The 131,343-nt window shown below is 38.7% G+C and overlaps 8 protein-coding genes across 22 annotated transcripts in view; 4 read left to right on the plus strand and 4 right to left on the minus strand.

The window, feature by feature from the left end:
* The first annotated feature begins 17,816 nt into the window (after nt 1-17,816).
* LOC146501985 (plasminogen-like) lies at nt 17,817-37,558 on the plus strand. The gene is made up of 19 exons (XM_085132600.1): nt 17,817-17,971; nt 19,929-20,064; nt 21,779-21,885; nt 22,188-22,302; nt 22,387-22,526; nt 22,750-22,870; nt 22,975-23,093; nt 23,958-24,120; nt 25,004-25,128; nt 25,226-25,385; nt 26,358-26,539; nt 26,644-26,792; nt 26,892-26,985; nt 31,348-31,462; nt 32,074-32,148; nt 32,248-32,388; nt 34,999-35,105; nt 35,853-35,998; nt 37,158-37,558. The coding sequence occupies exons 1-19, from the start codon at nt 17,923-17,925 to the stop codon at nt 37,317-37,319; spliced, it is 2,406 nt and encodes an 801-aa protein (XP_084988726.1). The 5' UTR covers nt 17,817-17,922; the 3' UTR covers nt 37,320-37,558.
* LOC146501986 (solute carrier family 22 member 2-like) lies at nt 37,429-46,087 on the minus strand. Of its 3 annotated transcripts, XM_085132602.1 has the most exons (12): nt 45,644-46,086; nt 43,481-43,528; nt 43,221-43,324; nt 42,807-42,961; nt 42,401-42,569; nt 40,952-41,066; nt 40,566-40,666; nt 40,274-40,488; nt 40,078-40,186; nt 39,886-39,998; nt 37,970-38,069; nt 37,429-37,639 (listed from the first exon to the last, which is right to left on the minus strand). In XM_085132602.1, the coding sequence occupies exons 1-12, from the start codon at nt 45,992-45,994 to the stop codon at nt 37,549-37,551; spliced, it is 1,671 nt and encodes a 556-aa protein (XP_084988728.1). In that variant the 5' UTR covers nt 45,995-46,086; the 3' UTR covers nt 37,429-37,548. The 3 variants fall into 3 exon arrangements, 2 of the variants coding, with proteins under 2 accessions (XP_084988728.1, XP_084988729.1); XR_014869323.1 differs by lacking the exon at nt 39,886-39,998; XM_085132603.1 differs by lacking the exon at nt 39,886-39,998 and having other exon boundaries at nt 37,429-38,069; nt 45,644-46,087.
* A 2,227-nt stretch (nt 46,088-48,314) lies between these two features.
* On the plus strand, nt 48,315-62,397 carry LOC146501987 (plasminogen-like). The gene is made up of 19 exons (XM_085132601.1): nt 48,315-48,457; nt 49,300-49,435; nt 49,541-49,647; nt 49,933-50,047; nt 50,568-50,707; nt 50,867-50,987; nt 51,059-51,177; nt 51,842-52,001; nt 54,073-54,197; nt 54,278-54,437; nt 54,824-55,005; nt 55,097-55,245; nt 55,331-55,424; nt 56,973-57,087; nt 57,370-57,444; nt 57,520-57,660; nt 58,409-58,515; nt 59,282-59,427; nt 61,152-62,397. Exons 1-19 carry the CDS (start codon nt 48,409-48,411, stop codon nt 61,311-61,313), a joined length of 2,403 nt encoding a protein of 800 aa, XP_084988727.1. The 5' UTR covers nt 48,315-48,408; the 3' UTR covers nt 61,314-62,397.
* On the minus strand, nt 62,385-63,583 carry LOC146501988 (uncharacterized). Its single transcript, XM_085132604.1, has one exon. It carries the CDS (start codon nt 63,358-63,360, stop codon nt 62,752-62,754), a length of 609 nt encoding a protein of 202 aa, XP_084988730.1. The 5' UTR covers nt 63,361-63,583; the 3' UTR covers nt 62,385-62,751.
* A 295-nt stretch (nt 63,584-63,878) lies between these two features.
* Nucleotides 63,879-71,886, minus strand: LOC146501989 (solute carrier family 22 member 2-like). Its single transcript, XM_085132606.1, has 11 exons — nt 70,522-71,886; nt 69,008-69,111; nt 68,680-68,834; nt 67,972-68,140; nt 67,264-67,378; nt 66,612-66,712; nt 65,325-65,539; nt 65,142-65,250; nt 64,618-64,730; nt 64,442-64,541; nt 63,879-64,169 (listed from the first exon to the last, which is right to left on the minus strand). Exons 1-11 carry the CDS (start codon nt 70,918-70,920, stop codon nt 64,073-64,075), a joined length of 1,677 nt encoding a protein of 558 aa, XP_084988732.1. The 5' UTR covers nt 70,921-71,886; the 3' UTR covers nt 63,879-64,072.
* Nucleotides 71,887-71,986: 100 nt separating this feature from the next.
* Nucleotides 71,987-120,689, minus strand: igf2r (insulin-like growth factor 2 receptor). Its single transcript, XM_085132599.1, is given in 51 exon segments — nt 71,987-75,656; nt 75,757-76,038; nt 77,178-77,247; nt 77,344-77,490; nt 77,583-77,769; nt 77,956-78,140; nt 78,279-78,425; nt 78,999-79,116; nt 79,380-79,516; nt 79,769-80,003; nt 82,230-82,434; nt 82,561-82,719; nt 82,808-82,957; nt 83,105-83,232; nt 83,373-83,454; nt 84,289-84,397; nt 84,820-84,979; nt 85,910-86,041; nt 86,297-86,423; nt 86,655-86,851; nt 86,970-87,103; nt 87,807-87,910; nt 88,317-88,447; nt 88,541-88,750; nt 88,883-88,970; nt 89,483-89,661; nt 91,544-91,690; nt 91,884-92,060; nt 92,284-92,446; nt 93,654-93,755; nt 93,880-93,975; nt 94,052-94,228; nt 95,316-95,469; nt 95,612-95,727; nt 95,837-95,851; nt 95,853-96,006; nt 96,601-96,751; nt 98,313-98,450; nt 98,547-98,702; nt 98,893-99,036; nt 99,695-99,859; nt 100,274-100,377; nt 100,696-100,885; nt 104,234-104,393; nt 104,583-104,691; nt 105,019-105,130; nt 106,337-106,469; nt 106,849-106,947; nt 110,095-110,213; nt 118,532-118,671; nt 120,453-120,689. Coding segments are annotated over 51 exon segments (7,317 nt in total). The 5' UTR covers nt 120,587-120,689; the 3' UTR covers nt 71,987-75,497.
* A 2,322-nt stretch (nt 120,690-123,011) lies between these two features.
* On the plus strand, nt 123,012-127,913 carry LOC146501991 (hatching enzyme 1.2-like). Of its 13 annotated transcripts, XM_085133719.1 has the most exons (19): nt 123,014-123,126; nt 123,203-123,241; nt 123,324-123,389; nt 123,540-123,565; nt 123,954-124,008; nt 124,218-124,268; nt 124,381-124,431; nt 124,592-124,642; nt 124,743-124,793; nt 125,001-125,051; nt 125,338-125,388; nt 125,500-125,559; nt 125,631-125,687; nt 126,054-126,100; nt 126,174-126,243; nt 126,319-126,433; nt 127,021-127,193; nt 127,600-127,681; nt 127,771-127,913. In XM_085133719.1, the coding sequence occupies exons 1-19, from the start codon at nt 123,078-123,080 to the stop codon at nt 127,901-127,903; spliced, it is 1,278 nt and encodes a 425-aa protein (XP_084989845.1). In that variant the 5' UTR covers nt 123,014-123,077; the 3' UTR covers nt 127,904-127,913. The 13 variants fall into 13 exon arrangements, with proteins under 13 accessions (XP_084989848.1, XP_084989851.1, XP_084989853.1 ...); XM_085133722.1 differs by lacking the exon at nt 125,338-125,388 and having other exon boundaries at nt 123,012-123,126; XM_085133723.1 differs by lacking the exon at nt 124,743-124,793 and having other exon boundaries at nt 123,013-123,126; nt 124,601-124,642.
* Nucleotides 127,914-128,007: 94 nt separating this feature from the next.
* ttll2 (tubulin tyrosine ligase-like family, member 2) overlaps nt 128,008-131,343 on the plus strand; it is a 10,813-nt gene continuing 7,477 nt past the window's right edge. Inside the window, exons 1-2 of the mRNA XM_085133718.1 lie at nt 128,008-130,842; nt 130,940-131,343. The exon at nt 130,940-131,343 is cut by the window's right edge and continues 500 nt beyond it. The gene's annotated coding sequence lies outside the window, so the exon portion shown is untranslated. The remainder of the gene's footprint in view (nt 130,843-130,939) is intronic.

The following is a 131,343-nucleotide window of genomic DNA, read 5'->3' on the forward strand; positions in this document are numbered from 1 at the left end:
GTGGCGGAGCACCCTGGAATCATGCACCGACCCAGGCCAGCCCACGTATGTGTCGATGAAGCGGCCCCGATGGTCACAAACCGCCTGCAAGATGATGGTTTTCTGTTTTCTGTTCCTATAGGACTGACCATCAGGGCCACTTGGACACTTGATGCGTATGTGGCAGCTGTCGATTCCACCCACCGCTTTCATAAAGGCTCTGTGGCGTGCCAGCCCTGCAAACCCACGGGACACTACCTCCAGGTCCTCTGGGGTTGTTGGGAGGTGGATGACCTGGTAGCGAATGACCAACACCTGTTTTGTGACTCGGTGGACGATGTAGTGGACAGTAGAATGAGGCATCCCAAACACTCTTGAGACCACCCTTTTGGATGATCCACTTGCCAACCAGAAAAGAAACACCAGTATCTCAATTGTGGCACCCCATCCATGCCGCCGATCCTGGTTCAGGAGATTTAGCAACACTGCCAGAGACGCCCTGCTTAGCCGAAAATCAGGCCTTGGATCCTCTTGGTTAAAAAAACGGTCCAGGACTGGTACACCTTGGTTAATCCTGCAGTACAAAGGCCTTGTCTGGTTAAGGAAAAGGTGGAGAACAGCATAAACAGTTTTAATAGAAAGGTATGACTTCATTTATTTTATGACATACATATTATGGCATATATTGATTACTAAGCTTGAGTGAAATGTACTAACACTGAGAAATAACACTTTAAACATTTCATCTGTGTAGCTAAGCTTTTTTATGAACTAAAAATTAACCCTGTTTTCAGCTTTCTGACAATTTTACTGCCATTTTATGTACACAAATAAGTAACAGGATCATATAAATAATTGAAAATAAATTGAAACTTATAGAAGAACATTTTCTAAGAGATTTTGTTCATATATTTTGAATGACCGCCGTCATTCAGTCACTGATATTATCCATAAAACTAGCTAGTAATTCCTAAATTCATCTAAATTAATAGTTTTACCTGGATATGATTTTCTCTGATGAGCCTGCAGTACAAAGCATGCCGGCGATGACGACGGTGACACAGTTTTTTTTAGCTCGTCGATAATTAAAAATGTACACAAAAAACAAAGCAAGATTTCAGGGTCCATTTTCGCTTTTCGTGCTGTGGTGCTGACGACCGGAAATACTCTGAATTAAGGGCGGGAGTAGATCAGGCTAGACCGTCCAATTTCACAGCCGTTTACTTCTGGCCTACCCGACCTCCTGAGGACCTGACGCACGTAGACCGCGAAGGCCGGGTCCTTAATGTGTGTTTTGTTTGGGTTCCCACCAGCGTGGAAACCAAAAATAGAGAGGGCACAGCCTTATGAAACAGGAAAATATCGCTGTGTTATCCATTAATTTCAACAAAGTAACTGTATTTTGAATACCACCTTTTTATAGGGTAACTGTAAAGGAATACAGTTACGCATATTTTGTATTTTATATACGTAACAGCATAGAGGATGTATTCCATTACTCCACAACACTGTTTATGTTGAGGTAACTTGTTAATGAGTATCTGGTAGAATTGAATGTATTCTTGTTCACATGTGGCTATATACTCTACTGAGAATATACATATTCAAATCTTCAAAGGATCTTCAAAGTATACATCAAAATAGCTTATGGAGAAAATGAGTAGGAAAAGCTTAGAGTTTATCAGCAATAATCCTGTTTGAATAATGATAACTACCATAAGCAAGCATATCATCTCAACATGTCAACACATCTTTAATCATCGAGACAAGGAAAAGCAACAGTAGACAAATGGAAGTATCTCTTCTTTGGAAGGTGTGGAATTTCATCAGGTGGGCGTGGTGAACCCTCATGAGCAGCTGCCCCGGGAGGCTTTTCTGAGAATGTTGAATTTAGGTGTTTTCTGTAGTTACTAGAAACTCCAACAGGTGGAGGACTTGGGCGCAGTGGGACTTCAGGAGGAGGTAGAATGGGACACTGGTCAGTGTCATTTGTTAGGCGCCGAGGTGCACGTGCACCAAAAGGATCCAAAAGCAGACTCAAATGATGACCCAGGATAACCAGAGAAGCAAGCGAGGAACTGAAAAACCCGGGGAAATAGATGACGTGGGGAAGCCGAAATTGGGACTGTGAGAGGCTGCAACAGAAAGGGGAGAAAATTAATAGTGAGCTGGGAAAACAGGGAAACGCAACAAGACAGGGCTTACGATCGGAGTGGGACTGTAGGACTCGGGAAGGGAGTGTGAAAAATCTCCTAGATCGAAAAACTCCCTCTCTCTCTCACTTGCTCGCTCTGTCTCGCTGCCGTTACCATCCGATCGTTCAGTCTGACATCACTAGCCGTGTCTGGGCCTAAACTCTGCTGCAGGTCCATATATCAAATGATCACTGTGGTATTACTGAGAGTTAAAACACTGTCTAAAGTCTTTCATCTTTAATAAAATTATCAGCGTTCTGCTCTACCAGGTGTAACAATTGAGTTTAACATCCAGGCATCCATGAAAACGGAATTTATGACATTTAACAGAGTTAGAAGTTAGCAGGAAGTTAGCTCGCTAGCTTCTATCTAAATACAATATAGCATGTCCTTGCTGCGGGGGTTTGGAAACAAAGTAAAACGTACAGCTCTGCTATCACTTCCAACATAAATTAAGACAGAAAACTAAACAGCAGTGATGTTTGTAGGGTTACTGAATTTGGCTAGCTGGTATACAGCTACAGTGGGGCAAAAAAGTATTTAGTCAGCCACCGATTGTGCAAGTTCCCCCACTTAAAATGATGACAGAGGTCAGTAATTTGCACCAGAGGTACACTTCAACTGTGAGAGACAGAATGTGAAAAAAAAAAAATCCATGAATTCACATGGTAGGATTTGTAAAGAATTTATTCGTAAATCAGGGTGGAAAATAAGTATTTGGTCAATAACAAAAATACAACTCAATACTTTGTAACATAACCTTTGTTGGCAATAACAGAGGTCAAACGTTTACTATAGGTCTTTACCAGGTTTGCACACACAGTAGCTGGTATTTTGGCCCATTCCTCCATGCAGATCTTCTCAAGAGCAGTGATGTTTTGGGGCTGTCGCCGAGCAACACGGACTTTCAACTCCCGCCACAGATTTTCTATGGGGTTGAGGTCTGGAGACTGGCTAGGCCACTCCAGGACTTTCAAATGCTTCTTACGGAGCCACTCCTTTGTTGCCCGGGCGGTGTGTTTTGGATCATTGTCATGTTGGAAGACCCAACCTTGTTTCATCTTCAAAGTTCTCACTGATGGAAGGAGGTTTTGGCTCAAAATCTCACGATACTTGGCCCCATTCATTCTGTCCTTAACACGGATCAGTCGTCCTGTCCCCTTGGCAGAAAAACAGCCCCATAGCATGATGTTTCCACCCCCATGCTTCACAGTAGGTATGGTGTTCTTGGGATGCAACACAGTATTCTTCTTCCTCCAAACACGACGAGTTGAGTTTATACCAAAAAGTTCTACTTTGGTTTCATCTGACCACATGACATTCTCCCAATCCTCTGCTGTATCATCCATGTGCTCTCTGGCAAACTTCAGACGGGCCTGGACATGCACTGGCTTCAGCAGCGGAACACGTCTGGCACTGCGGGATTTGATTCCCTGCCGTTGTAGTGTGTTACTGATGGTGACCTTTGTTACTTTGGTCCCAGCTCTCTGCAGGTCATTCACCAGGTCCCCCATGTGGTTCTGGGATCTTTGCTCACCGTTCTCATGATCATTTTGACCCCACGGGATGAGATCTTGCGTGGAGCCCCAGATTGAGGGAGATTATCAGTGGTCTTGTATGTCTTCCATTTTCTGATGATTGCTCCCACAGTTGATTTTTTCACACCAAGCTGCTTGCCTATTGTAGATTCACTCTTCCCAGTCTGGTGCAGGTCTACAATTCTTTTCCTGGTGTCCTTCGAAAGCTCTTTGGTCTTGGCCATGGCGGCGTTTGGAGTCTGACTGGTTGAGGCTGTGGACAGGTGTCTTTTATACAGATGATGAGGTCAAACAGGTGCCATTCATACAGGTAACGAGTGGGGGACAGAAAAGCTTCTTACAGAAGACGTTACAGGTCTGTGAGAGCCAGGGATTTTCCTTGTTTGAGGTGACCAAATACTTATTTTCCACCCTGATTTACGAATAAATTCTTTACAAATCCTACCATGTGAATTCATGGATTTTTTTTTCACATTTAGTCTCTCACAGTTGAAGTGTACCTCTGGTGCAAATTACTGACCTCTGTCATCATTTTAAGTGGGGGAACTTGCACAATCGGTGGCTGACTAAATACTTTTTTGCCCCACTGTATGTTAGCATAATATAAACAAGCTAACTTTTTTTCCACTCGCTAAAAGTTAACGTGAGTGTTCTCAGTGGTCAGGAACAAATGTAATCGCATGGCAGGATGCTGTAAACGGACCAAACTTCAGCCAGGAGAACAACTGAGATAATCCATCCACAATACGAGGTTAGTCATTCATATACTGCTGCATGGGCTGGGCTGTAGTTACATCGTAAGGTTTTAAAACTGAGCTTAAATAAATGATTAGCGGTAATAAAAGCCGAGGGAGGTCAACGGGGATCACTGACTGTTTTTAGGAGCTTTTTGAGATTAAATAGAAGAAAATACAAAGTATTAAACATGTTAACAACACAAAAGCCATATTAAACGCAGACTACTTTAGGCCCGGAAGTAGGATTTGTCACGTCATCACTTAATAATCGGATAACTCCCAAAACTTTCTCCTCTCCCTAAACAACCACATCCCACGTGTTGACTTTTTTTTTTTTAAAAATTGGTCTACATGGTACATTTTTCCACCAATAGGAAATAGGTGGCTTTTCCCCCTTTCTTTACTGTTTTCGCGCTGTCCTTAGAAAATGCTTTGGAAAAAAAAAAATCTAAAAAGTGATATAGAAAAAAGCATGGCTCATATATACTTATATATATGAGCGAGACAGAAGTTAAGCTGACATCATCCTAGTGCAAAGACAAGTGGAAGCAGACCAAAACAAAAAGCATGCATGCTACAAACTTTACCCGAGTCATTTAGACAGCCGTTAGCACATGATTCTCCTTAAGGGGACCTGATATGTTTAATATGCTGCTGAGAATATACCCCAGAAGAAGCGTATAGCATAGCTTTAATTTTGGAAAGAGCCATTTCTCTGTAATAAACTCTCTTTTCCAAAGATGAGTGATTTCTCGATCAGATAGATTTGTTTTTTTATTATTTTTTTGTTTCAGCAACATTAAATTTAAAAACTGTACTTTTGAGTTAAAATATATATTTATAATTTTAATAAATGACAAATTAAAAAGGCATGAACATTTTTTTGTATCAAAAAAATATTGAACCGTAACACCAAAGTATCGAACCGAACCGTACATTTTGTGTATCGTTGCACCCCTAATATATATATCTATATATATATCTATATATATATTATCATAACTCTGGATTTACTGGCCTATAATTAAAATTTAAAAACCGGTGTATACTTTGAAGTCCGATCTTTCAGCACGGGCTGAAAGACTCAGCGTGGCAGCTTGTTGCTATGTCAGCTTAAATCAGTCATGTCATTTGGGGGTGCAGCGAGTCCATGGAACCCAGAGGATTAATAATACTCACCTTTATTCCATTTCCAGAGTGCATCAACCAACCACCTGTGTGAAATCTGAAATTCCCATGGTGTTGTTCAAAATGTGCTCTGGCACAATCATAAGCATCACTTGCTACTGAAAACAAGAAAAAAGCCAGTCTGCGCTATGGGTTGAACCATTTGTTATTTGTGAGGGGGGGAACACTATGCAATATATTCAGTTTTAGCATTTATATTCACTGTTAACTGTAACTACGCTCAAAGTGTTAATGGTATCTTATTTTAATAAACAACACTGTCATATGCAAACCTAGGGTGGCACTTCGGGTGGCAAAAGATCATTTTAGGGTGGCACCTGCCACCCCATGCCACCCTTCTAGATCTGACCCTGAAAGAAACATTATAAGTCATCAGCCTAATACTTAGGCATCAGTTGTTCCTCTTCATTATCCACAGAAGAAATACTTGAATATCTGTGCTTTCTAGAGTGACCTAACTCTGCAATGGGTGGAGGTCTTGGAGGCAGAGGAACATCACAAGGAGACATGAAAAAGGCCACTTCATCATCCAGTGAAGAACATTCATTTTTAAAATCAGGATGCATGACCTTATTAGCAGGGGCGGTTCTAGAGAAAATTTTTTGGGGTGGCATGAGGGTGGAATGGAGATCAGATAGGGTGGCAAAGTCGAAGCCATTTCTTTACACATTAGGTGCTACATTTTCTAATACATGCCATATATAGTCAAAATACATCAATTTTTGTTTAATATAACGTAGTCTAACATTCTTTTTGGCATTAGCCGAAATAACTAAATATTTCAGTTACATTAAAAATATTTTGGATTTTATGTACTGTATAGCCTTTACAACAAATAAGCATATATCTCAATAAGTACAAAATCCAGAAACCTACACAATACAAGGTGGATTAAGTTGGACTTGTATTTTTAATTTAGTTTCACACTCTTTTTATGTTGGAAATACATTCAAAAGTGTATTACATCCTTAGATTTACAGCAAAAGGTCAGAAATCTGCACTTTACAAAAAACACTGAACAAAATAATATGAAAAAAACATTTTTCACCATCAGGATTCACTAGTCAAGTACTTAAAGTTTATTTTTCATTACATTAGGCCACGTTAAAGAATATTGTGTCTACAACAGCTGAATGCGGCAATTTCCATGTTGATGAGCAAACTGTCTGACAAACTCATCCAAATCCAATGCTTTTGTGCGTTTGGACTCAATACTGAGTATAGACAGATTGGACAGTCTTTCCTCTGTCATAGTTGATCGTAAATAGTTTTTAATTATCCTCACAGCAGAAAAGGTCCTTTCACAAGATGCACTGCTGGCAGGCAACACTACAGCTATTTTGCACAGCCGGAACAGTTCAAAAAACACATCATTATACGACTCCAAGAAACTCACAAATTGTAGGAGAGTGGTAGGAACTGTTTCATCACTCTTTGCAACATTACATAACAACATTAAATAATAAACATTAAGTACAGGAAAACTATCAGTGAATGTACAGAAATATAAACCTTGTTTTTCATGATTTATTGGGCTAATAACACTTACCTTTATGACATTCCCAGAGAATACAAATCAACAGTCTGAGTTGAAATCTGAATGCTGCGTGCGGTGTTCATTCAAAATGTCCCCTTGCACCAATCAGAGCATAGCGTTGGTAGCTATTGACAACACGTTGGAGGAGCTATGGGCTGAACCATTTTTTTAGGAGGCAAGGGGGATTGTGCAATCAATTCAGTTAGTTTTAAAATTCATGCTCAGTACAAATTGAAGCTAGCTTGATTAAAGCATTAATGCTATCGTATTTTAATAAACAACATTGCCATATGCAAAACTAGGGTGGCACTTAGGGTGGCAGGGGCTCATTTTAGGGTGGCACTTGCCACCCCATGCCACCCTTCTAGATCCGCCCCTGCTTATTAGTGTCCTTTCACTGAAACCAGGCATCAGGAAGTGGAGGACTTGGAGGCAGTGGAATCTCATGAGGCAGTGGGCTGATACACTTTGGATCAGTGTCATCAGCACACACAGGTGATGGTGGGGGTCTTGGAGTCATTGAGAGGCACCAAATAAGACCTCTCATGTTTAAGAGAATGAAGGCAAGCATACTTCTTTTCAGAAGGTGGAGGACATGGAGACAGTGGAACATTACAAGTCATCAGCCTAATGCTTTTAGATATCAGATGTTCCTCTTCATCATCCAAAAACAACAAAGTTGACCTTCGGTGCTTTCCACAGTGACCAAAAGCTTCAACAGGTGGAGGACTTGGAGGCAGTGGGACCTCACATGCAGGCAAGCTAATAGGTCTAAACATGACTGAGGGCACTTCATCGTCCAGAGCACAAAAGTCTTCATTTGATGAGTCTGGCTGCTTCTCTTTTGTCTGTGGAGAAAGCCAACTTTGAGCCAAAGGGATCTTGTGTTTCAGAGGGACATTCAGTTTATTTGACGTTTTGCTCTCTGGTTCCCAAAAATCCTTGCAAACAAAGGACAAGCAGTAGTATTTCTTTGGAGGTGGTAAGATCCCCACATCTTGGAAGCAGTATTTGCTGCACACAAAACAAGGAAAATCAGCAGCTGATCATTTTTGCAACATATGATGCAAACAGATGTTTTAATGTCTTATTTTTTTCTTAAATTGAATAGCAAACATATCTGTCAGTACTGACATGCGAGTTAGTTTCTGAGTCACACGTCTTAAGATGTGGATTTTCCTAAAAAAGTTACATATTTTTATTGTTGTTGTATTTTTCTTTAAAAATTCACATGACTTAATGTTTAGAAACAGAAACAGTGAAGGGTAACTTACCACAGCTCAAGCCATTTTAGGTGTCTGTCAAGGCAAAGACCCACACAGGATTTGGTTTCTCTGTGTAACATTACAGAACAGTTGTCATACATTTTCAAGTCAATTTCAACAATGCAATATCTAACAATATCTAATCAAACTGTATCATTAAAGCATTGTTTAGGTGGATAAATATGAAAAAATGAAGATAAAAACAGTAATAACTGGCAATCAAGGTAAAACAACCTTATGAAAAAGGTCTTAATCATTATTGTTTAAAAGTCAATCTTTCAATCCTTACTTCAGTGACTTGTTTGAAGACTCTGTGCTTGCTGTCGGTTGCAGATTTGTGTCAAATAGTGAGCTCCAATGTTGTGTCTGTTCACTACCAGTGTAATGAGAAGACAGAGTGCAGGTTTGAAATTGTCAGTGGCAGAAGAATGCAGGAAAATCCTCAATGCAGCAGTGTTTGAATTTGTTTTAATGTGTATTTCATCTGTATATGGTAAAGTGCTTTGTTACGTCCTACAGAGCAGAAACTCATCTGGGGGCCTGTCTTCTCCTGTTTTTTTTTTTTTTTTTTTTGCTTATTTGTTTTGATTTTTTTCTATAACCTACAGTCCAATTAGCTGCCCCATCCTGAATCAGTGGAAGTTTGAGAAGTGACAAAAAGCCATCACCTCTGTCTCAGCCGGTAGAAGCTGGTAGAAATCATGCTGTTAGACAGAATGGGAACCCCCCAGTGCATTGCAATTTTTGCTTATCCTTATAAAATGTCTTTGGAAAAATTAAAGAAAAATCTTCTAATTCTAAACTCCTTTTTCCATGGCAGATATGTTGAATTATCAATCAACAGGTACAAATAATTTAAGGGAGATGCAATTTTTATCAAAACTAGGTCACTTCATGGAATTTCAATGACACAATCATGCCTGTTTTTAATGCAGTGCTGCCTGACGACCCTTTGTGATGCATATGATTTTCTGCTTTGTCCCTTGATAATACTATGCACATGATGAGATATAAAGTACACTGGCAATCAATTGTAGTGATGTTCGAATCATGAACGAAGCGTTCAATACTCGAGAATCACTTTACTGACTCGTGAATCATAATTCACAAGCCCAACTGACTCACTGACTCATCCCTATTGCTGTTAGCAAACTAATTTCATTAGTAGAAATATATCAAGCATAAAATTTAAATTGTGGGGAAAAAAACGACAGCCAGTTTCTTAACAAAAACATTTCTGCTCTGAACTGGAAGAAAAAACCCTGAGTAGAAGCTCACATCGAGACAATAGCTCCTCGGTTCACAGTAGCATCGCTCAGCTAACATGCTAACAGCACATTTGAGCTACTCACCCCTCCTTTCCTGTGCTGAATCATAGCTCGAACGAATCACTCAGGACCAATGACTGTAGAAAACATGGACGACGCGACAGCGCCTCCTCCCATTGTGCAAAAATGAAGCCAAAATAGGGCTTCGGAGCGTGATGTCACAGGGGTGGGCGTGGAAAAGATTTTGGCCTGATGCGCCATTTTCGGGGTCAAAACAAAGCGCAAGCAAAAAAGGAGCGAAGGCTGGTTCGTATTTGCTGTGTGGTTGGCTGCAATGTTCGATCGCACGACCGGCAAGAGAATAAGCTTGAAAATGGTTTATCTTTTCATTGTTTCCCAACCTGGAAGCAACATGAGGCAGCTTGTGTATCAGATGTTACCAAACGAAGGCGTCTAGTCTGGATAGCAGCTGTGAGACGAGCTGATATCCAGTTCTCTTCCATCTCCAAATATCTGTTGGTGCTCCAGACATTTTCATTCCGGTAAGTTCTAAATATGTTCGTATCACTCTTTATAGCCTATTAGTTTTATTTTCGATGCACTCTGAGGTCATAGCAAATTAGAACGAACATCCTACTGAGTGATTTTGCAGAACTACCTTTTATTTATAGAGTTGCTAATTATTTGGCATTATTGCAGGCAAACCAGCCTATGAAATGAGTGAAACACATCATGACTGGGTTCCAGCGCTACACAAGGGACCTGCTTCAAACATACCACCATGCCAATCAGATTACTTCTTCCATGTGAGGGTGAAGAGGTGACCCTTCTGTATAAGATGGTGAAGGTTTGCTGTGTTTGGTGAACAGTTTGGTAGTAAAACCAGGGAAAAATGAAACTTGCTCCTGTTAAATATTCTTAAGTCTTTTGCTGTATAAATAGCGGTATTTTTAAAAAAATACAGTAAATAAGTAATGTTAGTAGTGGCTGATATCATGTAAACACTGTCATGATTTGGTGTAAACATTTTGTCATTTGTAAACTATAAATGACATGGATTCTACATTGTAACTGATGTGATGTTCTATAAAGTGTTTTTAATAATAATAAAAAAATAGAGGCAAAAATTAGTTTGTTTCTTTATTCAAAATAGAGGCAAAAATTAGTTTGTTTCTTTATTCAATTTTTGAACAGTGGTACTCAGTCAGTACATATTCAGTAAATGCAAATTATTTACATGGCAGTGCACTACAGGCATCCCACCTGCTCCACAGTAGCAGGTGGGATTTTTGTTTTTTGAGGACGGCTCCTTTGACCTTTCATTACAGATGATCTGTTTATGTTTTGATCAAGAGCCTTTTTTTGGGCAGCTGAAGAGGAGAAGTCTATCTTATGGCCAACCTCTGGCTGTATCTTGGTCATATTACCCAGCAAAACCCAGTATGCAGGTTCATCTGTAACAGTCCTTGTGCCACAGATCCGCACTGTTGCTTCTACATTAAACAGAAGAGCAGTGACATGGGTGCAGGTCTCTGCCCATACAGGTGCAGTGGGCGGCTTCAACCTTCCCTGTGATGCTCACAGTGACCCATGGCTGCAATGCTGGTTCATTCAGTCTTAGAGTGCAGCACCTGAAACACACACAAAGTTCATTTAAAGACAAGGACTCTAATGAGCCAAGGCAGACATAAATGTGTTTTATCTACTTTATCATAAATGTAACAAAGTGTTTAGAAAGTTAGCACATACATGTAATTTTTCATTTTTTAATGTGTCCATCTATAGAACGCTGCATGTTATAGTGTAAATCTGCCTGTTCTCTCTCAGAAACCTGCCTGCAGAAAATGAACCTAAAGTATGTAATGCAAGGATGTCATCACTTTCAAGATGGAGAAAGCATAAAGTGACAATTATGAATCATATTAATATGATAAGGAGATTCTGCAGGTCATTAATCAATGTATAAAACTAAAACAAAATGTATTTTTAGTGACACAAGATACAAATATGGAAGCAAGATGTATAATTAGAATTATTTAGAATAAATATGAATAAATCATTGCAATTTCTTTAACCATAAAGAATAACTAAATCCTTCAGGACAATGTCACATCAATGCACTGAACTCACTATGTTATCCCTCTAACAGAGCCTCCACATGTTCTCACTGTAATTTCCCCCTCGTGAATGAATTTATGCTGCACTAATGTGAATGTTTGCAGGGAAATCAAACGCATTTCACACGCAGTACTCAAGCTGACTTACCTTTGTTTGAATGATGACTTGTACGCGCTGACTCCACAGACAAGGTACGAAAATATGTCAGGCTACGTCAATAGCGGTAGGTCTTCAGGGTTTCTACTCCACGGCCGTATTTCATTTCCAATGCACGCTATTTTCTGCAAGTACCGTTGCTTCGCCTCTGAACGCAATCGGTCTCTATACAGTCCATTCTCTTTTGAGCTAAATGGTAAATAGCCTGTATTTGTATAGCGCTTTTACTACTCCCGCCTAGGGACCCCAAAGCGCTTTACACACCCAGTCATCCACCCATTCACACACTGGTGGAGCTAAGCTACAGTTGTAGCCACAGCTGCCCTGGGGCAGACTGACAGAAGCGAGGCTGCCATATTGCGCCATCGGCCCTTCTGGCCAACACCAGTAGGCGGTAGGTGAAGTGTCTTGCCCAAGGACACAACAACCGAGACTGTCCGAGCCGGGGCTCGAACCGGCAACCTTCCGATTACAAGGCAAACTCCCAACTCTTGAGCCACGCTGCTTTTAATTATCTTTCTTGTAGTCGTCGTTCCAACACAGTGTGTTTGTTTTGATTCGTAGACTGCGAAAATGGTGCCGCACTCCCACAATGCATTGCAGCGTGACGTCAACTCCAAAGCCCTACATCCCGCTTGTGGAGGCTGCCATCTTGCATTTTTGGAGCCAGAGTCTGCGCAGTAGTGACTTGAGGTGGAGCAACTGCGTCACGCTCCCGCCAACACACCCGCTGGACATGACCGCAACCACGCCCCTTACACTTTTTACGTAGCCCGGCTGCTCCAGTTTATTTGCTGATGGGTTTACCGCGACTGACTACTCGTTCGGTTAAGGTAAATACAACCATGTCACTGTTATGAAAAAGACACACAGCTTATCATCTTATAGTTCTAAAACATCTAAAGTCACTCTGTTGTTAATTCGTTTACTATATTAGCCGCTAGCATACGCACTGTGTTGGGGGCTTGTTACTAGCTAGTTAGCGATGCTAGACACCTGTTACTCTAATAGTCTGTGTTATTGAATGATTCAGCACTCCTTAGGATTTGTTATACATTTTTAGACAGCGATAAGATAAGGTACACACTCCACGGAGGCCCAGAGTTACTGTTAATAACAAAAATTTAATGCTGTCGTTTGAGATTTTAACATTTAAGACTGTGAGTGTAATGGTTTAAATCTTCAGAACCGTCTACAGTCAGGTAACATGGGAACTTTAAAAACAGCAGCATGAGGTTTCAGTAGTGTAGTGTAATTTGTTCTTTTCATTTAATAATTGAGTCCACATTATATCAATATTATTTCACCCTGGGGAGAAACTAGTGAGGGAGACCATCAGGACTAAGCTGGGTTTCCTGGGTCCAGAGGTTTGGAGAAACTTCTTGCCTTTCTTTCATCACAGCTGTCCTGTGCCAGATGTTCTGTTGACCCACTGAGAGAAGCTTCATTTAAGAAACACCAGGAAGACTGAAGCTCGTGGCATTGATCAAGCAGGACTCATGATCTTCACCAGCAGCTCCCTCACAGGGAAATCTTCAGCACTCCTCCATAGGCCCGCCCCAGGAGATGGATAAACCCAGCATTTCATCAACACTGTGATGGAGACCTTTGGTTTGTGTAATGTTATAAATACTCGGATACTCCCCAGAGGCTCTGGACTTTTAAATAAAGATATTATATTCAGTCATGTAGACAGTTATATATTTAAAAATATATGATCCTCTCTGGTTACTCTGGTATGAGTAGCTGAATCACTTTATGGGAAATGACACACTATCTGCAAAAAAAGGAATTCCAGATCACAAGTTTATAGTTAAACATACAAGTGACGACCTTTGACCTTCAATAAAATTCAACTTTTATTTTATTGTGTCAGAGAAACTCAAACATGCTCTTCATGCAGCTGAGTACATCAAGTGTTTAAAATGGAAGCTGTGCAGGTCTGAGATCTGCAGCTCTCTGAAACACCAAACTGAGGTCCTGTTAATGCTTTTTGTCTTTAACTTTATCAATAAAACAGCTGCAGCTTTCACTGACAGCACATGTGGTACTTTAACCTTTGTACTGTTTTCATCAGTTAATTTTGCAGTTAACATGTGAACATGGATGATTTGTCTGCTGTCACTCGGTGGAGCTGAGGTCTGAATCTGAGGGCAGCTCCTGGAATCATAAAGAGAACAGAATCATTACAAACTGAAATATAATGTTTATCTCTCAAATCTGAAATAAAGCTGATTCTTCTCTGTCCTACACACTCAGGATCTTACATTTTTTCAATCCATAGTTACAGATTAATGAGGAGTTACTGAAGTACAAGCTTAAATTTTTTTTTAAAAATGGTGTTATTGTCTTTACACATGTGGAGACTGAAAACATGCTGTTCTTTGCACATATTTAATAATTAGCTCATACAGCTAATACTTGTAATAAAAGTACAGTAACGATAATTAGTGACTGAGCAGCCTGGGGCGTTTCTCTTGATTTCTTTAGTCGGTGTAAATTCATTCACCTGCACGGATTAGCTAAACAAACTTTACAAAACAAGTTTCCCCGACAGCCGAGTGTTCATCTTAGCTAGCGAGGTCTCAGGACCTAGCTAAGGACGGTAGTTATGCCGGGCTCACACTGTGCGATTTTGTCAGTCGCGCGATTCAGCTCCTGCTCAAACTGTACGATTGACTTGCAGGGGTTAGAAGTTCGTAGGTCACGATGCAGGGTCTCACACTATACGACCCGATGCTCTGATGCGACCCGAGTGCTCACACTGTGCGTCCATAAAATGAAGGTTATAACAGAAATTCTGTCGCTCGCTCTCCCTTTCTGTCTTTCACTCACACAGACACGCACACCACCGCCATCAACTTTGCTAAATTGCTAATGGAAAACATTGATCAGGCAGCTGTGATTGAGCAGCAATGTAAATCCAACTATTTTCACGGTTGTTGTGGTCGTGATAATTTTGTGAGGCCACTTCGAAAAGGCTCGGATGAGCTTTCCAAAGTTCTACAAGTACCTCCATCGCTTGTGTCCAGATCACACGCTGCACTGCCGTGCTGCGCCGTCTTTTTCGCTGACATTTGTGTTTGCGCGTGGGCAGTGTGAGAAACTGCGGTGACACCCTCACGACGGTCGCGAGGATTTGAAATCCTCACGACCAAGCGATTGATGATCGGAAGTTGGTCGTGCGGTGTTAATCGCTTCTCGTTACCCCACGTATACTACACGATGCACGACGCACGATGAAGGCCAAAATTGGGCCATTTGCCAAAACGGTCGCACGACTCAAAAATTGGCTGGGCTTACGCTTTGCGATCTTTGGCCCGTTTTGAGCCGATTTTTGAGTCGTATGACCGTTTTGGTGATTGGCCCAATTTTGGCCTTCATCGTGCGTCGTGCATCGTGTAGTATCCTCGCGACCGTCGTGAGGGTGTCACCGCAGTTTCTCACACTGCCCACGCGCAAACACAAATGTCAGCGAAAAAGACGGCGCAGCACGGCAGTGCAGCGTGTGATCTGGACACAAGCGATGGAGGTACTTGTAGAACTTTGGAAAGCTCATCTGAGCCTTTTCGATGTGGCCTCACAAAATTTTCACGACCACAACAACCGTGAAAATAGTTGGATTTACATTGCTGCTCAATCACAGCTGCCTGATCAATGTTTTCCATTAGCAATTTAGCAAAGTTGATGGCGGTGGTGTGCGTGTCTGTGTGAGTGAAAGACAGAAAGGGAGAGCGAGCGACAGAATTTCTGTTATAACCTTCATTAACATCACCGCGGTAGGAATTAGAATCAAACTCATGGGAAAGGAGACCCCTTGAACATAAATCAGCATCATGAGAACTATTGATAACAAAAGAAAGAATCTTTGGAAAAAAATTATCTCAGGAGAATTAATTTATTTTAGTCTGTTCCATCCACTAACATGGAGGAGGCGGGGTTTATGACCTATACTGCAGCCAGACACTAGGGGGCGATAGAGACGTTTTGGCTTCATTTTTGGGGACTCAGGACTCACGGCTCATTTTGTGCACCAGTAAAAAACATATCTACGTCTTGAATTTGAAAAAAATCATATTTTATTTTTCACTAAAGAGGGGTTCAATGAATTTGCATATGAAACTGGTGGGGTTCGGTACCTCCAACAAGGTTAAGAACCACTGCTGTAGGGGAACGCTGAGCTTTTTATACCCAACCATGTTACTGAGCTGTTACTTAACTAGTTACAAAATAACTAGTAACAAAATGTTCTACAGCTGTTTCTTTTTAGTAACACTTAGTTTTACAGCAACTTCCAGTCCAACCTTTTTTTTTTAAATAGTTACTGTTCATGAAACAGTATAAGGACTCAGTTTAAACATTTGATATGTTTTTTATACCCTGAATGTTAATACTCTGCACAGGAGCTGAAGCAGAGTACAGCCTGTTGCCTTTACAGTATAACACTTGTAATAAAAGTACAGTAACAGTTAATACATTATGGGTTCATTCAGTGATTTAAAATTATTGAGTTCTGTTTTCATTTACAGTTTTCAAAGCTTTTTGGAACTGGGTTGTATTTTAGTCAAATCGTTTTTGCTCAAATGAGATTTAGATGAAGATCAGATCACATTTTAAGGAGTTATTAAGTCATTTCAATTCAGTTTTGTTTTTTTACTTGTTCTTGCAACCATATTCCAAATTTGACTAAAAATGCTCTAAAATACAAGAATAATTATATTTTTTAATGAAGTAAAATTGAACACTAGGGACTTGTTCTTGTCGTACACTGATCTGTCTAGAGTAGGTTGTTTGGTAATCCAGTGTTTGCAGTGGAGGGGCATTGGTCCATTTTAGCTGAAGATTAACCACTGATATTGATTCCATTGTATCTAGATCACATAATATTTACCTGTAGAATGAACATTCTGCTACCTTGTTCCATTAACAAACACAAACAGGATTTATAATTTTAGATGACTTTCATTATTCAACTAAAACCTATTGCAGCAAACCAAAAAGTTCAACTCAAACAGGGCTTAAAAAGGAAGTATTGCTGAGTGAATTAAAAAATTGAAGGATAATTTTAAAAAATGAGAGATAATTTTAGCAATATTGTTTAATTATGAAACTATAATAAATTTGTCACAAATGTCTTTGTTCCTCAGTTTGCAAACACATGAAGAATTACTTGGTACTGATGCTTCATTTAGACTGGGTTGTCTAGTTAAGTGTGAACGATCTGCCTTCAGAAAGTAGTAGTTTTGCTCCTGACAACTCGTTATTAATATTAACTTTATAAAAACATATAGATTAACTCAAACTACTAAAGACTAAACCAAAAATAAAAGTAAAAATAAAAGTAAACATTCTCAATAATGAAAACTAAACCGCAATGAGCAAATCCACTCTGTGAACTAACCGAATTAAACTGAATTAAAATTGTTATTGCTCTAATTCAAAGCTTAAGTAATGCTATGCTTAAAACAAAGAGCATAATTGGAATACAAAAGAAGACACAAACCCTCACATGATATCTAAAGAAGTCAGAGTTTAGGGGTAGTTTTTTTAAACCGTGTGTGATTGGCAGAAGGCTGATCATTACATCCAACAACAGATAAACCCTGCAAGTTCTCTCTCCACTCTCTAATTGATGTGGTTTAATAATTAAATAAAACTGGGAATTAAACAACACTTGGTGCAGCTAAAAAAAATTAACAATATGCAACACATAATTGAGAATGAAATGCTGTGCTTTTCTTTGTGATGCAATGATTTTGCTGGCGCTCATAAACAAGGATTTTGACCAGCAGCTCTTTTGCTGTCCTTGTTGGGACAATGATTAACAAGTAATTGAATTGCCCTATTTGTCCCCCCGACATGCTAAAAGAAGCCCAATAATATACCACGAGGTGTCTCTTTGAGTTAGTCGATGATGAACTGCTAGTTTTTGGGTCTCACCATGGGCCTGTACACAGCAGCTTTCCTCCTGGGAGCCTTGATCTCCACTGGTAAGTAGTACAACTACTATAGGGCATGTAAAGATGATTTTTCTGGTTATTTGTTTAGCTCTGTTTTCTTACATTTAAAAGATAAACAAGGGTTTGAGGTCTAAACCCTTACAGCACAGGACAATGACTGACTAGCACTGTTTCCTCTTTCAGATGACAAAGAATAAAAATAACTCAGCCAAAGTAGAAAAATATATCCTCATTAGTTAAAACAGGTCTAATCCAAATTAATACAGAATTTGTTTAAATGTGGGTTTTTGGAATAAGATCAGGCAGTGCAATGAAGGGTTTTTTTCTCTTACATTTACATTTTGGTTTACATTTAGTTTAAATAATGGAAAACTTTCAAGTGCTAAATTCTTAGAATGCAACAATAACAGTAGTGAATATTTTTTGCTCTCTTTTACATTTCATATGCTAGAAATAACTCAGCCAAATAATAAGCACAGAGCCTCATTTTTTCTAACAGTCGTTGGTCTGAACAGGTCGTGACAGACCACATCAGCACATTCAAAGCTATACTGTTGTTCAAGACTTGAATAATTAATTGAATTTGATAAATGTAAGTTTACATTAAAGTAATTGCAGGTAATTCTGTGTTATGTCGTTTATAAAGACTCAAAAAGTTGTGTAATTAGTGTGTAGGAGGACTTTGTAATGATTTTGTAGCCTGTACACTGGTTCCTTGTAGTCAGATGACGTAAAATGGATTGTTTGGCTACACGATTTCCCAATAAACCCTCTAATCAGCAACCTTGACTGACTGGACAAAACCTGCTTACTGACAATGAATATATACTCTCTTTTAAAATGTAACATTTGGGTACATAACAAAAAGGACAGTTAGTCATGTTAGATCACTGTTTAGTAATAATATTATTCAGCTGCTGCGCAAGGTGGAAAAGAAAAAAAAACATCTAAAATTAAGTCTGACAGCATTTGTATTTTGCTGTTATGAAAACTGCTAGATTTGTAATGAAATGTATCTAATAGCAACAGACAATAAGTTCAATAGCACTCTTGATGTGGGAGTCTAAAGGTGACTTGCACTTTGGGTTTTATATTGATCTAACAAATAAGATATGTTGAGCTTTCGAGATGCTGGTTTTGTTCCCTAACACCCTTATGTTTCCTTGTGTTATTGCTAATTTCCCAAATTTAGCAGATTTCCTGAAATGTGTTCCTAAATGTACTGCATTCATTTTTATGTTAGTTTAATGAGTTAATAGACAAGGATTTAATTTATGTGTCCAACAGAATGATTATATAAAATTCATCCCAACCACACAACTTCCATTTTTCCTTTTACTCCTTTATACACGTAAGTCTAGCTAACATTTCTATGACTCCAGAGTCCACTGCCTACAGCCTATGACAGTGAAAAAGCTTAAATCCCAAAGACCTGACTGAATAATAACTGAATACACAAAAAGGTTTTTAAAATATATTATTTTGTGTTATCTTATTAATAATAATAATAATAATAATAATAATAATAGTTGCTGTTATTATTAGCTTACATGTGCAACTTAAAACACTGTTGTTTCACATTATCATCACAGACAGTGTTGTAGCAATCACAATAACTCACTCTTTTTAGGGTTAAAAGCAATATTATACTGGGGACAATAACTAGCACAGACTCTAAGTCCCTGCTTCAAACCAGCACTGTAGGGAAACAAAATGAGCCAAATCATCAGTATACATTAAATGATTAATAAGAAGGTTACCCACCATACATGCAGTCTTACATTTATTTTACACAACAGAAAGATCATTGAGATACAAATAGAATATAATAGAATAGATAGATTCTTTTGTTTTATATTTAAAAAAATGAAATGTGAAGTCAGGTTTTACTCATCTTTGAGCCACACAACAAAGAAAACATTGATAAAAGGTGTAACTGATTTTTTTTTTGGGGGGGGGGGGGGGGGTTGGATGTGATTGATTGCAGTTGGTGGCAATGACGTGGAAGGCTACTCCAAAACTGAAGGTGCATGGATTATCTCACTGAATAAACGAGCGTATTCAGTTAACACTGTGGCTGAGTGTGCCACCAAATGTAACACTGAAACATCTTTCACATGCAAGTAAGTTCACATCTCATTTCGTTCTGTGGATCAAAATGCTGCATATATACAGAATGGTATGTATATGCAAATACATTTTTTTTTTCCAGTTTTAGCTCCTACTCCTGCCATTATCCATAGGGCTGCATTTTACCCTCCACATCTGCTCCAGTTGTTCCTTTAGCTCCTGGTGGTTTTCAGTTTTCTTGTGCTTCTTCTTCCTGATGTTGCTCTGCACTGGGATTGCCACATCTATCACAACTGTTCCTCATCATCATCTATCTTCAGCTGTATTTGTGGATGCTCCATGATTTAGGTTGTGGCTCTGACACTCATTGATCGTTACACTCTTTCCACTGCTTGTAGAACCTGAAGGTGCCTCACAATGCAAGGTGGACACCCCCATGCACTGTGAGGAGTTTTTGTTTCTTGACATCAGCTGCATCTATTGCCTTGTGTGGCCAGTGTATTTTTCACCCTGTGGATCTGATGACCAGTAAGCCTTATGTGTTTTTGACTGGGATCTTATTCCTACCATTATGCCTTGTACAGTGCACGCACTCTAATATGGTTGTGTGAAGAATTGAGTTTGTAGGTTGTCAATCCAGTTCAGGGTGGTCTGCGTAGTTGTAAAGTCCTGTGGCGCAGCTCTATAGACCAGGAGCTGATGCTTCTGCTGTCAGTTGTTATTTTCAATGCCTTTCTGAGCTATTCTTGTGTATTGACTCATGTTTCTACTTAGTTTAGTTGCTATGATGCTTGAGAGGAGCTTCCGTGTTTCTATGGAAGGTTGCTGTGGTCTGGTGTTACTGTAGGTCCACCAGCCACTTGGCATTGGTGTGGTGTGGCACCTCTTTCTCACAGATGTTCTTTCAGTATTGTTCAGTTTCAACTCTGGGTGGGTCTGGCCATTTATTCACTTGGCAGCTGCTTCTCTAATAGATCTCTAGTCGCCAAAGCCACAAGCCTTTGTTTGACAGTTTCTAGAGCCTTAGTTATGGACATCTTGCTGTCCCTCTTATTCATTCAAGGCTTGTCTCTCATGACAGTCTTCTTAACCTCACTTTACTGGCTAACATTTGTCTGGACTTCCTTGTAGACTTCCTCTACTTGCATCCTTGATCTTATATGCAGGTGCTTCTAAGATTACTGTGGCAGTGGATATGAGCTCATCATCCCCATAATCAGTGATGCTGATGGTGGGGATGGGGTATAAAGCAATGTCATAACATCACATCTGCAAGCATCTCCTCTGATGGGACTGTTAACCAGGAGACTCGTGCTTTTGCTTGGGTGGCTACCTTGGCTACATATTTTCTCAATTCAGTAGATGCATCTGCCGTTGCAGGTGGCTGGGCACCATTTAGTTTGGATTCACTGCTCTCTTCTACGAGGGTTGGCTCAATATTTTCACACTGCTCACTGCTGTTCCCATTGTACTGTAGGCTCTGGATCTCAAGATTTGATAACAGCTTCTCTTGATGTTATTAAACTGAGCAACTTGGTGCTTCTTGGTTAGTGTCAGTATTGGCTTTCTCCTCATCCATAGTTCCCACACGAGCTGCATAATCCCTCTTAGTGGGTTAGATGTCATAATAGGTTTCTATTAATACCATGTTATCAATCCTTGTCCATGTATGTTCCAGTGGCCACCTCAACTCCTAATGTGTACTTAACTTAGATTTGTATAGCAACTTGCAAGAAACCAAACAACACCTCATTTTTTTCCACACAGGTCTTTTATCTATAATGAAAAGGACCAAGAGTGTTTGACAACAGCAGCAAACTCTAAAACAGTCAGTGTCTTTCGCAGAAGCAGCACAGCTTTATATGAAAAAAATGGTAATGATCCTAATTTTTCTCTATGACTAAAACTAACACTAAAGCTTCTGTTTTCATGTTGTCCTTTCTGTCAGCTACAGTGACAAGTCTTTTCTAGTTTACATGTTTTTTGTTTCCAATGCTTTTTGGTGACATTGTAGTTAATATTATAAACACAGTAGAGGACTGAAAGTTAAACACTGCTGCAATTTAATTTAGTTTCATAAAACATCACAGAACTCAGATCAGATACATTTTTTACTATAGATAATGCGTGATAAACATCAATAAATCTATTTCTAGTCTTTTCTTTTCTTTTCTAGCATATCTTCTGGAGTGTGTAAATGGAATAGGAAGAGATTACAGAGGAACAAAGTCCAGAACAAACTCAGAAAAGATCTGTCAAAGATGGGACTCAAGCTACCCACACAGGCCAAAGTATGTGTTTGCATTTGATTTTACATCATCATTTCATATCCTTCTATAGCTTTGTGAAATGTGTCCTTAATGTTTCTGCTGCAGTTTCACGCCGCAGAGCAACCCACAAGCAGATCTGGACTCCAATTTCTGCAGAAACCCTGATGGGGACAGCAATGGACCGTGGTGTTACACTACTGAAGCTAACACCCGCTGGGAGCACTGCAACGTACCCAACTGCTCTGGTAAGATTCATAAATCTCTGTGTTTGTTTTGTTTTGTTTTAGTTCGCCAACATACATGTCTAATTGTCCTCTAGCAGCCATTTCTCTTTCAACAATCGCCATTTGTAGCTAATATGTGCAATCTAGGCACTACACAATGTTCTGAAATACTGATATGCAATATGGAAGAATGGTAATTAGCATGCTATGATATTTCAGATAAATCAGTGTTTTTCCTTCACAGAGGAATGTATGGTCTGCAATGGTGAGAATTACAGAGGAAAAATCTCCGCCACTGAAAATGGCTTCACCTGCCAACGCTGGGACTCCCAGAAACCTCACAACCATGGCTACAATCCTAGCACGTAAGACAACATGAGCAACACTTCAGTGAGCTTGTTGTGGACATTGAAAACATTTTCCAGAAGCTACGCTAAAGCTTAAATACTTCTGTTTATGCTTTGTTGAGTCTTCCACAAAAGTATCTGGAGGAGAACTACTGCAGAAACCCAGATGGAGATCCCCGACCATGGTGCTTCACCACTAGCTCATCCAAACGATGGGACTTCTGCTCCATACCGCGCTGCAGTAAGTCCTCACGTTTAATGAGGATAAGAATTTCACAATATTGGAAAATTTGGTGCACCACTGATGTTTGTTGCCAGACCCCACAGATCTCTATTGCATTGACATTTGATAGCTGTTGAGGCCATTTACGTAGTTAACTCATTATTAGCTTTAAGAAACCAGTCTGTAATTATTTGAGCTTTGTAACATGGTGTGTTATCTTGCTGGAAGCAACCATGATAATAAGGAGATCATAAGGAGATCGACATGTTCAGAAAAAAAAATTCTCCAGTTTGATCATTAGTTTGAACTTCAGTAGGTCACACTGTTCATATCTGTATGCTTAAATGCTTTGTGTTGCTGCCATGTGATTGACAAATTATTTCTCTTAACAAGCAACATAATGCACTGCGTACCCTGTTGTATACCTAGGGGACTGCCTGTTTAACCCCATTTCCTGTACAGAACCAATCAAAACTGGCTCTATATTCATTTCATATTCATTTCATTTATTTCAGAAAATCAATTTAAATACAACTGAAATTTCCATCATTTAATAGTGGTTTCCTTCTTTGATGTAAACCTCAAATGCACCTGCAGTTTCTAGACAACAATGTAAACAAAGCATTCAGAAATCCATGTTGAATGAATATTTCTGTTCAAAGCAACATCACCCACTGCAAGAACCCACCAGCTTTAAAAGTACAAGTCAGTGGAAATATAACAGAAAAAGAATTGAAATATGTAAAAACAATAAACCTTTTTTATAGCATCTTTCAGAATCGGGTTTAAAACATGCTTTTTACAGATAATAAAGAGAGTGCAGATGTTTGACATCTTTTTTTATGACTTCTCTATACAATCCATCTTGTCTTCTTTTCTCAGCTACTGAACCTCCCACCATCATCCCAGAGGTGGACTGTGCCACCAATGAAGGTTTAGCATACCGAGGAACAATTGCTGTTACGGAGACTGGCAAAACGTGCCAGAGCTGGTCGGCTCAGACGCCACAAGTACACAACCGAACTCCACAAAACTATCCTTGCAAGTAAGAGCTGAACCTGAAACCAGTGTCAGCCCTTAGTGATTTAATATGGTGAACAAAATATTAGTGGCACAGTTCAACTTTTTCATTAATAGCTTTTAGATCTATTGTAGAACTTCATGATCCACATGATAAAGGTAGAAAATGAGAGAGAAGAGGGCAGTAAGTGAATAAGGAAGTGCAGAGAAATAGAAACAAAGAAATGATGGTATGAAAGAGGATAAAGAGTGGAAAGGCATTTAGTCCAGATATCTATTGAGGTATGGAGAGGCCTAGGGAGAGAAGGCAGATTAGTTTTTAACCAGATTGTTTAACTCAAATGATCGAGAGTAAAAGGATGCCTGAGGAATGGAGAAGAGGTTTACTGGTACTAATTTTTAAGAACAAGGACTATGAGCAGAGCTGTAGCAGCTGGAGCGGCGCAAGGTTGATCAGCCATTTCATGAAGCTATGGGAAAGGGCTAGGTTAAGAAGAAGAGAGTCGAGGATCAGTCTGCAGCAGTATGGCTTCATGCTGTGAAAGAGCACTGTGAATGTGATGTTGCTACAGAAAGCATGCTGCTGAGAGAGGAACAGTCATCCTGTATATCAAATGCTCAGCACTGTCTCCAAATTTCTGAAAACAAAGTTAAAAACTTGAACTTTAAAATTAAATTTTGTATTATTTCCTTTGTCAGTGTAAACAATCCACCATTGACAAACTGAGATGGTTTGAACTGTGGAGTATGACCACTGTGCTTGTACCAAAAAGAAAAAAAAGAAGAATGTCTATTGTTGACTCTTACTCAATAACCTGTTTTTGGTTTAAGGACCCTGGTAAAAGTATCACATGAAATCTGAAAGATGATCGCGCATTTTTGTGTTTTTCTGTGTTTATCTTTGTCAGAGGTCTAGACAATAACTACTGTCGCAACCCTGACAATGAAAGGAGGCCCTGGTGCTACACAACTGACCCTGACACTCGCTGGGAGTACTGCAATGTGACACGGTGTGGGAATGAGGCTGCAGCAGGTATAATATTAGTCAACTTATTCCTTCTTTTAAAGTCAGCTTCATCTTCTCAAAATGTAGCCAGGAATGTTCTTCCTTTCTTTACCTTTTGCTGCAGATGATCCAGTGATCCCCCCAGATGCAGAAAATTGCTATGAAGGGAATGGTTCCAATTATCGGGGCATAACATCAGAGACCATCAGTGGGAAAAAATGTCAGAGATGGAGCTCCATGACTCCTCACAGACATGAGAAAACTCCAGAGGCCTTCCCAAATGCGTAAGGATCAAATACATTTTATACACAGCAGAATTTTATACAGGCAGAAGAGCGTCCTGACATTTTTGAGAAACCTACTGCATAATGACAAAACAATCCACAATTTGTCTAGAGATTAATTATTGTACTTTACTTGGACTTTTGGGAGAGGAATGATTAGGATTCTAGCTACTCAATAGCCCTGGGTCTTCTTTGGCAAAATTTTCATTTCTTGATGCACAAAATGTTGGTGAAATCTCTCATTTCCAGATGTGCAAGGTGCCAATTCCATAGGCACTAATTTACCCTGACACCATCAGAAATGCAGGCCTTTGAACTGAGTGCTGATAACAAGCCGGGAGGTCCCTTATCTGGCCTTGCCTTTTATAAACATGGATTCTCCAGATTCTCTAAATATTTTGATGATGTTATCTACTATAGATGATGAAATATTGAAAGTCTTCACAATTTTACTCAAGGAATATTATTCTTAAGTTGTGCCACAATTTCTACCACTTGCTTTTCCATGTTGCTCCTGATACATTTGAAGTGAGTTGTTGATATGTTTCACGAAATAGAAAAAATGTCTCAGTTTAAATATTCAGTGTGTTTTCTATGTCCTATTATAAATAAAATATTGAACTTATCTGGATTGGGATTCATTTTTGCAAATCATTTTGTTCTGTTTATCTTTAATTTTATAACTTTTCTTTTCAACCTTTTTTCTTCAACTTACTTAAGAACCATAGACAAAACTGTCCTGGACACCTACGGTGTTGTAGGTCAAAATATGACAAATACTCGTAAAAAAAAGTAGCAGCTAGAAAGGCTACAAAGGCTAATATTTGTTTTAAGGATGATGTGCCAGTTGACTTGTTATACGATAAATGAGCCAGCAGAGATTTATAGTCCTCCTGAGGTTTGACTCCAGGAGAAAAAAGTACCTTGTTTTGTGGGTCGATATCCTAATGTTCCAGATCTACCTTTCAACAGAGACCTCAGTAGAAATTGGTGCAGGAACCCTGATGGAGATCAAGCTCCTTGGTGTTACACTACAGACCCCACAGTTCGCTGGGAGTACTGCAACTTGGAGAAATGCCCTACAAAACCTTCAGGAACCACTCGTCCTCAACCACAGGAGCCCTCCACTAACACCCAGACACCAGCAGAAAGAGGTAAATCAACTTTTTTAAAAATGTGGATTTGCCAACATTTTGCTTGCTTGTCAGTTTTTTTTGTCAGTTCTTTCACTTTTCCTGGTTCTCTGCTGCTGTTTTAGACTGCAAGACTGGAAATGGAGAAACATACCGAGGTCCAACTTCTGTTACTGTGCTGGGTGTGACCTGCCAGGCGTGGCGCGCTCAGACTCCTCACGAACACAGCAGCTTCACTCCAGAGACTCACGCCAACAAAGGTCTGGAAGGCAATGTAAGTGTGTGGGTGTTGCTATATAAACACTTTGGGGAAAGGGCAGAACTCTTCGTTTTTTCTCTAGCCATCTAACTCTCCCCCTCTGTCCACTCTCAGAGCTGCAGAAACCCAGACGGTGATGTGAATGGACCATGGTGCTACACTACAGACAGAAACAAAAAATGGGACTACTGCCAGATCTCCGACTGTGGTTTGTATATTCAGTATTCAGTATATTTTATTTGTATTCGCAATAATACTCCATCACTGTGACTCTACAGTAGCTCAGTCACAACTACAGACTGCAGTGATAACCAGTGTTGGGCAAGTTAGAATAGAATAGAATAGAATAGAATAGAATAGCTTTTTATTGTCACTGTTACAAGAACAATGAAAGGCAGTTTGGCATCTCTCCATGTGTGTGGAGTACACAATAGCGTTAGTATTTACACAATAACAGACAAATTTACATTTACATAAGAAAGATATGTACAAGTTATACATGCACCTGCAAACATACACGCACATACAGTGGCTTGCAAAAGTATTCGTCCCCCTTGAACTTTTCCACATTTTGTCACATTACAGCCACAAACATGAATCAATTTTATTGGAAGTCCACGTGAAAGACCAACACAAAGTGGTGTACACGTGAGAAGTGGAACGAAAATCATACATGATTCCAAACATAAACTGCTATTATTGTGTTTGCTGTGAGCTCTCTCGGCAATTAGAAGGGTCTACACTGAACCATCATGTATTCTATGTCCGGGCAGCAGTGGACGACTTTAACTGTGTTGTTGGTGCACCAGTTATTGTTTACAAACACTAGCAGACCTCCTCTGCGTTTCTTTCTCTTTGTTCCTGTACACTCTGAACGTAGCGTGGCCCGCTAGCTCAATCACAGTGTCTGGGGTAAAAGAGTCCAGCCAAGTCTCTGTGATGATCATAACACAGTAATCCAGTCAGCCTGAGGTGATCCACAGTCGTAGCTCATCCATCTTGTTATTTAGTGACCATGAGTTGGTGAGGAAGAGACTCGGAATAGCCGGCCTGTGTGGGTTAGCACGTAGCCTAGCCTTCAGCCCAGCTCTCTTCCCTCTCTTCTGTTTCCTGTGCCTCCGTCGCCTACGCCACTTCAGCGGTGGTATGGTGAAATTAGAGTCGGTGACCCTCCGGATCTCAGGGGGAATTGAGTCCCAGTCATGCATATCGGAGTAAAAGTGAAACAAAAATACACAAAATAAAAAGAAAACCGCTAAGTTGAGTAGAGCGCCGGGCCACTGCGACTGCTCGCGCCGCCATCTTAAAACATAAAGTTATTTTGAAAAAGTAATTCATTATAGTTACTAGTTACTTCTTCAAAAAAAGTAACTGAGTTAGTAACTGAGTTACAAAATTCTAAAAGTAATTAATTACTTGAAAAGTAACTATTGTGTAACTTGTGTTTAACCCTCTGGGGTCCAGGGTATAATTGGCCATTTTAACCACTTTTGATTTTACCTCTACATTTCACCTTTAAAAACTATTTACTTTGCCTTGTTTGGTCCCATTCTTTTCAGCACAACCTCACGTGTCTCAGTTATGTTTTCATTTTGACATACTGTAGTAACACAATTGATCTAAAATCAGACAAAAAATGTAAAGTCTGAGTAGAAAAAGTTATTATTATTATTATTATTATTATTGTTGTTGTTATTTACTGTAACAACCACAAACATGTTTAATGAATCATATTTCATAACTTTAAATGTAAAGATTAATTGTCAATTTTAAAATCCTATGCACAAGTTTTTACAGACAGTAAAAACAGTTATTTGCAGCCATTTAGCTTTTACCCTCTTTTTATAACCATTTCAAACTATTTACATAACAATCAGGCATTCTGCATTCAATAAGATGCCACACAAATTATTTGTGCCACTCCTAAAAGATAAATTCTGTCCACTATAAAGGAGAACATCACAGCCTGATACCTGCAGACAGCAGTCACCTCATTGTTCTGACACACAACACAAATCTATCCACAACACTACACACTAAACACACAAGACAACACATTAACTACACACTCCAAATATGCTAAATGTCACAAATCTCTCACATCTCAAAACTCGCTCTCTCTCTCTCTTGTCCCCCTCTTCCTAAACAACCAAATGTCATGTTGCCATATCCTTTTTTGATTGGTCGACATGGTGCATTTTTCAATCAACACAAAAGAGCAGGTTTTTGGTTTTTTTTTTGTTTTGTTTTGGTCATAAGCACAGAGTGCTTGCTAGCTCTGTCCTTAGACAGTAAACGTGACGAAACTATTCAGGAAAAACGCTGCGTACAGTGGGGCAAAAAAGTATTTAGTCAGCCACCGATTGTGCAAGTTCCCCCACTTAAAATGATGACAGAGGTCAGTAATTTGCACCAGAGGTACACTTCAACTGTGAGAGACAGAATGTGAAAAAAAAATCCATGAATTCACATGGTAGGATTTGTAAAGAATTTATTCGTAAATCAGGGTGGAAAATAAGTATTTGGTCAATAACAAAAATACAACTCAATACTTTGTAACATAACCTTTGTTGGCAATAACAGAGGTCAAACGTTTACTATAGGTCTTTACCAGGTTTGCACACACAGTAGCTGGTATTTTGGCCCATTCCTCCATGCAGATCTTCTCAAGAGCAGTGATGTTTTGGGGCTGTCGCCGAGCAACACGGACTTTCAACTCCCGCCACAGATTTTCTATGGGGTTGAGGTCTGGAGACTGGCTAGGCCACTCCAGGACTTTCAAATGCTTCTTACGGAGCCACTCCTTTGTTGCCCGGGCGGTGTGTTTTGGATCATTGTCATGTTGGAAGACCCAGCCTTGTTTCATCTTCAAAGTTCTCACTGATGGAAGGAGGTTTTGGCTCAAAATCTCACGATACTTGGCCCCATTCATTCTGTCCTTAACACGGATCAGTCGTCCTGTCCCCTTGGCAGAAAAACAGCCCCATAGCATGATGTTTCCACCCCCATGCTTCACAGTAGGTATGGTGTTCTTGGGATGCAACACAGTATTCTTCTTCCTCCAAACACGACGAGTTGAGTTTATACCAAAAAGTTCTACTTTGGTTTCATCTGACCACATGACATTCTCCCAATCCTCTGCTGTATCATCCATGTGCTCTCTGGCAAACTTCAGACGGGCCTGGACATGCACTGGCTTCAGCAGCGGAACACGTCTGGCACTGCGGGATTTGATTCCCTGCCGTTGTAGTGTGTTACTGATGGTGACCTTTGTTACTTTGGTCCCAGCTCTCTGCAGGTCATTCACCAGGTCCCCCCGTGTGGTTCTGGGATCTTTGCTCACCGTTCTCATGATCATTTTGACCCCACGGGATGAGATCTTGCGTGGAGCCCCAGATCGAGGGAGATTATCAGTGGTCTTGTATGTCTTCCATTTTCTGATGATTGCTCCCACAGTTGATTTTTTCACACCAAGCTGCTTGCCTATTGTAGATTCACTCTTCCCAGTCTGGTGCAGGTCTACAATTCTTTTCCTGGTGTCCTTCGACAGCTCTTTGGTCTTGGCCATGGCAGAGTTTGGAGTCTGACTGGTTGAGGCTGTGGACACGTGTCTTTTATACAGATGATGAGGTCAAACAGGTGCCATTCATACAGGTAACGAGTGGGGGACAGAAAAGCTTCTTACAGAAGACGTTACAGGTCTGTGAGAGCCAGGGATTTTCCTTGTTTGAGGTGACCAAATACTTATTTTCCACCCTGATTTACGAATAAATTCTTTACAAATCCTACCATGTGAATTCATGGATTTTTTTTTTCACATTCTGTCTCTCACAGTTGAAGTGTACCTCTGGTGCAAATTACTGACCTCTGTCATCATTTTAAGTGGGGGAACTTGCACAATCGGTGGCTGACTAAATACTTTTTTGCCCCACTGTATATTGTTTATCATGACTCTGGTTTTACGTGGCCTATCAACATAATTAAAAACAGGTATATATCACCTTGTTGCTTTGTCATCTTGAAGTGGTCATTTGATTGGCTTACCACGGCTACTTTATTCTTCCTCAGTGAAACACCTGCTTAGCTCCAGGTGTACCAAAAAGTGATCGTCGAGCAGAAAGTGATTGCCGTCCGCAGGAGCGCGCGGAGCTGCTTAAAGCTGTAGCGCCCAGATTACTTATGTAGACAGCTACTTCCGTGCAACTGATATAAGGTGCGGTAAGCTGAACACAGCTTCAACCGTCTGTTTGTTGAAAAATAGTAACGCGACCGCACTGCATTTTGTTGTTAGTAACGGTAACAGTGTTGTAACAATAGAAATAGTAATTAGTTCGTTTACTCGTTACTGAAAAAAGTAACGCTGTTAGTAACGCCGTTATTCCCATCACTGGTAATAACTCTTGTCAACTCTTTCAGTTTCAGCAGAATTTCTTTTTGTCCGTTCAATTTTCCTGTGGCTGACAAGGGACTTCTGTCTATTAATTAATTTCTCAAAACTTGAAGCTAACTTTGTCTTTTTTTGCTTCACTGGTCTTGTGAGAATTCATGACAATAAATCATTACCTTGCAGCTGGACTGGAATGTGGAACGCCAGTTGTCAAACCAAAACGCTGTTTTGGTCGTATTGTCGGCGGCTGTGTATCGAAGCCTCACTCATGGCCCTGGCAAATCAGCCTCCGGACCATGTAAGGATATAACACCAAAGAGTTACATTTTTAAATTATTAAAATTTAAAAATATTAAATTAAATTAATTATTTTGATAGAAAAATATACAGAAGTTTTTTTTGTTCGCTTGTTTTTTTAGTTGTTTTTGTTTTTGCTTTTTACTGAGGTATTAGGTCTGACTAATAATAAAAATGAATTATTAAAATTCAGACTAAAAGTAATATATACATGAACTAGTTTTTTTTTTACCATCATTCTGAGACAAGATATTTCTAATTTTAGAGATATTGTGTAAATGCAGGAAGGCAGTCCTACGTATTTGTTTAATGAGTGTGTCAAAAATGACTCCAAGATTCTTCACAGTGTTACTGATGGACAAGGTAACAAGATGAAATGTGGTGTCTAACCAAACATGGTGTACCTTGCATGATGAACACAACAACCTTAGATTTAGAAGCAGAAAATTAGAGATGATTTATATCAGTTGTCTGATAATTGTATTTTTGTCAGTTTGACTTTATTTGTCAGTTCACTTTTTACCATTGTTGACTCTTAATATCTGTATTTTTTGAAGCAAGCTATTACAGTTCATCTGTACATTTTGAACTAAATGTCTGTTTTTCTACAAGTACGGGAACCCATTTTTGTGGAGGAACACTGATCCATCCTCAGTGGGTCGTGACTGCTACTCACTGCCTTGAGAGGTCAGAAGAGAGCCACCATTAACACCTGAACCTCAAACTCTGCAATAACTCAAATCCTAAATAATTAGTGCCTATGTTTCTACATGTTATACAATATAGGTCAAGCCGCCCTTCATCCTATAAGGTACTCCTGGGTGTCCACACAGAACTCGCCAATGAGGTATCAAAGCAAGAGAGGAGACTGGAGAAAATAGTGAAGGAACCAAATGGAGCGGACATTGCTTTGCTCAAACTCGAGAGGTCAGTATGGGTCTAATTATCCCTGATCAACTACAAATAGAAATTGTGTTAAATACTACAGCAATTGGAAAACTGGATCAGTCAAATTCATCCATAAATTTGGTCACTGGACACAACATATATAACTGTAAGCATGTAAGCATAACTGTAGAAACAGAATAGTCCAAGATTATTTAATGATTAAATGTCATAATGTGACATGTGCAATATCTCAGTCTTTCCTTATTCTGTGCAATTACCATCCCACATTACAGCCACAAACATGAATCAATTTGATTGGAATTCCACATGAAAGACCAACACAAAGTGGTGTACACGTGAGAAGTGGAACGATGATCATACATGATTCCAAACATCTTTTACAAATAAATAACTGCAAAGTGGGGTGTGCGTAATTATTCAGCCCCCTGAGTCAATACTTTGTAGAACCACCTTTTGCTGCAATTACAGCTGCCCGTCTTTTAGGGTATGCCTCTACCAGCTTTGCAACTCTAGAGACTGAAATTCGTGCCCATTCTTCTTTGCAAAACAGCTCCAGCTCAGTCAGATTAGATGGACAGCGTTTGTAAACAGCAGTTTTCAGATCTTGCCACAGATTCTCGATTGGATTTAGATCTGGACTTTGACTGGGCCATTCTAACACATGGATGTGTTTTGTTTTAAACCATCCATTGTTGCCCTGGCTTTATGTTTAGGGTGGTTGTCCTGCTGGAAGGTGAACCTCCGCCCCAGTCTCAAGTCTTTTGCAGACTCCAAGAGGTTTTCTTCCAAGATTGCCCTGTATTTGGCTCCATCCATCTTCCCATCAACTCTGACCAGCTTCCCTGTCCCTGCTGAAGAGAAGCACCCCCAGAGCACGATGCTGCCACCACCATATTTGACAGTGGGGATGGTGCGTTCAGAGTGATGTGCAGTGTTAGTTTTCCGCCACACATGGCGTTTTGCATTTTGGCCAAAAAGTTCCTATTTTCATTTGACCAGAGCACCTTCTTCCATGTTTGCTGTGTCCCCCACATGGCTTGTGGCAAACTGCAAACGGGACTTCTTATGGTTTTCTGTTAACAATGGTTTTCTTCTTGCCACTCTTCCATAAAGGCCAACTTTGTGCAGTGCACGACTAATAGTTGTCCTATGGACAGATTCCCCCACCTGAGCTGTAGATCTCTGCAGCTCGTCCAGAGTCACCATGGGCCTCTTGGCTGCATTTCTGATCAGCGCTCTCCTTGTTCGGCCAGTGAGTTTAGGTGGACGGCCTTGTCTTGGTAGGTTTACAGTTGTGCCATACTCCTTCCATTTCTGAATGATCGCTCTGTGGGATGTTCAAGGCTTTGGAAATCTTTTTGTAGCCTAAGCCTGCTTTAAATTTCTCAATAACTTTATCTCTGACCTGTCTAGTGTGTTCTTTGGACTTCATGGTCTTGTTGCTCCCAATATTCTCTTAGACAACCTCTGAGGCCGTCACAGAGCAGCTGTATTTGTACAGACATCAGATTACACACAGGTGCACTCTATTTAGTCATTAGCACTCATCAGGCAATGTCTATGGGCAACTGACTGCACTCAGACCAAAGGGGGCTGAATAATTACGCACACCCCACTTTGCAGTTATTTATTTGTAAAAGATGTTTGGAATCATGTATGATTTTCGTTCCACTTCTCACGTGTACACCACTTTGTATTGGTCTTTCACGTGGAATTCCAATAAAATTGAGTCATGTTTGTGGCTGTAATGTGACAAAATGTGAAAAGTTCAAGGGGGCCGAATACTTTTGCAAGCCACTGTATATATATACATATTGCTTTTTCTTCTTTGTGTATTGTTTTCTTTACTTTTGCAACTTAGTGGACCTGCTACCCATTCCCAGTTTGGAATGGGAACTGTGGGTTTCTGTATCTTCTCCTTCTCTTTATACTTTGGAGATATCCCATCACTGGCTGCTTTATTTTTTGGATTTGCACAGAATTCGTGCAAGTTTGTATGTAGGACCACATTGCCCATTCACTTGGAAGCTCAGGTGGTTGGACAGCCTTCCCAGTGTAGACTTCTAAGCTGTGAATGCCGTCTAATATTGTTGTGACTTAGAAGAGGCCAAATCTTGTCTCACCACCCATATCCTCTGTGGCTTGGCAGCTGTTGTCCCTGAAATAGAGAAAATAGTTGATGGTCTTTCACCGCGCAAGAGGCATCACATCAGTGAAATGTGTACAAATCTTTGCACAAATACATGAAATAAAATATAATTACACATAAACACACTGTCAGCAAAGTCTTCCTCAAAAGTACCCCTTACAGCACAACATTATGCTGAGGCAATGAAAAGAAAAAGTGGATTTCTATGTATGCAAAATAAAAACGTCATAAAATCTAGCAAAAACACTGTCTACATCTTTTACACTTATACGTGTTCATGTGTTTTTGATTTGCTCTTTATGTCACAGTAAATATTATAACTAGGACACTCTTACCTTCGTACGTCCACCATTTGGTCTTATTGCTATGTGTCAGAAAAGAATACCCCATCTTCATGCTTCTTAGTGGCCCCCATATGTTATTGGACTGAAATTTGATGCTTCTCAATGTATGAATATATGTTGTGTGTGCATTTTCAGGCCTGTGCTAATAAACGAAAAAGTACAGCCTGCTTGTCTGCCAGAAAAGGACTACATAGTGCCCAGTGAAACAGAGTGTTATGTTACTGGATGGGGAGAGACTCAAGGTAGGTCACATTTATGTGTGCTATTGTTGTTATTTGTGAGAATTATCTGAATTCCTGATCAATTTGTATAAATAAATACATAAATACAATGCAAATGTCTGGTTATGTTGTTTAAACCAATTTTGATCACATGTTTTTGCTTACTAACTCACGATGCATTATAGATAATAAACTTTAAAACACTGAGCAGATTAATATGAAATACAATCAGGTCTTGTTTTGTAAAATCCTCTGCAAGCTGTAATGAAAGCTTTTCACCACAAAGTGTCACTGTTTAACCAGAGCGTTTTTACTTAGCCCAACCAGCACTTTAATCTTCTGATTGAAATAATTTTGTACTCCTACCTTACAGGACAACTTATAAACAATTCTTCTATGTTTAGTTTTAAAAATAAGTTTGATCTTTTAACTATACCCCACATCATTATTATGTACAAATGTTGAGTAAACTCTGGCTTGAATGGTGCTGATACTGTATGTCGCTTTGAAATACAATGCACAGGTGTCTTGGACATAACATTGTAGCTTTTTAATCATTTATAGAATGTTTCCCACTTTGTTCAAACAAAGTAGCTTTTTTAAGACAAAAATTACCTTTAAGGAGACATAAAGACCAGTGCAATAGAACCAACATACAAGAAGTTGATAATAGTATTTGTTTTTATGAAAACAACAGCCAGTGTAAATGGTTTAAACATGTCTTATCATAATGACAAGGAGGATAACCGCTGAGAATTGTTTCTGCAGGTACAGGAGGTGACGGCACCCTTAAGGAAGCTGGTTTCCCTGTGATTGAGAATAGGGTCTGCAATCGCCCAGCATACCTGAACGGCAGAGTCAAAGATCATGAGATGTGTGCTGGAAATATCGAGGGAGGAACAGACAGCTGCCAGGTACAATTTTTATTTAATATGTTTACAGTAGAACAGTTCACCATACATAAGAAAAGATTTCATAAAGTTAGAGTACTTTGGATTTAGCAGTTCTTTCAACAATCAACTATTAAACTAACACCAAATTAAAAGTCATTCTAAAATATTAGAAAATTGCAGACTGATAAATTAAAGCTACCAAAATCAAATAATTTCAAATTAAACATTCAAACCAGGAAAAATTTGATTTTACAAACATGTTAAAGTTTTTTGAGTCCTCTGTTATCACACACAGAAAAATGTATCTAATCAACACTAGACAGATGTTTGAACTTCTCTTATCTGTTATGCATGTAAATTTTCCATATTAACAGTAAATATTTAGATGGTTATTTAGATGATTTAAATCGAGATGTAAAGAACTGTGATGACAATGAGTGCCTGATGGTTGTTTTAGTAACTGGAATATTGACTAAACATTTCTCTGATACTTGTTTGAATTAAACCTCCACTTATTTGTAGCATTGATTAAACATGGAAAAAGTGACCCAATTTTAAAATTATATTAACATGAATGTGTTTTGTGGCACACTCATGTTATAAGTGATGTTTAGTTCTGGGGTGTCAAACATAAGGCACGGGGGCCAAGATAGTCCTGAAGAAGACTCAAATCCAACCCACTGGACAATGATAGAAAATGTGAAGGAGTGTATCAATTCTGAACTTTTAACTGTAATTTAATAAGACTGCTCACCCCCATTGCCATTCATAGTACACCAACATAATTTACTAACAGGAACAAGTAAATAAGAGGAAAGTTCCTGTTTTGGGGTCTAGAGTAAATTCTTTAATTTTACTAATTTATTATTTTTTCATGTTTTTATTTTATTTTATTGTCTGGCCTGCCTAAAAGGTAAAAGGACTCAAGTCAAATGTGTTAAATAAATCTTACTATCCCACTTTTTCAATGTATATAGTCAACAACAAATACAGTAGATGTGCTGTTTCCAATCCCTTAATTAGTCTTCTGTTATATTTTTTAAATGAGCCACTGGCCAAACAATTCCTCTGTTTCTTCTCTGTTAGTTTTGCCAGCAGTTAACCTCAACGGCATCAAAAGCAGCTAGTGTGTGAATTGAACTGTAAAATATATGTATATGTGTGTGTTTTCTCCTTGTAGGGTGACAGCGGTGGTCCTCTAGTGTGTTATTCGCAAAACAGGTTTGTCTTGCAGGGTGTCACATCCTGGGGTCTGGGCTGTGCCAATGCCATGAAACCTGGCGTCTACGCTCGAGTGTCTAAGTTTGTGGACTGGATAGATAGAACCATCAAAACCAACTAAACTGCAATGTGGTTATTGAGGATCTTAACATATATACACTGTTCTGCTCTGATATTACAAGCACTGCTGTCTGATGTGGCTACACTATAAACAGCGCATGTTTAAAAAAAAAAAAAAGAAGGACAATGAACAATTAATGAAATTTGGAAAAACAATACTTAAATGAAACAAGGAAATTATACAAATATTAAAAATGTACTTCCTTGTGTTTGGGTGAAATAAAATGTAATCATTCAGTAGTCGTTTCCCTGTTTTTCATCTGATCTTCAGACTTCAGAAGATTCTTCATTTGATGATTTTCTTCTTGGCTCCGCTTTTTCCTGAGAGAAAGAAAACATTTTGACACTACACCCACAAATAATGCATAGTAAATGTCTATTGAGATAAGTTTCCTTATCAGTTACAATGAAACTTTAGTACAGATTTTCTTTGAATTTTACTTAAGTTTTACAAAAAGCAGTGATGAAAAACAAATGCTAATTGTAATGCCTTTAAAAAGTAATATGAACTCAGAAGAAGGATTACTTTACTCATTAATATAACAAGTTATACACAGTGCTCTTCATATGGACCTCTGGACTAATACTTTAGCTGTACTCAGTAAACGGGATTCTGAATGTGTTATGACCGAAAAAACTGGGACATTTTACCAATTAGGGAACTCAATATCATCAATGGTTTCAGGGAGAGGTACTCCTTTGGTTTCAGGAAGTAACAGCACCAAACCTCCAGCTATGATTGCCACAGCGCCTGTACCAAAACAAGATGCAGATAATGTCAGTGTAATTACAAAATTATTTTAATTATTTCCTACAAAAAAAGCTAAAGACTTTTCAATTTCAGATATTGTTCTGTTTTTTAAATCTCTGGTCATAATCACACTTAGGCTACTAAAATATATATTTCTGACTCAAATTGTTGTTGATTAAAAACTAAATAAAAAGCTTTTAACATCTTTGTAATAAATAAAATATCGAATGAATAAACAATTATCACTTTCTAAAACACTCCTATAAAAGCATTAAAGGAACTGGTATCAGTATAAAGCATTTTCTGAGCATTTTAGTTAAACATTAGCTAAAAATATAACATTTAATGAATTACTTGAATTATTTACTCCAAAGAATAGTTACACAGGCAGTTAGTAACATTGTATTATACTGTGTGGATGGCTCAAACTCTGGACAGTGGGCACTATAAAATGAACTGAAACTTGTAATTTGTAATTTAACAGATTACTTCCTTTGAATAACCTATAAGATGTTAAATTCTAGTTTACTGCTTCAGGAAACATCCTGAAGTTGTTGTGGAAAAAATAATGGCTAAAATTGGGTGACAAAAACCATTCACAGTCAGCAGCCAGTACAACCATTACTCAAACCTGCAAGGCAAGAACATTATTCTATAACTGATGTAATTCAACAACACTGTTAGTGTCAAAATATGTTTTGTAATTTCTTTGTAGTTTTACATAAGTAAAAATTCACATTAAGTGATGAAGGGGTTTTACAGCAGCAGTAGACTTTTTAAAAAAAAAGTTTTAAACATTTTTAAGGACAAATATGGCAAATGGAAACATAGTGATGCTATATTACTACTATATTACTACTTACTACTTTATTCTATAAATAGTGTCAATACTTTGTGAAATTATATCTGATCCATTTGTTTTTCCTTGTTAGGATCTGTTATTAAGAGTACATTATTAACATTTTGTGGATGTTTTTGAAAAGGTAAATCTATGAACTTGATTTGTTACCTTTTAAAACCCAGTTACTAGTTTTATAAAAAAAAATGTAATAGTTGCTATTTAATTTTATTATATTAAATATGGATAAAATATATAATATGTTATTAATTAATTACAACGAACAAAACTACTTTTCTGCCATTTTAAGCCTAACTATTACATTACATGCATGTTTGAATATATCATTAGGTAATTGTGTAGCTTTTATCCATCTAAATGTGTTTTATTTATCATATACATTCTACAGAAGAAATCCTATACAGCCCATACGGAAAATCTCTGACATATTTCCCCCAAATCTTAATTTAAAAATTTTTTATCAGTATTTTTCTGGCAACCCATCGGCAAAGTAATATTATGCTTTTAGGGGTTTTGTTTGTTTGGTTTTGTTTTGATTTGAGGGACGTTCTTTGTTGTTCTTGTTCTTCTTTTTTTTTTTCCAAGAAAAAAAAAGAAAATAACAAACAGCTGAATCTGACCTGTCCAGGGTACACCCTGGACAGGTCAGATTCAGCTGACCTGTCCAGCTGCCAGTCTGTTGCAGGGCTAACACACAGGGACAGACAACCATTTGCACTCACATTCACTCCCGCATTCACATTAGTTGAGCTATGTACAAAAAATACAGAATATTTTTTGTACGTATTTTGTCTGTAGATTCATCCTTTTCCAAAATATATTAGTGGCAATGTAGAGCACAGTTCATTCTTAAGAATTCAGCCTGAGAAGACATAAATACGAGGTTTTGCACCTTTCATCTGGTATTTAACCTTTTTTTTTCATATACATGCTTACTGGTAAACATTATAAACCCACCAAAGATGATGAGTGGCATTTCCAGCCAGATAGCAGCCAGTCTGTACAGCAGGAATGAGGACACAATGCCTCCAACATCACACAGTGTAGAACAAACAGACACTGCCAGGTTCCTGTATTCAGTCAAAATGATGGAGAGATAAACACAATTTCCTGGTTATAACTTCAGCAGGTTATAATTAGTTTCCTCACCTGACAAATGTGGGGTAGAGCTCTGTGTTAACAAACACCACCATCTCAAAGGCCATGGTGATCCCCAACCGACCGATACAGGCAACCGCTGTCTTTAACCAGAACAAGCCTGAGATACACAGGAAGTCAATAACCAATGGGTACCAGGGTGGTGACCATGTCTGTGTTTTCTGTACAGTCTATGCATAAAACTCACTGTCAGGAATGAAAGCAGCAATGAAGCAAGAAGCTCCAGCTACGATATTCGCAGTGGCGAATGGGAGACGCCGGCCAATACGTTCAATGGTGAAGAGGATAAGGAAGGCGGCAGGAAATTCCACCAAGCCAGAAATGAGAAAGTCAATGTAGACGTTTCCTCCTGCTATCCCCAAGCGCATGACGAGGCCTTGATAAACCACAGCACTGGTGAACCTGTGCACAACAAACACAGAGGTTCAGCATCACCTGCATGTAGGCAAAAAACGTGTGTGATTTCAGGCAAGTCTCACCAGTTGAACATGAGGATGAAGGTGTGTTTTCTCATTTTTGGAGTTCTGATTAGGTCCAGCAAAGAGGCAGAGGTAGACTCACCTTCACCATCAGTCAGTGACTGGGAAATAAAAACATGGAAATGTGAGATTAAAGCAGGATTTAAAAGTGTCATAAAAATAATGGTATAAATAAAGAGTTAATAGGTCCTAATGTTTGCTGTTAGTGGAAATGAAATGTTAGAGAATAGTTTTGGTGATTTTCTTTATCTTTGTCAACAAATTCCATTAAATACTAAAATCAGCAGTAAACTGATAAACATATTTCGTGAATATATTGTTCCTTTAGTCATTGCTATCCATAAACTCTTAAATTGTTCTGTAAGTGAACTATTTAATCGGCCTACCTCCGTATTCTTGGACAGTGTCCTGTGGTTCTCTCTGGCCATGGCTTCAGTGATCTTCAAAGCTTTGGAGGAACGGTTCTGAGAGATGAGCCACCTCGGAGACTCTGGGATAAACCTGAGAAACAAAGAAGTGTCTAAAGGTGCAAGTCTGTAGATAAAAATCTTAACTGAAAAGATTTATACATTATTTAAGTGATGAGGAGCTTTTTAACTCCCTGGAAAGTGACTATGGTAAATATGCAAGGTGAAAATGGTTATTATTATGGAACAAGTAATTAAACCAGCATATTAAGCTCATAGCTCTTTTGCACATAAATCTATTTAATACTTCAATTTTTTTGTCTCCGTGTATTTATTCATGATATTTTTATTTTATCTATTTGTACATATTAACTGGCATCTGCATGTGGACAGCAGAGAAAGAATTTCATTGTACAGAGAGATGCTTTTTCTTTGCACACATGACAATAAACACTTTGAATCTTGAATCTGAAACCACAGCAGGAGAGGAAGAAGTAGTACATCTCTGTACACCTTGCTGACTTCCATAACCTTACTTCTTGCTTTACTATTTAAAGGCCAGAGTGCTTCCTGCATCAGCACAGAACAAAAGCAATGAGATACATCATATATAAACCATAGTCCCAAAGATAATGGGCAGTTTTCGTTTTCGTTTTCCTTTTACTATAATAAATTTAGTGGAAAAATCTATTTTGATCAAAAAGGGAAACACCATCTTATGCTAGAAGTACTGTAAGTCTTGTTTCCTGATCCAAACTCACATACCACTTTACTAGGTAACCTGCATATATGCCTATTTGTGCAATTATCCAAACAACTTCCAGTAGTGCACAAAATGCTTGATTAGTATCCAATTGATTAGTATCCAAATGTGTGTGCTAGGAAAGCCAAAAACAGGTTTCCACCCTCAAATTGCTTTACAATTCCACTATTCATTCACTCTCACATTGACTGACAGAGGCGAGGCTGTCATCTCGCGCCATCGGCCCCTCTGGCCAATGGGCAATATTGATAACACTATTATGTGAAAAAATGACATAGAGTGTTGGACATTTCTGAACAAGTACAGATCTAAAATTTTTCATAAGAGTGATGAAAAAGTGACTAGTAGCTCATTTCAAGAGAGCATTTTTTCCTGGATGATCAGGATTGGTAGTCCATTGCCTTGCCCCCGACTCCCTAACCCTTACTTGCCTCAGAGATCAGGCGATCCGCATGCTGAACACTGGAATATTCATATATACATATATATGAAGGTGACGCACTGTCATAAATGCCACTGGTCATTTATGAGCGCAAAGGCAGGCACAGACAATTTTTTGTATCAATAAAGTGGTCTGTTTTTGTTTGACATTGTCATGTGTACATGATGACAATGTCAAACAACATTGTGATTTTTTTTTCCTTTTTGTTTGTTTGTTTTTTTACCAGTAATAACACACGAAGAGCATGTAGGGCAAAGTGAAGGTGACCTGGAGCCAGCGCCAGTCTGTGATAAAGTAGGCGAGCAAAGGAAGGATGAGGAGACCCACGCTGAAGAACATCTGGTACAAGATACCCACTGTTCTCCTGTACTTCACACCAACAATCTCTGTGACTGACAGAGGGACAGGAACGGTATTAAAAGTAAGACAATTTTGTTAGAAACAAAATAATATGACATGCAAAAATAACACAAGTACATAAATTCCACAAATTTAAGCAAATTCTTGCATTATTCACCTAAAAATAATTTGAAAATGTATGATCAAAAGTTAGGCCATGTCATTTCTACACAGTTAGTTATGAAGATGCCTCAGAGCAAATCAGTTTCAGAAAACATGGAGATGATTACGCAGCACATATGAGGTCATCCAGCCTCCTTTGACACTGAAGCCAAGGATGGTCCTGAACACAAGGATGGAGATGTAGTTTGGCGCTATAGCCACTGCGATCCCTGCTACTGCATTCAAAATGTTGGACACCAAGAAACTGATCTGCCTGCCAAACCTGCAGAGTGAAATGGAAAATACATCAGGTGGGGATTTGTTGAATGAATATTATTTTGAAAATAATATATTCACACCAGGACACATCAGAGCCACAAGTCTAGCCACAAGAGGCCTGCAGGAGTGTGCCTATTCATACCACACAAACATGCCTTCGTGTGTTTCAGGGGTGTTATAGTTATATTTTTCTATAAAACACAGTTGTAATTATATATGTTACCTGGCCAGCACAGTAAACTTGATGGTTGTTGGAGCCTCACCTGTCAGCAAAGTATCCAAAAGCGAAACTGCCAACCAAGAAGCCCACATTGAGAGTAGACTGGAACATGTCCACCAACCATCCATCTGAACACACCAGATTGAACTGAAGAAGGAACAAAGACATTTTTGCATGTCTATATGAAAGCTTCCAATTTCACTTACATACCTGCACAGTTTAGTCAATTAATACAGAGAAATTTTAGGGAATTCTCTTAAATCTAAAGTAACTTTGTTAAGTTTACGCAAACTGTCTTCTCACCTCTGTGACGAAGGATTTCCTGCCTTCATACTGATACTCCCAGCTTTCCTGAAAGACAAAAAAAAGTAAACATTTAATCCAATACGGACAGTTTAAACACTTCACACAAAGCTTTTCAGTTGTGTTTTTTGGTCATTTGTCTTCCCCAATGGGAACACAGGCTCCAACTGTCAAGGTTTAACTCTGTAAACTGTAAGGTTTCACACTTTTAGAGGCCTTGTGTTGCTTACAACACACAGTTTCTTACCCTTTTCTTGTTGATCCTTGCTGAATACAGTGAGGCAAAAAAGTATTTAGTCAGCCACCAATTGTACAAGTTCTCCTACTTCAAAAGATGAGAGAGGTCTGTAATTTTCATCATGGGTATACTTCAACTATGAGAGACAAAATCCAGAAAATCACATTGTCTGATTTTTAAAGAATTTATTTGCAAATTATGGTTGAAAATAAGTATTTGGTCAACAACAAATTTGGTCAATAACAAAAGCTCATCTCAATACTTTTTAATATACCCTTTGTTGGTAATGAAAGAGGTCAAATGTTTTCTGTAAGTCTTCACAAGGTTTTCAGACACTGTTGCTGGTATTTTGTCCCATTCCTCCATCCAGATCTCCTCTAGAGCAGTGATGTTTTGGGGATGTCGCTGGGCAACACAGACTTTCAACTCCCTCCAAAGATTTTCTATGGGGTTAAGGTCTGGAGACTGGTTAGGCCCCTCAAGAACCTTGAAATGCTTTTTACAAAACCACTTTTTCGTTACCTGGGCACTGTGTTTGGGATCATTGTCACGCTGAAAGACCCAGCCACGCATCATCTGGAATGCCCTTGCTGATGGGAGGTTTTCAGTCAAAATCTCATGAAACATGGCCCCATTCATTGTTTTGTTTACATGTTTCAGCCTTCCTGGTCCGTTTGCAGAAAAACAGCCCCAAAGCATGATGTTTCCACCCCCATGCTTCACAGTAGGTATGGTGTTCTTTGGGTGAAACTCAGCATTTTTTCTCCTCCAGACATGACAAGTAGAGTTTTTACCAAAAAGTTTCTGTTTTTTTTTTTTTATTATTATTATTTTTTTTTATCATTTTGTCTCTCATAGTTGAGGTACACCTATGATGAAAATTACAGGCCTCTCTCATCTTTTTAAGTGGTAGAACTTGCACAACTGGTGGCTGACTAAATACTTTTTTGCCCCAGTGTATATGGACAAGGAAAATTGTTTTCTTTGGTTGTATTCTTAATAACTTATTATCTACCCACTATTAAACATTGCCAACTCAGGTGTTACTGAGTAGCATGAATTAAAAGATATGAAGATTAACAGAAAGCAAGAGGTATTCATTCATACTCATAGTGGCGTTTTGGAGCCAGCCTCAAGTGTCCATTTGAGGAACTTTAGTATTTGGCACTTTGTTTTCTTCATGGATGACTTTTCTTCAGTCACCAGTGGCTGAAAACTAAAAGAAGTGCACTGGGGGTAGAGTAGGCCCTGGGCACAGAACAAGCAAGTACAATGTGTAGAATCTAAAACCATAGTAAATGCCTGTTGCGCTGATTCAAATTATTTTAACGCAGTGCTCAGGGAGATATCTGGTCTCTGATTCATCCGCAGAAGGAAAGCGACGAGTCCTAACATCCAGTCAGTCTCATAAGTAAAAGTAGTGTAAAATATCTTCAGCCACAAGGGGTTCTACAACAGATGGTCTGTCCCCCACAGAGTCGTATTATCAACATCATGGAGTCTGTGTGGGACTGATTACATCAAAAGCGACTGAGAGAGCAGAACACAGAACAGCTCTGTGAATTTCTCTAACATGTTGGAACAATCTACCAACCAAAAGACTGTACCTCGAACACTTTATCTTGTGTAAAAGTAGTTAAAGGCTGTTTTGTTTTGTTTTGGGTTTTTTTTGGCCTTTCCATAATGTCACTGATGAACAAAAACATTAAAAAAAACATTTTTAGTCTTCTTTTTGTTTCTACTACCTATAACAGCACTGAATCCATTATTTAATGCTCAAGACTGACATTATTAAACTATAAAACTATAGTTAAATTATAAAACATCACCCATTTATCTATGTAAACTGTGCATATGAAACTATACATGAAACTATATGAAAATTATACATAAACACTGTGAAAAACAGTCATATAGGAACTGACCTTGCATGCTGTAAGTGGGACTCCACTCAGGTCCAGTTCCTGTGTGTCACAGGTCAGCTCTGTGGCATTCCAGTCCACCTCATACTGCTCGCAGGTGCTGTGCTGCACCAGTCCAGAGCTATTGACCAGAGGCACCGTCAGCCTGCGACTGTCTGTCAGGTTCCAGCCGCATGCATGCCTCCTCTCCACCACTGCAGGGTCCCGACACCAATGATCAGGGGTGTAACCCTGGAATACGATGCCGACGTATACCCCTGCAAAAGGCAACGACAAGAGGCAGAGCAGGGCAAAGATTCGCCTCTGACAGCGGCCAAATGACCCGGCCTCTTCCAAGAGGTCATCAAAGGTCATCCTTACTGTCACAAAGTTTAAGAAATCAAGTCAAATCTTGTTCTGTTCAGCAAACCACGGATCAGTGCAAACTATCAGAGTCCCTTCAGGGGTGCTTAGACCTCGTGCACCTCACACCGGTCGATCCACAAGTCCAAAGGGCCCAGATGAAACACAGCTGGGTAACAGCGTGTTACTGTTTAATAGAGTCAAACACAGGAAGAAAGCGGGATTATGCAATCATTAAATGTATGTCTTCTTAAGGAATGCTTGAATGGTCTTAGCTTCAATATTTATGCACGATCATCACATCACATGACACAGATGGTCAGTTGTCTTTTATTTTTCTAAGAAAATGGTGTGACGTTTTTTAACTACACAATAAAAATGACTGTGTTTGAATCACTCTGCCTCCATCCACTGTATTCCTGGAATTTGTAAAAAAAAAATAAAAAAATTAATTAACCAAAATTAACCAGTACATATTTATTTTCTCGTATTAACCGAAATCAAAGAGGTTTATAGAATTTAGAGAAAATATAACTTGATTAAAAGAAGTTGAGCAAATCAGAGAAATCTCTGTCTGGCCTTCTTCACCTTGGAGCAGCTGCTCTGTGCCCGACTCTGTGTTTAGGCCCAGGGACCGTGGATAAATACACAGACATGTTTGTGGATATTGTTGTAAGTGCATTTATTGACTTCAAGGCATTCACAACCCGCTAACCCCAAAGGCTAACCTTCACAAGTAAGTGCCAAACCCTAACACTAATGTAAATTATACATTATAAAACTAATCCTTCAAAGAGAGACATTTAAAAGACAGCCAAAATATTTTGACTTCTAAAAGACTGACACCTGAAAAACTTTTTATAAATACTTAAAAATATATATTTTCTTCCTTCTATAATTGTTGCATCTTTGTAGTGTGCAGTGTGTGTTATCCAAACTTGACATTGTTACTAACACATCCTCACCGTCATTTTCATCTGTCTATGTAGTGATTTTGATCAAAACCACCTTTGAATGGTCTTCATAATAATAAAGGTTATGAGCATTTTCTTGTCAAAGTCCTTCAGAAAAACCAGGCTTCAGTTAAAGACATGTGCATTTCATGTCCTTAAAAATGTTACTGTTGTGCAGTGATCTGTCAGTGCATTTATATTAAGCAACTTCTCATCTATTTTCATTGTAAATGGCAGCGTCTGCTATTCCTGCACCACAGTAGAAAGAAACAATGACACACAGTTGATTGTTGACTTTTATGATACAATTAGACTGAAGCGGGAAGCTGCGTGGAGAACCCTGACTTTATTGAAATATCATTATTATTATGAGGGTTTTGATAGGATGTGTTTTTCTTACTTTAACCTTTCTGAGGTAGCATTAGGATCATCATATGATCATATGGTCTCATGAGTTGTATATGTGTGCATTTCTTTATGTCATCTGTTACATGCTTTGTTGTTCAGAAACATTACTATTGTATTTAAGACTTTCAGCTGAATTGACTCAGTCTTGTGTATGTCACATGTAAGGTCAGCTGTTTGCTGTGCTCGTGTAAGATTTCTCAACTCTTACTTCTATCATATTTGTAAATTGCTTATATCATAGATTTGAACAAAATTAAATGAGGCCTGCCATGAATTCCAAAGACTAGGGTGTGTTTCTTTGGTTATAATAAGAAATCGTCTCATCTTCCTAAGTTTTTAATAAAACAGATTTCAAACATCCAGCTAGTTTTAGAAAGATTGCCTCTTCCTGTTTTTGACTCCACGCCATTATAGACTGTATAGAAAAGATGGACATAGCCAGGAAACAGAAAGAGTTGGGTTTTTTCCACAGTCTCAAATTCATTATTTGCTGCACAGCAGTAGTAGTCACACCCTTTCACTCAATTAATAAAAACTAAACTAAAATGAATAAATAAACACTGCAACCAAACAATTCAAAACAAAAAATAATAAAGATACAAAACTATTCTTGCTTTGACTGAAACCTTTAGCCTATATTTTGTTATACAAAGAGATGAAAGTGAAATATAAAAAAAAGATAATAGACCTTTATTATCTTCTTCACGTGCTACCTGAAGAGTCAGAGTGTCCAAAACTTTACAGGATTGGCCGAAGAATAATTGGTTCAAAAGGCCAGTTGTTACATCTGAGAACAGATAAAATCTTGAGGTGTTACATGCACTCCAGCTGTGTTTCATAACGATGCAGCAGAAAATAATTAAAATGCTGTGTTTTTAATCACTTTTTCCCCTTCTGTTTTGCTCCAAAATCTCTCATAAACAAGGATTTCGACCTGCTGCTCTTTTGCTGTCCTTGTCAGGACAATGATTAACTAATAACTGAGCTGTCCTATTTGTCCTCCCAACATGCTAAAAGAAGTCCAACAATAAACCAGGAGGTATCTGATCATATTAGGGTCTCACCATGGACCTGAACACAGCAGCTTTCCTCCTTGGAGCTTTGCTCTGCAGTGGTAAGATATTCATCTTTGAATGATAATTATTAATAAATGTATCATATCCATTGAAGAGGCAGTTGTTGGATTCACTGTGAGAGTGCCTCATCGATATGTATTAGGAGCTTAAATGCAGAGTTTTTGTTCACACAGCCACATAAATGTAATGGAAACAGGTCAGAACAGACAGCATTGGATAATAAATTTAAAGCTAAACCTCATATCTACAACTGATAGATGATGCTAACTGTGGGCTCAAAGCAAAGATGTTTTATATAATGGAATGTAATGCCGGATGTAATTTCTCTTAGCCCATCTATGGTCTAAAACGACCTTCTTTAGCTGTCTTTTATCTGATTGACTATCTCTTGCAAACAGAAGGTTTGAGTGGAGGTAGGTGGGGCTTCTATGCTAATAGACACACCTGTGTGGCTGTGATGACCAAAATAGGGATATCAACTCTGAATGCCATCATACAGAATGAAAAAAAAGAAAACAGAAAAAAAATTTCTGAAACCTAGTGTTTAGAGGAATCGGAAGCGTGAATTTTTTCTTTGTAGGATCATTTGTAAATACATTTACATCCCCATTTGAAAATTTCGACATGCTTAATAAGATTATCCACCAGTGTAACTAATAATGTAGACTTGCTGATTCAAGATTAGGTCAAATCAACAAAAGAAAGTGATTTTCTTAAATTTTTTTATCCTATCTACCTTAATTACATCCCAGTAATGTAACAGAAGCTTGCTTAAATAATTTTGGAAATGTTCAGGCAAACAGCAAAGAATAAACTAACAAATCAACCAGTTAATAAATAAAGCTTTGGGGGATTATTTTTTTTGTGTGTATGATTGCAGTTGGTGCTACTGAGATAGAGGGCTACTCCAGAACTGAAGGGGCATGGATCCTCACACTGAATAAACGAATGTATTCAGTTAGCACTTTGGCCGAATGTGCTACCAAATGTAGCACTGAAACACTCTTCACATGCAGGTAAGTTCATACCTCACACTCCCAATTGTTTTCATATTGGGTATTAAACAGTGCACATACACCACATTTATATACATATGTACTTTAAAAAAAAAAAAAAAACAGGGCTTTTATGTATGATGAAAACGACAGCGAGTGCGTGACAGCAGCTGCAAACTCTAAAACAGAGAATATCAGGCGCAGAAGCAACACAGCTTTATATGAAAAAAACGGTAATGATCTTCAAATTCCTCTAAAGTGATATAAGACTGAAATGTCTGTTTTTGCATTTTCTTTTCTTTGTCTCTGGTGACTGTTCTACTCTGGTTTGTGTGATCTTTTTAGTTTTCCTAACATTGTGGTTAATTTTTAGCCAATGTGTCATGATCAATGATGTTTGGACTGTGTCTGCAAACACAGTGGAGCTGGATTGCGAGTTAAACACTACTGTGGTTCAATCAGATTGAATACAACACAACAGTAGAGTCCTGTTGTTTCTTTTTTCTTTTCTTTTCTAGAATATCTCTTGGAATGCGCAAATGGGATAGGAACAGATTACAGAGGAACAAAGTCCAGAACAAAATCAGAACAGGTCTGTCAGAGATGGGGTGAAAGCTACCCACACAGGCCAAAGTATGTATTCAACTGATTTAACTTAATAATTTCTTATCTTTTTATTATTATTTTATTTCTATAGAACATTTAATAACAACAAAATTTGGCCAAAGTGCTGTGCAAACATAAAAATTGCACAGTAACAAATGACATCAGTAACAAATGACATCAATAACAAATAACGAATACCAGGTAACAGATGAGTAAGTAGATAGATAGTAACTCTCATGCAGTGTTGAAAGCCAATGAGTAAAAATGTGTTTTAAGATTTGAAAAGATTGACGGTCGGGGCCTTTCTAATGTGGAGAGGTAAATCATTCCACAATTTCAGCGCCACAATCGCAAACGCCCGGTCACCTCTGTGAACCAGTCTCGACTTAGATGTGGCCAAGAGCAAGAGATCGCTTGATCTAAGAGCTCTAAAGGGCAGTAAGTCAGACAGATATTCTGGAGCCTGTCCATTCAGTGCTTTAAAAGTCATCAATAAAATTTTGTATTTTATTGATGACATTAATTTTTGTTAATGTTTCTGCTGCAGTATCACGCCGCAGAGCCACCCACGAGCAGATCTGGAGTCCAACTTCTGCAGAAACCCTGATGGGGACAAAGGGGGACCCTGGTGTTACACCACTGACCCCTGGAAACGCTGGGAGCACTGTAACGTACCCAGCTGCTCTGGTAACACACACACACACACATACGTATCTAATTATACTCTAGCAGCTATTTTACATTCAATGGTCTTCATTTGGTTTAATACTAATATATAATTTGGAACAACATTATCTGCTATCCATGGCCCAGCATATCAGATACATCAGGGTTTTTCCTTCACAGAGGAATGTATGGTCTGCAATGGTGAGGACTACAAAGGAAAAATCTCCACCACTGAAAACGGCTTCACCTGCCAACGCTGGGACTCTCAGAAACCTCACAACCATGACTACCATCCCAGCAGGTAAGTGCAAAAGAGTTTAACAAGCCTTTTCTGGATTACTTTCTGGATACTTCTTCTTATACTCTGTGCAGTCTACCACAAAAGTATCTTGAGGAGAACTACTGCAGAAATCCAGATGGAGATCCCCGACCATGGTGCTTCACCACCAGCCCATCCAAACGGTGGGACTCCTGCGCCATACCACAATGCAGTAAGTCTCCATTTTTAAATGTTTCCTCATTAATGAACTACAAAAAGGCTTTCACAGCTGTTGTTTGTTGTCCAGCGTGTTCTTCTGCAACACAATTAGCAAGATGGTCAAAAATTAAGAATGTCATGTACAAGAGTTGTTGCAGACAAACAAATATATTCATGTTCCAATGAAACCAGACATTCAAACTTCATAGTTTTTGTTGCTCAATCTATTTAGAGGCAGCAAAGTATTTAATTCAGTTTATTCAAGTTCAACTAATGTTATAGTGACCTGCTATTTTAAGTACCATGATTAAATTCAATCAAGGTGCAGAGTTAAGCAGGCAATCAAACATTCAAACATTTATTTCAGGTGTTCTTTATTGATGGCAAAATCCCAATTCAGCAGCTTGTAGACAAAACACAACAACCCATTCAGAAATCCATGTTGAATAAACATTGAAATATATATATTCAAATAAACTCAAGCTACCATCATCCACTGCCAGAAACTACTTAAAAGTATAAGTAAAATGAATAACAGAAAAGGAAGAACAGAATTAAAGGAGACTTTATGTAAATGAAGTTGTAAGAAAGTATAAAAGACAATAAATACAGAGAATACGCTTCACTTCTTTTTTTGCTGGATTGTACATGAAATACATCTTTTCTTCCGTCTTCAGCTGCTGAACCTTCCATTGTCCCAGAGGTCGACTGTGTCACCGGGGAAGGTGTAGCATACCGAGGAACAATTGCTGTAACTGAGTCTGGCAAAACGTGCCAGAGCTGGTCGGCTCAGGTGCCACATAAACACAACCAGTCCCCAGAAAACTACCCATGCAAGTAAGAGCTGTATCCAGGAATTCATGTCCATCCTAACATGGCGAACCAAATATTAGTGGGAGTTTGCAGTTTGCAGTTTTTGTCAATAGTTTTCAGCTCTAGTGTGTGTAGCACCTACGTGGAGTCATTACCTTGGTTATTAGGGCAATCGTGGCTCAAGAGTTGGCAGTTCGTCTTGCAATCGGAAGGTTGCCGGTTCGAGCCCCGGCTCGGACAGTCTCGGTCGTTGTGTCCCTGGGCAAGACACTTCACCTACCACCTACTGGTGTTGGCCAGAGGGGCCGATGGTGCAATATGGCAGCCTCGCTTCTGTCAGTCTGCCCCAGGGCAGCTGTGGCTACAACTGTGTGAATGAATAGTGGAATTGTACAGTGCTTTGAGGGTCTCGAAAAGTGCTATATAAATACAATCCATTATTATTATCCATTGGTACTGTATATGAGTAATTTTGGGCTAGTATCAGAAGATTAAGAACGACCCTTAGAGCTCTGGTACATGAACAGCAGAGGAACCAGACAAACACGGTTGTGTGGCTTAAAAGTACATCAGTGATGTTAAGCCTTTTAAAAGAAATTTGTGAACAACACAGAATTACAACAGGTTTTAACAGAACTTCAAGTATAAAATTTCCCCCAAAGTAGCAAAAAAATAGAATAAAAATAAAATTGTGCACAAGTAAAAGATTAGTCTTTTTAAGTTCAAATGGTACCGGTGGGGCCCATAACAAATGGGTGTATTGCAATAGAGTCCGTCTGATGAGGAGTGTGTGTGTGTGATTGTCTGTCCTACCGCACTACTTGTACAGCAGAGGATCGCAGTCCATCACTGTGCAAATGATTGTGCGTGTATATGTATATTGTCTCCTAGGATCTTGGGTTGACTCGCCGTCCAGTGAACACTGGAACACTCTGGGTTCTGGAATCACTGACCTGGTCTTTGGATTCATCCCATATAAAAACCTGACCTATAAACAATGGTCAAATATATGTCACAAACAATTTAAAAATAACTCTCACAAATTAACCTAAAGTAGTGTCACAGTGCAGTAACTACTATTCAGATCAGCTATCATCAATTCAATCATCATCAGTTCAGTCTTGTTGTACAACGTTAAAAGTTCAAAGTTAAAAACAAAAATAAAACAATAAGCTCTCATCAGAGCTCATCAACCCATCAAGTGGGTGAACATCAAATGTTTTATTTTTTCTTCTTTTTTGTTTAAGATGATTTTAGGAACTGGGTTACATGTGGAACTCTGAAGGGTAAAGCACCGACCCAGGATGGTGAAAAGCTTACCAGAAGGCAGTAAAGATGGCCCAAAACTCCTATTTTTCTCAACTTATTGCTGTTAATTCACATAACCCTCGTATTTTGTATAATACCATAAATTCTGTACTGAATGCAGAAGATTATACGGTGGCCCTGAGAGGCCAAACGGACTGCAACTTCAGAAAACACCTGCAAAAAAAAAAAAAATGAATCTAACAAAATAATGTCATGCTACAACAAACCTCAAACATATCCAAATAATAGAAGCCACAAGAACTAAACATATCTTCAGTAAAAACATAAGTCAACAATACAGAAAATAAACACAAAATGCTGGGTCACACACCCAGCCCGTGACAATCTAATATGGCGGACAACTCTGCAGACACATGTTGCCATTATGATGTCATCTTACTAATGCTTGCAGACATGAGTTTAAAAAACAAAACAAAAAACATTTATATTGCTTGGCATTTTTATGTTGAAAACTTCAATAATTACATCTGTTAATTACCAAACATATCTATGTATAAATGAAAGAAAAGAAACTTTGTTTACAAATTGACATTCTTTGCATCATATTTGAGATGTAATTTTTAGATTAAGTAAACACTGCATACTTTTTATGTAAAAAGAACAAAAAAGAAAATGTTTAATATTACTTTACATTAGATGGTTTGAAATGTTCACTGAATGTATTCAGTAACATTTATGAGAAAAATATGAGAAAAGAAAGAAGAAATCTGTTCAAGATTCTTTTTTCAGTGCAAATATGTTTTTATGTTTTCATCTTCTTTGTCAGAGGTCTGGATAATAACTACTGTCGTAACCCCAACAATGAACTGATGCCCTGGTGCTACACAACTGACACCGGCAAACGCTGGGAGTACTGCAACGTGCCACGGTGTGGGGTTGCACGCACACAAGGTATAGTGTTAGTTAATCTATCTCGTCCTTGTGTTTCAAAAATGAGTGAATCTCCCCCCTTTCAATATCTCTTACTGCAGGTGATCCAGTCATCCCCCCAAATGAGGAAGACTGCTATGAAGGGAGCGGTTTCACTTATCGGGGCATAATATCAGAGACCATCAGTGGAAAAAAATGTCAAAGTTGGAGCTCCATGACTCCTCACAGACATTACAAAACTCCAGAAGCCTACCCTAATGCGTAAGCATTAAACACATTCAGTTTTTATGGCTAACACAACAGGATGACACAAGAGGATAGGACAGCTAACCTTGAGAGGGGGAAAAAAACTATAAAAATAACTATATTCTAACACAAACATGAACCAGGAATTCATCACTACATACAAGAAGAATGTTAGTATGTTGAAGATGTACCTTAAACCTATGTGGTAAAAATCCATGAATTTTAATTTTTGAAAATTTTTAGCAGTCAAAATTCTGACTGGCAAAAAAACAAAAAACTTTTTTTCCAACCCCAATTAGATCCATCTATTTATTAAGCCCCCTCTCTGGGCTTAACTCTAAAATATCTTGTTTAATAGGTTGATGTCTTGAAGTTTCAGGGGCTTTTTTGTTTTACAACAGGGACCTCAGAGGGAATCTGTGCAGGAACCCTGATGGGGACGACGCTCCCTGGTGTTTCACTACAGACCCCGCAGTCCGCTGGGAGCACTGCAACTTGAAGAGATGCTCTGTCAGACCTTCACAAGTCAGTTCTCCTCGGTCACACATCACCTCCATTGCCATCCAGACTCCACCGGAAAAAGGTGAATCACCTTTAAGTGTCACATGTTGTGCTTCCTTGCCAGTTTGTTTGACCTATCATTCACTTCCCCTGTTTCGCTGCGGCTGTTTTAGACTGCAAGATCGGAAATGGAGCGACATACCGAGGTCCAACCTCTGTTACTGCGAATGGTGTGACGTGCCAGGCGTGGAGTTCTCAGACTCCTCACAGTCACATCAGCTTCACCCCAGAGACTCACCCCACCAAGGGTCTGGAAGGCAATGTAAGTGCGTGGGTGTTGCAATAAAAACTCTTTGTGGTAAGAACAGAATTTCTTTCTAGTTTCTAACTCCTCTGTCCACTATCAGAGCTGCAGAAATCCAGACAACGATATAATTGGACCGTGGTGCTACACTACTGATAGGGACACGATATGGGAACACTGCCAGATCCCTGACTGTGGTATATGAACATTGTTTGTGTTGGCATTCAAATTCAGTGTGTTTTATTTTAATTTGTTACCATCTACCAACCTTTTTAACCACTCTATCATTATGACTGATGCTCAGTCTGAACTGCAGACTGTAGTAACCCTTGCTTTCCATTCACTCATCTCCACCTGTGTCACCCACTGCACTCTATGGTGGGTCTGATTCTATCCACATGTGTTCTGGTATTCTAACCATGTTAACAACAGTGAATACCTCAGTTAGTTCAATGAGATTAGCAACTATCAAAGAAATATTGTTTTGGTCAGAGAAATTCACACATTGTCTCAACAATAAAAAATCTCTGTCTCAATCTATGGTGCACCGCTCTGTCATGCCACTATAAATCCCATTATTTAGAAGTGGAAATAGGACTAATACCTCTTTGCAGCTAGTAGGTGCCAGTGATGATAATAAATTTTTTTTTTTCTTTGGACTTCAGATAATTAAAGATAAAGACAAATGACAGTAAATGAATGTGAAGAGCTGACTTGTTTGGGAGAGCCAAATCCTGTTCAGCTCGGCTGAGAATCCATGCAGACAGGGTTGGGACTTTATTTTGATCGGCACACTATGTGCAAAGACACACTACAATCATACCATCATGGGAAAGATGGTAGGGGGAAGACTTTCTAAAGCCAGTGAGTGTAGTGATACAGGCCAGGTACACAAATGAAAATATCCATCAGAGCAGGATCAACAACAAACCTAAAAATACTTCTCAGAACTGTTCAACAGTCTGTGCAGCTGTACTTCTGCTGCAGGTGTACCATGGCCTTTTGCAATTCAAACCAAAACAAATCACCCCAGACAAACAGATTAGGACTTGACTGAGATGATACCCACTGACCTCTAGCTATTTTCCACTGTGGAAAACAAAACATTTCTGTCCAGGCCTCAAACCCCATGTTTGTTCTCCCCAGTAGTTGTAAATACACAAAAATAAGACTTAATTTAACAGTAAAAAATTGCTTACAAAAAGACAAACCATTCATATTTGCTAAATTAGACATAAATAGAAGGCATAGAGTGATGCTAAATGAGGCCATAAGAGCCAAAGCCAAACCAAAAGAGCAGAATCTCTTGATCTCAATAATGTGGGAAGACTGGAGCCTGTCCCAGATTTCAGGGGGTAAAAAGTGCAGGATTACCACATAGAGATGTCCAGTCTTAATTAGTCTTAAATCTACAGTAACCTAAAACGCAATGGAACATGTTCACACAGCCAGCTGATGGATCCCAGCACATGACTTTGATACTGTGAGGCAATACATCTGTAACACGGTGCTGAATTATTGTCCAGCACCGTGTTACAGATGTATTGTAGCATGTCTTGTCCACCAAGACATGCTAGAGATACCAGATAAAATCCATTTACTGAGTAAAATGGATTAATAAACCTATTTTTGTGCAAACTTTTCCATTGGCTTGTTGCTAATGAGACTATAAAGTTTAAACTAATTCAGTGTTTTTGTTTCACTCATCTTCTGAGAATTCATGACAATGAACTACTGCTTTATAGTTGAAATGAAGTGCGGAACACCAGTAATCAAACCAAAACGTTGTTTTAGTCGTCTTGTCGGCGGCTGTGTGTCGAATCCTCACTCATGGCCCTGGCAAATCAGCCTCCGAACCAGGTGAGAAAATAACACCAAAAGGACTTACATTCATAATATAACATGTACAGAGTAATTTAAATACTTTTGACTGTTAACTGTAAATACTGTAAAGACTTGTTCTTGTTGTTATAGAAATAAATACATTGAATGTTAATAGCGATATGTTACATTTTTTTGTATTTATTTTTTCCTGGGTTTTGTTTGTCTGTTCACTTTTTAGTTCATTTGTTTTTGAAAGCAAGCTGCTGCTGCATCTCGTCTGTACATTGTGAAACAAACATCTGTTTTTCTTTCTACTAGTATAGGAAAACATGTCTGCGGAGGAACTCTGATCGACCCTCAGTGGGTCCTTTCTGCTGCACACTGCTTCGAGAGGTAGGAACAGGACCACCATTAACAATTAAAATCAAATTCTGCAATAACTCAAACAGTGATTGATTATTCCACCAGCTCCATTCGGCCTTCAGCCTACAAGGTATTCCTGGGTATCCACATGGAGAGAGGCAATGAGCCATCGAAACAAGAGAGGAGACTTGAGAAAATAGTAATGGGACCAAACAGAGCAGATATTGCTCTGCTTAAACTAGAGAGGTCAGTATGGGTCTAATCATCCTGGATCAGCTACTAATGATATTACACAAACAACTTGATGCAGATCTGAACTTTGATCTTAGCTAACCTGAAGGACTGAAACATGGATGAAATATGTGTTTTTGAAAGTATTAACACTGACACTCAGCTACCAGATTTGTTAGAAAACAGGCTCTCATACTTTAATCCAGCATACAGATACTGTCTATTAATTATTTAGTTATCCATCTGATATTACAATTATCACAATATATATGAAAAGAAAGTGTGAAAAAAAAACCCAATAGTGCTATCAGTCAAATTTATCTATAATTAGCCGTGAATGGGTAGCACCGTCTATTACAGCTTGCTTATACTATCATAATAGTGGGGTAATAAGGTGGAAACAAGTAGCCAATAATGTGGAAGTAATGTAAAAGTGTTATCTTGTATGAAGAGTAATCATACTGGAATAATATTACATTAAAATGTATGTAATTGTGTAATAATATAGGAGCAAAAGTATCCCCATGAGTTAAACCAATTAGCAATAGCTTAGTGACAAACTGGTAACAATATGATACATACTAGGAATAAAATGGTAACACCCATGCATTAAAATTGTTATATTATATTATGTGATATTAACTTATTTACATTTGGCTCAGTGTCCCAACCTTTTTGGAACTGAGTATGCAGAAAAATAAGTAACTTGTTGACACGAGTTTGATCTTGTGAATGCCATTAAAGATATTTGCATTTCTTTCAGCCCTGCAATAATAAATGATAACGTGCAGCCAGCTTGTCTCCCAGAAAAGGACTATATAGTTTCCAGTGCAGCAGAGTGTTTTGTAACTGGATGGGGTGAGACTCAAGGTACGTCACATAGATGTGTACTTCTTTTTTTAAATGTCTGTGGATCTTATTGTAATGACAGAGTAAAAACTGGCTGATACAAACTGATACAAATCACACGTTTATGTGCTTTAAATCAAAGTTTGTTTGAAGCCACATCTGGTCCTCATAAACATAGGTGGGACATCAAGTAGGCAGGATTTGCTTGTTGATAACAGCCACTGTTTCACAAGTTTTATTTTCTTCTGTTTCATTTGAAGTTAGTTTTTTTCTAACAAAGATGTATCAGTGCTATAGTGATACCCATTCACATCTTTTTCTAGCATTTTTGTTCTTGATTAAAGAAAATGTTTAAAAAAAATGTTTGAAATGTTTTCACAGTTGCTTTACAACTCATGATACACTGTAAGCTGACTCATTTGCACACTTTAGAAATGCCAGTGTAGAGATGATTCACACAGAAGGAAAATCATTGAGTGTAATGAAAACCTTTCACCAGCAAGTGGCAGAATTTGAACAATAAGCTTTACTGTGGCTCTCTATATCGACCAGCAATAATTACTATTTTTGAACATAATTTCTAATTAATGATTCTTTGTTAAATAAACACATTACATCTTGGACAGGGAGGTTTATCAGTTTGGTCAATTGTAAAAGTTTTTTAAAAGCTTTTTGAATACTGTAAATAATTGTCAGTGCTCTATAACACAAGAAACTCCACTGTACATGTATTGCTAACGATGGTGATGAGGAGGAGGAAGGTAATTACACACAGGTGTGTTGGCAGGTACAGGAGGCGATGGCGTCCTGAAAGAAGAGGGTTTTCCTATTATCGAGAACAAGGTGTGTAATCTACCAGAATACCTGAACGGCAGAGTTCAAAACAACGAGATGTGTGCCGGATATATCGAGGGAGGAGCGGACAGCTGCCGGGTATGAAAAACACAAACCTTTGAAAACTGGGGAAAGTTTATAAAATGTGTGTGTTTTACTTCATCTTACTGACCTGAAATATTTTTAATAGATTTCCAGAAGCTAATGACTGAAAAAATGAATCAGATATATAAATGTTTCATTTGTTTACAACAGTTCAACACAGAATTTAGTAATAGTAAATAATGTTTCTATAGTAAATTCAAACAGTTAATTATTCTCCACCCATTGATGTAATTTAATATAAACTCAAAGGTGCTTTGACATTTGTGAAATTTACAGATAAAATGACCAAAATCAAATAACTTGCATGTGGAACTGTACAATAATCCGATACTTGGAAAAATCTGATTGTATAACAGGTAATTTATGCTTTTGATACGAATGTTTAATTATATTAAATAAAACCTGTTAGCCCAGCTAAAACTAGACATACTTGTTTTAACTATCTGTTCTTCCATATGTGGTTTATACAGTAAGGATTATCTGAGCACATTAACATTCCAAGTCGTAGCTTTAATATGAATAGGTTTACATCAACATAGAAAGAACTGTGTGGGGGAAAAGGGCAGTTTTAACATGGCGTACCCAGTTGCAAGGGTTTGTTGCAGGGATATGTTGTCCTTGAAAAAGAAAATTAAAAAGAGCTCACTCATAGTTTGACATCTTTCAAGCTGAAGTTCTCAAACAGTATGAGGAGTAATGATGTGGCTATGCAAATGAAAAATATAAGAATCAAATATTATGAATTTGCTTTCTTACACATGGATTTAAGATCATTTGGGGAAAACCGGCTTGGGCTATTTTTCACAGCTGTCCTTTCTCACATGTAGCACTCAGCAGGTAAGCAGTTTCAAATACTGAAAATTATTCAAGTGTGTGAGGTGAAAGAGCTGCTTTGATGGAGCATACAGAAAGCAGCACACTCACTTTGGTGAATGCAGTGGTCAGCTGTTTGTGTCATTCAAACATCAATTTCACTCCAGCAACAAACAGACTTTTCACTATTGAGCTGGGAGGTTAAAGATCAGACATTTTTTATCAGGTGATTCTGCAAAAGTTCACAGAGGAAGCTCTTTGGTTTGCCAGAGTTATTGGGGTTCTTTCCAGAAAATTATTATAGAAATGTTGGAGAATTTCAGTCAACCCGAGTAGCAGAGTTAAAGACAAAGATCAAAGGTTATTTGCATGGCTGCAAAGAGTGTCATCAACACTCTTGAGGATTTAAGTAAACACTTGACTTTGTCTATTGTGTGTTAAAAAGGCTAAACAGCACACATCACTTTCAGTATTGGCACAAACATATTTTGATTAAACATACACATTCATTAAACATGGAAACATGGAAAAACAAGCCCAAATATTTACAGTGTGGACTGTAGATATAGAAAATTTATATTGCTTCTAAAATGGATGGGAAATAACTAAATACGAATGTTTTGTTTTTGTAGTTTCAGGTATTTGGCTTATTTCCTGAGCCATTCTCACTTTTACCCCCATCATTTTAACACAAATATGTTTACTTTCTAAGAAAGAGATTTTTAATATTGCAAATAGTTTGTTTATTTGGCAAATAAGCACTAGTTTATTGCTTACACAATAATGCAGAAAAAACCCAACTTCCTTCGTGTTTCCTACTCTTTTCTAGGCTGGTTTCAGCAGCTGTTAAATTAAACATAATCAAAAACTGTAGTTATTTCTACACATGTGTTCTCCTCCTGTAGGGTGACAGCGGTGGTCCTCTGGTGTGCTATGAGCAGAACAAGTTTGTCGTGCAGGGTGTCACATCGTGGGGTCTGGGCTGCGCCAATGCCATGAAACCTGGTGTCTACGCTCGAGTGTCTAAGTTTAAGGACTGGATAGACACAACCATCAAAGCCAACTAAAAGCTACCATCTGCAGTGTGGTTACTGAGGATGTCTTAACCTGTATATATTCTCTGCTATATTCTATGCTCTGGCAATGATTGACTTCATGACATGAAGTTTTTCGGTTTTCTATTCTATCCTGAAGTGGATAGACTAAAAGCAGGGCACCTTACTGGTTTCAAAAGCAATGAAAATGTTTCTGTAACAGGTTAAACTTTTTTTAGAAGCCATGCTTTACAGAAAATGCATTGCAAATCTACTTCTTTGTGGTTACATTGAGTGAAATACAAGATAAAGATTCAGTTGTTGTTTCCTACTTGATTGTGTGTGACTTAATTTAGTTTTAAGACATTCCTGGTGTGTGTTATCTGTCTTCATAGATAAAGCTGGGTGTCATCAGCATAGGAGTTAAAATGTATACTATGCCTTCTGATGATACTGCCCAAGGGAAGCATGTATAATTTAAGCAGAATTGGTCCTAGCACAGAATCCTGTGGAAATCCATAATTAACCTTAGTGTGTGTGAAGAGGACTCTCCATTTACATGAACAAATTGGAGTCTATTAGATAGATACGATTCAAACCACTGCAGCAGTACCTGTAATACAAATAGCAAGCTCTAAATGATGTATTAAAATATTATGATCAACAGTATTGAAAGCTGCACTGAGGTCTAACAGGACAAGCACAGAGATGAGTCCACTGTCAGAGGCCATGAGAAGATGAATGAATGAATGAATGAATGCTTTATTGGCCATATGCAGGTTGCCCCGCAGAGGAATAGGACCCCCCCCCCCCCTCCCCGACTTACACACACAACAAAGACATCACATGGGAATACAGTCGGAGATCGGCAGCGTTACAGAGAAAACACTGCAAAAAGTACACAACAATGGGAAAAGTACAAGAGGAAAAAAAGAGACCTCTACTCATGCTGGGCCCCTATGGGGGAACAGCATGAGAACAGGAAACAAAAAAAACTCCTCTGCACAAAAAAGCACATAAATGTCCACATTACAACATTGGAGCACGTGACAAGCCACAGGGTTGGGTAGGGGGTGAGGAGTATTCTGAAGGAAACACAGCTGTCATCCTGCACAGCTCTACCATTCCAGCGCGGCACACAGACCCGCCATCTTCCCCCACAGGAAACAAACATCGAAGGCGTTTGGAAAGGGAGGGGGATGAGTGCGTGCTTATCAGTGTAAGTGTATGTGTGTGCGTGTCCAGAGTTCAGCTGAGACAGTGTCCTTCGCCCTATCAGGCTAAGTAAAGAGGCTGCTAGCCAACCCAGGTGGCCTTGGGATCGGAAGAATAGTCATCACACAGTCGTTATCAGGGAGTTGTTGTTGTTTGGCACCAGCCTTGGGCCCGCAGCTGGCGCCATGGTTTCCGCATGTTGAATTCGTAGATTTTTCTTTTATGCGAGCAGCACAGGAGAATTTAAAGCTGTTCATTAACACTCCGACACTGGTCTCTCAATCTCCCGTCGGAAAGCCGCGAGCCTCCCCATGATGGTATCAAACTTCTGTTCCGTGGTGTTTTCATTCTTTTGATTCTGAGACCCCACAACTGCAGTGAGCCGTTCTGCGATGTGATCCAACTTTCGCTCAAGGGTCTCATTTTGAGCAGGCCTCTCTCTGATGTATCCCACCATGCGCTCAATGGTGTTGTTTTGAGCCTTCACGGCAGCTGTAAGCGTCTCCAAGGTGTTAATCATGCTGCGTTTGTTGTGAGAGGTTGCGCCTCGTCCTATCGCTTCGATTCCAGCGGGCAGCCTTGTGGGGGTTTGAACAGCCGGTTCCGCTCTCTTATTTCTCCGATAAGCCAGGGCCAAGCCAGCTCCGATCAGCAAGAACCCTGCTATCATGGTTCCGAATAGGTAGATATCTTCAGCGTCCTCGATCGACAGTCCCGCCAGCCACATGACCCTCCAGTTCTGCCACCCGTCCATCGTGTATCCAGCAGGGAAAGTCCCTCCAGGGCACTCGGGCTCTCCCGAGCCCAGACTTCTCGTTGAGAAGAGGGTGTCAATAGCATTCAGAGACCAGTTGATCAAATCCATAATTCTCTTTTAGGTTTTAGAGAACGACAGTGAGAGACTGTTTGAGGGAAAGTAATACACATGAGACAAGACAAGGACACAAGAGGGAAGGAAGATAAGGGGAAGGAGGATAGGAGAAAAAAGTGCGACCGCCTTCGCCAAGAGCCAGAGAAGAATGATCATTTGTAACTTTCACTAAAACGGTTTCTGTACCGTGGTGAACTCTGAAACCTAAATTCAAAAGGTTAACATCAGCTTACAAAAGAGTTGAAAGAGACAATTGAAAACATAAACTCATATGAAAAGTGTTTACTGAGGTTACTAATTAAGTGAAGGCCCAGATGATGGCGCAATGGTTAGCGCTGTCAATTCACAACAAGAAGCTCCTGAACTGAAGGACAGACAACATTAATTATATTAGTATTATTTGAGTTGTGAACTATGCACAACCACTCGTGGAAACAAGCAGAATAGGTTCACTTTAAATCTTATAACAGTAAATGTTTTAAATGAAAATACTTGAAGCTTGGTTGTATTAAAGATAACTTTAATAACTGTATGATGTGGTTCCATAAAAAGACACAAGTTAGTCTAAACACTAAATACTGTGCACAAAGAAAAACTGAGAAAATGTTAAAATTGGCTCCTAAAATTAAAATCAAGGAAGTAACTAATATATCCACAAGCAACACTGTTAAACAGCATAAATAAATACTTTGGTGTGCAAAGGAGCTTAAACAGTTGCCCGATCTTTGTTGGACGCTGTATTTTGGTAGTTGGGCAGCAGGTTCCCCATCTGCTGTTTCTTCAGTTCGATTTTCTCCTTTGCTCTGAAAACACAAAGTCGCGTTATGCACATCAACTACAAGGCTACGAGTCTAAAACACCCATGCATTATTATTCATAAATATGATTGTCAATCAGAAAATAAATCAACAGCTTTTCTGGTAACTGATTGCTTGTTTTAGTCAGTTTAAGCAAAAATACTAAATGTGCTGTGTTGGAAAAAAAAGTCTCTCAATCTGTACTTACTATAGATACAATAGCAGAGATATAACGGGATTTAAAGGGGCTTAATTTTCCTACTGCACTAACTACTCACTTTTTTGGGAACTCAATGTCGTTGATGGTATCTGGCAGCGGTACGCCTCTGGTCTCAGGGAGCAGCAGCACCAAACCTCCGGCCAGGAAAGCCAGAAACCCTACACAACACAATTCAATAATGCATTTAAGCTTTGATAGTCAGATTTATCTGACTTTTACTCTCAGAAAACCCACCAAAGATGATGAGTGGCAGCTCCAGCCAGATCACAGCCAGTCTGTAGAGCAGGAATGGAGCCACAATGCCTCCAACATCACACAGAGTGGAACAAACAGACACTCCCAGGTTCCTAAAGACATAAAAACAGCATTTCTTTTAATCTACTAAAATAAAGTATATTTACTTTTTAAACTTTTGATACGAAGACATGTTTAAAAGGCTAAATATCCACAGTTACATTAGTTATCTACATACAAATACAAAAACAGCTGGATTTGGACAGGTTCTGAAACTGTGACATAAAAGAAAAGGATAAAAGTTCATATTTTGATCAGTTTCACACTTATATTATCAGGTACAGCTTCAAACGGATTTGGCAGCAGTCTAAGCTTTCTGTGAGCACAGTTCTATCAATAATCTACTAGTGATTTGTGATGTCCTTTTGTTATACACAGAATTTACTGTTGTTTACTGATTACCTTAGTTGATGTATAAATTATACCTGTTCATCCCAAACACAATACATTTTTTTGTATTATACCTGACAAACGTCGGGTAGAGCTCAGTGTTCACAAACACCACCATCTCAAAGGTCATCGTGATCCCCAATCGGCCGATGCATGCCACTGCCATCTTAAACCAAAACATGCCTGCAAGAACAGACAGAACCATTAAAAGAAAACTTGGAAATCAACATTCAAGAGCACTAAGAAAAATCACTCACTTTCAGGAATAAAGGCAGTGATGAAACAGGAGACTCCAGCTACAAAATTGGCCGTGGCGAAGGGGAGGCGTCGGCCGACGCGCTCAATGGTGAACAGGATGAGGAAGGCGGCAGGAAACTCCACCAAGCCAGAGATGAGGAAGTCGATATAGACATTTCCTCCCAGAATGCCCAGCCTCATGATCAAACCCTGGTAGACGACAGCACTGGTGAACCTGAGAGAAAAAAACATCTCATTAACTTTGAATCTTTATCGTAAATTCCATCCATCCACTTTCTTCCACTTATCTGGAGCCAGGTCACGGGGGCAGCAGCCCAAGCAGAGAAGCCCAGACCTCCCTCTCCCCAGCCACCTCCTCCAGCTTATCCGGGGGAACACCAAGGCGTTCCCAGGCCAGCCGAGAGAGATAATCTCTCCAGCGTGTCCTGGGTCTGCCCCGGGGCCTCCTCCCAGTGGGACATGCCCGGAAAACCTTGCCCAGGAGGCGCCCAGGGGGGCATCCTTGTCAGATACCCGAACCACCTCAGCTGGCTCCTTTCGATGTGGAGGAGCAGCGGCTCTACTCTGAGCCCCTCCCGAATGGCCGAACTTCTCACCCTATCTCTAAGGGAGAGGCCAGCCACCCTTTGGAGGAAGCCCATTTCTGCTGCTTGTATTTGCGATCTCGTTCTTTCGGTCACTACCCACAGCTCGTGGCCATAGGGGCGCAGATCGACCGGTAAATTGAGAGCTTCACTTTTACACTCAGCTCTCCGTGAATCGCTACCTTATCGTGGTGGAGAGGTTTGTGTGTCCCAGGGATCCCAGGGGCTATGTTGTCTGGGGGCTTTTGCCCCCTGGTAGGGTCTCCCATGGCAAATTGGTCCTGGGTGAGTGACCAGACAAAGAGCGATTCAGAAGACCCTTATGAGGAAAACATCAAGGGAACAGTTTACCCTGTTAGTTAACAGTTTAACCGGGATAGGGTTACGGGGGCCCCGCCCTGGAACCAGGCCTGGGGAGGGTGCCCAAGGCCAAGCGTCTTGTGGCCGGGCCTTAGTCCATGGGGTCCGGCCGGGCACAGCACGAAAAAGGGACATGGGCCCATCTTTCTGCAGTCCTACCACCCGCAGGAGACAGACGTAGGGGTCGGGTGCAATGTGCGTCAGGCGGAGGTCCTGGCAGACCGATTCCCGGCTACCAAGACTGGCAATTGGGAGACTTTATCCTAAATTGATTTTTTTATTTTTGGATAAAGAAGAGTCATTTATCATAACAGTTGTGTCCTGCTTCAATTAAATCCTTACCAGTTATAGCTGAGAATAAAAGTGTGTTTTCGCATGTTTGGCGTTCTGATCAGGTCCATGAAGGAAGCGGTGGTTGAGTCTGCGTTATCATCTTTCAGGGTCTGCAGGATCATTCATATAACATCACATAGTAAAAGTATTTCTGGTTGTTTTTATGCCTTAGCTTCAGCCTGTTTTACTATGTGTCTCCATGAAAAAAAATCTCACAAAAAATAATGCAGTCTAATCCAATCCAGATCGTGTCTTTTTCATGGAAGGCTTGAAACCTCTTATTGCATCTTTTAAAACAGCATGGCTTCAAAGTAGAAGAGTTCAGGTACTGAACTGGCTTGCCTGGAGTCCAGACCTTTCACCAACCAAAAACATCTGGTGTATCATGACATGAAAAACACAACAAGCAAGACCCAGAACTGTTGAGGAGCTACATTTTCATCAGACACAAATGGGACAACATTTCTCTCTCCAAAGTCAAAGAACTGGTATTTTCAGTTCTCACACATTTACAGAAATGTAAATCTATTTCTATTTCCTAAAATGTAAGTTTTATCTCACTTAATAAGTCACAATGAATTAGACTTCAAATTTTCATGTTATATGCTGATAGAATTTGATTCCAGGTAACAGATGCAGAGATTTTGTGTCCAATGGCTACCTCGATGTTCTTGGAAAGAGTCATCTTGTTTTCTTTGGCCATGTCCGCTGTGATCTTCACTGCTTTGGAGATTTGGTTTTGAGAGAGAAGCCATCTTGGAGACTCTGTGATGAACCTGAAAAAGTAAAATGTCAACAACAAATCTGTTGTTAAATACAAAACTATTTAAAGGTACAAATTATTTCTTTTTTTAATTGATAATGACAAATTATCAGTAGGTGTGTGTATTTTTTCACTAAGACAAAGAGATTTTATTTTAAGGTTTAATAGGTCGTACAAAGAAAGAACAGGCAAAACAGACAACCCACGTAAGGGTAGCATCTGATAAAATATAGTGCTAAAGGTGCACAGGTTGACAAAGCGGCAAAAAACTAAAGGTAATAATATATTTTCACCACAGTACCTCTGGTGTAATATACCCTCATTGGCTCTACAAAGGAAAACATTTATTCTAAACCTTCATATAAAATTTATTAATATGTATATAATAACTGGATAATGTTTTTTTTTTTTTAGCATAAGTGAGAAGACTACTCATTTTTATAAAACGTTTGGAAATGACTACAAGACACAGATTTCTAACATTTTAAAATCACCTAGATGTCACTGAAATTGGCTACAGCCCAAATAAATATGTTAAATAAAAGTTGAAAGATGGGTTAATAAAACTTCATTCATACTGCTGTATGTGGTTGTGGTGACTCTTACCAGTAGTAGGACAGGAACAGGATGTAGGGGATGGTGATGACGACCTGCAGCCAGCGCCAGTCTGTTATATAGTAGGCGAGCAGAGGGAGGATGAGGATGCCGACGCTGAAGAACATCTGGTAAATTACTCCGACTGTACGTCTGAACTCCACGCCCACGATCTCTGTGACTGAGATGAATAGAGGAAGGTGTGTGTTGGAGTCACATTGTTAAATGTTGTCACTGTGTTACTTAAATTTGTAAGTCTTAGTTCAAGCAGCAGGATCAAAGACATTCCTTTGTCTCTGTCCACCTCTCCAGTCTGTTGGACGGTGGGGGAGGCTGCATTGTTTTATTTAATGGAACATCCTGTGTGAGGGTTCTGTTTTGTTGTTTAGTAACCTTCCTTTTTATGACCCTGCATACACACACACTCGCACATACACACACATACACTCGCACACACATACACACACAGTGCCTTATCTTTTGTAACCATAGGGGGGTTTACAATGGGAGGTGCTTGTGTGTACTGTAACTGTTTTCAATAAAAGGCGGCTTGGAAGGCTTTTTATTTGATGCTGGCTAGGAGACAGGTGAGGAGCGTTCAGCTCCAAGACCCTGGTTCTGACCCTTCTCCCTTGCTAGCAAGTAAAAGCTGTTCAGGGAATGACTATCCTTGATTGACTGTGGTGAAAAGCAAAGGTAAAGGCTATAAGGTGGTCTTACTCAGCACATATCCAGCTACCCAGCCTCCTTTCACTCCAAACCCATAGAGAGTTCTGAAAACCAGTAAAGATATGTAGTTTGGAGCCACGGCCACCAGGATCCCTGAAACCCCATTCAGCAAGTTGGATATGAGGAAGCTCATTTTCCTGCCAAACCTGAAGTCAGACATCAACAATCATCACATTGCTGTAAGTCTGTCTCACATAATGTCAATGATTTGGTCATGTAAGTGCTAAAAACAACAAGAAAAAATTATAAATAGATAGTAATTGAATGTATCAATTTTTAATGAGTCAATTTTTAATCACTGTCACAATCATAGCCTAACCTGTCAGCCAGGTAGCCAATGGCAATACTTCCAACCAGGAACCCCACGTTCAGAGTGGCCTGAATCATGTCCACCAACCATGCATTCGAGCACACCAGGTCAAACTGGGAAAACACAAAGTGAAAAATGTCCTGAATCTGTCAAAACAAATTGTATGGCATGCTGCCAGTGTTTTTGTTCATTTTATGAACAACACAAAATTACCATATTAGTCATTAATAACTCTTTGCTTGGGATACGGACATATTTAGGTTTTACCAAAGTACTCAGATTCTCTGAGCAACACAGTTCTCTCTTTATTTATGTATTTATTTATGTGTATATATACACACACACACACACATGTACAAAAAAAATCCCCTCTCGCCCTTGCGGGCGGTCTATCCTTCAAGTTCGGGTCCTCTACCAGAGGCCTGGGGGCTTGAGAGTCTTGCGCAGTATCTTAGCTGTTCTTAGCTGTATCTTAGCTCTTAGCTGGACAGAGATCTCCGATGTCTGTCCTGGGATCTGCTGGAGCCACTGGTAGGATTTCTGGATATCAGCCACCTCCGCTATCTGCCGGTGGTACATACCGTGCAGGGGCCTGTCCTTCCATGATGGTTCCTCCTCTTCCTCGTCATTCTAGGGTTTCTGTTGCCTGAGGTATTCACTGAGCACGCTGTCAGTTGGGGTCATATTCCTGATGTATTCCTGGATGTTTTCTGCATCATCCTGGTCTGGGGTACTGACACTCATTAGTCCCCGGCCTCCTTCCTTCTGCTTAGTGTACAGCCTCAGGGTGCATGACTTGGGGTGAAACCCTCCATGCATGGTCAGGGGTTTCCTGATGTTGATGTCAGTGGCTTCTATCTCCTCCTTTGGCCCACTTATTATCCCAGCAGGGTACCTGATCATGGTGTAACTTGTAACAATTTCTGAATGATAAATAGTTATATATCATTATAATGCAAAAGTATAGCATGCAGAATCTTTTTGAGAAATTCTTTCTCAAAAATAAAGAAAATGCAATTGTCATTCAACTTTCATGTTGGATTGAGCAAATATGTCAAGCTGCCCCACAAAAGCAACAATAGCAGTAGACTTAATCTAAATTTTACCAATTATAAATCAATAAAATAACTAAATAAACTAAATAAATATATTTAAATATAGACAAATATAAATATCTTTATCAGCGTGGGACTTTACAGGCTGGCTTGAATTTCTCTTGCATATTTTAATTAGCCAACACAGACATTTTTTGCATTTGCCCCAAATTACAGTTCCAGGCTTTTACCTTTAATATTATTTGAGATATTTGTGTTCAGACACTGCCTCAGATTTCAATGGTGCAAAAGAAGCAAAAAATTACTTTAAGTTGAGACTGAATGACCCCTTTTTTAAAAAAATAAATCATTATTTCTGTTTTCTACATTCCAAGCTGCATCATGTTGTTGAATTCACAGATTTTTTTTACTCAAAAAATGTTTTGTCTATTTTTTGGTCTGTGTTGGCTGTGACCTCTTGTTCCCCACCTCAGTAACAAAAGACTGTCTTCCCTCGTAGTCGTACTCCCAGCCATGTTTGCAGCTGATTGTGGGAGTTCTGCTGAGGTCCTTCAGCTCCTGATTGTCACAGCTGAGCTCAGTGGCATTCCAGTCTACCTCGTACTGCTCACAGCTGCTCAGCTGACCAGAGCTGTTGTCCAGAGGTACTGTGAGCCTGCGACTCTCTGCCAGGTTCCAACCGCATGCCTCTCTCCTCTCCACCACTGCAGGGTCTCGACACCAGTGATCAGGGGTGAAACCCTGGAAGACTATCCCGACATACACACCTGCCCATGGCATGGACACCATACACAGCAGGATGAAGATACGCTTCTGGCAGCGGCCAAACTTCCCGGCTTCTTCTAAGATATCATCAAAAGTGGTCATGATTGTAGAAGGGTTTCTTTACTTTAACCAGCTGCAAAAAACACTCAGCCGGAGTCTAATTTGTATGCTGAGCTTCCCTCTGGAGAGTGCCCATTGAAATGCACATGCACTGGGTTTTTAAACAGCACAAGAAGGAGCAAAGGTCCATAGAAATGCGTTGGTACTGCACAGCCTGTGCACTAGAGCATTAAAAGACGTCTGCTATCCAATTTACTGATGTCAGAGCCCAGCAGAACGTCTGCTTTGGGGATTAATTTACATAAATTAATCAGCATGGACACATTGGCCTGGATGGTGACGCAGTGATGATGTTTAATCAGTTAACATTTAAGAGATACTTCATTGGAATCTGTTAGACATTAAGAATGGAGAAAGATAAGATCAGCTGAAAGAAAGTGTTGAGTTTCTTGAGTCTTTCCAGACAAGTCTAAAGAACTTTGAGGCAGGTTAAGTGTCAGTCCAAGTTAAGCCTGAATCTTGACTTGACAGGATCAAGATTTAATCTTCAAGACAAGCTCATGTGTTGCTGGAAATCCTTTTGAAGACAGCTCAAACTAAGACTCAAGTCTTAACTAGTGTGAAATCATTTTAAGCAACTTTAAGCCAGAGACAGGATCAAGTTATTGAAAACAAGAGCAAAGGATTTCCCCCCCCCAAATTCTCCTACCTCATTGTACCTGAAATATTTTAATATTTGCACAGGTTTTAGTCTCAGCTTCTTTGAGACTAATTTTAAAGACCTAAGACCTATTTTTGGGTAAAACCTCATTTTACCCAAGAATAGATGTTAGGAAGTCTCGTGTTATTCAAGACAAGTTCAAAGTTGTATGTCATTTCATTAAACGTTCAAGCCTCATTCTTCTTTCATACGGTAAGTCAGTCCAGACAAGATGAGATGACAAAAATAAGTTTTGAGCACAAGCCAGATGTCAGGACGTCTTCAGGTCAACTATCAAGTTCGTCCAAATAAGAACTTAATTGTAATGTTGCCAAAGTTGACTTTTAAATAATTTCTGTCTTTTAGAAATTTAGTCAGACATAAAATAAGATTACACGACAAAAGTAATAAACAGCAGATCTCTTATTTATTCAAATAATGCAATATTTTACATATTTTTTATTTTAAATAGGAAAACAGGCAAAGAGCTGAAAACATCAAACATAACCTTACATCAACTAAAACATAATGATGATATCCCATCGTACCAAATCATCGAAGAAAGTTTCTTGTGCTTTTTTTAGTCTCTTTTTTCAGTTGGTTTGTCTGCTGCTTGATGTCAGTCTCACATACTAAATTTGTTTCATCATACCCAAATGTTTCCACGACTGTGGACAAAAACAAACAAACAAAAAAAGCACAAGAATGTCCAGTAATAATTTCAAGAAAGAGATGGTTCAGTACAGTACCATGCAGATGAGCCACGGGAACTTTGGTGCAAAGCAGAAACAAATTTAATGCAACAATGAACAAATAACTTCACAAACTTTACCTCCTGCTACTCTGAAATGAGGAGTGCTACAATGTTGAGACTCAGGAGAGATGATTACAAAGTGCCAAACACAGATAGACACTTTCAATTCAACTCTCAGACTAACAGGGTCAGGATTCTGGTAAAAAGCTTTAAGAAGAACAGCTCAAGTTCATATAGCAAAACCACACGCTGAATGAACGAACACGTAAAAGGAAAGTTTATAAAAAGTCTTTGTTACAATCATATTTTATGATAAATACTGATCATAAATATTTCACCTGTTACCAATGTCATTGTCATGTTTTCTGGAAACCTGACCATGTGCCGTGTACTCGCATTCTTTAAGCTGTTAAAGGTAGATACACTTGCACTGTTCAGAATTTCAGATCAGTAGCACAATAATATGATTATATGATAAGAGAGTTTATTAAGAGTTTTAAAATGTCAAAAGCTGCTTTGGAAATGTTCAGTTTGTAATCAGAGAGAAACAGAAAAAGTAAAAGGAGGAGTGCAATTTGTTTCTACTCTTTGCTATCACAACACTCCTCGAACCCCTTTCTGTGAAACACTGAAGTTTACAGTGCAAATAACAATTTTATTAAATGCTGTTTCTCATTATTTTATCAGTATTTTTTGGGCACGTGGCATCATACAAAACGCGCTTAACAATTATGTGTACAAAGCTTTAGAAATACCCTGAATGGCAAATCTTTGTTATTGAGGTTTTAGCAATAAACTCACATTTGAATACTGAGAAAACACAAATATTAATCTACACCAGCAATGCAACGGCAACTAATGTGATGAACATACGATCAAGGGCATGTTTTTTTGTGATAGTAAATGTCTGGCTAAGGATCAACAAATGCACTGCAAAGTGATTTAATTAAGCTCAGGATTGTTCACCTCCTTTCCCCAGTTGGAGAAAATGAGAAGTTATTACTGATGTACAGAGATAAAGATTTATGCTACCAAGGGCTGCAGCCCACCACTTCCTGGTTATACAAGCAGCGACACGGTTTTCAGATATCTTTTTTGTTCCAGTTACAAGGCTGAAACTCAAAACTTATTATTGCCAGTGAAAGCAAACAGTTGGTTACAGTAGAGGAGTCAAAACCAAAGAATATTACAGATTATTTTTTATTAAAAAATCATTTTAGCTTTAAATGTGCCTCCCTGTTAGCAGTAATTAGGCTAAATCTTTAGACTTGATATATTCAGGGAGTTTGCAAAGTTTTAAACTGACATTTCAGTCAATTTGACCAACCAACCAAATCTGATTAATTAGTGGAAACCTAGAAAATAGACTTTCAGTTTTGTTTTTTTAAACGATTTTCAAAAAGTCCACCTTCCTTTATGAGGGTGTGCTACTTTGAGATTAATTGAGATTAACAGCAGCTATTTTATTGGTTTTCAGCTGCTCCGCACATCAGAAAGAAGAGTGAAGTGAAAACAGAATAATCCAACCTAATTGTTTTTTGTGATCATCATGTGTCTATAAAAATCACTGTATTTGAGGTGTGTTTGTATTTTTAAAATCACCCGGTCTGAGCTCTAACTGTTGTAGAAAAATCAATCTCAATCACGCTGTGTTTACACTGTGCAAGCTTACAGATTTAATTACTGTCATGTGGAAATATGGCATAAAGTAGGTTTCCATTATTACTGACATCCTCTGTGAAAAAGCAAAACATATATTGCTCAACATCCTGCATTTTAGTTTCACTACCATCTTTTGCATCATGCATTTGGCTGAACTGGGCGGATTTCAGCACTACGAAAAGTTGGCTTCACTTTTCACGCAGCAATCAGATCTGAGTACAACAACCGAGCCTGTAAAGTACAAGAGCACACGAGCAAGAAAAAGAAAAAAAAAGAAGAATCGATTTCCCTACATTAGTGCCAAGGGTGGCAGTAGAAATATGGCTTTAACAGGAGGGGAGGGGACCAAATCAGTTTCACTTTCAACTTTCTTCAACCATCCATTCATACTTAAGGCCATCTCCATTTTCACACAGAACAGAGAAACAAACGTAATCAGCTCGGACGAGCCGTTAAATAATCACCAAAACAAACGTGTGAACAATTCACCGGTGAAGACTAAACGAAACGTCCATATTATAGAACATTATCATCTATTTACAACGTCTCTGATCAAATCAAGACAAACAAAGAAATTCAATCCGTTGCTGGACATGATTCATAGATGAAAATGCAAAGTAAATTCATCAGTATGAAGGCATCGTGCTTTCTTTTTGAGGGCAAAGAAGGGGAAAACAGGTCTGCTATAAAAGCAACTGTAAACAGCACGAAAAGACAAACTGGTGTCTTCATTCCCTTTTTAGAAAGAAGCTGGCACCTTCACTGCCTAAGCTATGGGAATAAATATCATGACAGTTTTTTCATAAAGTACCTGTGGGCCAATGGACAGCAAAAAAACAACTCCAAACGGAAAAAAGTCTTCCTTATTAAATACCTTCACCCCGTCCACAAGCAGACACGCAACCAGTGTTAGTACCATTAATCAAGGTAGGAAAACAGCTTCAGTTCAAAACACCAGAAGAAAATAGAAGATACATATATAACTTAATTTTTCATTCACATCTTATCATGCCTCATTTCAGTGATGATATCAGATTTTCCCTTCTTGTAATGATAGTGTTGTGGTATCATTGTTTACCGTTTGGTGCATATGGTTATGGTGACATGTCTAGTTGACACATCAAGCTGGAAATCACATTAGAAAGAAGCTTTGTGTGCTCCCAGAGTCGATTTTAAGAGCCTCAACTGGCCTGTTCGTTCTTCATCAGACAAATGTGGCAAGGCTGAAGTATCGGGATTATGAAAGACAATATGGTGGAGTTCAAAAGAACCTTAAGAACACTTTAAATGAGCTGTCAAATAAAAATTATATGTGGACGGTGAACTGGACTGAGTCGGTGTAGGCCGAATGAAGGTGCAGCCCAATAAAAATATATCCCTAAAGAAAGGAAAGGTTTCTGTCTTCGGTGTGTTGTTGGCATTTCACTGTTGCTATTATGAAGACATTCACTGAGAGAGAAGAGTTCGGACTGGATGGAGAGAACCAGGAAGGACAGAGTGACATCACACCCTGAGGAGGTCCTCGTCACTGTCGTCTTCTTCCCGTTTCCTGTTCGCTGCCATGTTGTTACCGTGGTTAAGGCCAGAAGAGCGAGGTTTGCTGCTCTTCCTTTTCCTATCTGACTCGTCCAGGAGGCCCACCAGGTCCTCGTCGCTCTCCTCCTGAAATAAAAGACTTCTGTGAGCTTTTGAGAGCAATGGGTGCAATCATTGCTATCATGAACGACTGAGATGATACCAGAGAAAAAGACAAAGAACTGACTTGCAAGAAGGCGCTGCGATGAGCCGTAGAGTGTTTAGCGAGTCCTGACGATTTTATCACACGTACCCCGGGGACACTCAGCACCTCGTCCTCGCTGTCGTCATCCTGATCGTCCAGCGAGAACGACCGCAGACCCTCTGTATTCACCGGCTTGGTCGTGATGTGACCATTGCTGTGGTTATTCTTGCCACGGTGCAAAGACGATGAAGATGTGGGAGGAGCATCGATCTCCTCCATCAGCCATTCCATCTCCTCCTCTCCTCCTTCTTCATCTGTGCTGACCTGAGTATTTAAAAGGCACAAACAATAAGATGCATATAAAGTTTTTACTCATCTTCATGGTTGTTTAAAAAAAGCTTCACTAGAGTATCTGATTTGTAGCATGCTATGGCTTTTTGAATATTCGCTAAATTTTAAAAATAACCTTAGTGTTTAATCATTGGTCATGTAACATGTAATCCTTAAGTTTTCCTTTTTTATTTATTAATATGATTACTTTGATTACCTTAAGAAAAACTTAAGTCCATGTTCAGGTACAGCTAGAATATGACACGGCTACCACAGCTTCATACAGCCATTTCAAAGTGGGCGTGGCTGCACCAGTGAATACTCAGATGTCTTTGCTGAACCTGGAATAGTGTACTCTCGCACAAATTTAGTTGTAAACGCAGACTCGACTCCGCTGGTTACCAACTGGTTGTATTCTGGTTAGATTTCTATATAAAACCAAAGTTGCCACAAAAATAAAGCTGCTTTAAGTTAAATCCATGTCCTGCAGCTGCTTCATTTGTGCAGGCATTTGTTAATTTTTCTTCTGGCTGGACTCTGACTCTTTAAGGAGTTGATGTGAATTTCTGAGTATGTAGACAGCAACAGATTTGTGATTTTTGCTGATTTATCACCGTTTATCGTTGTCAGAGTCCAGGCATTTGCTAGCTTTCCCCCCATTCAATCACAAGCTGAGCCTTTCCTTGATGCACCAACGTTGCTTTGAATGCAGAAACTAACTGCGAGTGGTAGCGCAACTGGTCCCCATCTTTGAAGCAACCATTTCAAAGGCAACAAGACTGACAGTTAATTGCTCCCAGTTGAAATCATTTTGGTTGTGCTGCTTTCTCCAGCCATTATTAGCCTAGGTGTGGCTGCAGCATAACATATTCCTTCTCTAGTTACAAGTTACAGAAACCCTTTAAATAACATGAGGGATCATGTTGGAGTCGGAGTTTTGAATTTTTTTTGTTTGTTTTGTTTTATTGTTCCATTTGTTATTTTGGCCTTGGCTTCACCCTGAGCAGCAGCGTTATTCCCTGTCAGTGCCAGTAACCCACTCGTGACTCTTCCTTGCGTTATGCTTTCTGATCTTTAGACTGGGGAAAATACAACGTAACTTTGAAACTCATTCATTCATTAGCTCAACCAACCTTGGAATATTTATAGGAGACTTGGTTTCCTCTCCTACAACAACCAGCGATCTTCTGCCTCACCAGTTCCCTGGACACAGACAGGTGAGATTATGAAAGAGGCTTTCATACAAAATATTTTTTTTAAAAATATATATGTACCAAAAATGGATACTCATGGTCTCACCTCCTCTCTCTCTTGTGCAGCAGAAGCCCCATCAGACACACAATTAGAACCACCAACAGGAGGCTGAGCACCACCCCCATTGCTTGGCTCCGCCTAGACAGGGGCGGAGTCTCTTCACCGTCATCATTTATCTGCCTGTCAACAGTCCTGAAATTCAATCCAGAGAGGAGACTTCAACATATTTATCTAGTGTTTTGTGCTCTTGGGATTAAAGTAAGATTGTAAAAAAAAGGACTCACATCAGATCACACACAGCATTTGTGTGCCACACAAACAGATACTGGCAATTGTCCGTCTCCAGCATAAACTCCGGGATGCCGACACCTGCTGACGGGTTACAGTGAAACCTTATTGTGGATGAAACCGTTTTGTTCTTCGCACGGCCACACTCTGACTCAGAAGGCACTATCACATCCACATTTCCTCCTGATGGAAAAACAAAAACATGTTAAGATGCTGTGACCACTAAATGGAAGGACTCATGCTAAAAAGAAATGGCACTTTGTTTCTTATGCAGGTGTGGGGTTTTTTTTTTTTTTGCACTGATGTCATTGCCAATCACATGCTTTGTAAAGGGTTTTGAATGATAGATCAAAATCCTCTTCTGTTTACCTTTTATGTAGTACTTGGCTTTGTTGGATGAGCCAATCTTGCGGCTGTAGGTGTCATTCTGTTTCACCTGGCAGATGTTGGCACCAAGACATTTAGGCAGGGAATTATTGGTGATACCAGACAACTGGATGTGGTAGATGTAGCGGTCGCCATTGTTACGAATGTCTCCAGACGCCTGATGGTGGCTAAAAGGCAGAAAAAAACCCAAATGAAACTTTTGTGACAGAAAGAATTTTAGAAGTGTGTTTTTTGCTTGCTGATTGAAACTGAAATTTATATGACGTGGAGTGTTATGAGTGGATGACACAGGTGAACTCTGTTACCTGAAGTAGAGCGCTCCCAGACTGAAGCTGACTCCAGTTTTAGGAACCTTTATGGTTCCATTTACCATCTGTACCTCCGTTGGTTTCACTGCACAAGCTTCCAGAGTCTCCCAGCCTATCAAGAACTCACATGAACCCTCATCAACCCTGCACAGACAAGAGAATATAGGATATTCAATTAAATATAAAATTAAGAATAAAGCATAACAGGTCTACTTTAAGATGCAGAGGACCAGTTCAAATAGCAAAATAACAAAAACAAAACAAGGGCACTGAGACTTGAGGGAAAAAAGACAAAAGAAATGAAACACAAGTTAAAATTGTTTTAAAATAGACAATGTAAACACAACTTTTATGTGAATATACACAGAGATACAGATCAGGAAAAACAACACGTGACAATTTAACAGTGAGCTCTTCAATAGGAAACATTTGTTGCATCAGACAATGTGATGCAACTTAACAACATTTAGTCTGCTGAGAAATGTTATGTTACTCAATTAACTAAAACTAAAGTTTATGAAATAAAGCAAGTAAAAAAAGAATAAATAGCTAAAAATTAGCTATAATCTTAAAACAAATAAACAGGATAATAAATGATTCAAAGTTTAAACATTCTGTTAATTTGATACAGTAATTTAATACCAATGTTGTATTAAATGAATTAATCAAATTTCTACTGAAGGGAAACATTAAAATCTCTAAAAGAGGTTTTGTTACCTGATAACTTTGGGGTGTCCCACTGTGGAGCCGCAACTCAGCTGGATTATGGTCTTGGCTTTCTGGCGTTTAGGGCATAATTCATCTCCTGCTGAATAGTTCACAAAAATCTTCCCACCTGTAGAGAAAGGGAAATCTCTTGAGACTGTCGGGATAAAGTTCTCTAACATCAAAAACACTTCTGTGAGAGAAGAAAACAAGACCTAAAGGCAAACAAATATGTCTAATCAGTGATCCTTGCTTATATATTTCACTCTTAGTCTACACTGTTTTCAGTTTATTTTTTATAATAATGGTAGTAAAAAACACCCAGTTTAGGGAAAATATCCTTTACACAAACTGACACCAATGAATGTAAAGTATTTGTAATGGTTTGCACACCACTGGACTCCATTTTCTGCGTGTAAACTCGGCCCAGGGTTTCGGTTTTTCCTGCAGCTGTGCGGCGGCATACGGCTGCATCTTCAGGACAGCCTGGCAGCCCACCACGGACACCCTGACACAGGTTGATGAAATACCTGAAGCCACAGAAACAAAGATGCCAAATTTTAAAGAGCGAGGAATGATAGGACCACAGCATGCGTTTAGAAATTCCTTTTAGAAAGGGCTAATGCATCTTATATGAGGCATATGCACTGCTAAATATAAATAGATCTAATAAATAGTGAAAAGTTGGAAAAGCATCAAAAGTGTGTGCAGAACGACTGCAGAGCTCCAGAATCGAACTGTGGATTTACTGCCTTCGATTAAGGAATCAAAACCACACTTACGAATCTCCTTTGTAGCTGAACTTCCACGGCTCAGTGAGGGAGGAAAGTGCTCGGAGGTCAAAGGTCTTATGCTGGCTGACGAGCTTACACTCCATCTTCCTTGGGGTACAAACTGCATTGGTGCGCCACTGGAAAGTGACTGTACAACCTGCTGTCTCTGAGAGCAGCTCTGGAGAACCACTTCCTACAGAATGGTCGCATGTAAACAATATGGAGGACTGACGCTTAGCCGAGCCTGGGAGACAGAGAGGGAAATAAAAAGAAAAACAAAAGATTTTCAGTTTTGGAAGTGAAGACTTCCAAAACTGATATTAAACTATCAGGAAGGAGTTAATGCCTTTATTTAGACAGAAGAAGAAGACAACGAGAAACCCACCCCCATTCTAAGTTGCCCAAAAGTGAGCATTTACAGCTTGATAAAAAAAACTGTTTTGTTTTCCTCATTCATAACAGGTGTAAGGACTGGGACTTTAGTTTTACCTCTCTCAAACATATTGAGTCTTAAAGTTATGCAATACTAGAATAAGACCTCACCTCACTACCCCTTTATAATAAACTGCTTGAGGTGTGTTGTAAAAGGTAGCAACAGCTGGCAGCTCTCCTTTGGCCTCACCTCCAATAATTTCGAGTTTAAACAGGTATCATCAAAGAGGCCACATCCATCTTTTATATACAGTTCTTAGTTTTGTATTTTTTCCCACGTCAACATGAAGCCACAATTGATTATAAGTAATTTCTCTAAAAGTAAACAAACTAAATCTGACTACTTAAACACATAAAAAAAATTTCACCATGCATGAAGAACAGTTTAATCTTTTCAAAAGTGCATCTAAGCACTGCTCTAATCAGAAATATTGCACCTATACAAAATTTATCATTACTTTCCTTCATGTGTGTTGCACTGCTGACACAACACAAGATTAGCTATTCTATAAAACTTTAATCTGTGCCTTGGACCACTGATAGTGAAAACTGCAGTTAGAAGTTAAAATAAAAAATACCAACGTTAAAATTCATATTTTATAGTAGCCATCATATTTTTTTTGTGTTCTTATTTTCTTATTACCCAGCTTTCGTGTTGCCATGTCCCAGCTTATGTCTAAAAGAAACAAACCTCTCACATCAACTCCTCAAAATACTCAGCAACTGAACAGAAGCTGTCACCTGCACTGCAGAATCCCCACTTCCTATCGTGTCATAGTTGGAAGTGGTGGCACACCACAACCTGCCGGTTGTCAAACCATCTTTGGTGCATTCTGTGTAAGTCTTCTTCATTAGAACGAATGGAAACACACACACACCTCACCCTCCGTGGTCACTGCATATAAATGCATAAACCTCTTAAACTGCTTTTCAAAAATTTGACCAATGTTTATAATAGATTGAGAGCTTCATCCTAATAAGGCCTGATTAGTAGAATAATTAATTAGTTTTACACCATTTGATACATTACGAGGTTATCCAGGGTAGTTTTACTTTTGTCTAATGTTTTACTTTTCACCTTAAGCAATTAAACTGTCCTTTAATTTGAGATAACACCATTTTGGATTTTAGTGTGTGTGTGTTTTTTTTAAACATATTGCAGTAATGCAGAAGACACACAATAACCAGTTTCACAAAAGTGACATTTGCATATTCTCCTCATTACCTTTTATGTTATTTTATTTTCATTGTGTTTTTAATTTTTGTTTTCAGTTTAGTAGCGCTGTGTCATATCATACCATCTACATTTACATTGGTATAAATTTTTATGTGACCCCCCAAAAAGTGTAATCTTGATATCAATGATATGATAATGTAATGCATTTCCATTCAAGTGCACACAACAATGACACAAACCCCTGCAAGTCAGCCTCTGATTGATGATTTAGTAAAAGGAAGCCACTTGGTTTGGCTACAACAAAGCCCAATACTTTACACAATATGCATGAAAGCTGCTGTAGGTAGTTTGGCATCAGTGAGGGTAGCTGGATGGATGGACTAAATGCCCTTCATTTTTTCCATTTGTGGCAGCCAATGCTAGCTGGGATAGGCGGACAGTCTATCACATGGTTAAACAGAAAACCATTTGCACTGACATTCACACGGATGGGCAGTTTAGAATTATTACCCCACTAACTGCATGTTGTTGGACTGTGGAAGGAAGCTGGAGTACCCGCAGAGAACACATGCAAACACAGGGAGAACATGCAGGGAAAACTTCCTTAATTTTGTTTCCTCTGATAAATGCTGCTATTTGCAAGCTGCGGTGACCAATAAAAATGCTGTTCAGTCATTTTTCTTAAATAAATACTAATATCATTATTGCACATTTGTATGACATATTGTGTATAGTTTGAGGCTGTGAACAATAAAACGTCATTTTCTTTCAGTTTTTTTCTTTTGAAGCATTTTTCCCACTAACATCATACCTTGTTTTTGAGCTAGTTATAAGAGCTTTACTAATTACAGAAGACTTTACCTGGTGCGCAGGGATCTCCTCCACCATACTGCATCAGCACAGCCTGCTCTTCATGTTTGAAGTCCATTGTCATGGCTTTACTGATGCCAAATGATGACGCCAACTTGTCTGAATGAGAAACGTGGCACACTGCACTCTGCTTACAGACCGGTTCTTCCACTGAGCCGCAGACTTTGATGTGATATGTACCCGAGTTCCCGTTTACCTAGACATACACACAGAGCTCTGACCTTCCTATGCTTCTAAACAAAAAATATTTCTGTTACAGTGAAACTTTTGAATCAAATAGACTTCCTCTGGTTAGAAAGTGTTCAGTATATCATCAGCTCACCTGGACTTCCTTGGAGAGGTTTGTCAGGTCAAATGTAAACTGGAGCTGAGAGTCAGTAAGCTGGCAGCCGCTGATGTTAGTGGCATCTGAACAGACTATCGGGGTTGCCCACTCAAAGAAATAGACGCAGCCCTGCATCCTCAGCATTTGCGGAGAGCCCTGTTCAGAGATATAAAGTAGTGAAAAAATAACCAGGGTAAAGAGAACAGGCAAAAAGTAAATACTCTTATTATATAGCTCTGCTGACCAGCTCCAGGCCTCTCCGGCAGGTAAAGACAATGGTTGAAATGTAGTTCTGTAGAGGGTCCAAAGCACACTTTGTTGAGCTGTTGTAGGTGATGGATACCTCCCTTGTTAATTTGTTGAGCTCTGGACCACGGGTGGTGCGACCAATTTCCTTTAAGAGACAATAATGAAAATTATACATTTTTATTTTATTAACATTAAGTCTATGTGATGTCACTGCCTTGGTAAGGCAGATCAAAGCAATTAAACCTTTTTTTAAAAAAATAGTGTAAAGGACAGCATTTGTCAAAGAACTCACCACAGGTGGTCCGTCATATGGATCCATGCAGATAGCAGCTCCAGGTGGGCAGTTGACCCCAGGGATGGGGTTTAGAGGCTGGCAGATGTTGACGTAGAAGACTGGGTTATCCGGGTCAATGTCGTCGTCTATTCTCAAAAGAGGAACATGCAGATTGTTAAGGACTGACACAGTGCATATTGTTGTACAGGAACTCGTCATTTTAACTCAAAATGATGCAACTCTGCTATATCTATAGGTGTGAGAGGTGAACCTGTGTCTCACTGACCTCCTGCTGTGTAGTATCCGCTGACATGAATCAGAGGAGTCAGGTCTATGAGAGCAGAGCCGTTCTGGACTGAACAAGTTACCTTTTTATTAAAGGAATAGCAGAAAAGAAAAATCACTTTTTAGAGCACAAAACTATACTGTAAGTCATGAGCCATCAAACAATTACAACTTTAGAGTCCAGGAGTTCAATCATGTTTATTTTCTGATGTTACCAAACTTTTAGAGACTACACAAAAGCTTCAGGGACTTCTGCTTATCATTGGACATTCCCCTCTCCTTTGATGACCCCTAAGAAGCTGACTTCAGGTGACCTGTCCGCCTCTGTTAACTTAAGTTTGCTTCTCTCTGGGAAATTATGTGCCATATTAGGAAAGAGCACACCCTGTTTTCCAACTGAACTGCAGTATGTCAAAACAGTTTTTCAACATAAAGGCAGCACTACAACAACAGGCTGTATTGACTGTATGCAGTCTTTCTGTCTACACAATCTTCTCCCTCTGTGCAGTGAACAGTAAGCAGCTGGCTATATCACAGCAAACACAAACATGCTTTAATCATTTATGATTTTTCATCAGCTGTGAGGCTGTAGCTCAGGCCGTAGAGCAGGTCATCTACTAATCTGAAGGTTGGAGTCTGCATGTGTGCAGGTAGTGACACCAAGGTTCACTCTGTTGCATCCATTGATGTGCTAATTGTTAGCTAGAAAGAACTTAAGGTGCTTGTATGAATGGGTGAATGAGACAAGCGCTTGGAATACTCATGGGAGCTCGAGTAGTTTTTATACACCACTTTTCTACTTAATTTACTACAAGGGAAAACACTAACTTTATTTATTTTTAAATCTTATTGCAAAAGTACTTTCCTTTTCCACCTGTGATGGACTGGTGAGTCTTCTCTCACACAAACATACTTACAGGCTGCTCACAAACCAACGGTGTGTGGAAGGCGAAGAAGTGCGTGCACGTTTCAGTGTTTGAGCCAATCAGCACTGGCTCTGAGGGGGCTGAGGTCATGCTAGCTGGCCTGCACAAACACAAAACATTCAAAGCAAGGCTCATTTATTCTTAATAAATATATTAAAATCACCAAGGTTGCATTAAAAAGGCGTTAAACAAATCTGTAAATACTTGTAGTGAGTTTATTCTTATTTAAAAGATGAAGCACTACTTCATCAACAAAGCTCTCACACTCTAGTTTTTCCATCACTACCAGATTCTGAAATAAAGGATTAATTCAAGTTAGTTTTACATTTAGGAAAATTGGAGGAAACAAATGATACACAGTATCACGATGTATACAGGTATGAATTTTCTCTTAAGGGGCACTTTAAATCTCAGTTTGCTATTCCTGAACAATGCAGGTTTGAAAAAATGTGATTCCTGAGAATGCTCTATGCTTGATGTAGTTATAGATGAAAATTAAGATGCAAATGGAGGAAAATGTACCTGCAGATGAAGCTGATGACGGTGCTGTGGGTAAGGCTACGGTTTGCAGGGCATGGACTTCCTTCTTCATAGGTGAGCTCCAGAACATGGTCCTTGTATGAGAGCTTATTGCTCACCTTACCACCACTGACCACATCACTGCCTTCCTTAATGCACACAGCTATAACACATATTCATGGAGATCATTCAGAAAGCTTTGAATGTAAAACACAAAAATATAAATATTCCATAGATCTGTTCTACCAGCTGGAAATCTGCTGAATGCTCAAAGTTTTTTTTGGAAATATTTATATTTCTTAGCGAGTGAGTGATCAAATTCAGCTCAGACTCTGGGATTCATTTTTATTGTTACTTTTTAATTAATAGTATTTTTTTCAGGACTGCAAATATATCCCATTGTTGAGCATTCGGACCATGACCTTACTGTACTTGTATTGCCACATATTATTCTCCCCCACTGTGTATCTGATGCTGATTAAACATTTCTTAGCATAGCCATCATCAGTTACAAATCCAGACCATTTTTAACGCTCTGGTAAGCGAGCGGTCAATAATTTGAGAGAACCTGGAAATCCAAGTGTCTGTTTGGGTTCCTAAACTTTCTGAATATCTAAGCAAGACTAAACAGTAACCAGATGAAAGTTGAATGAAGCAATCTCTCCTAACTACAGAGGCGCTTTGTTTTCTTTATAAAGTAACTGACTGGTTAAAAGCAGAACTGACTGTCTGAAAGTGACTCCTGTATACACTCTGATTCAATGATGACATAACAGAGACCTCTGATCGTCTCAGTGACTGAAGAGAAATGATCTGCTAGACTTCCATCGACATGATTGCACAACAGAGTCAAATTTATCTGTGTCAAATTGTATAATATTCAACTGAGAGATGCCCTAGACCAGAGAAATATGTGAAGCAGCATACCAAATAAAAGCTACCACCACTGCTGATTTTTCCCAATTCATAGAATTAAAATAATCCAAGTATACTTCTCACCTTGGTAGATGTTTCATTTTTTGTAAAGAGAAATTAGTAATATAATCCAGAAATGTGGTGCGGCTAAATTAACTCGCCAATTGCAGTGACGTACCAGTGTCAGGGCTGCAACCAGTGTTGGCCACAGATCCACAGATGTTCATGCGGAACACCATCTTCTGGTCCTTATGATGGTGCACAGTGTAACCCTCATCCTTCTTCAAGGGGTTCAGGTCAAATAAATGGCCTATGGAAGATGTCATGGTTTAGCACTGCGGCTATTTAGAGATAGATATTTAACTTGTGCACATCTTTACACACTCTTAAGAGAATACCAGAGATCAGCAGACATAAAGAGGAATAAAAAGGGAAAGCAGATGCTTTTTGAGAACTTAAATTTAAATGCATATTACTATATTACCATAACATTCTCCTTTTATTACTCCAGCAGGTATATCAAAATAAACAAAGATGATATGAAGAGAAAGAGTGTGTTTCTGACCTGTAGCAGGGTTGGTGACTCTGCAGTTGTCGTGCTGGACACTATTTAGAGGGCAGGCAGCAGCTGTTTTCCACATGAAGGTGTACACACAGTCTTCAATGTCAGAGATCAGAGTAGGCCGAGAGTTCTATGTGAGGCATATAAATACATCTTTTTTATTATTTTTTTATATTTTAAAATAACTCAAATTTGGACCCTATGGTGGAAAAGCAGTGAGCCTCTTCTACATGGATCCTACATTCCCACTCATGTGTGGTTTAGAAAGCCATTTGATGCTCAACAAACTGTTTACTGCATGTTTTACAGCCTGACTGCCATCAAACATTTTAGCTGACCATCTTTTGAGTCCAGTTCTTACCACTTTGTTTTTGTCACACTGGAAGCGGATGATACTGGTCCTGTTGCGGCTTCCATCTGGACAAGCCTGGCCGCTGGTGTACTGCAGCATTAGGACATTTCCGTCCCACGTAGGACCAGAATGGACCTGACCCAGACTCAAATATTTATCTCCAACCTTCAGGCATGACGCTGCAGTGGAGGGACACTTCCATGGGTCTGTAGCAAGGAGAAGTTTTTTCAGTGGATTTCAAGACATAGAAATTTAGGCCAGAATTATATTTAAACTCTAAACCAGAGCTAGATGTAATGACATTACTCTATCCTTTACACCAACCTTTCTGCTTCACCAGCGACCTACAGACGTTAATGTAATACTGTTTATTCGTGTCCCCAGTGGGAAGTTCCGCCTCCCAGTTCCCAGAGTCCATAGCCAGAGGTGAGAGGTCATACGAGCGACCATGATCATCACTGACAAGAGAAAAGGAAAAAAGGAGAAAATTCTGAACTGTGTTCCTTTCTGTAAATGATCATTAAATTCTACTAAGTTATACAAACTACATACACTATAAGAAAAAAAGAAGTCCGTGTGTTGGAGTCAAATTGTTAAATGTTGTCATTGTGTTACTTAAATTTGTAAGTCTTAGTTCAAACTGTAGGATCAAAGATGTTCTTTTGTCACCTCTCCAGCCAGTTTGTTGCTGGGGGAGGCTGAAGTGTTTTATTGTAGGGATCTATGTGAGGGTTCCGTTTGTTGCTTAGTAAACTTCCTGCTTTTATGATCCTTTTGGTGAGCAGGTGGTCACAAACACGCACCCTCAAACACAAACACACACATGTGCACACACATAGTGCCTTATCTTTTAGAACCAATGGGGGGGTTTACAATGAAAGGTGCTTGTGTGTACTGTAACTGTTTTCAATAAAAGGCGGCAAGCGGTTTGATTCAGAGCGCTTTTCTGAGACACCGACCGGGGCCTCCCTTGCGCAAGTAAAACCTGTTAAAGATGTTTGTCTTGTTTCCTTGCTTGTCTTTAACGAGAATAAGTTTGTAAACCAGCGGGGCTTGTGGAAGCGCAGACCCAACACCATGCAAATGACACCTTATATAAAAATAAAACCATATGTATATATATAAAAATTGGAAGAGAATAATGACACAAGGACGATTTACTTGTAAGAGCAGCTGGTGGTCTTGACTGGGACACAGGCCAGTGCAGTGGGCCAGTTGAACAAATAGGTGCAGTCTGGAGTCTCCCTAATATACTCTGGTTCTCCCTGAAAAAGTGAAGTAGCATTAGACACAATTGCTTAAGAGCTTAGAAGACCTCTGTGTGTCATGAAAAATAACGGCCCAACATTATGTGTGTAAAAAAACAAACAAAAAAAAACTGAATCAGAGAGATGTTAATTTTTTTTTTTGTATACATCTTGTTTATATTTTTTATCTATTCAGAGATCAATTCTGCAACTAACAGTGATGTGTGCAGAAGGCAGGCCCTGAAACACAGTGGTCATTTATGTGGAGACAAACCACAGGATGATTCTTTCAACCACAAATCTCCAAGTGCAAAACTGTCACTCAGTCAACAGTCAGTCTTACAGGTATCTGATCTGTTGCTCTCTGTTAACAACCCATTCAAAGCTACATAGGAGGAGCAGATTTTCTGTGTGTTAAACTTACAGGATTCCTGTCAGGGTTGCAGGAGAAGTAGATATTGGTAGACCTCTCATAAACTTTATGGCAGATCTCTCCACTGGTGTAGTTCAGGATGATCTGGTCTCCAACATAAGTTAGCACCTGGTTTGCCATTCCTGTGTTCACATGAGCGAAAATTCCAAAACATGAGTACTGTAAAAATGACATAGATTAAACATTACACTGTATAAGAAACTCTCTTTTCATACCTGCGATCTTATGTTTTCCTCCGGCAACTTGGCAGGAGGAGACAGTTTCACCTTCTGTCTTTTTGTGGGTGCAAACATTTGTTTGGAGTCCGCCACAAATTGAAAGATAGTAAATGTACTTGGCAGCATTTAAGGAGTAATCTTTACCCTTCAGAGAGCTCAGATCAAATTCATAGCCACTCTTAGGGTCACGAACTCGACAGTCAGCACCTATGAGGGAAAGTTCGGACAATTTATTGTAATGTACAGTGTACAGTGTACAATGTACAGAAAATGTACAGATTTTGTCTCTATGTTTAACCTTAAGGAACATTTTCTGTCCACTGTCACAGACGTTTTTACCTTGTGACTTCCTGATAGGGCAGGCCTCGGACGTCCGCCAGATGAAGACATATTCACAACCATCTATACGGTCAAACATGGGAGAGCCCTTGAAGTAAATACAAATGGACACAAATAATCAAAATTTAGATTAAAAGAAATTGCTACAGGTCGAGTTGAACATGCAACATTTAAAAGAAAAAAATGAATTTTTATTTGTGATTTGCCTAAAACAGACCAGACCAGAAAAAGCTACAAAAGGTATTCAGAGATTAGTTCGGTACACATCTCAAACAAATAAAATGAAGGTATGCCTCTATCATGAAATCCATTTGCAAATACCTCAAGGGGAACTTATTTTATGTATTTTTGGTAACAAAGTAACCATAAAATGTAGCTTTCAGTTAGTGAGTTAAAGTCTAACAGTGCTACTAAAGAAAGCAGTAAAATAAACAGTACAAGTTTTCTCACCTCTATCGCAGTAAGAAACTAGAAAACAAACATCACATTTTTCCTACCAAATCTGATCCACACAACTAAAACATTTATATTATAATAATATCAAATAGTCATCTTGTGAACATTATGACTGGGTTAGTTCAAGAGTCTAAAAACACTCACCGGGTTTTCATCACACTGAAAGATGATGCGAGTTGAGTACTGGGACGAAGACCCGCATTTGTCTCCATTCTGGTACACCACGCTGATGGAGCCATCTTCTGCTGCCTGTGGGCTGGACTGGATGTATCCCAGGTTGTATCCTTTGCCATCAATGACAACGCAGGATCCCAAAAAGCCCACTGCAGACAATACAAAATGTTATACTCTAACTATTTGCCTGCATTTTTCCAGTAATATCCCGTGCCATCCTTACAGTATAGCATTTAGGAAAATGCCTTTCCAAAAAACAAAACAATAAACAAAAAAAAGTCATTCATATTTTTATTTAGCTTTGATGACAATATGCATTTGCTGTGAGATCATTTTTATAAATATCACAACATTTATTTACATCCAGAGCTGAATTAAATGTTAAGAACTTGTATTGATGATGGAAGAGTCAGACAGCTGCATAAAGTTTTCTTTCATTTGTGGAAAAACTTGGTCATGGACTTTGTAAGTAGAAGAGCTCTCTGAATGTTAAACATAGCTGTGATTTCAAATGTTGATTTCTATTAATTATTTGGTTTTTTTAATTGGACCGCATCAGTCCCTCAAAGATTCCATTTCCCCACTTTGGTTACAGATTTTCATAAATGGATTGCAGTTTCAGGCAGCACGGTGGCACGGTGGTTAGCACTGTTGCTGCACAGCAAGAAGGTCCTGAGTTCAATTCCAACATCAGGCTGGGGTCTTTCTGTGTGGAGTTTGCATTTCTCCCTGTGTTTGCGTGGGTTCCCTCCGGGTACTCCGGCTTCCTCCCACCGTCCAAAGACATGCAGCTTGTGGGGATAAGTTAATTGGATAATCCAAATTGTCACTAGATGTGAATGTGCGAATGAATGTGAGTGCGAATGGTTGTCTGTCCCTGTGTGTTGGCCCTGCGACAGACTGGCGACCTGTCCAGGGTGTACCCCGCCTCTCGCCCTATGACAGCTGGGATAGGCTCCAGCGCCCCCGCGACCCTGAAAAGGATAAGCGGAAGCGAATGGATGGATGGATTGCAGTTTCTAAACCAGTTTCTGTAGTTTCATATTTATTGGCCTGCTTGATGCAGGCCAATAATTTGACCCTTGTGAAACGGAGTAATATCTCTTCTACGCCCACAGAATGGCAACGTGGTTGTTTACAAAGAGAGAAGCTACTCACTGCATCAGTTAGGGTTCATTAACCTGCTCCACCCAAAGCAATATTAATCACCAATCTCCAATGGAAGACTCTTCTTATTCTCTGCTCTGCTTATTTACACCAAGTAAATGAAGTCTATCAAAAAACATATGTCAGACTTAACTGGGTGTATTTTATAACAATAAATTGTAAATGAAGGCAAATCAGTTAACCAGCAACCTGCACAATTTAAATGTGGTATCAGACTAAGTTAACAGTTCATCTGCATATTTTAATACAACTTCTGGAGGCTTATTGCAGATTTTTTGCTGTTTAAAACAAATGGCTGTGGAAGGAGCAGATACAAAGTTTGCTTGTCTTCACATTGGAGTTTGCTGATCAGGGGCTTTGGTAAAAGTAAAAGTTTAAATGATCGTCACCAGAACAGCTGCTTTTTTGGGCGCTAGAAACACATGCTCTTAAACTCTACCTGCGCTCATTTTCTCAGCACTGGCTGAGTCTCTTTGCATTGTGTAAACAGACTCTGGCTTCACATTAAACTGTGCCAACGTCATAGACTCCGCTGCTGTTGTTGGTGTTTCTGTTTAAAACAGCCCCCTGTGTGGGCTTAATGTTCTCAGAATTTTTATTCACTAGCTGCTCTAAACATGTTTGCATTGCACGTCTGCTTTAGTTGCAAATGTGGGTGAAACGCTCACATTAGTGTTTCCATGGTGACAATGGCGAGCTACGGAGCCGTGCCTCAAACAAAGAGTCGAAGCAAAGACTTCGTATCAAGAATTTTTTATAAACAAATTATTCAAAATAATCAATGAATAGTTGCAGCCCTAGTTGTGTCAAATCCTCGTCAACGTCAAATCCTCTTATGTCTATCTAAACCTATTAATTTCTCACCTGGACACTCATCTACACGTGGGAGGGGTTTGCAGACGTTGATATAAAACCTCCTTGATGTGCCGGAATCTGTGTTTATGGGATTCCACGGGTAGTCATCTTCATCCCGGATCAGGTGACTCAGGTCATACTCATTACCATGTAAATCTAGAAGGGAAAAAAATAAATCAGATTTATTCATTAATAAATGAAGACATGTTCAAGTTAGTAAACTTTTTTTTTTTAATCTAACAAACTTAAAAAAAAAAAAAAAAAGTGACACCTGAAAAAAAGAAGCCATGATAATTAATTTGTGTGTGTGTGTGTGTGTGTGTGTGTGTGCGTGTGTGTGTGTCCGTACCTGTGATCCTGCAGTCAACTGGAGCAGGCTTGCAGGCCAAAGCGGTGGAGAACTCAAAGAGGACGTCATGGACCACATGGTTAGGTGAAGTACTCATGTCCTCTCGCACCAGTTTTAAGGATCCAGGGTAAGACTTTGGATCACACACAAAATTAATCCGGAAGGTGTCCCGAGTTGCTGATGGAAAAGCAAAAAAAAAAAAAAAAAAAAAAAAATGGAGGAAAGTCACAAAAAGTGCACCACTGCACAGTATTTTTGTTTATAACAATCGTGTTGTTTGATCAAAATAGAAATGAATGGACACTTGGCCATGTCCATCATCAGATCTCACTGTGTGACAAATTTCAAGATCCAGCGTGAACTGCTTTATTTTGTACATTTTCTATTGTACTTTTGCTACCTGTTGGAACGTCAACAGGTCCCTTGTATGTTAGTTGGAGGATGCCGTCAGTTGAATACTGGAGGGTCTTCTCCACCCCCACAGGGCTGATGGGGTGCTCGTTCTCCAGCTCACAGCCGGCCATTCCCTGACCACATTCAGTTACATCTGAGCAGATGTTTACCTGCAGGTAGGTGGGATACCACTTTGAGTTAGTGTGCAGTTTCCTTTATGCGATATTTCATACCATATAATAAGTAAACATCTTAATGACAAAGTCTGTAAAAACACAGTCGAATGATGTAGTCCAGCATCAACTATCCAATTCAAAAACTAAAAAGAATACAAAACAAAAACAACAACAGGTAAAGCAGCAGTAAAAAGACAATATTTTGGATGATTTTAGTCACTTGCCTGCCAAAGATTATAAATGTTGGTATTTAAGTTTTATAGTTTTAATATGTTTTTTTTGTTTGTTTTTTTTTTATATTTGATTAATAGGTTACATTTTTTTTTAAATGTTAAATTCAATTTTATTTATATAGCACCAAATCATTTTATATTGTAAAGACCCTGCAATAATACAGAAAAAACCCCAACAGTTAGACAACCTCTAATGAGTAAGCACTTTGGCGACAGAGGGGAAGAAAACGTCCCTTTCAACAGGAAGAAACCTCTGCAGAGGTTAAAAAAATTTAAAGAAGAAGAAAAAAGTGCTAGTTACACCCAAATCCCTTTCTAATAAATGTCAGCTGCACTGGCGTGATCTTTGGATGGTCTCAGAAAAAAACAAAAAAACAAAAAAAAACAAGCACAATGAGATTTACGACCATTACTACAATGCTATGCTAACAGTTTGATGTCAAGTTAAATGATGTGCAATCATTTTAAAGCTGAAATTGTTGTTTCATCAGTCTGCATTCATAAGGTTTATCCGTTAATATAATTCATTACCCTTTTTAGTAGCATTTAAAAGAAAAACATTGTTTCATACTTTCACATTTTTTTAAAATAAACTAAACGAGGACAATCAACATTTTTCATCTTATTCTGAAGTTTCATGAACTACAATCAGAAAGCTTCATCTGCCATGCTTTAGTGCTACGTAATGCGCTATATAGCTCTAATGTGAATTTGAATTACAAATTAAATTTCCACTTACTACTTAAGGCAACTGTCATAAGGCATTCGTTACCCTACACAGTTGGCAATTAAATTCCCTCCTGACAATGCTTTATTTGATTAGAATTTAATACAACCATTTGAAAAATATCACTTGAAATGCAAAAATGCAATGTTTTCCATAGCACTGCAACACTTCCATGCAACACTTGAGAGCTATAATTTGCAGAAATTATGTACGCTGGCAGAATATTGTTGAAGTGTCTTACCAGGAATTTCTTGCCATTCCCACTTGTATTGTATCCGGTCTTGGAAGCCAAAGGCATTAGGTTGTACTCAAAGCCAGTGTTGGGGTCCACCACAGCACATGTCTGATACGCCAAAAAAAACAAAACAAAACCCCACGCATATTACAACCATTTTGTTAAGTTTACCACAGTGTATAAATTACAATTAAGGCAAATTAAGAATTAAGATCCATGCAAGTACACTTACATTGTTTGTGATGGTTCTGATGGCACAGGCTGCATTGGTCTCCCACATAAAGGTGGCAGTGCAGTTCTGGTACATCAGGAATCGCGGTCCCTTAACCTGGATAGTGTGGAGCGCAAACATTGTTACACTCAAACCACCACCGTAGACAGCCAGCAAAACTGCATTTACTCACGAGAGTCCCTCTGGAGCAGACCAGGTGAATGCGCGTTGTATACGAGAGTTTCTGACCGTCCGAATCACAGGCAGAGCCATCTGTGAACTCCAGCATAAGGCGGCCCCGTGCTTCGATGATCGGCCCTCGCTTTGAAATGCCCATGTTACTGACTGACACCACCTCCTCTACAGAGCCCTGAGGAGAGGCAGGAGGGAACAGGTAAATAATTCAGTATCAGACACCACTTACACTCTGCAGTTACTTTGAAATTCTTATTCAAATATTCACCCTGAGCATGTTATTATAAAATGGGTGGAAGCAATATTAAAAAATAAAAAAGAGCAGCAACAACACAGAAAAATCATTTGCTGAATGACTTTGTTTACAAAAATATAGCAAATCATATTTTGTGTCACTTTCGTAGGTGGGATTCTGGGTCCAGATCTTTCCATCTCTAAAGGCACACTAGACTAATCAATAAATATTAACATATTAAAAATAGTGTAGCAAAATAAGTATTATCGTTTCTGTCAACTGTAATATAAATTATATGATGGAAAAAGAGGAAATGGTAAAACTGAGCTCTCTTTTGAATTTGTTGTTGCCAGCTCTGTTGTCAGAGTTGACTGTAACTGTCAATTACACATGTAGGGATGGTAGTTAGAGACAGAGCCAGACAAATTTCAAATCAGTCCACTCTGCAAACTGCTTCTTGGTTGAATTCCTTTAACCAGTGGTAAAGTCATACCTCTCACTGTTCTCTTTGCAAATACGGATAGTTCTTTTTTCATGAGCAATACATAAGTAAATCTGGCCCATAGTGGTATAGTCACAATTCTCTAAAACCAGCAAGAAAAATTAACACAATCAGTCATAAACCCTGAAGTGGATTTGCAACAAGGCCCCCTTTCAAGTCAGTTTCACAGTCCTTCTGGTCAGGCTATATATACAAGATTTCAATGCAATGAGAAAAGATTCAAAGTCAAATTTGCCTCAAGATCTTTGAAAAACGCATCCCACCCAGGCCTCGACTACCCAATCAGAGTTGGCAAAGGGGTGTATGGCTGGACTCACTGGTGTCCAGATTCTGATTTTGACAAGGTGTTTTGAGGATGATACTCAAGCTATGCTTTCTTGTGTTACTGCAGTTCACCGTCTGGTCTCCACCAGGGAAAGTTTGGTACAATGTTAAATATTCACCAGAAGACTGACATGAGCTGTGTGTTCCTCCTCAGTAATGTCGCATCTCTCTGATTCAGTGGAGGTGTTTAATGTTACAGACCTGTTTGGTTACATATTTCATCTCGCAGATGGAGGCATCGCGGTCGCAGCCATGTACAGGGCTGATGGGGCGACATACGTTGATGTAATACTTCTTCAAATTATAGCTGTCGGATAAGTCCATCACCTGCCAGTTGGAGGTGGTGTGTGACAGGCTGAAATTGAAGAAGAAAAGCTTGATGAGGACGACAGCAGATTGGAAACAATTCAGTGCTGGACTCGATGTACTTATTTTCATGGCCTTTGATTTAGACACTGGTAAAGCAGCTGCTGTACAATGCTTTTTAAAAGCATTACCTGGATAAGTCATACTGTTCCAGTGTGTCTGGATCGGTCACCAAACACTCATGAGGCCTTTCAGGGCACGCGTAGGAGGTATACCAGCGGAAGTTGTACGTGTACTTGTCTTCTACCTGAACGAAGATTTTAACAAACAGATGTTTATATACAAATCATACAGGAGACACAAAATACGTCAAACACTGTTTAAACAATCTGACAAAGAGGTAGGGAGGATTTTACCTGGAATTTTGGGTTTTCCTGGTCCAATTTGTGGGTCACAGAGGAAAGAGATGAGCGTAGATCTGGGAGTGTGCTCTTCGTTGTTGTATGGGGTGCCGTTACTGTAGTTCAGCTGAATCAGCCCATCGTAGTACGACAGACGGGAGTTCTGTTCCCCAAGACTCCAAAAACTAAACGGGAAAGGCAGGAGAAAAAAATATGATGTAATTTATTCATGTTTCTTTAGTGCTGAGTGTATTTAAATCACTCAGGATCTTTAATTTAATAATGAGTGTGTTATTCAATATTGACCTAAACGTTTTACACACAATGTTGTGTGTTGGGACGTAAAATGACCAGTATAATGTACAAAATGCAGATTGATAGAAGGAATGCTTAACGTAGGCTTCCAAAAAAATATAGATCCTAAACTAAATACATTGTTGCACAATGCGTGATGCTCATTTATCCCTCTTCTTTCCACTACACCTATAACACAGCAGGAATTTGCAGTGCAATCAGATGGAGGCAGATTATTATTGAATTCTTGATCCAATTGGTATTTAAATTAGCAAACTAAGGTAACACAGCAAAAGCACACTACGAATACTTCAGGGATAATTTACATTGATATCTCAGATTTGTGAGAAAATTCAAGTCAGTTCATTTTTTAAGAATGGTTGTTTTTTAAAAGTGCTTAAAAGTGGAGTGAAAGTTGAGAAAGTGGGGCAGAATAAAATAAAGAAGTGCGATTCTTCTTGCATGTTTGTAGCTTGTTGTCTTACTTCTTTTCCACCTGGCATGCGCCGGCCTTCTCAGGACACGACGAAACACTGACTGGACCACAGACGTTGATGTAATACTGATAGACGCCTTTAGTCAGGTTGTAAAAACCACCGTGAGGCTTGGAGAGGGGCGACAAGTCGAAAGAAAAGCCTGTGGAGAAGCAGAGGTTAGAGGTTAACAAGAGGATTTAAAGTAAAGAGACAAGAAAAAGGCAACCACAGGTTTTTTTCTTCCTGGTTTGCCATCATGAAAGTAACATGTGAGGGGCCACACGTGTAACCTACCATGATACAGGTGTTACATTCTCCACTAGGTGGCAGTATCGACCAAGAGTAGTGAAACCATGGTGTGTTCAGATAACTTTTTATTAATTAACCTTTTCAAGATTATTATTTTGACATTCCTGGCGTGCGCACACACATGCACACACAGATGCACACAGCTGGAATTAATTGCTAAGAAAACATAATTCATTTTGGATTTGGAAGTATCAATTTTTAAAACGATCACATATTAAATGGAGCTAGATCCACATTCACTTTTCTATCCCCTTTTTGTATTTATATATCAGAAGACAACAGGTGTTTTCTTTATTTATATACTACAGTTCATTTAAACTGCATAAAAACTACAAAATATGCAATGAGCTCGAAACTGAATTGTCTGGAAGATGATGAAAAAAAAAACAGATTTAAAAAGAAAAAAAATTGTAAATCAAGAAATACTTAAAACTTTGAATTGTGATTTTTTTTGCCTATTTATTTGTCCTTCATTTCTTCCACATGTAAAGTATATTTGACAGCAAAGCACAATCAGCTGTATTTGACACAGACTGTCAGATTGTGTGGAGAATGTTGACGGTGGCAGACAAATATAGAGTAGGTGCGTCCCACTGAAGGCAACAGTGTTAATTAGAGCTAAAATCAGTAGTCAGTTAATCTCAGTTCACTGCTGTTAAATTTAAACTTAACTGAATTCAGTGCGAGACATTAACGTCAGCATTTAGTCATTTTATCGACTGACAGAGGTTTACCCTGACTTTTACAAACAGCAGTGTTTTTCAAATACAACACTACATTCTCCTGCTTGGAAAGGACAACTGGGTGAAATAAATGTGATCAATGCATTCACTGTCTACTGAGGTAAAGCAGACTAGCCCAGACTTACTTTGCAAATCTTTAAAGAGATTTACTGTGTGAATAAGTGAAGAAAACATTACAATTTAGTCTGCAGTCAGTTAGTGTTTATTATAATCTGTAACTCTACAGAGATGTTGACAGTCAACTGATTTATGGGTCTGATTTTTGCACTTTTACAAATGTGTTTCTGTTTGTTATGATTTTTTAAATTCAATATAAGTGCTGGGTTAATTGTACCATTTTCTAGCAGTTCACAGTCAAAACAATGAACTACATCATGACTGTAGTGATTCAAAGCCAGTGGAAATTAATTTTAAGAGCTCAGAAAGATATATGATCAGATTTCCAAGTGAGACGTGAAGGATCATGATTACCCCCTTTTATCTTTCAAGGAAAAACTTATACAGAAACTTATCTATGGATTTATGGCTGCGAAATACCATTTTCTCCTTCCTAAAAGCCTCTATTAACCCTGTTGCTACCTTGTTTTCTTCCATCCTTTTTCTTGCTCAAATTAAAAACTAATGAGGAAAAGCCCACACATATTTTATAGTTGTGTGAGCGTGTCATACCAGCTTGAGGGTCCTCCACCTTGCAGTTGTCCCCCTGTGTCTTCGAGAGGACGCAGGCGGCGGCTGTGTACCACTCCAACTCATAAACACACTTATCAGATGTGACGCCAAGAAGGACAGGAGCACTATCGAGATCTCCTGCAGGAGTACAGGAAAAAGAAACGCAAAAGAGTCAAAAGTAGCAGAAACATAACTAAGTAAACAGAGGAGAAGAGGGTTTTAAAAAGAAAATACCTGGTTTGCACTTGAGAGTCAGGATAGTTTTGATCCTTGTCTTGTTTTGGGTGCAAAAACTTCCATCAGTATACACCAGCCTGATGTCGTTGCCAGTTTTGGTTTTCTGGGGAGAAGAGAGGAAGCTTCCCAGGCTGATTGTTCTGTTATTCTTATCTGAATAAGAGACAATAAATAAAGCACAATGGTTATATTCACTGCAAGAAAAATACAGTTTGTCTCATACTTATTGGGGGAAGTATGCATGAGGACCAAAATACTATAACTTGTCAACAAATCTAATCTTAAAGTACTCAGATTCAACCAGATTAATCTTTAAGAACGCCCTCCTTGTGGACATTCTTACCCACGGCACACATGGCGGCATCCACTGGACAACCAGCTGCCCTTCCTGTAGGGATGACTTTGTGGCAAACATTCAGGTAGTAACGTGAGTCTGACTTAGACGATTTATCATCTACCACCTCCCAGTTCTCACTGCCCTCTGACTCTGAAGCAAGAAAGAAAAAACAAACATACAAAAAAGTTGTTTTTTTTCCCCTAATTTTTCAGTCACATCTGAAAGCATGGTACTGAACAGGTGCTACGATGAGAAGCTATGGGCACAACCAAGTGAATTAACAATAATTATAATAAAAGCAACAGGGAAAACAGAGTAATATAATTTTAATTAGAACCACATAGTAAATTATTGTGTGTAAACCCAAAGAGACAAAACACGCTAGATCGACAGTTTTCAAAGTGAAATACAGAAATTCTTTATGCTGAGTAAATAAACTTAAGCATATGGTATTTGTAGTTAGCTACATAAATACATGCATATACCTATGCACCACATTTCCTCCTTAACAGGTCTGCCAATCTGAGCCAACATCACTGCACAACAACGACATGAAAAATTATAATAAATCCCAATACTTTTAATTTTCCAAGATATATTATGTCATTTCATCATCATCATCACCCCGTGTCACTCATATGTAACCTAACAGTCACCAAAAGTTGCACCAGGGAAGAAATTGTGTTCAAGTCACCGCTAAACACTAAATTAAGAATTTAAAAAGGCACCACCTGCCAAAAACTAGGCTTTTGGTGGAAAAGCAAAAGCAGTACTGGAAGAGAAATTTAACCGATCTGTTAAAACTCACCTGGGTATCTTGTGAGGGGTGAAAGGTCATAACGCTTGTTGCCATCTGTGACCCGACATAACAGATCCTCTTTCTCTTTGACGCAGGCAAACGCCGTATCCCAGTTAAAATAATAAGTGCAGTCGGTTTCCCCAGAAAACTCTGGATTCCCTCGCCCGCCGTGGGCTGCAAGAATTAAAGGCAAATAATATAAAAGTAGTTAATAAAGACTGAACTTCACCTGAAACTCCATATTTATACATTAAAGGAACAAAGTGCAAATTATACAAGGTGAGCCTTACAATAATTTCTTATTTATTTAAATGGTAATTGTGCATTTATTTTATGAATGTGAATTTTATTAGAGTTGTCTTAGAGATCAACTCCAACGACACTCATAAAAACTAAATATTATTTCGATTTCCCTTTTTGGAGTTTGACCTCCTATTTGCCTTGTCTGTGCAATTTGCTTTGTTTTACAAAGCAGAACACTGTAACTCTTTTATAATACAGATATGTCCGCTCCGTTTTTTATTCTACTGCCAGGTGGTGCCAAGAATTTCAGCATCTGTGAGAAAGCAGAGAAACAAGTTGACTCACAAGCAGTCTTGTTGCACTGAAAGTTGATGATGGTCATTCTCTCAAAGCCAGAGGAGCATTTGAGGCCATTTGGATAGATCAGAGTCAGATCTCCATCTGAATAACTGAAGAGGAGGAAAACAATGGAAAGGGGAAGTAAGGGGGTTGGAAAGGCAAGATTTGCTCTACAGCTCCATGCTCATGGATCAATGTCCGGATATCATTTTGACAATTTACACATCTCAACAAGCAAGTTTATTAAATCAAATTAGAAAACTTATTTTCGGATAGTTAGAAAGAAAAAAAAAACATTTACAACTTTAATAATGAAACCATCTTTGATCCTTTTGTATTTCGTGATTCTCTGACGAATAGTAATCACGGCCAGTGGACTATTCCACACCCATACTCCTATACACACTTCACTAACACACAGAAATTACCGTAGTGTCTGGTTCTGATATTTTCCAGCCACAATCTTCCTTCCTTCGCCATTCTTCACCTGGCAGGACGATATGAACGGCCCGTCACCACATTCCTGAGTGGGAACCCTACCACATATGTTCAGGTAGTAGATGTAGCTGTCAGGTGTGCCACTGGCCCCAGACTGTGTATAGTACGGATGATCCGAAGCTACAAACACAAGAAAGCATTTGAAAGTTTCAGTCAACATGTTACTGATTTTTTATCTTACTGCATGTATGAACATTACCTATTAGGAATATCAACAGAACCAATAACATGATAACTACACATATATGTATGTGTATAATGTTTGTTTATACATATATAATACATATAGCTAGGTGATAGTTAGCTTAGCTGGCTGGAGGCAGCTCTTCTAAAACTCTTATTAAACTGTACAAACTGTTGCTTAATATGTGGAAGATCAAAACACGACATAATGTAAGAATTTGCAAACACCTGGTATATGTGTTTAGTTTTTAAATAACTGTCGAATAAATCCTATGTTTCAATTTCCTGGACCCTGAAAATGTTGAAGGATATCAAAGCCTCTAAAGGTTCTTTCACTTTTTCTATTAAGCTAAAAATCAAGCAAGCATACTGGCTGCATCTCAGCACAGCGCTCAAAAAAAGAAAAGAATGCATTCAAAACTCATCAGATCTCACTCCAGTGACCTGCTGGAGGTCATTTTGTAAGGCTCTAGTAGAGCTCATCCTGTTCTGCCCTTGCACAAAGGAGCAGATACTCATCCTGCTGATCGGTTAAGGACTTTCTATGGCTTTGTCCAGCTCTCCTGGAGTAACTGTCTATATCCTGGAATCTCTATTATGCTCTTGAAACTGTGCTGGGAAACACAAACCTTTTGGCAATGGTACATATTGATGTGCCATCATTGAGGAGGCTGAACTAGTGAAACTAGTGAAAAAACAGTCAGAACAGATGAGGGGAGAAAAATGTCAGTGGGCTCCACCTATAGAACCATTCCTGTTTTGGGGGTTGTCACTGTGTTTCCCCCCAGCACACCTATTCTTAATTTCATAACACCAAATATGATTAGCAACCCCCTCTGATCAATGTTCCCTCTAATTTTTCACGTGTCTGAGCGAACACACAAACTCCCTGAGCGATCCCTTTGACCACTGTGAGCGACATCAGACGTGTGCACTGTGGTGACGCCGGCATCTAATCCATCCAAGTTACATAGTTTATTAAAATAATCATATTACAGCATTTACATTTATGTTAGACTACTTTTAATTAACTGCTTTAGCCCACTTACAATGAAAATGTAAAAAAAATCGTGTTCATGACCTGTGTAGTATGTTAATACTATTGGAAGTAAAAATAACTTGAACTCCAATTTCGAAAACAAAACTTACTTTTTTTTAGAATTTTTTTTTATAAAGCTCTGACTTGTATTATGAGTCTGTGGTCTGGGAGAGAGTCCTGTAACTCTCTGTCTGCAAAATACAGTATATAATGACCAATGTTGGGCAATTAATTATATAGTTACTTCTTCAAAAAAGTAACTCTGTTTGGCAAACAAAGTTTTTTGCAGCTAATTTTTTTTTTTTTTTTTTTTTTTTTTTTTTTTTTTAAAGACGCAGCCAAGGCGTTTTCTAAATAAACATTTCAAACTATTTACAGAACAATCAGCTGTTCTGCATCAAATCTGATGCCACACAAATTATTTGTGCCACTCCAAAAAATAATTTCTGTCCACTATGAGATAAAGGAGAACAACAGCCTGATACCTGCTGGCCTGACAACAGGAGATGTATTATTCCTGTAACACCTGTAACATTCAGCAGTCGCCTCATTGTTCTGACACACACAACAAAACTATTGACTACACTACACACTAACTACACAAGATTTGCGCTGAACATCTCAAATCTCTCACATCTCAAAGCACCGCCGTCACTCCTAAAGCTTCCCCCCGTTTCTTAACAACAAGATGCCACGTTGCCATATCATTTTTTGATTGGTCGACATGGTACTTTTTTGGACCAATAGGAAAGGTGGGGGGTGGGGTTTGTTTTTGCTCACAGGCTTTCGAGCCTTTTTTCTTATAAAACGCCGTTTTTACCGTTTCTTCCTGCAGTAAATATAAACAACGATAGAATTCAGGAAGAAAACCAAACATTGCAGATATTTTTTTTACATAACTCTGGTTTTACGTGGCCTATCGACACAATTTAAAAACTGGTATAAAGTCCACACTTTTTCCGTCAATTGTTCCGTCTGTCCTGCTCACATCTCCAATGGTTGTACACGTTGTCATTAACGTGGCTTCACTCCACATCAGCCACGCCGCTTTGCTAGCTAAAACACCGGTGTCGGCACATAAGGACGCTGTCATAGCCTGTCAACGACGTTGATTAGCTGCGTATGTGCGAATGTGAATCGCATTATTGGCTGGACTCTGGGATAAGGTGGCATCGTTCTAATCCCATATGGGAGCAGCCAGTCACTTACTGACTAACACTGCAAAACATGATTGTTGAAGTATTAATTTTAATTAAGGTTAGGTTGTTTTTGTGCGCAACTCAGATTTTCTGTGCGCAGAGACCGTGCCAGCAGTGCGCAATTGCGCACGTGCGCAGCTTAGAGGGAACATTGCCTCTGATACTTATTTGAGTAGGTCAATATTCCAGACATTTAAAAGGCTTCCTTTAATTTTTTGAGCAGTGTACAACAGAAAATGTGATGTCTTTTTTATCTTATCCATAAAAATAAGGGGGGGGGGGGGGGGGGGGGGACAAAGAAAATCACTGACGGCCATCAGCTCCGATTTGAAATAAGCAGTTTGTCAATTTAAAGAACAAGAAAAATGTTTATACAGTCACACCAAAAAATGAAGCAGGCAGAGATACAAAAACAAACATGAGATTTTTCCTTAAGTTTTTCACTTGAAACTATCCTTTTGTCCCAAACTGCGGACTGCATCGTGGCACACAGACTTCAAATGGACTGTGGCAGTGAGTGGAAAAACCTTTCACATTTCTAACAAAACCAGGAGGTTCATACACCATTTAGTCATAAAGTCACTTCCTCTAAATGGGCCTAAAAAAAAGCCGCAACATGAGACAGTTAAATATGTAAAACAAGTTTTGTGTAACTGCCAAAAAAATAAATACAATGTTTGAGCTTTATTTTACTTTTACACTACACTTCTTCAATTTAATTCAGTTTTATTCATATAAACAACAGCTGCCTTAAGGCAACTGACAGTTTTGTTTTTAGTAGCAGTCCTTTGACAACCTTATTTTTCTAATTGTAGAAACCAGTTTGAGGAACAAGGATGTATTTGTCACATGGCAGCATTTGTAAAGCTAATAACTCGTCATGTTAACGTGACATCAGCTGAGTGTGGTTTACTACTACTTTATTTTTATTTTCATTTGATTTTAATGGTTCCCCCATTGACATTTCATTCTTCATACAACTATAAGGAATAACTTATAAAAGGTTGTTTAAGCTGTTTAAGATGTTTTAGAGGAACAAAAACTTACAGGCTAAAGTGAGAGGAGTTAGGTCTATGGAGATGTCGTGCTGTTCGCTGGTCAGTTTGCAGGTATGGCTCTCCAGATAGTCTCTGTGACAAGCGTATTCAGTGACCCACTCCACCTCGTAATGGCAGTTTGGCTTAGCTATCATTGTAGGAGTGCTGCCCTGTGAATGTGAAAATTAAGTAAAGTTAGGGGTTAAGGTTCATTCTGCTAGCTGTGCAAAAAAAAACAAAAACAAAACACCCCCCCTCCCAAAAAAACAACAACAATAATAACAATAATAACAATGAGTATAAATACATTTTAAGCAGTGAAACAAACAATTCATCATGAAGACTGCAGCGTAACCTACCAAATGCCTGCTTGATGGGCATCTGAAGGTGATGTTGACTGCTGGTTTGCTTGATCCACAGATTGCTGGAGGATTCGAGTCGTCACTTAAAGAATACTGTAAACTCAAGCTAGAGAGGAAAAAGTGCAAGAAGTATGAAAAACTACTAAGAAAAGGTCTTATTTTCTTACTTAACCTGTGTTCAAACTTACCAAAGGTTATGTCAACACATACATATATTTAAAAACATGACTATAGCACATCTGCACATTCTTGACCTTCTGATAATCTTTTATTCCTGCATATACTGCCTCTTAGCGCCAAGATTATAATTTAACTTCAAGTTTCAACTCTAAACGTGAAGGACCAGACTTAGAAGACAGCTCCAAAAACAAGCTTAAAATTACTCTCATAACTTTTACACTGAACAGGAAGTAAACAAACATGAAGAAAGTACCTGTCATCAGTCATTAGCTCTAGCTGCTGGGTAGGAAAACCCATGTTGTATGAGCCATCATGGGTGACGAGGCAGGCTGCAGAGCCCTCTGTACAGCCTTTGTCTGGTAGGTCTGAGAGACGATTGAGGAGAACATGAGATTTAAAAAAAAAAAAGATTCTTAAATTTCTTCTTGTTAGAAAACCAATTCGGTGTGATGACGATATGCAGGACAGCATGTAAACAACAGTCACAAGTCCCTGCCCCTTTGTTTACAGCTGCTTAACGGCTGTTAAACAGCACTGAGCTTGGTGTTCCTCCGAGCAACATTTTTTCACATCACTACTGGTGTCATTTGGTGAACACAATTCTTTGGTTCACCCTCACCAATGTGTTAGTGTTTTGTTTTTTGACTGAAGCAAACAGCTTGATCTCATTGGGAAAAAAGAAAAAAGCCTCAAGAGTATTTTACACCATCTGCTCCGCACCAAACAGCATAAACGTAAAAACAGTGACTATGTCGTGGAAAATTTGGCAACACAGTGTGTGCTACGCAATGCAGTGAGCAGTGCTGCAACTTTTACACAACAGAACCCAAGCAACCACTCAGTAGGATGCATTGTGATTGGCCTGTTTAGCACTGTCAATTCTGTCAATGTCAGTTTTTAAATTCATCAGTGAGAGACTTAGAATCATGTCTTCAATAGAACTCTGGCCCCAGTGAGGATAGTCACACCTTAGCTTATTTGACAACTCATAGTGGGTTAACCACCTTTAAGACAATCAAGGGGACAGCCCTCCCCCATTAGTGGTTAAATACCCGGCAGTCTCCATCAGTCGTCTTAGAACTGAACCGGGCTCTTAATGAGAGAAAAAACATCTTATTAACACCAGAAGTTTTGTCCAGCTGCCTTCTTTTCAAGCCCTCAAAGCCAAACACAGAGCTAAAACCATGTAAATAGTGGAATCTGGAATCCATGTAAATGAAATGACTGAAAATTATACATTTAATTTTGACACCTTGATTTTTTTTAATTTTACATTTAAATTGAAAAATTTAATTTGCAAAAGCATCACTATTGCTTCTATTTCTATTGCTTTCCAGTAATTGCTTTGTTTAACATACAATGTGGCGATGCTATGCAATATTTTATTGTGCCGCATTATAGTAATGACCATCTATAGACCTTCAAGGAATGGACCTAGATTTAGGGAATACATGAAAACAAAGAAGAAGGGCCTTTAAACAGGCTCCCTTTCTGCTCTGTGCACACAAAACAAAACAAAAAAACCCTCATTATTACAGAATCCAATCACTTTCTTTCCTTCAAGTACTCACTGAGACTGCGGCAGATGTTGATGTAGAAGTCTATGCTGTCTTCGCCGTCGTCCACTAGATAGCCATCTTTCAGTTTTATCAGAGGACTGAGGTCATGCTTCCTCCCATCAGAGTCAAACACGTAGCAGGGCACCTGGGCAAAGAAGAGCTGGATTAACTCTACAATACAGATGTATTCGTGCACCACTTTATGCTGCATTCACAAAAAAGCCCCCCCCCAACAGTTTTACTGTTGTGTTACCACAAACTTTGCACATTTTCATGAACAAATTCATTTCACACATTTTTTCAAATGTTTCCACATTAACAGGACCACTGTCACAACATGTGACCCATTTTCTGCACAGATAAACGCTGTAAACATCTTTGCAGTGATGGAATATGGTTATACAGCTTTCCATTTCCTCTTCAGCTCATTGTGTTTAATCGCAGTGAAGATATCATTCCTTCTTTCTTATAAATGTAGAAGTCTGTTGAATGAGTCAGCAACCCCATCAAATGCTCCACCGCACCTCTTTATGTGGCTTGAATTTGTCTTTCTTGCACACAGCGTAGGTCTTCCACTCAAAGTAATGCACGCACTGAGACACGGTCACAAACTCTGGAGTCCCCTGCAGAACAAAGACAGGAACATGAGTAAGAAAGGTAGTTTCATGTTGACACAGGTGATGAATGCATGCTAAAGTATACGGCACATCATCGTCCATGACATCAAAGATTTAAGCATTTAAGATGCCGAATGCGTCATTGTTTCCATTATCACAGAGAAATACAGAGTATTAACCTTTGTTGTAGTTATATTGTAGGGGGGGAGCAAACTTCTAAGTGTGGAGCCTCAAACAAACACAACCACAGCCTGCTGCTGCTTCAGAGTTTCTCAAAAACTCTTTGACAGCAGCATTGTTTTTTTAAATTCCAGGTATTCTCCACATTTTAGCTGCTGTTTTACAGAGTCAAAAACAACAACATTTTCTCCCATTAATCCCTTTTACTTTACTGTCATAATTGTGTATTCTAATATTACAAATGCTTAAAATTTCAAATGACGACATAAAAGATCAGTGCATGTACAAATAATGCCAGCCTACAGCTGTGTGACATGAGAGCAGATATTCTTAATAGGGCCACCTTAGGTGAGCTGATACCCCCACACAGGCACTGTTTGGCTGGTTTGAAGAAAGGTAAAGAGTTAAAATTGTTGGAGACAATGGATGAATTAACAGGTGTGAACTAAGTATTGGATGAACCAGGATTATTTTGAGCTGTGAATTGTGCAGTGCTACTCTAGCACAGTCCTTTTAGTGGACTGAAAGGACATCTCTGAATGCTTCACAAGACGTCACTCCATTTCACTGACCCTCAAGCCAATGCTGAACATTGCAACCTTAACCTTTATTAAACAGGTAATCCCATTGAGACTCAGCTTCTCATTTACAGGAGAGACCCGTTCAGACAGCAATAAATAACAATAAAAAGTAGTAATAAAAGAGGTAAAATTAAAAACTTTAAAGACATATTTATATTGGGCATATGACAGTAAAGGGAAACAGGAACATAATTTGTTTGCTAGAAAATTCCAAAAGTGATTAATAATAAACACATCAAGGATTAACGTCTAGCCCAATAACCTTTATTTATTTTCCTAAATGTACTGATAAAAATAGAGATTGAGGATTTAACTATAACATCTATAACATTACCATTTAGACCTGACTTAAAAAGGAGGGGTAAACTACAACAACAAAGTAAATATAGGAATAACATATTTAAAGATAATGACATATGTTAAAGCGCTCGGTTTTTTGAAACTCTTTTGCAACATGTCTGAAACAAGGCACAGTTCTGTTAAGATAACTTCTAGTATAATCTGCATTTTGCTGTCATCACTTCTTCTTTTCAGCATTTAGTGATTTGCCCTAAAAATTGTGGAAGCCACTTTTATTTCTCCCCGTCATACACTCTGAAACAGAAAACTCCTCTTTGTTTCTCGACAGGAAATGATACTTCAACCCACCACTCACCCACCCCATCAAAACCACAGATACACACAACGCAGTGAGCAGGATCACATTATGAGGTATCTGTCATTATTCTACATCATTTCCAGTTACAGATTCACTGACAAGCAGCGACAGGAATCCAACAATCATCATCTTAGAGTTGTTACGTTTGGTTTTAGCAAAAGCGACTTCCAAATGTTTGTTTCACTTTCAATAAATTAACTTAGGGTTTTGGTTTTTTGTCTTTTGCACATTTCTCAACACAGACACAAATACCTGATGAAACAACAGAGCGCCATTTAACTTCCTGTGTTGAAAAACAGGATGTTTAATACTTTGTATCCAAAAGACATCGGAAGTGTCAGCAATAACACGCAATAAACTTCATCTTCTGTGCATCTTAATTTTAGAATAAATAAGGTAATTAACCTCAAATTCATTTGTGGATTGTACTTGTCTTCCTGTTATAAACATATTTCTAAAGTCTGTTTGAATAGGTGAGCTGCACTGTTTGTAAAATACAGATAATCTTCCAAAACATGTTTCCCTCTCTCTGTGTCAACTGACAAAATCTGCCGTTAGGAACAATTACATAAAATCAAATATCACAATATCACAAATGTCCTACCTCCTCTAATGGATTACCCATCATTTGTGCAATCACTCTGCACAGCAGCAACCTTTGGGGGCTAAATAATGATGTCAATGTCAAGTGCTAAGTCCACAGACTCCCCTGCTGAAAGCCCTCGAACATATGAGCTGAAAATGACATGTGTAAAACCTGATTCAAATACAGAGTCTGGACAGATCATGTCCACCTTCCTATGCATCACACAGCTATTAAAGATTAATGTTATGTTTTACTAATGATGTTTGGATTAAAAGAGCAACAACAGAATGCCAACACAGAATGTCCTTTGATCCATCCATCCATGTATCCTCTTATAATGATGATAATAATAATAATAATAATAATAATAATAATAATAATTACAACAACAACAACATCTGTCTAATAATATGGATTACTACATTTTTCAGACCATTTGGGAATTTCTTTAAGTTAAATGCTTTAGCTTACTTGTATGTTATTTCCATGCACTAATCAGCATTGTGTATGGAAGTGTATGGATAAACTAGTGTTAAAGCTAAAACTTAACACTCAACTTGTCCAAATATGGTGAATTCTCTCTCCTAAAAAAAGGCGCATGTGCCAAGGTGGCAGTGTGATTAGCAATGTTCTGTCATAGCAAAAGGGTACTGGTTGCGTGTAGCTTTCCTTACACCGGGAGCTCTGCTTTCTCCCTTTATCGTTCATAAAGGTTAAAAAGCGAGCGAGAGATGAAAAAAGAAAAGAGGTGTCCATAAAGATGAAGCCAAGGCTTCAAAATAGTAGTTCACATGCTAATTGGTGGACACCATGATTCATGCTGCAAGTAAGATTTATTATTCAGAACCTCTCTAGTATGCTATGCTTCCATTCTGACCCATGTATATAACACACAATGTGACTAAACTATGTCAAAAGCATCTAATGTTACTGCAGCACATCAGTGGCTGAACAATTGCAGAGACTGAGATACAGCTGCTGCACAACACGTCAGCACACACCAGGTGTTAGTGGACAAAGGAAATTCATACAGAACATCGAACAGTTAGTTTGATATTTTCTGTGCATTCCCACAAATGCAGCTATTGAACAACAGGTAATCATCCATCTAAGAATATTTGGTATATTTTACTGATTGTCAGTCTTACCATGGTTTTCCCACACTGGAAGCTGATGCTGGTCTGAATCTTGTTGTTGCTTCCAGGACAAGTTTGAGTGCTGTTGAAATCCAGCACAGTGTCAGAGAGCTTCTGCAGCGAAAGGTCACCTGTACATTTGGCAAAGACAAAGAAAACAGTCATTACAAAATAATAACATGCATGTAAAGAGTTAAATGACTGAAACTCATTAAACCCTAAATTACATAATATAACAACAGGTCAGAGAAACCTTTAAGTCTGAGTGGTGATTCATTTTAACATCAGAAATGGTAGTTAGCTTTCCTTTAGATCAATGCAAATTCATTTAACTTTATGTGGACCGATCACATAAAGATCACTGAGCTTGCCAGCACGAAAACATTTATCTAATAAAGGTATGACAAAGATCGTTCAGTTGGTACAACAAACATACATACACAGGCTCTCGTTCTCAGGCCATTCATCCCGAACAGTCACTGAGACAGTTTGCCAGAATAATGTTGTTGCCCTCCAACATCCACTGACCCAGCAGGTCAATGTAAACTCTGCATCTCATTTCCAAATCACCAGACGGCTCTGTACCTTAACATTTTGACTCTGGTGTCTGTACACGGTCATTAATCATTTCAAAGCACTACATAACAGAAAACTGGCAGCAGTGGGAAGTCTTGTGCATGTTAAGAATTTGACTTGATTTAAGACTCAGCCTGTTAAATAAACTCACCGCAAGTCAGGCAGACGAAAAGCTAAGATAATAAAATGTTACAAGCTGAAAAATGCTGTGTAGCTTCAAAAAGAGAATCTGGATCAAACAACCAAAGACCTCAGTGATGATCTGTGTGTGTTTGATTGATCATTTGAGTTTAGGGCAATCAATCTAATTTTGAAATTTAGCAACACTTGTAGCTTCCATCAATTACTAAAATAAAACAATCAAGACATAATGATTATTGTTCCTCATTTTTGCCTTCCAGGACTTCTGTTTCCTTTACTTCCTCTGGTTTAATAAGTTGCTTTACACTTTTTTATTGGTTTAGTTTAGTTGGTTTACAGGTTTTCATTAGATGCGACATATTAAAGCGTGATCTCTGAACTCTCTGATAAGACTACTATCACGAGAACACAATAAAGGAGTGTAACTAAACAACCATGTGACCTACTAACAATGACAGCTACTGCAGGTCTTCAAACTACTGAACTTGGCTGAAACACGGCTCATGTCCCTGCCTGTAATATTCAGTTACAGTGGTTATCTGTTGTTCTTTAGCAGCTGGCACAACATAGATAAGAAGCAATGAAATTCAGTATGCAGTAGAGGTGGGAATCACCATACATCCCACGATACGATATTATTGCGATTTTTTTTTTATATTTTGCGATATTCAGATTCTGTACATAAAGGTAAACTTTATCAATATTCATTTAATCTAGTATCAAAGTCTCACGCTCAGTCTATCTCTCATTTCAGTCAGTTTTATAAACTGAACGGTTTGTATTACAATCTAGTCCAACTTAACTGAATGCAACCATCTGGTACAATTATAGCTATTCTGAACTATGCAATTTATGAAAACTATGCAGCCCATTCAGCAACTGAAGAATTTGAAAGTAAATTAAAACAAAATATAATTTTACATTAAATAAAAAAGTTTTAAACTTAATTAAAATAAAACATGTCTTAAATTAAAATAAGTAAACTGTCATGTTTATTGCTGCCAAAAAAAAGTTAAACACATTTGGACAGTGAAGGAATGTCAGGATTCTTGCTCAGAAAAATGATCAACATGCTCTGAAGTCAGAGCACAAAAACCTTTTTTGTAACAAAATATCGATTTCTGCTGTCCCTTTATCGATACATTATTAGCAAACAAAATATCACGATACTACACAGTATCGATTTTTTCCCCCACCCCTAGTATGCAGCATGTATGGATTTAACAGACATGTATCTACATAATTTGATTAGATGAGCTCAAATGCTGCTTAGAAGCTGGCTGTAAGAAAATTAATGTTCACATATTTTGAAAAGCAACAAAATTAGCAATGTTTTCTCCTTGTAGTTTACTGTAATAATCAGATTTATTTATTTATTTATTTTTATTTGTCCATGGTCTACCTCTCTGCAAAGTATCAGGAAATTTCTCTTGGTAGTCTTTTCCACAGTCTTTTAGATGACATTGAACACATAGAAGCTGAAAGCCTTGCAAACACAATAGTAAAAGACAGTGAAACCCTAGGATCAGCCTAAGAGCTACTTTCCTCTTATAGAGTGGAGGAAGCGGTCATTGCTCCAAAGATTTTGATATCAGGAAGTATAGGAGACGAGAATGTCAAAGTGTGTGAGAGAACAGTGTGTGGTTTCTGAGCACAGTCAACCAGATAGCATGGACAAAGGCTCGAGCAGGCAGTAAACAGCACAAGAGAGAAGGAGGGGGAGAGGAAGCCTGAGTCATGTCTGTGTTAGTAAGTGTGAATGCCTGATGATGTGTTCCTGGGTCACGTGATAAATCAGCTGATGCGATTAAACTTCAGCTCAGCTGATCAGCACTTCTTGTTTTCCATGCTTGTCTTTTTTCACTTTACATGTGGGAGCTTCCTCATAAGAAAAATAACTAAAGCTTAATGAAGACAATCTAATGAAATAAGCTGGAAATGCAGGCCAAAGATGCACTCAGGAGTCAGACGAGCAGTACCATACACCAATTTGTCACCAGAGGAAGGTCATGACCTCAGACTGCAGGACAAGTTGTTGTTGTGGGACTGAAATAAATCTGTCTGGCAGCCAGAAAGGTCTCGGACAAAAATCAAAGGCAGGGATATAACTGAGGTTGAGAAAAATCCTCAAACAATCACCGCGAGCTTATGTCATCATATCAGCGACAGTGGCTATAAAGATGCGAATTATTAAATAAATATCTCATTTAAATATTTCAGTGAAAAGAACTGGTTTTAAATACCATGTGTTAATTAACCCTTTATTAAAGGTGCAAATGCAACACGAACGTGTCTGTTAATGAACGATGATGGAAGCAGCACATTGGTCACCTAGTCCAAACAAACCCTTTTATTAGTGGTTTCTAAACAGTTGGGCATTCCTCCTCCCAGACGGCCCTGTTTCACAGGGAGAAAAAAAAAGTGGAGCACAACCAAAGCTGAATGAATCTGATTGATGTGGGAACAATAAAGAAGAAAGAGAGCATTCACGCTAATAAGGCCTGTTTGCAAGATTCATTGAGATGGCATAAACAGCAGTTTATGCCATCTCAATCCTCTCATCAATTAGAGGATTTTTAAGAAGGAAAGAAGTGACACTTGTCAAACATGAAGTGAAGATATTAAGACAAAACACGTCTTGTCTGAGATTTACTTTCACATATCTGCTGAGTTACAGCCTGTGGCAGCAGCTCCCATTGCTTTTTTTTTATAACTTTACTTCCTGATGAAGTTAAAATTAACTGCTTATTGTTTTTTTATACAAAGGTGAAATGGAAACGCTTTGTTTTGTAAGTCATATAAAGTTGAGTATTACGAGTATGCTAATGCTTTTTTTTCCCCTCATGTTCTTGGCAATGAAGTTTCTTTACTATTCCCCGAAGAGCTACTCAGCCAATGACGGGGTTTCGATGCTGGACAAGTTTCAGTGATCATCATGGGGAATATGAGGCATCTCTCAGGGTGCTTATTAAGCCTTAAACAACACCCCGAGTCCAGTTTGATGCCTTTTGTGGACCACTGCAAAGAGGCAATGCCACACTCATACAGTGTAATGAAACATGGCTTCAGGGCTTCTCTGGTGGACTGGGACATTAATCTGAGCGGTAAGATGGAATGTGGCAAGACTGCACTAGTTGTGATTGAAACGTGGTGCCGTCATGGATATGTTACTGCAAAGAAACATTTGTGGCCTGAATACTGAAGCTGAAGAAATGCATCCATGTGACTCGCTGAGGGAATTTGTCATTGCTGCTGCTGCTGTTTGAATCAACACACCGTTTGGATTCCTCCGTCAGCTGATGCAAAGCTCATCCCAACAACTGTGGCAGTGTGAATGGAGGAGGATAATAAATGGGTCCAGATGGTCCTCAACACCACTTAATGACCATACAACTGAACACTTTCTCCAACATCTTAGTCACAGATAAAGGAAATCGTTACCACCTCAGCCTGTAATACTTACATTCATTTTAGATTCAAGCTTTTGTATCATATTAGATTTTGATTTATTGAGATCTCCACTTTTTCTACAACTTCACAATTTTTAAGATAAATTGTCTCATCTCACATCATCGTTATCATCTTGAATCAAAATAGCTGATGTGTTGGGCCAGAACACAGAAAACAAGTTCAACTCCTTGAGCTTGACTTTGGAATCAATTCTAAGAAGGAGTACCAAACCATTTCCCCCTCTCAACAGAAGGACAGAAGGAATACTTCCTGGACTGTAAAAGGAACAATAGACTTGTTCTGTAAACAGGAAAATACCAGTGGCGGAGTGGAGTAGAACAGAAAAGCAAAGCAGACCAGAGCATAACACAGACAATGGTCGACAAGGTCTGTGATGAATTCTAGTGGCTCATGATTTACTCTGGTGAAGTGTTTTATTTTGGCCAAGAACTACTCCAAACAAACATATTCAGTTCATTATCAAATAATCGAAAAAAAGAAAGTCAAATTCTGGCATTTTAAAAGACTAAAAACATTTTTAGCTAAAAAGAGGTGTTGTTCTGCTAAATGTCTAGTTTATGGGATCTAATAGTTTTCATAACACTTCTTTTTGTTTTGATTTATCACCTTACAAGTTCTGAGAGCCCAATGTCACTTTTTAAATGGTTAGAAGAACTAACAAAGAACCACATTTAAAAGACCTGACAGGCACTTTTGGTTAATAAAGCCATCAATCATCAGATTAATTCCATAGTAATTCTTATTTGACTAGTTTATAGATTTGATGTCTTCATTTGATTACACCAGTTCTATTTAACTTAATTTTGCAGGTCCTGAGACAAAGAGTTTTCTTTGTTTCCAAAAACAAACCATGACAGAAAAAGTTTGAGAGCCACTCGCTCGGCTGAATTGCAGAAAGACGATGGACCCCTCAAACAATTTGGGGGACAATGAATAAAGACACTGAGACACAAGAGGCCTTTAAAGACAGATGCTGTTTGTGGATGTTGCTGACACACAGCATCGGCAGCATCAGCAGACCGATCAGCACAGAGACGGGATCTCTGATGAAGCTCTGAAAGACAATTAGCACTGTAACCCCTGCTGTCAGCAACAACACTGAAATTTTCCACAAGAAAAACAGCACTAATGTTCTCACTTGTCATCCTACGAAACAATAAAGTGCAATAATATATGCACCTTCTAAACCTAATAAGGTCTCTCTTCCAAAAGTATTAAAAATTTATACTCAAAATTATGTAATTATGAGTCTTTTTTTTTTAAACACTTTGACACTATCAACAGAAAAGTAATTATACGCGATTTGAATATATTCAAACATAATACTGCACATTTTAAAGAGCATTTATAAACCGTTTTGTGACATCTTGTAGGGAAAAAAATGATTGAAAGGAAAATCCAAAGTATATTCAAGCCATATTCTCCATCAGTGCTCCTGCGACAATAGAGACAACGCCATGCAGAATATGCTGTAGCTGCCTGTTTATGCATTAATTTATTCGCTTCACAGCATGATGAACTATTGTATTTTCAGTTTATGGAAGTTAAATGTCACAGATGAGCAAATGGCACTATGTGAAAGGAGGGTTTCATTCTGGCATTTTAATATGTAAACAGTATTTAACCTTTGGCGTTGCTCTGTTTGATAGCATCCTCTAGTGTCCCTCTTATCTAATTTTTTAAACAGACTCGTATATTCTTACAAAGTGCAGGTTTTGACTGCACTGCAGATGGATCATGAGACATTATTAGCAATAAGTAGACTTTCATAACTACCTTTAACATTCAAGTTTAATTAACATGAAATATTGACATTAAAATTGAAGCAGAATGAAAAAAGTAATAATTATAATAATTTCTCCACTTTCAACTATTTTTTGTTCCTGAACTTTTCTTACATCTTTCATTAGCAGTGAAATGGCACAGTGCTGAGGCTAGAAGTAAAGTGATGGAAACCATTAAATCTTTAGAGGATCAAAGGGAATCAGTGAAGTTTGTGTAAAGATTGTTTAGTGACTAAATGTTTAGGTAGGCCACAGCAAGTTTTCAGACTTTGAAATGAGCCACTGCAGTCTCACATTTGGGAACAGCTGGCATCAACATTACACCGACAATAAATAATAATAAATCATAAACACATTAACAGGCTACCTATATAGGCAAGCTGTAGTTAGCAAATAATTCGTATGAGGAAAAGTTTTTTTTAAATAAGTACAAATTCAAATTCTATTTGTCACATACACAGTACGATATGCAGTGAAATGCTTACACAACTGCTCGTGACCTAAAGAAAAAAGAAAAGGCTATGAATAAGATAGGAAATAAATATGAAAATTAAAAAGGGTAAATTTAACTAGGAAAGTACATAAATACAACACTTTCCTCCCCTCTGACTTTTCACAATTTTGACCCTGTAAAGACACGTGTTATATTAGGATTCTGGACCAAAAAAACAAAACAAAGATCAGTTCTACAGAAGACACACTTTTCTCTACAAAACATTTGCCTTTAAGCAGGAGTTCAAGGTTCAAGACAAAGTCCAGTTTCATGCTTCATTCAGACACAAACCACATGATGAGTGCACATATTACCAAATTGTGCTTAAAATATAATATTTAGCATCCACAGGATGTACACGTTTTCCCCACACTGCCATTAACGATCTGTAAAGCACTCTGCCGTGTGACTGTCATGAGACACAGCTAACAACATGCTTGCAAACAGACCATAATGATTGTAAGATAAAATCCTTTTTACAGTAATAAGATGCTTGAATGTGCGCAGGACACCAACTAATGAGGATTTTCAGTCAGCAGTAACCTGTTTGTTTTTCCATACAAGCCTATAGCTAACGCCTAAAACTCAACTCTCAAATTAGCAGGAATTAGATTAACTCATTTCCTTTAACTCCTAGCCAAGCACACGCACACACACATACACACACACATGTAATATCACTGGCCACACATTAAACATCTCTCTCAGAACAGCCAAAGTTACTTAACGTAGCGTCTTGCTGTAGTACTACCACGAATATTGCACTGTATTCACGCTGAAGACAACATACTGAGTTTCTATATTACTAGCACTATACTACTATAATGAGCCATCTGGATGCTGCCATGCCTGGCTGATTTGTGATTCAACACGCTGTCCTACTGACATCAATTCAGTGCTGTTTATATAGAGCCAAATAATAAGATAAGTCATCCCAGGGCACTTTACACTATTGTTGAAAGGATCCCAAATAAAACCAGACCAGTGGTGGGCGGATGTCTGTCTCAGTAGGTTGTAGTGAGAACAGTCTGACTCAAGAAGTAGACTGTTTGTGTTAGCTTTCTACTACATGAAGCATCTTCCACCCTTTTTGCTGTTGAGAGTTTTCAAAATCCTCTGGGCAAAAACCTCAAAAGCCAACAGCCATCAAGCTGTATACCCAACCTAACGGCACTAAAAAGCATCTTTACGGTCTATCCATATAGATAGGGAATAACTTCTGGATCTTCTTAAAGCTTTAAAGCCATGGCTGCTGTGGCTGACAGGTGTCCTGATACAGGCACGTAGGTCTCATCTTCTCTACTTTAAATTAGTTAACCGCATCGCTCCAGCAAATCTATGATTTTAGGAGCATATCTTAATGTATGGTAGAGGTCATCCATTTTTTTGATGAGCAACATATGCAGGATTATGCATTTCAGGCTTTAAATTGGCATCTCTCGTCCACTTTCAATGGGGATGACATCGTGCATCACCCAAACTGAATTGTGAATTTTTTGTTTTGCTTAGTTGGCAGTGTTTGGCATGAAAAACTTTTCAAGTGCCAGCTAATCAGCTAAAGTCATGAAAATAACCCAAGAGAGTGAGATGACTGCCTGTCCATTCAACAAGAAAATCAAAGAGAAGTTGATCACTGTGGTTAGTCTGCTGTGTATGTAGAAAGTTAGTAACACGAAGCCAGGTTGACTTAAGCTAACTACTAATCAACACTTGGTCGACTTGCCCCGACTAGAGACTGGTTATTGCTGCTATGATGATTGTGTTTTGTATGGATACTAATACTGGATCTCAGGCTTAAGATGATAGTGACAGGTTTAAAAAAAACTGAACTGAGCATTTTACCCTCTGCACCAGAATCATGATTTGTGCAGAACGGTTATTCTTCAGCATGATGGGACAGCAAGAGGAGGAACAGCTAACAAAGAGTGGGCAGGTTGGTGGGCACTATAACCCACATAAAGAACAAGGCAGACAGAAAACTCACCAACAGACTGCTCTTTGTTGGTTGTGAAGTTTCGTAAACACATGGCAGTGTCAGCTCCACAGCTGGTTGGTGGTGAAGAGTCACAGAGCTTAAGTGTATATCTCACTTTATTATCTTGATCTATTGCCTCCCATTTATATCTGCAAGACAAGGAATAGAAGACAATAAGCAAATAGATACCCAGGAAATGAGCTTGTTGGCCCCGACCCCACAAAATTACAGTCTGGGACAACAAATGACTATCATTTCCACTGCTACTATAAAGATAAGTCATTGTTTTGGGCTGTAAATGTTTTTGAAAATTGTTAAAAGGATTTTTACCTCTATCAACAGTCAAAAATAGTTACTACAATGAACAAATGGGAAATGAATCTTTAAAAATTTATACTGTCACTCGTGTTCTTTTACTTATTTCTCCTATAAAATAAATCACACTCATCTGTATAGCAAAAACACACTGACATATAAATGACAGTTTAAAATATCTAGTGGTTCACAGAAGTACAGCGTTTATGTAAAAATTAAGATTCGTGCTTTGCAAATATACATTTTTCAGCTTTTTCCATCACGCAACCTTTAAATAAATTTGAAGCTTGGACTTCTGATTTGACAAAACAAGAAATACAAATGTGCCTTCGAGTTTTAAATTATCTTCTTCTAAATTTACCACTTCAATCCTTGGCAGAAAATAATTGATGCCTTTCTCTAAATACCTAAAACTTAAATTTAAGGCATTCTTTTCTTTAACAAACAAATGTAACAATAACAATAAACAAAATGGACTAATCTGAGTTAAGTGAGATTAAACCAACTGGGATTAAAAACAGATAAGAAACGAGGTGGTCATAAAATAATTTTTAAAAACCCCACATTTCAGTGAGTGTGGAAAACACATGTGCAAGTCTTACACACACACACCCAAGGTTTCACTTCTCATTTTTAACTAATACTGAAGTAATCTTTTTATGACACAGAAGTGAGGACAGTATTTAATGGTTGTATACTAAAAATTCCAACAGTTCAGAAATGTTCTTGTCGTTTTCACTTTTATTAAAATAAGAATTAATCATTAGCATCATTATTTTCCCCCTGTTAGGTACAACGTGATATGGTATTGTGTGATATTATATGTTTTTCTAATAAAACAGGTGTTGTAAAACATACAAAATACAAAAATACACCGTGTTCTCTGAACGTAAGGAGTAATCCCACATTTATCAATACGGATATTGACCTAAACCAGACTGTAAAGGAACAGACGAAACTAAGGGAGAAGTTAACTGTAAGCCATGTGTGTTTCTAACCAACGTCCTCAGAAGCTGCCAAATCGAGGAAGTAATATTAACCCAGGCTGAACCTAAGCGTTGAGTCACCGGGTTATCATTTGCGCTTTATTGCTGAGTCAATATTTGAACAGCAGCTACTGAGACAGCGCTCCACTAAAGAAGGACAACGCTGACTTTATTTTAACTCCCATATTTATGTTGTTATTCTCTTCCGGTGTGTTTATTTATATAAATACGCCGCTGCTCTGTGAGAAAAACGCAACGTTGCTAAGGTTTAACATTCCCCAATTAAGCACGACAATTTTGTGCACGTTTCGGCATTTATAGCTAAGCTTCACTTTTTTCCTCGATGAACAAGAAAAACTAACTAGCATCGACGTTATGTAAGTTTCAGGGGTAGTCTGATTCAGCTGTACTGGTTTGCTAGCCGATTCAAACTTATTTAGGCTGTTTGCTAAATAAGAAAAAAAACACACCTATGACTGGAAATAAGTATTAGTAGACATATTTCTCTATTCAGTTTATTTAGACGATGTGTGTACACGAGAAGACAACGGCTGCACCTTTAACGCTGTTAATCTGTCAGCAGCTGCAGTGTTTGTACCCCCCGAAGGTGTGTGTGTGTGTGTTGTTACCTGCAGAGGTCCTGGTACCACGGGCTGTTGTTCTCCGTCGTTCTGGACCGAACCAACAAACAGCCTAGAAAGGCCGCGAACCACAGAGCCAGCTTCAGAGGCTCGAAGCGAGAACATTTATACCCAAACATCATGGTTACTGTACCGGGTAACGTCTGTGGAGCCTAACTAAGACGACATGATACAGCAGAGTGTCTCTGCTCCTCACCAAATCAGTAGGAAGTGACTTCATCACATGACAGGACATCACATGACTCTCATGATGGTGACTGAAGGGGCGTTCGCGGTCTGTGAGAAATATCTGACATCTGAAAACGCGTGAAAAAGTTAAAGTGTAAAAGTGTCAAGTGTGATGTAAGCCAGGGGTAATAAAACATTTTTGGCTACTTCTTCACAACAGGTGGCCACAGAAGAACATGCAAGCCAATACACAAGAGAACCATTAGGAAAGGTTACAAATAAAAACAAACAAACAAAACAAATCAAACAAACCAACAAACAATAGAAACAAAAGCAATGTGTCAAACAGAAAAGGACAAACAAAATAACGAGAAAATGATCATTCGTGAGGACATATAGCAAGAAAGTAATTGTAAATTTACATTTATGAATGTGGAAACTAGCAACAAGTAGCATTAACAGTAACAGCAGTCATGTTAACTCTTCTTTCATTTTCATGATTTTTTGTGTTAAAGCGTAAGACATTATATGGATTTTTAAAAATTGTTATTTTTTAAAATGTTGAAATATTTTTATTGATGTCCAACAAATTCTAAAAATTACATGTCTTACTGATGTTGTTTTATTGATATATATTTTAATCCCACATGCAATAAACGACTATAAACTAAAAATCACACATCTTTTTTTAACCATCTGTTATTATTGTAACTGTTTTGCGCTGTGCTGAACCAGATTCTTTTCCAAGTCATCACTTCAAACTTCACAAACTCTAAACCATAGTTAATTGCTAATATTTGCATTTGTCTTTGATGACTTGAGACGACTGTTGGGCTTTAGTTCTATGTAAACAAACTGTAATTGGGCTTTTTCAGTTAATCAAGAAAATACACAACAGAACAAATTTACAACACAGTGCTACTCACTAACAAAAAACCCATGTCACACAATCAAGACTTGAGCTATTGTACCTATCAAACTTATGTACCTATCAAACCTACTTATGTTAGGCACCTCAATGCATCACTATTGATTAAAAAATGAATTAACAACAAGAAAAGATTTTATCACTCTTGTGATTCTCCAAGTGACAGAATAAACAAGTTGAATTTTTCTAGTTACAAATACGTCAGTGTATGTCCGACATTACATGAATGCGACATTTCTCATGACACATATCCAAGAGGTTGACTCGAAGTATTTAGCCCTGAAGTTTGTCTTACAGGTCAATCCTGTTCTGAAGTCGCTTCATTGACTTCTAACCTTCCACCCGTGAAACATTGACAACATTTATTAGAGGATTCTACTGTGAGACATCCTTCAGTCTGATAGCAAACATAGCTGTGACTAAACTGCAGTTCAGGACCAAAATACATTAAATACAATTAAATAAGCTTCTCCAGGTTTTCATTTTGCGCCATCTTGTGGTCATGCTCGAGCAACGAAACTGGGAAAGGTGTCAGACTTACTTGTTTACAAAGTAATAAACTTTCAGTTGATCACATTTAATCTGTTATTTGTTAGTTTAGTATACCAGGCTGTGGGCACTGCCTCTGTCAGTAATAAGGCTATAAAATTAGCAATAATTCAGGCCTGTGATTTGGAGGAAATAAACAATGAAGATATAATGAAATCCAAAAATATTCACCTTTGCAAAGATATCCAAATTACATTTGTTTGCAAGCTGGTTCAGGTCCCTGTGTTTGACAACCTTGGTTCAGAGCCAGCTAAGCAATCTGAGGTATTTAATGCTGTTATTGTTACAGCAACCCAACCTAGGCACATCTTTGCATTATGGGAGAAAGTGGAGAGACGCCACACAAACATGAAATACTTTAGCCAGTGTATTCAAACCCAGGACCTTCTTGCTGTGAGCCAACAGTGCTAACCACGCCACCACTGCTGCACAGCAGTCATTTATTTAAAAATACTTTCTCTTCCAGTATTCATTTAAAAAAAATCATTTAAGCAGTCATAGATCTCCAGAATATATATGAAGAAGAGTTGAAGAGCTACGAGGGTCCTTTAAAAGTAGTTCTTGTTTATTTGGATTTTATTGGACAGCAGATTTACAGGTGAGTCACAGGTGGACAAAAAGGTGAACACATGTATTTTGCAACCCATGACCTCCACAAAGCAAGGGCATTAAAGAACAAATACATGATATGGCACATTAAAAAAAGACATGATATCCAGCTCAAATGCATAATAAATGACATTTTGCTGTCTCTCCCATAATCTCAATTCAAGATTGTTTGAGTGTTATATCGCCTCCTTGTGAAATGTCTCTTCCTACACTGCCAACCAAAAATAATGTAGCACCATCTAATGGTTTCACTTCAGTTTGGAACGTTGTAATCAGTGGAAGTGATGACACCTGTGGAGATAGTAACATGTCTATATCAGAGAGACAACACCCGTTACAGCTTTTCTCTTTGCCAAAAGATGCCCTGCTGCATTATGTGGCTGCTGGCTGCTTTCTGCATGTCAACAGGTACAGCCTAAAAACATACGTACTACAAAGTATGGATTTCTAGCTTAATAGTGATAATATTTTTGTGTGTATGTAGTTGGCAGTGTTCCCATCAGTCCCACCGGTCCTTTCGCAGGTTGGTGCTGATTAAATTCATTTGCATCTTTGATTTGTATATGCTGCAATATAACAAATCTGAGGATTCTACATTTTTGTAGGTAATGTTTCTTTAACTGCCACTACCACGGGTGGGTATGAGAGCACCACTGCAGCGACTCCAAGAGGTAAGCTCTAGAGTTTTGTTTTTTTGTGTTTCTAATTCATAATCAATAACATTTCCAAATGTAGTTAAGATATTGAAAGTTTCACTTTCAATTAGTGCTTTTTTTTTTTTTTTTTTAATTTAAATTTTTTGTTTTGTTTTGTTTTAAAAGGTGCTCACAATGAAACATACTCTGCATCAGATTGGTCCACATTACATGCATGTAGATTTCAGGGTGGATGCAGTATGAGATGTGCAGAAGTTCCCCTTACTTTATGAGTTCTAAAGTGACATGATAGATTTTTGATGTGTCTGTTTAGATTATGATTTTTTTTTTTTAATTACACCCACAATGCCACCAGCTTTGCTCCAGACTGGTGACCAGTTTATGCACTTGCACTGTTTTGGGATTTGCTAGAATACAATGATGACTTAAAGAATTTCTAACACTTGATACAATAGAAGTCTGTACAGACAGAATATGTTTTGCTTCATGGATCCCTGGTATTTGTTTCAGATGGTGCAAGTTCTTTACACCCATAAAATAAGAAGTGGAAACATGAATGATATTGGATGTATTTTTATTTCAGATTATGCCTTTTCTCTAAATCCCACCATGAATACCACCAGCTCTGCTCCAGGTTGGTGCTCACTGAATCACTCAGAATATTTTTCATTTGCTAGATCATGAATCCAGTCCACTTAACTGTCTCCAGGGTGCTTGTTGTGCATCTGATATTATGATTTAGCGTGGACCACTGCATACAATGGGTGTCCAATAACCCAGAATATTTGATTCTGGTATCGTTACGGTCATTTATATGAAATGTGTACTGGATTTTCATTTCAGTGGGTGCAACTCCTTTAAATGATGCTCTGAATGCCAGCAGTCTTGCTGAAGGTTGGTTCTGAATAATTTTAGAGTTAGGTCTTTGGAAAGCCATTAGTGTCCAATATATTTTGTACATGCTTAAAAGTGGAAATGGTCAATACTGGATATCTTTGTCTTTCAGATTATCATATTTTTTTAGAAAACACTCTGAACACTACGAGCTCTGTTCCAGGTTGGCATCTGGTTAATTCACTAGCACCCTTATACATTTGTTACTTTCTCTAATTAAGAAAATTGTTTTGGGAATTGTACCATTTCTATGGTTGTGTATAACCAAAGAACAGATTTAGTATTTTGTTACATGCGCTTTATAAACACTGCTTCCATTTCAGTTGGCACAGCTCCTGTAAATGATGCCCTGAATGCCAGCAGGCTTGCTGAAGGTTTGTGCTAATGTGTTTCTGTGGGTTATGTCATTGGAGAGTCATCAGTGTTAATATAACTCTGCCTGTTCAAAAAGCGAAACGTGGATGTTTGTTTCAGACGATGCCATATATTTAAATGACACCTTCAATACCACCAGCTCTGCTCCAGGTTGGTGGTCACTGAGTGACTCTGATTATTTTCCATTAGTAGAATATGAATTCTTATTCTTAACTCCCTTGTAAATCCCAGGATGGTTGGAGTGTGAAATTCTTTGATGATGATGATGATGATTATTATATATTTTTGTATTGTTACGGTCATTTATATGGAATCTGTACTGCACAATGTAAACCCTGGATGTGCTTTATATTTCAGGTGGTGCAACTCCTTTAAATTATGCTCTGAATACCACCAGTCTTGCTGAAGGTTGGTGCAAATAATTGTTTTGTCATTGGAAGGCCATTACAGTGTTAATATACTGTGTACATGCTTAAAAATTGGAAAGATGGTCAATATTGGATGTTTGTTTCAGATTATCCCTTAAATTTGAATGACACCCACAATAATACAGACTCTGCTACAGTTTTGTGTTGGCTTGACTCACTTGCACTAGTCTACTGTTCTATGATTAGACATTGACTGACAGCTCCTGCAGATTAATTGTATCTTTCTTGATTAAAACATTGTGCATACTTGTAGTTTCTGTTTTTAGTTGGTCCAAGATTTTTAACTGATGCCCTGAATGCCACCAGTCCTGCTGCAGGTTGGTCATTATTTTTGTGGGTTACATCTTCACAATTAGTTTTTAGTATTAGTATTTTGTACATGCTTAAAAGTGGAAACATGATGGACGTTGAATGTGTTTCTGTTTCAGATTACGCCACATCTTTCAATGACACCCACATTACTTCAAATACAACTGGCAGTGCTTCAGGTTTGTTTTCACAGGACTTCAGACTGTCAGGTTTTATGTTTGAGGTGTTATAAATATGTGGCTGTCTGCAGGTGCTGCAGCTCCAGAACCTGAATCTTCAAAGAATGAGAGTGCAGAAACTTTGAAAGGTAAAACTTGAGCATAGCATGAGATTAGACTGGCCACAATCCTGGCAGATTAGCTAGTGTTAGCCCTTCTACACATCCTATTATAGACACAGTATTTAAGATGCTTTAGCCAGCCCAGATGAGATGGTCAGATGCCATCAAGCACTATTTCAGTTAATCAATGTCCAATCAGCTGGCTCTGTTCTGGGATCTTTCTTATCTCGCTGCCTCTTGCCTTGCACATATGGCCATGGAACAGCCAATCACAAAACTGAGCCTTACTGCAGATGGAAAAATCAGCCTCTTGATTAGTGGGCCACACTAAACCACTTAATTTTCATGTCCAATGACTACTTTTTCTGATTTTTAAATCCTGCACTTTGTCAGAGTTTGATCAAGACATGCCAGTCCAGGAGGGAGACATTCTAATTCCGGTAAGATGGAGGGGTTTTATATTTATTTATATTTTGTGTGGCACTGCTGATTGCTGTATGTTTAAACTTGCAGGAGAACAGAAATGCTGTACAGACTCTGTGGCCGGATGCCACCACCCCTTACATCATCACTGATGCACTGGGTAGGTTGTTGTCCCTCAAATAGGACCAGATATTTGATTACTGAATGATAACTGATTTGGTTTTGACTCCAACAGTTTCCCGAGAGGCAGAAATTAAAGCTGCCTTTAAGATGATATCGGATGTCACATGTATTCGTTTTAAGAAACGAGACACCGAGTCGAGCTATTTGAAGCTTGTGACTGGCAATGGGTAAGAAGTCAACCATCTCTGGGTAGGTTCATTATTTTGTTAAAGATGAGGCAGTACAGGAAATTGCCATAACAAATTGTTTCCAAGGAAACAAAGCAACAGTAAGGAAAATCAGAAACTTCCAGCATTTGCAGGCCTGCCCTTTGCCGCACCTGTTTTGTTTTTGGTTTTTATTACAGGTCTACCTCTATCTCTAAAGACTTCAATCATTCAATCCAATTTTATACTGTGGTGGTGTCACTAGAGACTTGAACACTGGATACTAGAAAGGGATGGGGAAGAAAAGCTTTAATGAAAGATTAATAGATGGGGAAACAACATGCTTGGCAGCAAAAAGGAAAGCCCATAAAGTAGGCATGGTCATACAAGACCATGGGGGAGGGATAAATCTCCCCCACTCATTAAAGCCTGCCCAACAATTATTTAATCTTATTTCTTATTACTAGTTTGTGACACAAATTAAGGCCTGTTCCATTCAATTTGGTACATTTTGGCTTCAGCCTCCATTATCCATATATTCAGACATTAAGGGAGAATCTCAGGTCAGAACTGAGTGGTTGAACTCTAACATTTTATTTTGTGCCTAGCTGTGCCTCATTCGTTGGTTGTCAAGGAGGAGCCCAGCAGCTCTTCTTTTCTTCAGAGTGCACCGTGGGGAACCTTTGCCATGAACTGCTCCATGCTCTGGGACTGTATCATGAACACACTCGTGAAGACCGGGATAAATATGTCACAGTGAACTGGCAGAATATTGTGGCAGGTACACAAGCTCATTTGCTTTTTGCATTAGTTGTAATGCAGTTAAAAACAAGTTGTATCCAGATTGTTCACACAGCCCAGTTCCTTTGGATGCAATTTAAATCTTTGGTCAGTAAAAGTGAGACCTCTTGGTTTGTATAATGGAAAATATGCTCCCAGTGGTGTTGATGGAATGTAAAGTACAAGTTTGTGCACATGAATGTTAAGATCCTCTCCTGCCAGCTCAGTCTCTCCTTGTCAAAGCCTTCATCTTCTTGAAACAAGAACTATAACTGTCTCTTGTAATGCACATTAAAAAAAAAAAAAGGAACATTAACTTCAGTATGAAGAAATTATTTGGCTATTATTGTGATACAGTGGATGCATAATGTTCAACTATGCCATTTTGGATTTCTTTTTCCTTAAAGGTAAAGAAAATAACTTCAAGGTGAAGCATGGAAACACTCAAAACCTACCATATGATCTCACGTCCATAATGCACTACGGGCGGTAAGTTGACGACGTCCTCATTTTATTTTCTAATTTTAAAGTACTTGAAACAGACTCCAGATAAGTTTACCCTCCCCCTGGTCTTGCAGGGATTTCTTCAGTACAAATGGAAATCCAACTGTGTTGCCTAAGCAGAGTGGTGTGGAGATAGGTCAGAGGAAACATCTGAGCCAGCTGGACATAGAAAGATTGAATAAACTCTACCGCTGTGGTAAAATTTGAAACTAAATAATTGCATGTTTCATTTTATAACAGTTGCCTGTTCAATTGACAGTAAATGTGGCACAAACTACAGACAAAGGCAACCCTGAAATTTCTTTCAGGTCTTATCTTAGGTCTTATCTTCAAATTACTTTTATTGTCATGTCACATTACTTCTACACTGGTACAGCACACGTGAGATCCTTGTGTGCAAGCTTCACAACCAACAGTGGTATGCAAAAATGCCGGAAACATAAACAAGCCAAATATAAGCGCAGGAATGTCAGAATTATAAGAGTAAAATATATATACAACTTTAAGGATATATGCACATTACTAATATGTATGCCCCATACATACATGTAAAATCTAGATGTCAGCAGTTGAATTGTGCAAAAGAAATGGCATATGTACAATATGGAGTGCATAGTGTTGAAGTTCCATTAGGAAGAGTAAGGTGTCACTGATCAGCAGCCTGATGGAAAAGCTGTCCCTCAGTCTGCTGGTGTGGGACCGGATACTGCAGTACCTCCTGCCTGACAGGAGTAGTTTGTCTTAACGCTGCTGTTATCGTTACCATAACCTAACCCAGACAAATCTTTGCATCATGGGAGGAAGTGGAGAGACACCACACGAATATGAAATACTTCAGCTAGTGTATTCAACCCAACACCTTCTTGCTGTGAGCCAACAGTGTTAATCACTACATCACTATGCTGCACAGCAGTCACTTATTTTAAAATACTTTCTTTTCCAGTAATCATTCAAACGTTCATTTAAGCAGTCATATCTCCAGAATACATATGAAGAGTTCGAGAGCTATGAGGGTCCTTCAAAGGTAGTTCTTGTTTATTTGGATTTTATTGGACAGATTCACAGGTGACCGGGGGAGAGAAAGTTACACATCTTTTGCAAGCACATTAGATTCCCATGACTTCCACATAGGAAGGGCATTAGAGAACAAATACATGATATGACATGTTTTCATTAAAAAAAGACATGATACTTTAACAAAAAGAATTCTATACCCAGCGTATTATTTTATAGATTGGTTCAGAGGGGGTAAAGAAAGAAAAAGAAATCTCAGGAGTTTCCCCTTCAGCTCAAATGCATAAATTACATTTTGCTGTCTCTCCCATAATCTCAGTTCAAGATTGAGTGTCATGTCGTCTGCCTGTAAAATGTCTCTTCTATCACAGCCAACCAGGAATAATGTAGCGTCATCTTGTGGCTTAATTGTAATTTGCAACGCTGTAATCAGTGGAAGTGATGACACCTGTGGAGATGGTAACATGTATATATATCAGAGAGACAACAGCTTTTCTCTTTGCCAAAAGATGCCTTGATGTCTTCTGCGGCTGCTGGCCGCCTTCTGCATGTCAACAGGTACAGCATAAAAACATACGTACTACAAAGTATGGATTTTTAGCTGAATATTAATAATTAGTGATGGCCAAATGAAGCTTTCTGAAGCTTGTCTTGAAAAACAGTTCATTACTTGAAGCTTTTCAACAGTCCTCTCTGGTGACATCTGGTGGTCAAAAATATGAAGAGCAGCTTGAATCCACAAAATAAAACCCACTGCTTCATTATGATTGCTCACAGAGTGGAATTCTGTCTGATATTGGGCCGCTGTTGTGTTGCTTTGAACGTGTATTTGTTGGTGGTTAAAAAAAAAATGTGTTTTTTGTTTAATAAATTTTGACCAGTAAACTCTCCTTGTTTAAACATGCACTATTGTGTGGTCTTTCTTTGCTTGTGACTTCTTGATGTTGATAAATACAATAATTGAAAAATACCACATTATATATAAAATACATATGATAATGTACAACACATTATGGAGTATGCTTCTGCTGTGAGGTCCTGCCTCCATGCACTTATGCAATTAACCGCTAGACTGGTATATTTATAAATACTATATTAGGGAAATTTTCCCAGAAATATTTTTGATCTGGGGGTAGAATTAATTGTGAAATGGAAAGGGAAAATGCTTATGAACTTAAATTAAAAACATGATGCATTTAAAGTAGCCCTTTTTCATTCTTAAGAGAATTTGTTCTAGTGTGCGATGGCCGAACCTGCTGATTTAAATTTAGCCATTTAAATCAGCTGTAATGGATCAAGAACACATCTAAAATCTGCAGAACACCAGCCCTCGAGGCCTGGGTTTGGACACCACTGCTCTAGAGGTTATTTTTTTATTTATAATCAGTAACATTTAAAGTGTATTTGTTTAAAGTTTAACTTGCAGTTGGTGTCCTTAATTTTATTTATTTTTTCTTTCTAAAGACAATCATCAGGTTGGATGTTGGTGCAGACTACATGCATGTAGATTTCAGAGTGGATGCAGTATGAAATGTGCAGCAATTCCCCTTATTTTAAGAGTTCTAATATGACATGAAAGATTTTTGGATGTGTCTCTTTCAGATTATGCTTTTATTTGTTTTTCTTTTGTTTAAAATTACATTACACCCACAATGCCACCAGCTCTGCTCCAGACCGGTGATCAGTTAATGCACTTGCACTATTTTTAGATTTGCTAGAACACAATGATGACTTAAGGAATTTCTAACACTTCTATTGTGATACAATAGAAGTCTCAACAGAATATTTTTTGTACCCTGAATACCACCAGCTCAGCTGCAGATTGGTGTTCATTGAGTGACTTGGATTACTTTACATTAGTAGAATTAGTAGAATTCCTTGAATTTTCTTTACTCCTTTGTAAATCCCAGGATGGTTGGTATTGCAGCTCCTCTAAAACAAACGTCCGGAGCAGGCTAAATATCGGGATACTGACGCGCAGCAATAAACACAAAATGCACTTCTGAGCCATTTGTTCTGTTTATTCAACCATTACTCTTTTTACTTAAAGGGAAAGAAAATAACTTCAAGATGAAGCATGGAAACACTCAAAACCTAAAATAAGATCCCAGCTCTATAATGCACTACCAGCTGTAAGGTGAAGTCATCCTTTTTTTAAACTTAAAACTTTAAAAAAAATTTAAGTACGTGAAACAGACTCCAGACCCCCACCCCATCTCTGTCTTGCAGGTCTCGCTTCAGTACAAATGGAAATCCAACTGTTGCCTAAGCAGAGTGGTGTGGAGATAGGTCAGAGGACACATCTACCGCTGTGGTAAATTTTGAAACTAAATAAACTGCATGTTTCATTTTATAATTTTATTACATGTTCAATTGACAGTAAATGTGGCACAAACTACAGACAAAAGCAACCCTGAAATTTCTTCTTCCACATAAGATGACATCTACTGGTTAACCTGCATTCTGCTGAAATTAAAATTGAATTTAAAAAATCTATTCTAAGATGGGTGTGTCTTTTTTATTTATTTGTATGCACAGTTACCCTATTTGTGATATTCACAAGTGTTGTATTCTGTGGAGAAACTACGCCACGTACTGGACACTGGCGGAATAAAAATTGGCAGAGAAGCGAC

Source organism: Neolamprologus multifasciatus, chromosome 15 (assembly GCF_963576455.1).
Source record: "Neolamprologus multifasciatus chromosome 15, fNeoMul1.2, whole genome shotgun sequence".
In the NCBI taxonomy this organism is placed as follows: domain Eukaryota; kingdom Metazoa; phylum Chordata; class Actinopteri; order Cichliformes; family Cichlidae; genus Neolamprologus; species Neolamprologus multifasciatus.

Bases quoted from the DNA above. Each gene is read 5' to 3' on its own strand.
- LOC146501985 (XM_085132600.1), top strand. From the start codon at position 17,923: ATGGGCCTGTACACAGCAGCTTTCCTCCTGGGAGCCTTGATCTCCACT. The intron at 26,540-26,643 runs GTAAATCAACTT...CTGCTGTTTTAG, and splicing joins CCAGACACCAGCAGAAAGAG to ACTGCAAGACTGGAAATGGA. The intron at 26,986-31,347 runs GTTTGTATATTC...ATTACCTTGCAG, and splicing joins CTGCCAGATCTCCGACTGTG to CTGGACTGGAATGTGGAACG.
- LOC146501986 (XM_085132602.1), bottom strand. From the start codon at position 45,994: ATGACCTTTGATGACCTCTTGGAAGAGGCCGGGTCATTTGGCCGCTGT. The intron at 42,570-42,806 runs GTAATCATCTCC...TCCCTCTGTCAG, and splicing joins GATGACCTCATATGTGCTGC to TCACAGAGATTGTTGGTGTG. The intron at 39,999-40,077 runs GTGAGGAAACTA...GACTGAATACAG, and splicing joins CTCTACCCCACATTTGTCAG to GAACCTGGCAGTGTCTGTTT.
- LOC146501987 (XM_085132601.1), top strand. From the start codon at position 48,409: ATGGACCTGAACACAGCAGCTTTCCTCCTTGGAGCTTTGCTCTGCAGT. The intron at 54,438-54,823 runs GTAAGCATTAAA...GTTTTACAACAG, and splicing joins CCAGAAGCCTACCCTAATGC to GGACCTCAGAGGGAATCTGT. The intron at 59,428-61,151 runs GTATGAAAAACA...CTCCTCCTGTAG, and splicing joins GAGGAGCGGACAGCTGCCGG to GGTGACAGCGGTGGTCCTCT.
- LOC146501988 (XM_085132604.1), bottom strand. From the start codon at position 63,360: ATGGATTTGATCAACTGGTCTCTGAATGCTATTGACACCCTCTTCTCA.
- LOC146501989 (XM_085132606.1), bottom strand. From the start codon at position 70,920: ATGACCACTTTTGATGATATCTTAGAAGAAGCCGGGAAGTTTGGCCGC. The intron at 68,835-69,007 runs GTTAGGCTATGA...GTCTGACTTCAG, and splicing joins ATTGGCTACCTGGCTGACAG to GTTTGGCAGGAAAATGAGCT. The intron at 65,251-65,324 runs GTGAGTGATTTT...CTGTTCTTGCAG, and splicing joins CACTGCCTTTATTCCTGAAA to GCATGTTTTGGTTTAAGATG.
- LOC146501991 (XM_085133719.1), top strand. From the start codon at position 123,078: ATGCCCTGCTGCATTATGTGGCTGCTGGCTGCTTTCTGCATGTCAACA. The intron at 124,794-125,000 runs GTTGGTGGTCAC...TTTATATTTCAG, and splicing joins TACCACCAGCTCTGCTCCAG to GTGGTGCAACTCCTTTAAAT. The intron at 125,389-125,499 runs GTTGGTCATTAT...TTTCTGTTTCAG, and splicing joins TGCCACCAGTCCTGCTGCAG to ATTACGCCACATCTTTCAAT.